The 144179-nt window shown below is 39.3% G+C and overlaps 1 protein-coding gene across 1 annotated transcript; it reads left to right on the forward strand.

Annotated features, from left to right (window-relative positions):
- The first annotated feature begins 34098 nt into the window (after window positions 1-34098).
- AP1S3 (adaptor related protein complex 1 subunit sigma 3) lies at window positions 34099-105139 on the forward strand. The gene is made up of 5 exons (XM_036756701.1): window positions 34099-34246; window positions 88058-88236; window positions 89920-90028; window positions 99395-99532; window positions 104669-105139. Exons 1-5 carry the CDS (start codon window positions 34244-34246, stop codon window positions 104702-104704), a joined length of 465 nt encoding a protein of 154 aa, XP_036612596.1. The 5' UTR covers window positions 34099-34243; the 3' UTR covers window positions 104705-105139.
- The last annotated feature ends 39040 nt before the right edge of the window (window positions 105140-144179 follow it).

The raw sequence follows: 144179 nt of genomic DNA on the forward strand, positions 1-144179 counted from the left end.
ATAGTAGGCACTTAATAAATGTTTATTGACTGACCCTGGGCATGCTACAACCTCTCTGAACCTCAGTCTCTTCCTGTTCTAGAGCTATGGTCCTAGAATGTTAAATGTAATCTTAAATTTTGACAACAGAATTCTTTTCACCAGATATTTTGATGAGTACAGTGAAAGAATTAAGTCAATTTGAAATACCTAGAGTAATTAGATACTTCTAGTTAATCTTAGGGAAAGTAATGCAAAATGTTATGTTTTGTTCAAGGTAATCCAACTCAAAATAGGATCAGAGGAACTAGAAGGGATTGAGAGGTCCAATTTCTTCATTTTAACAGTGAGAAAACCGAGGCCCATAGAGGTTCAGTGACTTGCCCAAGGCCAAACAGATGGTTGAGCAGCAGTGATTCAAACTCAGGTTTGGGGGCACAAAAAGCAAATGAAACTTAGAAAATAGTTTCTCACTACTTACCACATCTGTACCCAGACTCGGTATTTAGGGCTTAATAAACTTGAAAGAGCAGAATAGCTGTTAAAATCTCAAGGGTTTCAGGCCTGGGTATATCAATGGAGAGTGGCTCAGAATCCTAGAACGGAAACCTGAAATTCCCTCCTAGAGTTCTGCAAACTCAGGTTGACCTAAAGTCCTGCTATCTTTCCAGCAGTGACATGCATGCCTGAAAAGCTGGCTGGTTTCTGTAGCCTGTGCTCAGATACCTGTTTTTTTGGGGGGGGCGGGGGGAGGTGGTTAGGGTTCAAAAGAATTAAATTAGGGGCTATCCTCTGAAATTAGTGATGTCTATTGGAAACACCAACAGACTAAGAACTTGGATTCTGGTTTTCTTACTACCCATAGATAGTAACAGCTGACCTTGATACAGCACTTTAAGGTTTACAGCTTTCATACTGTTATATTCAACATACATATTATATGTACATCATATAAATTGTGTCTATATATACATACAATTATACATATGTGTGAGTGCACACATACATACATATAAATAATGCTTTACATATATTGATATTTGATCCTCAACAACCCATTGATGTAGGCATTCTAGCATCATCCCTATTTTACAGATAGAGACTGGGGCTGTGACTTTGCCCGTTGTCACAGAGTTAATAATGATCAAACTATGTCACATCTAACGAAGTACTGCCTTTTCTACCATGCCACATTAGCCATATAACGTCAGACAAGTCAGTTTCTGGGTTTCAGTTTCCCCACTGGCATCTGTGGGAGCAGGTCTAGACTGTATTATATAACCTAGAAGAGCAAAAGTAAAAACCATATGCCTTTCCAGTTCCTGCTTTACCCTTTTTGGCAATACAATTAGAACTTCATAAATTTTTTTTTTCAGGGGGGAAGGCAGGGCAATTGGGGTTAAGTAGCTTGCCCAAGGTCACACAGCTAGTAAGCATGTCAAGTGTCTGACGCTGGATTTGAACTCAGGTCCTCCTGACTTCAGGGCTGGTACTCACTGTGCCACCTAGCTTGCCCCCCCCCCTTTTTTTTAGATTTTGAACTTTATAATTTTCAAAGTTAAATTGAATCCTGTAATAGATGAATTTTTTTTTCTTCTTGGGTTTCTAGTCTTTGACTAGAATTCTGCTGCCAAGTATAATCTAAGGGCAAATCTGTGTATTGGCAGATACTGAAAGAGACAAAGGAAACCGGGGCTTGATTCCTCAGGTATAACCCCCAAAGTCGGCCATGAGTGAGTTGTTTTTCATTCTTTGTTCTTGATCCTTGATTCAGCCTGACACAGTAAAATGGAGTTAATACTTGTACTATTTGTCCCACAGAGATTCAGCCTGGGAGAAGCTAAACCGGTGAGCTCTGTCCTTGGGACCATTTGTCCTGTTCTTATCTTCACCCTGCCCTTTCATTCCCTTCTTGGCCTCTGCCACTTACTGCCCCACTGCCTCTTTGTGCACTCTCCCCTCCTCCCTTCCATTGAAAACTGTAGTCAAATCATCATTGTCATTGTCTCTAGGAAAAGACTGTCCTATTGTTCCACTCACCATCTTTGTGACTTCCTACCTTATAGATCCCTCCCTGCCAGCACTGCTCTATACGCCATGTGTTGTTTAGTGTGATAGTGACAGTGCTACATTGCTTATTTCCATTAGACTGGACCAGTGGTCATATTTTACACAATTATAACTTTGAATAGTGTGAACTTACATGGATCCATTTCACTGGACCTGGCTATAAACACCTTAAGGGGAGGGACTACATGATTGGCTCAGCTCCATGATTGGTCCTACGTCTCTTGTCCTTCACACTCCTCTTCATAATTCTGTGTTGGTAGTATGTTGTAGCCAGTTTATGCCCACCTCCTGTACTTCTCCATTATCTTTTGTGAGTCTTTTAATTTGAATTATGTGAAGATTAGGGTTTTCTGCAGCATCACCTGAAGAATACCCATGTCAAAAGCATAAACTTTTGCTTCCAGGGAAAGCTCGGAGGTCATTATGAGTATTGTGAAATTTCTCAAAGGAATACCAGCCCATCCACTCACTTTCTCTGGCCTAATTCTCACCCCAAGATAGATATACTAAAGAGACAACATTCTTTGTTATACATCCAGGTATCTACCACTTGTCTACAACTAACATCCTTTTAAAAAAGTATCAATAACAGCTACATTTCACAATATAACTCTCTTCTCTCCCCCTTCAAAGGATCCATCGCTTAAGAGTTTTTGATCTTCTTTGTCACCAAAAAACGAATCTAGAGTTTGAGTTTGAGTCTGAGTTTGTTTTCGATGGCCTGTTCATGTTCCCAGCCAACTACCTGACCCTTGAGCTTTTTGTCAGGGTATGACTGCTTGTAGAGTAGAGAGTACTTTGTCCCAAGCTTTAGGGTCCAAATGCTGCTGTTTTCAGAGCTGCTTCTACTCCACCTTCACCACAGGCTCAGTCACAGCAGTGCTCCTCCTCCCCCAAGAACTGCTAACCAGGACCACAATCCAGATCCAAGCAGGGCACAGCAACAGAACCTGCCTCTGTGCCCACAAAGTGCTCCTTGTACTCCTGATCTTCTGCTAGATTCCTCCCACTGTGTGAGCCAGAGACTCGGGAAGCAGCTGATGCAGAGCTCTGGAAGCAGCCTCAGGAGCTTCCTGCTGCTGCCACCACCACTGCCGCACCACCTCCACCACCCCCAGGGATGGGGCAGGACCGCTCTCACCTCGATCCTGCAGTTTCCCACTAACCTGTTCTTTGGCGTTTGTGGGTTGAGAAGTCTGGTAACTCCCACAGCTCAATGATTCATGGCCCTAAGACCTGTTCCGGCTGGCTGACTCCAGGTCTAGTCTGCCCTGGCGCAGCCCATGCTGGGCTGCGCTCTGCTCCCAGCACCATGTGATAGACCCTTCCCAGTGACCATCCAGGCTCTCCTGGGCTGGAGACCTGTTTCCCTCTGGTATTTCATGGGTTCTGCAGCTCTAGAATTTGTTCAGAGCCATTTTTTATAGGTGTTTGGAGGGATTTGGGGGAGAGCTTAAGCAAGTCCCTGCTTGCCAGCTGCCATCTTGGCTCCGCCCTCCCTTAGGATTTTTTTAAAAGGGGAAAACAAGTACGTAAAAATTAAGCAATGCATCAACCAAACAACAATATATTCAGTGTTCCATACCCATAGTTTCTGCCTCTGCTCATTGTGGAAGAAATTTACAAAGTAAAGTAGGGTGGATTCGGAATCAGACTACCCGGACTGTGCCACCTACCAGCTTTGCAACCCTGCTTAACCTCTCTGCCTCCCATTTTCCTTATTTGCAAAATAAGAGCAGGACCAGATGGCCCTTGAGTTCTCATCCAGCTCTAAATCAGTGATGCTATGGTCTCTGTTCTTCATGTTCAAGCTTGGTCATCGTTTCACACCGTTCGGTTTTAATTTGTCTTTGTTTCCATTCACAGGGTTGTAGTCATCGTGTACGTTGTTTTCCTGGTTCTGCGTACTCTCTGTCAGTTCCTGTAAGTTCTCTTCATCACTTGCATCGTTTCTGCCATTTCAGGAACATTCCATTCTCTTTATGTCAATGGCCATCTACTTTGTTTCCCGTTTTTTGCTATTACAAAACGTGCTGCTATATAAATATTTTGGTTTCTATGGGGCCTTACGATAGATATTCCTAATTTGATTTTTCCTGCATGAGTAATTAGACTGAACTCTTCGAAATGAATATGGATCTCATGTAGGAGGCTTTGCAGTGTTGCAGCCCTTGATGCAGTCAGCACGATGTCACATGCAAATAGGGTTGTCTAAAGGACCTCAGCTTCTAAAGAGATCCCACAATTGGACATCCTCCAATCCAATAGCAAGTACCTTTGGCCAACTTTCATCTATTTCCATTTTATGCATCACAGGATATCAGTAATTAAAGGGCCACTGAACAAAGCTCTGTGTTACATCTTTGGATGAATCTTGTATGATTTTAGTATCTGCACAGGGGAACCTTGGAGGAGAGTGACATTTTGTTCTACAGAGTCACAGACTTTAAAAATAATTAAAGCGTAAGTACAGTGGAATCAAATTCTCTGCACTTTTATCAGTTGTGTGATTATATCTTTCGTGAAAGCCTGACTGACCCTTCTTATAGCTATATCAGGGATGCCCTGCATGTATGTTGGATCAATGTCAGGAAATTTTCATAGCGTCTGGAAAGTAGGCATATCATGTCTTCTCATTTTCTTCTAAATTTGATTATTGCTCTAAGTCAGTGTTCTGACTATACCCAGATAGATAACTTGGAAATTACTCTTACAATGGTAGCCAGTTGTTTGTTAAAATTTATAATCAGTCATTTGTGTGTGTGTTTGTGTGATACACATACCATGTCCTCAATTTCTCCTGCCCTCAAATGCAGAGCCCTATCTGTTAGACCAGGCTGGCTTCACATTACTTAGCTTTCCTGTTCTCTAAGGCTGCCAAACTTCTGAGGAAGGAGCCACTATAAGCACTCTACATAATGTTTAGAAGGACTTCTGCTGCCATCTACTTTCCTTTCCCTCAGTGAAGAATGACATCTTCTCACCCCTCATTGTCCTTCCAGAGGCAGCCAGGTGGGATTCAAGATTAGGGCATTGTGTGTGCATATATGTACACATGTAAACACAAAGTGAACACACACATGCATATGTATGTATATTGCACACACAGGTGTATATAGGTGCATGTACATATTTACACACGTGCACATCTCCACACCTATATATAACATATATATACATATATAATGTAGACACTACATACGTGTATATATTTGTTGTTGAGTTGTTTCAGTTCTGTCCAACTCTTTGTGACTTCATTTGGGCTCTTCTAGGCAAAGATACTGGAGTGGTTTGCCATTTCCTTCTCTAGCTCATTTTACAGTTGAGGAAACTGAGGCAAACTGAGCCAAACAAGGTGAAGTGACTTGCCCAGAGTCACACAGCTACTCAGTGTCTGAGGCTGGCTTTGAACTCACGTCTTCCTAATTTCAGGCCTGGCAATCTATCCTCTGTGCCACCTAGCTGCCCATGTGTATATGTACATATACATATATGTACATACCTCTGTGTGTGTGTGTATACACACACAGAGCATTGGACCTAGAATCAGGAAGACTCAAATTCAACACTACCTTGGGCACTTATGATCTCTTTGACCCCAGATAAGTAATTTCAACTGTCTTAGCCTCAGTTCCTTTTTCTGTAACATGGGAATAATAGCAGCACTTACTTCATACGGATGTCAAATGAAAGAATATATATAACGCTCTTTGCAAACCTTAAAGCTGTATATAAAAAGTATAAATAAAGCTATATATAATTGGTATTATGATATTCCTGAAAATAGTCAAATTACCCCAATAGTCTCTCTCTCTCTCTCTCCCCCCCACCTCTTCCCCCCTCTCTCTCCCTCTCTCCCCTGTCTCTGCCTCCCTCTTAACTCCAAATTGCTAAATCTTTACATTTCTCACAGGTACTATTTTTTTAGAGACCAGGAAGTGGACCAAAAGTCTTGTCATCTAAGGACTGGTTTGGCTACGTTTGTGAAGGCCCAGCACCACAGGGTTGGCCACCAAGTGATGGATCTTTTTTTTTCAGTCACAATGCAGCCAGATTGCATTCTGGTTCAGAGAGCTGAGCATCCACCCAGGGGTCCTTGGAGAATAGAAGTAAGTTTATCTTCTGTCCTCTCGATCCTTTACATGTGTTTTCCATGTGCTCACACTATGCAACTTCCAAGTCAGAATCTAAAACACTACATTAAAAAGGAGGTACATTGCACATTAATAACCAAATAAAAGAAATGGTTTCTTCTTCCAAGGAACTTAGATGTTGAGTTTCTTATACCCCTCTAGGCCATATTCTTTCTGATCTAACTGAATCAATTGAAAATTCTCATAAAATATAAACAGCCTGGCTTTGACCATGACTCCTATTGCATCATAGAGTTTCATTTTTTTTTTTCTCATTGCAGTTAAAGGCTTCTCCCAATCTGTCTTTTAGGAAACAAACACAGAAATGTTTCCTTAGTCCTAAGGTCTCAACCATTTTCAAAATGTTGGGCTTAAGATTCCTACAGGCCATCTGGATAGAGATGTTGGTCGGATGGTGGTATAAGACTCAAAGAGATCTGAGAGTCATCTGCATTGAGATGATGGTTAAATCCATGGGAATAGATGAGGTCACTGTGAGAATGTGTAGAAAGAGAAGAGGCCCTCCTTTCCCCTAAGAGTATTGAGAGATATCATTGCTAGAGGAGGAAATGGATGGTGAGCCAGCAAAGGATACCGGGGAGCAATACGGCAGAAAACAGGAAAGGTCTCAGGAGCTATGGGAAGACAGCATATCCATGAGGTCAGTTGGTCTACAGGATCAAAAGCCGCAAAGAAGTTGATGGGGATGAAGACTGAGCAAAGGCATTTAAGAAAATGAAGGCTGGGAAAAAGCATTTAAGAGATTACTAGTAACTGTGGCCAGAGAGGCTTTCCCTCCAGGGTGGGGTGAGGGGCGGAGTAGGATAAGAAGCCAGGGTGGAAGGAATCAAAAACTGAAATGAAACTAGATAGAGGCTGGGGCTGAAGGTCAGACAAGGAAGAACATGAGCATTGCTATGTAGCTGGATGCCCAATGTCGATTAGAGAACATGAATCATAATGGACCTAGGTGGCTAGATTCCATAACTTTGTCCTAGAATATTCATCAGCACATGAGGAATACAGGAGGCAGAAAGTAGAGGTAACAGAGAATTGGGGTTCAGCGAGGTGTGAATGGACATGGGAACAAGAGATTCCAGATTAGAGGATAGTACGTACTTGAGCTGGTCAATCATAGGAACAAAATGGAATAAAAGTGAAGCCAGAACAAGAGTAATGGACTGAGAGAACAGGGCAGGACTGGAGGTCACAGTAAGGATGAAATATGGCTTGAATTGGAGCGAGGCACAGGGAAAGACAGAAGAAAAGGAAGTTCTAATTGGAGAGAGGGACGAAAGAGTTCAAGACCCTGGAGGCAGCACAGTTGGGGGTGATAAGATCTAAGATGTGATTATCTCTGCCACCTTCCAGAAGTAGAAGGGGCTGCCTAGGGGTACTCAAAGTAAAGCTTCCACGTGACTGCCGGGCCATATTGTTGGAGTGCCAAACCTAAGTTTGCCTGAAAGACTGTTCAAGGGAGAATTCACACAGGGCAGGCGCTCACCTAGTGGTCAGAAGAGATGATACAAGGACACTCTCAAGGCCTCTCCAAAGAACTCTGGTATCAATCGTAAGACATGGGAGTCATGGGCGTGAGAAACGTGCTTAGTCTAGAAAGAACAATGCTCACTGTGAAGCCAGGAAAGTTCTCACTTTATGTTAGTCAATTATTTTATATTCCTAGTGAATGGGTACCTCCCGAATAGTCAGACAAATGCAACACTTTTCATGCTGTTCCCAAATCGAATTTACCCCCTTGCTCTCCATTAGCTAGAGGCAACCTCCTGAACTGCCCACTTCATGCCCCGCCTCGAACAGCTTGTGAAGCATGTGTACAAGCTTCTAACCTTTTACCTGATCAGAAGCCTGTTCTGCTAGGTCACAGCTCCGACTAGAACCAGTTACCTCTGACTTACATCCTGTTATCACTTCTGTTATCACCCCTACAAAACTGGGAGGAATTTTAATCCTGTGGAAACAGAATTCCTCCTGTTGTTTACCACATAGGCACAGGATGGTCCATCATGGCAAGGCCACGGCCAAGGAGATGTTATGATCTATGAGCAAAGCGGGATTGTGATACCTCAAAAGAAACATGAGATGCACAAATTTAGACATCTCCCTCCCAAATGGTCATATGGATTAATTGTGCCCAACGTGGGGTAGAGCTTTCCAAGCTCATATTAGCCTGATCAGCCTGTACATCGACCCGGACATAGTGATGGCGTTTTGGTCCTCTTCCAACACAAAGTACAAACATCAACCACTAGATGGAGGATGTTTTAGGAGGCAATTCTTGGTTTGTTGGAGATCAGACTGGATGGCTTTGGGGTGGGGTGGGGTAGATTGGGGTGGGTCTCTTCCAATTTTGTGATGATCTGAAATACTTTGCCAACTGAGTATTTTAACTTAAGGGTGAACATTTTATGAAGCATCAGCAGAGTTTTAACTTTTGTTAACTCCCTGGTTTTTACAGTATTGCTCCTTCTTGTTCTTGACCAAGAATTTGTGCCTAGACAGAGAAATGGCTTTTCTGTATGAAGCTGGAAGCCTTTGAGGCATAGGTTAAATGGTCCAGAGTTTCTTTTCAAATGTAAATAATTTTCATTTGACTCTGTAAGATCTGCCCAGGCTCCTACTTGGACTTTTGTTCCTCCTTCCTGTTTATGTGAAGAAAGGTAATCTTTGGGAGGGCAGAATTTTTAAAAAGAGGTGAAGGGGATGGTTTGGGCTTGGATGACTCTCTGAGGTGCTAGTGGTGAAGGTAAGTGGTAAGTTAGTGAAGGAACCCAGACAGGAGCTAAAATAAAGCATAGTTTGCATTTTTATAAATATTTATTACTTTATTACAGGATATGTATTACTTTAGGACTTTACAAGAGTTCTTGAAACTCTTTCCCTGATATGTTTAATTGTTGCCTGTTTCTCTGTAGTCACCACTTGGAAATACCCTTAGGGAACCTCAAAAAGTTTGCTTGCATGCTTTAGGATTAAGGTAGAAGGGGAGAAGCTGTGAAACGGTATTCACTTCCTGGAGGGGAGGAAACTGGGTGAAATAATGAGTAACAGCTGCTGGAAGAAAATGAGTTGGTAAGCCAATACCTGGCTTCTACACAAAGGAAGAAAGCGTTATCTGACCTGCACAGGGAAGTGTCTCTGATAATTTATCCGCAAGAGGTAGCCCCATATCCCAACAGAACCTTTTAAACTTTGCAAATGCATTTAATTTTAGATATTTCCTAAGAAAAAAGTAAATCTCATATTCTTCCCCTAGCAGGTTTCACTGAAATGTAGTCTTCCAAATGTGCCCTTAAATAACAGAATCTCAGATTTGGAAGGGCTCTCCAAGGACCATCATATCTGAATGAGAATCTCTTCTAAAACATTCCTGCATAGTAGCCATCCAGTCTTTCCAAGAAGGCCTCCAGAGAGAGAGCACCCATTACCCACTGGGGGTAGCCCATTATACTTTGAATAGCTCTAATTTTATACTACCCACAGCCCATAAAGTAACTTTGTGGAACTGGGAAGCATTAACAATTGTGTGTAGGGGGCAATCAGAAAAGGCCTCATGTAGGATTTGGCACTTGATTTGAGCTTTGAAGGGAGCTAGGGATACTTAGAGGGGAAAGTGGGGAAGCCTCGTAAAGGCATAGAGGAAGGAGACAGATTACACATGTAGAAGAGCAAATAGGGAGTTTGGCTATAGTGAAGAGTGAGGGAGGGGAAATTATATGAAATCAGCCTAGAAAGATAGGATGGATTGCAAAGGACTTTTAAATGCCAGAGGAGGTTGTATTCTATCCCAGGGGCAATTGAAGCAATAATTCAGCGTTTTTCCCCATTATAATAGAATGGCAATTACCTGAGACTGCCTGACAGTACTCTTAACTACCAAGGGGACTGACTCAGGAAACATGAACCAGCGTCCAGAAGAAAGTAATGGCTTTAGGCTCATAGAAGTAGAACTGGAAGAGGCTTCAGAGGTCATTCAGGGTAACCCCATTGTACATATAAGAAAATTAAAGTGCGGGGAATCTAAACAACTCTAACAGGGCTCTGTAGGCAGCACGCTGCAGAGGTGTGACCCGAACCAAGGCCATTCTCTTCTCATTTTGCCGTGTGACACAATTGGGTTTAGAGGTTCGTTTTTCTATCTGAACCAGGCCCACAGGATTTAATCATTACCTACACATTTGATAGGCACACTTTTTCAGGGTCCCTTCACCATGGATATGCTTGCCTTTCAAGTTCTGGTCTAGTCTCTGAGGACTGGATCTACCGAGCAAAGTAGGGTTTTATGTATCTTCTGGACATTCATTCTCCTTTCCTTAGGATTCTTTGCAACTAAACCTACCAACATGTAGAATATAGGGAATTCTTTCATAATGGTACCAGGGCCCAGAATGGTAAAAGAAAGTGATTACAACTCTGCAGTTTGCTTAACTGATTGCAGTGAGACCCAAACGTTTTGTTATTTCCTCTGCCTTTGGTCTTCATTCCAGGAAAAAAAAAAAGATTCTGGCCAGAAGTTATTATTCAAAATGAACACAAGAGGGCTACGATACCATATTTTAGTTGACTAAAATACAAAGCATTTGCTCAAAAGCTGTATATATAACATTACTCTAGTCAATTCTGTTGTGAACCTATAGAATCGTATGAAATAGTTACTTGTTGCCTAGAGAAGCCTATAAAGCACGGATGTCAAGGAATTGTGAAGTTAATACTCAGGCCCTAAGTTTGTCTGATATTTTAGGTTTTAATGATCTTAAATAGCACCTATTTGAGTGACTATAACATAACAAAATGGTATCCCATGCAAGAGCTAGGCTTTGAATAAAACTATCCAGTATCTGTCATGGAAATTGGAGCCATGAAGTTCCTGCAGATCAGCAGCTCCAAGATAGGTTACAGCAATTAAAAGAGGATACAAGGAGATGACTGATCTGGAGAATGAAGAACAAGGGTCCTATTATGAATTATTTAGTCATGGAATCTAATGAGATTTTGATGCCATTTGAACAGCTCATTGCAAAGCAGACCCTCTTTCAATAAACTCATGACAACAGGTGTGATGGATGTGACACTTCAGAATGAAGTAAATTGCAGGGATTTTCTTCTTACTTGTACTGCTTATTTATTAGAGGAAGGGAGTAACACCTTCCTCTACCCTGCCTTGCTTTGAATGTGTGACTTTCCAGGTGAATAGATTCAGGTATTTACTTGTTGCCTCTTTGGGAACCATGTGAGTTGAAAGATAACTAGGCTCAAATCAGGCAGTACTCAACTATCAGAGGCAAAGAATTCAGGGCTTTATTCACAGAGCCCTCACACTGGATTTCTGGGTGTCTGTAAAGATTTACTTCCTCTGTCCAACTTAGCCCTGTTTTTGTTCCAGCAGACAGTTGGTCATATTTCTCATAGCATTCACTCAGAGTCAGCTTCATTTCTGGCCTTTTCCCCCAGGATTTTATTATTTTAGTTGCTATCATTGACTTTCTTTTTAAGTAATTTCTTGCAATAGCATCTTTCATTTTAACAGTTACAGTCACACCAAATAACACACAGGCCATGTCTGCAAAGTAAATGCCCTTTCTACACCTATAACTGACCACCTTTCTCTCTGCCAAGGCATGTTTTGCCATTAGTCTTCTGAAGTCACGAGTTGCCACTGCATTGATCAGATTTCTGAAGTCTTTTAATATTGTTTTCCTTTACATTACTGTGGTCGGCATGTAAGCTGTAACCCTAGTTCTCTTTGCTTCACGTTGTATCCATTCATAAGTCTCCCCAAGTGTCTCTGAATTTTTCATATTCAGTATCCTACAGCATAGCAAATATTCCATTATATTCATGTACTACAATTGTTGAACTTCCAAAACGACAGGGATCCAATTTTCTTCCTGTTCTTTGCTACTACAAAAAGTTGTTATAAATTTTTTTTTGTATATATTGCACCTGTCTCACCACTGTTGAACTCTTTGGGGTTTATGCTTTGTATAGATATCTTTGGATAAAAAGGGTATGTACAGATTACTGATTTCTTAAAAAAAAAAATGTAATTCCAAATTGTTTTTCAAAATGGTTGGACCAATTCATAGCTCCACTGGCAATGTATTCATTTACTTGAGGTAGCTGGTGGCACAGTGACTAGAACCCGAGGCCTGCTCCTAAATTCAAATCTGGCCTCAGACACACTTGCTGTGTGACCCAGGGCAAATCACCTAACCTCTGTTTGTCTGAGTTTCCTCAGCTGTAAAATTGGGATAACAGCACCTACCTTGCAGCATTGTGAAAATCAGACTAGGTAACATTTATAAAAGCATTCTACACACTGCCTGGCACATAGTAGGTACCATATGGATGCTTATTTCCCTTCCCATAATCCTTCCACCACCCCCACCATTGAACCCTCCCTTGTAACAAAGAACAACATTTAAGCAAAACCAACTGACATAATGATCGCATCTGATAGAGCATGCCACACATTCCAACTCCATAGTCCTCAACATCTCTGCTGAGAGAAGGGAGGTGTGTTTCATTGTCAGTTGTCTGGGGCCAAAACTGTTTAATACATTTTTTCAACGTTTGATTGCTTTTTAGTGTTGTTTATATTATTATAGTCATTCTGTCTTTTGTTCTCTTGGTTCTGCATTCTTCATTCTGCACCACTTCATGAAACTCTTCTGTTTTTCTAAAGTCCTTATACACATATCCATTGTTTCTTAGAGGGCAGTAATATTCCATTATGTTCATATATCTCAATTTAATCAGCGGCTCCCCAATAAACAAGTACCAATTTTGTTTCCTTTTTTTTTTTTCCCTTTTTGGCAAAGGGAGATTACGATGAGAGGATCTTATAAATATGGGGTATCTTATAAAATGGCACAAAGATTTTTGGGACCCCCCCCCCATTATTTTAAATGTAGGATGTTTCTTTCATTTACCTCCTTAAAGCTCCTTAGATCTCTGGGTCAAAGGGTATGTATAGGTTAGTGACTTCTTCACATTAGCTGCATTTCTGAGACTCATCAGAAATGGAGTTTTGAGTCCTCTATCTCCATTACTCATCTAGTTATTAAGCCAGTAAATTGTCCTCATGGAGCTAAAGTGGACCTCAGACCATCCAAGGCTGAAAGGCTACATAGTGTCTTAATGAAACGAACCCCTTAGAGCTTCTGTGGCACTGACTTTCATTGTCATCAATTTGGAAAAGATGTATAAAACACATAAGAATGCAAAGAATGCAGCAAAGCTTAGGGAGGTAAAGTTTGGAGGAAACACCTGATGGGAAGTATGACTAAGGAGGAGTGAGATGAAGCATACACAAAATAATAGCAGGTGGTTTAGAAAAGTGGATCAAGGGAAAGGTTCCATTGTTCTATAAATCCTTGGTTAACTACGCAATTAGTCAAAATCTTATTAAACTATAAAGAATGGCAGATAATTTCTTTTAAAAATAAGATTAATTGCCAAGAATTCCTACCTAACAACATTCTTTTTCAAATACTACCTCATAATGGAAAATTAAGAGGTACATACATAGATATTTATTAAACCAAAATTTTCTGAGTGTAGAATTCAGAAACGAAGGAAAAATCCATCTCTTTAAAGCAGAGCTGGGAGCTAGGGTACGGAAGAAGATTAACTTGTTGAGCCTAGTGAATGTCAGACTTGATAGCCGGACTGTGAACTAATGGATAATGTGAAGTTAAGGTGGGCAGCTAGGTGGCACAATGGATAGAGTGCTGGACCCAGAGTCAGGAAGACTCATCTTCCTGAGTTCAAATGTGGCCTCAGACATTAGTTATGTGACCCTGGGCAAGTCACTTAGCCCTACTTACCTCAATTCCTCATCTAAAATGAGCTGGAGAAGGAAATAACAAACTATTCCAGTATCTCTGCCAAGAGATCCCCCTGAAAAGGGGTCATGAAGAGTCAGACCTGATGGAAAAATGACCAAACAATTGAATGAAGTTAAAGTACTTTGAGATGATCTAATTACAGGTATCACTCTAGCATCTAGTTTATTATTATTGCTCGGTTTTTATCCCCTAAATATACTTACTTGAGTTTCACAGGAAAGGAGAGTGTGAGTTCACTACTGCTGAATTTAAACTATGCAGCCACAATACAATAGGCTACTGTACCGCCCCATATGGCATACTAACTTGCTTTGTATTTTTTGCCATGCTTTTAATAGGGCATATTTGCACATGATTAGAAAAGGGTGCCCTGGTGTTTAAGAGAAAGCCTTAGCACAGTGCCTGGCACATACTGGGTGCTTAACAATTGGGTGTTTATTGATTAATTGATTTTCTGTGCAGTGATTGTTGCTTAAAACTCACCTTTAGAATTAGTTCCATAAGACTCATTGGTGACACTCATGGCAGGTCTACATAGATACAACTACTTATTTAATTAATTTTCTTCCTTCCCATTCTCCACTCCAACTTTTTTTCTTCAAAATAAATGTTGGCCTTGAGCTAGGCAGGGTAAGCTCAGGAGCAGCATGCAGGAGGTGGATGAAGAACACTTAAATTTTTTTTAAACACTTAAATATTTTGGTGAATTTCTGATCTCGCTGATTTGGGTACTCTCCTCAGTAGTACAGATACTAAGTCATCCATTTCTTCTCATCGTGTGGGACTCTTTGTCTTTACTCTCCCCTCAGCCCTCTATGGGGTGTCCACCCAGTGTGCTGGGTGCCTTTCTCGAGATCTCTTGACATTATGTGAGTACCTATGGAACAGGTGAGCAGTCTGTCTGTAATCTCTTTCTTGCTTATATGACAGGCCCACCTCCTTTTCCTTGTCATCCATCTCTCTGTTAATATCTTTTGTCCTCACAGTTTAATTGTTGGTAATGAATTGCTCACTGTGTGAAACTTCAGTTCCTTTGGGGTGACCCACAATTTTCATTACTTAGAGACTGCAGTATTATGTGATTCAAAGCCCTATAGCACTGGGCTTGAAGAAGAATTTGAAGAATATTTAATTGATTAATCAACCAATCAACAAGCATTGAAAGGATGGGATTTGGTTTCAGGTTGAAACTTTGGGTCACCAAAAGCTCTGTCTAGTTTCCATAACGCAGTCCAGCTTGATTGATTCCTCCTGTTAATTCTGGGACCCATTCATTGTCAATCTGCAGGCTCTAACCACAATATATATACTGGAATATCACAGGGCATTTTCCCCTCCATAGAATCAACTCTTCAGTGCACTCAAGATTTAGTCACTTCCAGAATGGACTGACTCTGAGTACATTGGGTCTGGTCTAGGGGATCCCATTTTTAATTTCATTAGTACCATTTCTACTTCTTCATATAGCACATAAGCAATGTGATGTTAGAGTCCAAATCTGGAAGTTTCCACTTTCACTGACGGAGAACACAATTTATTATAGAAATCTTGACATTTCTTTACATTTTTTATTCTATTATCTTCTTAGTTTCATTTAATTTCTTGGAATCATACATTTAGAGTGGGAAGAGCTGGCCCCTAGAGGTTATGTAGTCCAATCTAATTTTACAGATGAATAAACTGAGACCCAAGAAAGTGGGTTGACATGACCATGATCAAGTGATTTAGTTTATTTGGACAGCACATCAAGCTTGCTGTAGGTTTGTTTTCCTAAACTGCTCGCCATCATTTCATGAGGCAATACTGCTTGAAATCTTCCAGCACCCTCCCTCATGGCTACCATATTTCTATACATGACAAGAACAAATGTTCATGGGTTGAGGTGACTTCTCATTATTGTGATGTCTTTATTTTAGTTGACATCCTTTCTTTCATCTACTTCCTATTTCTTGCCATCAATAACTTGTTTAAGTAGGTCAGATTAGAGCTCTTTTGATTGCATGACGTATCTTCTAATTTGTTTTTTTCTTTTTTGATCTTTGCTCTAATAAGTTCATTGTCTGGTTGTACAGAGGTAGTAGATTTAGAAATGCCTCCCACATCAGTAACCTGTCCTTTCCTTATGTTGTTCATAAATTAGAGTTAACTTCTTTTTTTTTTTTTTGTGATGTGATTCAGGGCTTGTCATCTTTGAAGACTGAGAAAAACTATTCATGAAGTTGAAGTTTCTGTCCAGACTATAAGCCACTGGCCTCTTCTTTTTCTTTATCCAAAGTCATATTTTCCATAAGATCTTTTGCTCTCATACCCATGCATCAAAATCACTGAGTGTCAAAGTATGTGCTTATTTAATTTGGAAGATATCATTGAACCCTTTGTAGAATTTCTCTACCTTCTCATTCTCTGCATGGATGTTAGTATATAGACCCCCATTGTTTTTGGTTTGAATGTTCACTTAGGCCTATCTTTAGTACTGCAAAGGAAGATGACGAAGTACCCTGAGAAATACTTTGTCTTGCCTTCAGACACAGAATGAAACCAATTCCTTTATTTGCCTCTCTAAGGAGAATCTGTGAGCTATCCTTCCACCTAGCTACAATTCCTTATATCTCCTGGTTTCATTTAAAATGAGAACACATATATTGATGTGATTCAATTTGTCCAATACTTTGTGGACTTGGTGGTCACTGAGCAAGGATCTCACATTTAAAGTAATAATAATATTCACTGACATGTGCTTTAAAGTACTTATTTACATATATTATCTCATTTGAGCCTCACAACTACCCGGTGTGGTAGGCAATTTTCTTCTTTTCCGCAGATGAGGACCTTGAGGTTGAGAAGTTAAGTGACTTGGTATGTGTCAGAGCTGAGATGTGAACCCAGGTCTTCCCTTACTCTAAGTCCAGCACTCCATACGCTACTGTTTTAACAGTGGTGGTTACTGTTCATAGATGGTCTAAAAACTTCTTAGTATCCTCTATATCTACTCACTACAGAATCAGAACGCAGCCCTGTGGGACTGAGGACCATTTTCTTTTTTTCTTTAATGCACTGCCAGGATGAAAGAATCCATCACCAAGTGTCCAGCCTCCTGGCAATGACATTCTCCAGACTTTGGAATTAAGAAGACCTGAGTTTGAATCCTGCCTCAGACAGTACAGACTAGCGGTGTAACTCCTGGGTAAGTTTCTTTCCTTCTCTGTTTCCTCATCTGTAAAATGGGGATAATAATACCTACCTCACATTTATCTTTCATGTTTCATGGTAAAGTAGAGATGGCCATGACCTCTCCAAGGCCAGTGGGATGCACTCTCTGTCGGATTCTACCAAAGACTTTTGAGTACAATCCTGGCAAGGTTTGTAAAGTGCTGTCCATGTTATCTCATTGGATCCTGGCAAGATGAAATATTCATTTGGCCACTACTTATAAATGCTCACTTTTAATTCTAGAAATTTTTGCTCTTGATGGCATTTAAGTATCATATTGAGCCAGGCAGGTAGGTGCTTCAGTGGCTAGAGTACAGGGCTCGGAGTCAGGAGGGCCTGAGTTCAGATCTGGTCACTCAACCCTGTTTGCCTCACTTTCCTCATTTGTAAAATGAGCTGGAGGTGGAAATGGCAAAACCACTCTAGTATGTTTGCCAAGAAAACCCCAGATGGGTCCACAAAGAGTTAGACACAACTGAATGACTGAACAGCAACTAAAGTAAAGTATTGTAAAGTACAATGGAAAGAAGCATTGCTTCTGGAGTCAGATCATCTGTGACCCCGCCTTTGATGCTTACTGCCTGTGGGACTTTGGTAGGTCATTTAATCTCTCCAGGTCTCATTTTTGTCATCTATAAAATGAGAGGGCTGCAGTTGCTGGCCACCAAGGTCGAGATTCCTAAGGGTGCATATATCACAGTAAAGACTCAAAACTTCCACAGGACGATAGCACAAAAGCACAACAAAAATTTCAAACCTTACCCAAAGTCTGAAGCTGCTCAGATGCTTTGTTCTGGTTCTTCTGCTTCCTTGGGATGGTTGACTGATATACTCACTTAACACTATGTGGTTCAGGTCTTCCCCTAAGAGATCGACAGCTCCTCAGGAGTCCTTCCTGTTAGCAGTCAGGTCCTCCGCTCATTTCCTTAGCAAGTAACTCTCCTAGGATTTCTATGAGCCTGCTCCAGGGGCTGTTCTAAATCTAACTTGTTTGCTCTTTAGGGGCAGATGCTTGGCTCCCATTCAAGCTCCCGAATCTTTGCTTAAAGGACCTTAAACACACACACACACACTTTGTTAAAGGAAGCAAATTGCCGATGACACTAAATTGGGAAAGAATTTTCAAAGTTTTGTTCTAAGCTGCAAGGTCCCTTCGGGTAAAAAACTATGGAAGTGATATTTATCACAGCCTGGCTCTGTTGGACAAGGTGTATGGAGAATCACAGAAGTTAGCAGAATGGCCAGGGAAAGCAGCTGATACAGGATAACAAGCAGCAGCAGGAAGGGCAGAAGGGGGACTTCTAGAATGCCTGGTTTTTAAGCAATATGAGTTGCTGGAAAAAAAAAAAAGGGCAGTAGTAATCAGACTGGACTGCTGTGCGGCAATTAAAGATGGAGCAATTCCTTATGAGACAGGATGAGACTGATAGGGAAGCCATTCTGGGAGGTGAAGTTAACAGCAATAACAAAACTGCAACAGATCAGAGGATAGTTTGAACATAAACGGGAATATGTGGAGGCATCGTCTGATTTATGGCCAACCTGATGGTGAGCGTACGTCGTCAATAGCACCACCTTCAAATGAAGCTATTTCTTGAGGCTGAGAGGTGTGGTTTCAAGGATCAGACCCCCAGACTGTGGTCATTGACTTGGTCCTGCTTTATTTCTACTTTTAGCTTTCCTGAATATTTTCCTGGCATTTCCTAAGTTGAAAACTAGGGCTCTACCAACAGGAATGCACCATGTTTTTGCTAGTGGAGCAGTCCTCAAAACTACTTACATCCCAAACCAGGCAGAGCTCTTCACTTTTCAAGTATAACCACATTTTCTCATTGTCAACATAATTGCTAGCCTGTGTAGGGTATTGTTTCTTTCTTTCTTTCTTTTTTTGGTGAAATGCAGATAATCATCAGCAGTTTTTGTTGATACTATCCTCTAAAAGATGTTCAGCAAGGGGCCACTCCTGCCAAACTGGCTTTATCTCTAGTTTCTAGTTAACTTATAACCAGACCTTTATTATTGGTAGTTTTTTTGTCTTCTTTTTTTTTTTTGTTTGTTTGAGAGTCATTGACCTGAAAGGCATTTTTCTTTACGTACTTGCTGCAAAATCTTATTTAATGAAGCCAGGAGACCCACCTCTGCCAACCACTGAGACCAGCCTGAAGGTTTCAACAGCCTGCTGGGTTGGTTGTGCACACTCATCTAAAATCATTCCATTTACCACTCTCTCATTTCCTTTCTCAAAGAGTGTGCACTTGAAGTATGGTACAGTAAACTTTTAATACTATTAATTAAGTCATCAATTCAGTCTTTTTTCAGTTGTGTCTGACTCTTTGTGACCCCATTTGGGACACTGAAGTGGTTTGCCATTTCCTTCTCCAGCTCATTTTACAGATGAGGAAACTGAGGCAAACAGAATTAAATGACTTGTCCAGGGTCACACAGCTAGTGAGTGTCTGAGGCTAAATTTGAACTCATGAAGATGAGTCTAATTGATTCCAAGCCCAGTGCTCTATCCACTCTGCCACCTAACTGCCCTAATACTATTAATTAGCTTCCACTATATCAGGATCCTAAGGAGGTCTTGGAATCTCACTGCATCTGAGGCATGGATAAAAGCCTCCTTTTTTTTTCTTTTTAGTGATTTCACCAAAGGGTGCTTAGGTGATTCAGTTTTAGCCACTAACATGACAGTATAGTTGCTATGTCTGTTAGAATTCTTTCCCTCCCTGGTGGAAGAGTCCCTAGACTACTCTGAAGGCTAGGACCACAACCCTGCTCACTTACTGTCCTTGAAATCTCAACAAGGTAAAAATTGGTAATACTTGGAAATATTCTTCAATACTATTCAAGGGCTTTAATTAGAAAGGGAATAATATGCTCATCTAAAGTAATAAGTAGAGAGATGGAGCCAAGATGGTGGAGTAATAGGAAGCCATGTAGCAGAGCTCCCTTTCATAACACTCTTCCAAACAGACCTAGAAAATATGCTAGTCCAAATCTTCTTGATGGAGAAATCCAGAAAAAGTCACAATGAATCCTTTCTCAGGTCCATGTCTGCATAGGGAGACAGAGAGAGAGATCTACTGACATTGGGGGCTGAGTCCAGGCAGGAACAAGCTGGTGTGCAGAGCATTCTAGAACTCAGGAAGAGGCCAAACAATAGGAGATCCCAAGCCTATGTGGTGCATCCCCAGGCCCATGCTGAGGCAATGTGACTTGGACAGATGCCAACAGCTTTGTTGCCCACAGTATCCAGTTCTTGGTCACTAAGTAGGGCAGACTGAGATGGGGACCTGTGCTCAGGGGTGGCATTCTGAAGTAAGGAGGCCCTGAACAGTGTACTGAGGAAGTTCAGAAGCAAGCAGGAGTACTTAGGTGCAGACCCCAGGAGCAGAGCAGGATCTCAGTTCCAGTATATAGCCCAGCCTGAGAAAGAGTAAGTAGGGCAGGAAAACCAGACCCAAGGGGAGCCTGTAGTTCTGTCATGCCGAATCAGCAAAACTTCCTAGCTGCCTGATGGGGTCTGAGTCCAGCAGCATTCTGTTGTTGCCCTGATCAAAGCCCAGGTCAGGAACTTGCAGAACTCAGATAAGGGAGGTTAGCAATCAGACTTTGTTTTGGATCAGACTATTCAGGGGAGCACTAAAACCGTGCAGGTCCCCAGCCTGCCCCTGAGATCCTGGCATAACAATGCTTGCTACTTCGAGTAAGTAGCAACAGGCCCAGCCCAGACCTTTCCACCTGCAGTGTCAAAGAGCTCAGCCGTAACATCAAGTCCAAAATCAGGAATGAGGGTGGAAGAATAAGCAAAAAATCAAGCAAACAAAAATCCATGATAAGGAGCTATTATGATGGAGGAAAGCCAGAAAGACATAAATCCAGAAAAAGAAGATTACTCCAAAACATCTGTAAGCAAAGCCTCAGAGATAAAACACAGATTGGGCACAAACTTAACTAGAATTTCTGGAATAGATGAATTAAGAGTTTAAAAGAGTTAACAATGTTTTTATAAATGAAATTAGAGTGCTTGAGGAAAAAATCTGAAAAAAAATAGAGCTATAGAAGAAAGAATTGGAAAGGGAATTTACAGTTTGGCAGAAGAGCTGTTAGAATGGAGCAAATGGAAACTAATGATGCCTTGAGATGACAAGAAATTAAAGCAAAGTTAAAAGGCTGAAAAAAGAGCAGGAAATCTAAGGTGTCTCATAGCAGAAAACTGATCTGGAAAACAGATCAAGGAGAAAAAAATTAAGACTCATTGGACTTCATAAACACCATGACCAAAAAAAGAAAAAAAAGAGCCTAGACCTTTTATTTCAAGAAATCTTCAAAGAAAACTGCCCAGATCTCTTAGAACTAGAAGAGGACAAAGCAGATATAGAAAGAATTCACTGGTCAACCTCCTGAAAGAAACCTCATAATAAATTCCCCAGAATGTCAATAGTTGAAATCCAGAACTTCCAAGTTAAAGAAAAAAAAAATCCTGCAAATAGCCAGAAAGAATTGAAGTACTAAAAACGTAATACACAGGATCACACCTGATTTAGTAGCTATCATTGTAAAAGATCAGATGACTTGGAATATGATATTCCAGAAGGCAGAGAATATGGGCTTACAGTCAAGAATAATTCACCCAACAAAACTGAGTATAATGCTACAAGGAGAAAAACAGATTTTTAATGAAAGAGGACTTCCAAGTATTTCTGATGAAAAGACCAGAGCAGCAGAGAAACTTTGAAGTTAAGCCAGTTAAGAGAAACATAAAGAGTGCATATCCATCAAGTCAAAACAAGACAAGAAAGGTAGGCTTCAGATGTCACACTTTTAAGGAACAGTGGAGTATGAATTATTTTGTTATCTAATTAGGTGGCAAAACATTGTGTTCATTATGAAATGACACCATATCTTTGCTAAATGAATACAGTATACATAAGCATTACCAGACTAAGCACTCATCACAATATTCTTAGCTCACATGAAAGCAACAGAAAAATTAGAAAATGTAAAACAGTATCTCATCACAGCAGGAATTCTTGACAAAAATAAAAGATGGAAATGAGGCAGCAACCAAAATAAGTCTCTGAGCAGCTCGTTTGTTAGCCAAGCAAAGAAAGCTATTTACTGATGGTGAATTAATTAAATCATGTTTGATTATAGTAACTGAAGAAGTGTGTCAAAGATAACAAACTTGTTTAAGACTATTAGCTTTTAGGCTCAATTAAAATCATATGCTCATGGACTGACAGAATTATTTGGCACTGCCTATTTGCGTGAAAAGATATGTTCAAAAATTAAACATGCAAAATCATATTTTATTATTTATTTTATTATAGTTTTATTATTACAAAATCTAAATTGATTCTGATGACAGGAAACACTAACTTTGAATCCCAATAAAGTGATAAGAATGTTACCCTTGTCCCCCTGAAACAATTCTTTCTTCTCATTAGAAGACCTATGTTACCCAAAATGTATTCTATTATTATCATTGTAGTTTGGATTTCATCAACAAAAAGTTTGGGGGGGAAGTTATCAGTGGCACAAGGCAATCAGGAATAGTCTCAGGCAAAACTGGAAAACAGGGAGTTTCTTCCACCATCCCTTTTGCAACCTGGTACTCCATCATGACTTGGTATTCTCATCTCTCCCCTATTCTCTCAGCCAAGGCCTGCTCCAAGAAAGGGGCAGGATTGATAAGCTAAGCCACACTAGTCTAAGTAACAAATCACTTGCCTATCTTAGATTTTGCTCTTTAATAGAGAATAAAGAGGCTGTGTGTGTGTGGGTGTGTGTGTGTGGGTGTTGAGGCATCAACTTTTTGAGACCCTGCGATCAAAGTAAGGGCAGCCCTGATATTGTCATACCTCCACCCCCATCTACAGTCTATCTTAATTTTTCCTCCTCTATAAAATGACTGCATTGGGGTAGATGATCTCTAAGGTGTCTTGGAGCTCTAGACTGATGATCTTTTTCCTCTCCTCATACTCTGAGGATAAAGCCAAATCCCTGCCTTATTGAGCACAAAGTTATTTTAGCTCTTGCTCCTAATTGCCTTCAGCAATGGCTCTCAAACTTTTGGGTCTCAGGACCTGGTCCATTCTTTTTTTTTTAATTAGATTATTTTTTTTTTGGAGGGGGGAAGGCAGGGCAATTGGGGTTAGGTGACTTGCCCAAGGTCACACAGCTAGTGTGTCAAGTGTCTGAGGCTGGTTTGAACTCAGGTCCTGTTGACTCTAGGGCTGGTGCTCCACTCACTGTGCCACCTAGCTGCCCCTCACCTGGTCTATTCTTCAAAGTATTAAAGACTTTCCCCCTCCAAAGAGTTTTTGTTTAACTGGGTCCTATCAATCAACATTAACCATATTAGAAAATTTAGCACCTTAGTATTACAGAATCCCTGAAAGGGTCTTGGGGACCTCCCAGCGATTCCTGGACCACACTTGGAGAACTACAGGCTTATGGAATGAAAAAGAGACTCCTTCACCCAGAAGTCAAAGTGTTTCATAATACGGCACAACATACTATAATTAAACCAGATGATTGGCCATTGTCTGAACTCACATTACACTTTCCCATCTTCATAACTTTATTCAACCAGTCACCAAAGATTTATTAAAGGCTTTTTTTTGGAAGTAAAAGTTTTCCAAAATACAGAAGTTATGGGTTGGTGGCAGAGTTAGGGGTGGGATGGAGGAAAGAGGCAGTTTATATTGTTCAGTTGTTTCAGTTGTTTGACTCTTCAGGACCCCATTTGGGGTTTTCTTGGCAAAGACACTAGAGTGGTTTGCCACTTCCTTCTCTGGCTCATTTTATAGAGGAGGAACTGAGGACAGCAGGGTTATGTGGTAAGTGTTGGAGGCTGGATTTGAACTCAGGAAGATGAGTCTTCCAGATTCCAAGTCCATTGCTCCATCCACTGCGCCACCTAGCTGCCCTATGCAGTTTGCGTGGTTTGCCAAAATTCACAGAGCCTTTCTGTAGCAAAAGGAATTATAGAAAACTGCTAGAAAGATTACTGACTGATTTTGACATTGACAGGAAGTCAAATATAACTGAGAAGAGAAGGCATCAAGCGATGAAGATTTCAAATCTTTGCAGCTTTCTTTATTGGTCCTTTCCCTAATTTCTGGAAAGTTCTTCCTGGTTCTTTTTCAAGAGAATCACCTTGGATTTCCTTATTGCTTCCATAATTTATTCTTCCCCTTATGGCCCTCATGCCCTTGATCCTACCACCTTACTATGATAGCTCCCTCTCACCTCTGGTGACATTTCTGTAAAGGGGACTAAGGAATGAAACTAGAGCTGGCCAACCAAATATCAGAAAACTTCACTGTGAGCAAAAACTGGAAGTACATGTGGGTGTACTCTCTCCCACAGGCACAGGGAAACAAAATATGGAATTAAGATAAGGGATATATTTGGCTCCAGGGCATCACACAAGGCTTCAGGTTTATGAAAGAAACAATAATAAAGGATTTAGCTTCCAAAGACTGTTTCAGTTCCCAAATCCTACTGAGTTTATTAAAATTTTGATGTAGCTGCTTCAGTTTAGCTAGGCTGTTGGGTCCTTGGAAATTTTTAGAATTTAATCAGGAAATACTTATGAAACCCTATATAGGAAAGGTACAAGATATCTTATGTCTTAGGGTTCTTAAAACTCACAGAAGCTGCAAATATTATTTTTCAGGTTCTGAGCATACGAGCTTTTAGTCTGGGATGGATTGCCTCCACCCACATTTCTAGGCTGAGTACTGGTAAGGACAAGGCTCCTATTAGACAAAAATCATAGAGAAAAATATTTTCTTAGGAGTACTTCCTTTCATATGCCCTTCTCTCTGCTATTTCTTGGGGCTATTCTGTGCCCTTGTAATCTCTCCTCCCCTCCACTCCCTATTTATCTTGTTAGCAAGAGTCTTATAAACTAATTCATGGAAAAGTGAAAATGCATAAGGCTTAATGTATTAGGCATAGGGTTTAGTCTTGTAGAAAGAACCTAGAGAATGACCTCATTTAACCCCTTAATTTTATAGATGGAGAAACTAAGACCCAGAAAAGGTAACTGAGCCCAAAGTCACAAAGGTAGTGAGTAATAAACCCAGGATTTGAACTCAGGTCTTCTGACTCCCGCTTCTCTTCTCTCTCCAACAAGCTGCCAAGGTATAGCTGAATTTTAGTAGAAGAAAAAACTGTTGAAATTTGAGGCACCATTAAACAAATATTGGTAACTGCCTTCTAGAAGCTTACAATCTAGTTGTGGGAGTGGTGAGAGGACAAGACAGGGCAGATATGAAAATGTAAATAATGCATGAGATGTCTTAAGGTAATAAATGATTAAATGCCAAATGAGTATACAATTTTGAAGCTGGAAGGAATATTTTAAACCACCTAATCCTCACTCAGAGGGGTAAAGTATCATGTCCAAACTCACTCGGATAGTTAATGACATCACCGAGACTAAAACCTGTGGCTACCCAGCAGAAAACAAGCCATTTATTAAGAGCTCATCATGTGCCAAACGCTGTGCTAAGCACTGACAGATACCCTGAAGCTGATCCAGATTTCTTACTAGACTGTCTCTAATAGTGTGAGAACTTTAGAAATGTGTACTGTGGGTCATGCATTCTGGTAAGATAATCAGTAACAGGCTGGAAAGAATATGGTGAAAACCCCAATGAACTTGGAGTCAGAAGAACCCGTTTGGGCCCTAGCTCTGCCATCCATTCTTTGTAACCTTGGGCAAGTCACTTGATGTCTTCATAGCTTTTGACTCTGTTTACCCCCTCTTCCTCACAAAATCTCAGAGCTGGACAAGCTATGAAAGGACACCTGGTTCAACTCATATTTGAGTAAGAATCCCTTCTAAGCCCCTCTCTCCTCAATGGGCCATTTACTTTTGCTTAAAGATGATTGGGAAGTTACCATCTTCCAACTCAACACCTTCCAGTTCTGGCCAGCTTTAATTGTTAAACTTATGCATTAACCTTTCTGTACCTGAGTTTTCTCATCTGTAAAACAGAGATAAGAATAGCACCTACTCCCTAAAATTGTCATAAAGATCAAAAGAGGTAACACATGTTATACTACATAAATTTTAAAGGGATCTATAAATATTATTATAATAATTATTATTATTTTATGTCTAATTTTTTGTCACTTCTACTTATGGTTCCATTTTCTAGAAGTGACTAGAACAGTTCAAAATCTATTATATCTGACAATCCTTCAAATACTTAAAGAAAGGAAGTCTTTCTGGTGTCTATGATCCTGGTTAGATTTATTTTTTCCCCAAAAGACTATCTGGCAATGTGGTGGAATAGAAAGAAGGTAGGATCTTTCTTCTGTTGACTCTTTTTGTGACTTCATTTGATCTCATGAGTTTAATGATCACCTCTCTGGAGCTAACTCCCAAAGTGAGCCTCAGTCTCTCTCCTAAATTTGAGTCTCTCATTGCTATGTGATTAGTAGACCGCTCTACCTGGAGTTTGTATGTCCAACTTAACATTCAGCAAATGGAGTACCTTAGCTTTCCCTCTAAATCCATCCCTTATCCAAATCACCTTATTTATTTTTTTAAAATTTTACATTTTTTAAAAATATAAACAGAATTTCTCCCAGTAACCACCTGTGAGAGAGCCAGCCCAGAAAATAAAATTTTTTAAAGAAAAAAAAAAGGAAGAGAAAAAAATCAGCAAAAAAAGACAAGAAAATATTTGTAATGTTCAACACCCATGATCTTCTATTTATGCCAGAGAATATCTTCTCATGTCTCTTCTTTGGGACCTTGCTTATTCTTTGTAATCTTTAATCATTTGCTTTTGACTTTTTTGTGCTTCTTGTTCTTTCTACTTTAGTCATTATATATATATAATATATATATATTGTTTTCTTCGTTACAGCAGATCATGTAGGTCTCTCCATGTTCTCTATATTTATCGCATTTGTTGTTTCTTGCAGCACAGTAATATCTCATTACATTCATGTACCACAATTTGCTTGTCCATCCCCCAGTCAATGGACATCTAATCCCCCCTCAGCCCTGCTCCTATTCTTTATTATTACAAACTATAATATGTAATTATTATAAATATTTATTTATAAGCATAAATAGAGCTTTCTTCTTATCAATGATCCCTTGAGGTATTAGCCTCCTAGTGGAATCTCTGGGTCAAAGGGTGTGGACATTTTAATCACTTTAACAAATTTCCTTACTTCTTTTGAGGACAATGACATCATCCTAGTGAATCTCTTACTGACTCTCCATATGAAATCAGTTGCCAATTACTGGTGATTGTACTTAAACATCTCCCACCTCTTTCCCCTTCTCTCCACTTACAGAACTGCCACCCTGAGTCAGGCCTACCTTTCGTCTGAACTATTATAAGAGTTGCCTAACTGGTTTCCCCATTTCCAGTTTTAACTGGGTATTCAAACTGATTTCCCTGTGGGCAGGGAATGGCTCTCAAACCTAACTATGAATTCTGGGAATCATAATAATGTTGTTTTCTTCTACTGGGAGTCTCTTGCAGAACTGTAGGAACAGACCCAGAGAATACTGACCCAAAGTAAGCTGAGTTTGAGAGTAGATTTTACACTTTCAGAGAGGGTGGTCTGAGAAAGATAAGCCCCTGCAGGCCTTTTCCAGTGCATAGTCAGAGAAAATTCTGGGTATTGTAGGATTGGCTCAAGTGATCCCAGCCCGCACTTATTAAAAAATGTCTGATTTTCACAGCTGGAATAGACTGTTTTGACTATTGTTGCTTCTTAAGATCTGTAAAAAGCCAGTGAAAGTTAAACTTCCCTTTGTTTTTCCCACCTTCAGAGATTTACTTCCAAATTTCTCTATATTTTTAAGTGGTTTCGACTTCCCAACATTTTTCATATAAAACCATGACCTGTCATATATGCTTTGTGATTCGTGTCTAGGTTATGACTTGCACACAGGAGTTAAATGGAAGGAGCTAGGTAGTGACTTGTACACAGTTTTAAATAAGACAGATGTTTGAAAGTCAAGCTAAAATATCTAGGGTTTTAGCTTAGCTTGGGGGCTTTGAATTGTAATTATGAAAGAATTTGATTTTTGCTTCATAACTTTTGATAAATCTCCCCTTAGCAGAATTTAAACTGGATCCAAGTCTTATGTCCATGAGATTGGTAGACAGCATCGTCTGGTAAGAAGGAGGGGTGCTGGAGAGCCATGCTGTCTGTCTTTCTGTATTCTCTCCATGTATGTCTTGTGGAGTGAGGGTGTTGACAGAGGAGTACCTCTTCCCAATAGGAGGGCAGAGGTGTGCTCTGGAGAGAATTCAGTCTATCTACATTCCTAATGTAGGGGGCCAGAAGAGTAAGTGCCTCTTTTTACTTTCTATGCCTCCAAATAGTGCCACCTACTGGTAACAGTCTCTTCCCTTTCTAATCCACCCTCCATATAGCTGCCAAAATAATCTCTCCTCGTTTTGGCCACGTCATTCCCCAAAAGTGTTTTAGTGGCTTCTTACTGTCTCTAGGATAAAGTACAAACTGTTCAGCTTAGTACGTAAGACCCTCTGATGGGGATGGTATCTGAACCCCTAAAAAGGAAAAGTCCTTGAACTTTCCCACAAATTTTGGCATCCAGATCCCTGGTGTTTCTGGCATCCAGCCCATCTCAGTATGATCCTTTTAACTGCCCTTTCATCGGGACCCTCATTGCCGGCACCTGGCCCACTGGCCCACTCTAGGCTACTTGCCACTCCTGAATCCCATCCAGATCTTCCTACAGTCTTTCTGTATAAAATATCAATCTTACTCCCATTAAACTGCTCAGATTCTTAGCATCTGGACCACTTGTATTGGTGTCACAAATACTGCAGACTCACTAGGAATCTCACCCACCCAATCCATGTATTAATAAACTCACTATTTGGACTGAAAGAAGGCTTGAGTGGCTTAATTCTTTCGAGGCAGACCCCCATCCTGTACCCTTGCATTTTGGGGTTCCTAGCACACCTAGACTGTATCACCTCCACAATCTGGCTTCCACCTACCTTTCTTGACTTAGTTCATATGACTTCCCTTCACAATCTCTTCCCAAATCAGCCTTTGTATATTGTTGATGCAAGATATCCCTCATGCCTGAAAAATGTACCTGCTTGAAATCTGCTTCTCAAATTATTTTCTTTCAAAGCTCAGGTGCCACCTTGTCTAGAAAGCTTTTCCAGAGCCTCCCTATTTGTTAGTTCTCACTCTTTCATCCAATTAACTTCCATTTTCAAATTTTTGTTCCTGTCAGGTCTCCACCAAGCCGAAGGCAAGTTCCTTGAGGGCAAATACTGTTTCATGTTAGTCTTTGTAAACTCAGTCCTTTACACATAGTATCTATTTCATACTTGTTGAACTCAACTCGAATACACAAGACTCAGGGTAAGACATGAGAAACAACATGTGATCTCAAGTGCAGAAATACCGAGTCCCAACTCTGTTATCTCCAGAAAAGCCAGTGAAATGAACACTGAATTCTACTGCACAGCACTAGCTAATAGCAACCTTTTGTAACAGACTTTTCCCTGCCTTTGAAACTTTGTGAATTGAGACACAGGACAAGGAAAGAAGAAATCGTATCATTGGCTAGTTTGCCTCTTTATTTAACACACGGCATGGATCAGGAGTTGGAAATAATTTTATTTTCTGCAGGAAATATTATTACATAAACACAGCAACAGTAGTATTACTGTTCGGCACACTACCATATCTGTGTACTAGGGCACGTGGTAAAAATTTTTGCAACCTAGGAAAATATTTTGAACCCAAGAGACTTTTAGGACTTCTTCCTCACACCCTCCCTTACAGTTGTAATGTAACTCATTCCTCGACTCCACTTCTTGAAACCCCTTCTTTCCTTTAAAATTCAACATAAGTTGAGTATCTTCTTCCTAAAGAAACTCTTTCAGGGTCCCCCTAACTTCTACATGGTAAGAGGTTAGTAAATGCTTGATGACTGACTTCCCTCCCTAAATTACATTAAATTCATTTTATGTATGTGTACACACACACACACACACAAACACAAACACACGTTTTATATATACTTGTATACATACATGACTCCACTGTTGGAACCTAAATTCCATGAGGGCATGGACTAGTTCTCTTTTGTATTTGCATCTACAATGCTTAGCAATAGTGCCTGGCCCCATAGTAGGTACTTAATAAATGATAGTGCTAGGTTGACACAAAATTCCAACATAATCCATTGTAAAGTTATGAGAAAACGAGAAACCAAAGAGGTCAGAGGAATTGCAGACTCATTATCTGTGTCCTCCACCAAAGCCCTGCCCTGATACTGCATGGTGGTAGGGAGATAAAAATGCTTGGTTCTCAAGGCTATGTCATTAAAAGATTTCAAGCTTTGGCATGTTCTCTACCAAGCTTTGACCCTGGGCAAGTCACTTAACCCTTTTTGCCTCAGTTTCTTCATTTGTAAAGTGAACTGGAGAAGGAAATGGCAAACCAGTCCAGTATCTTTGCCAAGAAAACTTCAAAGAGGGTCATGAAGAGTCAGAAAACACCTGAACAACTTTAGACTATATGTCTCTTGTCTGAGGTCCTGTCCAAATGCAGAGAAAGAGGTTCAGTATTAAGTCATTCGCAGGGTGATGAAATTTCTCACCACAGCAATTTTTAATGAGACGCTATTAAATTATGGAGTCTAAAGCTGAAGATCTAATGAGTTAATATTTGTAAAATGCTTAGCACATAGGGGATTAATAAATGTTTGTTCCTTTCCCGCCTTCCCTCAAATATTAGGCAGCTGCGATCACTGTTGGTCGAAGGAGAACCTACTCAGATAAAATTGATCCTTAAAGTATTAAAAATGTATTTGGGCTACAATTTCTGACCAGTAGTTGGATTAAATTACATGGAAGTTTACCAACAACAATAACTATTCCTTAATGAATAAAAAATCAGTATTATTGGAGGGAGTGTCCCTTTGAGAAGTCAATTGCCAAAATTGATTATACCTGCATTTTATTGATCCCAGAGGTTCTTAACCTTGGGTCTGTGAACTTTTAAAAACAATAGCCTGAAACTGTATTTCAAAATAATTGGTTTCCTTTGTAATCCTATGCATTTTTTTAAAATAAATTTATTTTTAGTTTTCAACATTCACTTCCCTAAGTTTTAAATTTTCTCTGCCTCCCTCGCCTCCCCCCTCCCCAAGACAGCATGCAATCCAATACAGGCTCTACATATACGTTCTTATTAAACATATTTTCACATTAGTTATCTTGTATAGAATGGGAGGAACCATGAGAAAGAAAAAACAAAACAAAAAAAGAGAGGAAATAGTATGCTTTGATCTACATTCAGAATCCATATTTCTTTCTTGAGTTTGGATGGCATTTTCCCTCATGAGCCTTTTGGACTTGTTTTAGGTCCTTGCATTGCTGAGAAGAGCTAAGTCTATCAAAGTCAGTCATTGAAGAATGTGGCTTAACATTACTGTATACAATATTCTTCTGGTTCTGCTCATTTCACTCAGCATCAGTTCATATAAGTCCTAGGTTTTTCTAAAGTCTGCCTGCTCATCATTTCTTATAGCTCACTAGCATTCCATAACATTCCTATACCACAACTTGTTCAGCCATTCCCTGGTATTCCTACACATTTTATTTTATACATTTGCACCCCAAGGAGTCCACACACAAAAAAAGGTTAGGACGCCCTGAGCTATCAACTTAATGGTTTATCAAAAGGTTTCATTTGGGAATCTTAGCACAATTAATAGATTTTTAAAGTATCTAAGGGAAAAAAGATAAATATGGACACAATGGATCACTTCAGTATTCCTGCCTTAGTTAAGTCTTGGCCATCTTTAAACATACAAATTGAGATTTGTTCATCAATTCATGCAGCCACCACCACAATTTTAGTTTCATTCTCTTTAGCAGCTGTCTCCAAGAGTCGAGGGAGCTCTGTGGCCAAGCGACCAATTAAATGGTGATTTGGAGGCCTGGGATTATCTGTGTTTTTCATGTGAATGTGTGTGTGTGTGTTCTGATTTCTTTTACCTGTCAGAAACACAGACTGACTACATACTTTCCCTATTACTTTCAGGCAGGTGAGAGGACTTCAGAAAAGTCTCAGAAACCACTTTCATGATCTGTTTGTCTTTGTAAGGACCTATGCAAGAATTAACTTGCCATACTTTAACATAGTGCTAGTAATGACACATCTGCATATTTACACAGCACAGTGTTTTTGGAAAGGCCTTTCTGTTCATTACTTTATTAGCTATGAAGAGCCTCATGGCCACGGTGTGGGAGACAGGGCTAGTGTTATTATCCTTATGTAAATCACTTGCCCCAGGTTACACAGTGGAGCTACTGAAAATTCAAGGGAGGAACCTCCGTGGGCCTTAATTTCTTCTTCTGCAAAGTGAGTAGTGAGGCTGGTTGACTACACAGCCCTCCCTCACTTAAATCCAATTCACTTGCATGTCATGGCATCACCTCCCTGATGTCACAGTCCCCTTTGAGAACAAAGGACAAACAACACCACCACCACCACACTGAGACATCCTTCCATTTCACCCAACTTGGGTTTGAAGATGGTCCACACATAGGGAACATTTGCCTGGTGGCCCCTACTCTAAAGTAGCCTTTTTGGGGGTTTTCAAACTCAGGCTGACTTCAAAGTACTAACGGGGGAAAATGAAGGCAGGCGGGGGTGCTCGAGAAAGCCACCACATTGAATCTGGGGCATATTAGCTGACAACCTGTTTTTAAACTGCGCCATGAAGCAAAACGTAAGCGATCATTCAGTGTAATATTCCTGTTGTGAGTACGCTGCAGTGTATTTGTGATGGCTTCATCCAAGGAGCATAACAGAAATCCTGGATGACATCTACTGTACTGCCTGGAGAAGGTGAGCTGGTCATGTGAGAGCTCGGGATACCAGGATGGTGCTACACTGATATCCCTGAAATATTAGAGGACTAGCGGTGTGTGACCTTCCAGAAGTCACTTCTGGTGCACCCCCTAGGCACTCCTCACTCCAGTCAACCTCTCACTCAGTTGCCAAAGTGAATCAATCCCATAAACTGATGGTCTGACCATCCTCCTATTCAGTAAACTCCAGTGGCCCCCTATTTAAATTTAAAATGCTGTTTGGCCTTGGGAGCCCCACATCCGGACTTCTTCCTACCTTCCCAGTCTCATTAAACCTTACTCCGCCTCCCTTCCCCCAACACAATCTTTGATCTAGTCACGCAGACTTATTTGCTTTTCCTAATACACACTTGATCCCATTTCCTATCCTTTTCACTGGATTACACCCCCACCCCACCCCCGCAAGCAATCCCTGCTCATTTCCTCCTCCTGGCTTCCCAGGCCTCCAGGACTGACCTACTACCAGAGTTCTTTTCCAGGCTCCCTTGTCCTTTTGTTTTTCTTTTCGAAACTCTAGCAAGTAGCACGGGGCCTGGCACATAGTAAATACCTGTTGATTGATTCCCAGATCCAGGGGATCCCACTCCGTCCTCCCTGCCTTGGTACCCAGGAGGCCAAAAGGGCTCTCTCTCTATTCCTCCCACCTGTTCGATTTCGCCCCGCTCCTAATCCTGCAGTTCCAAGAGAGCTGGGCGGGCAGGTGCATCCCCGCCTTACCCCATTTGCAGCTTCGGGTAGCCCAGGTACCTGCGCAGGGAGAGCCGGCAGGGGCAGAGGCGTGGAGGTGGAGATGGTAGAGGGGGGAGGAGAAGGAATAAGAGGAGGAGGCGGAGGAAGGGAAGAGGTAGAGCGGGGAGGAGTTTGCTAACTTTCAGTTTAAGGGCATTGTGGGAAACAATTATGGTCTGAGAAGGCTTCACCTGTCACCTCGGCAGCCCGCGGCTTCAGGAGGGGCGGCGGCCGTCGGCGCGTCCCGCTTCTGGCCCTTCCTGTCTGGCAATTCGGCCGGCCGACCCCGGCAGGGAGGTGGGCGGCGGCCTTGGTCCCTGCCAACATGGTAAGTTACCGGGCGGCTCTCCCAGAGGGAAGGGACACAGGCAGTGGAGCGGAGCGCGGCGGTGAAAGGTGCCTCCCTCCCCAGGCACCTGCAGCGCGCAGCCGGGGCAGAGCGAGCGCAGCGCGGGGAGGCGCGCCCAGGCGAGCTCGAGACCCGGGCCCCTACTTCGCGCTCCGCCCGCGCTGGGAAGCATTTGGCGCTCCTGGGGTCCCTGCGGAGGGAGGCAGTCGCGCGAGTGTGCTTCCCCGGGGCCGCCTCCCAGGGACATCAGCCCCAGACGGGAGGTCAGGGGCCGTGGCCTGGGTGCAAAAGTTGTACCTCCAGGAGGGTACTGAAAGTAGTGGGAAGGACCCCAGAGGGTAAAGCAAAGAACACTGGCTCTGCACCCGGTGGGTCTGGGTTCAAATTGTGCTCTGATCCTTACTACTTTTGTTACATTGCACTACTCACCCAACTTCCCTGCACGGTTTTTCTTTACTTGTAAAATGGAAGTTGAACTGCATGGCTTCTGAGATTCCTTCCAGCTCTAGTACCTAGGATCTTACACCTATGGAGAAATGAGTTTGAGTGGGATGGTTTGCGTGGCAACCGACAAACTTTCCCCATCATCGAGTAAGCTTCCTGGAGAGCTGGTGAAGGTAGCGGGCTGAAGGAAGCCCGTTCAATTAAAATAGAAGTTGGGCTGGGGCGAGTAATGCAGGAAGAGGGTATGTAAAGAATGTAAGGGAACGACGGATTCTGCCACAGATAACTTTTGACTCCTGGGAAGAAAGATTATCTGCCCAAAGGAAAGTCACTTTCTGGTGGAAGGCTTCATTATTTCTAGTGTCTCCTCTGTTTTGTGAATTATCCGATACTCGGGGTGGAGTTTGACTTTGCTTTGCCCCTGGGCTTAGGCTATATAAATAATAAAGTAGCTTTTCCCCACCTTGCTTAAATTTCCCTTGGAATGTGAGGTGGGACTTCCCGTCCCTTATCTGTTCCTTGGCTGAATTCAGAGCTCTGCTTTGAATTTTTGAATAACTTAAGGGAATCTTAATGACTTTAGGCTGATTTTAGTTGGTAGAAAAAGGAATCTGCGTCACTGCAGAAGCCTTCTTACTTGATGGAGGTCTGATTAAGGGAGGCTAAAAAGCTACACAGTTGGTGTATTTAAATCGTTGAGCCTGGAGTCAGGAAGACCTGAGTTCAAGTGCGACCTCAGACTCGTACTAGCTCTGTCACTCTGGGCAAGTCACTTAACCTCTCTTTGTCTCAGTCCACTGGAGAAAGAAATGGCAAACCACTCCAGTGTCTTTGCTAAGAAAACCCCATGCCTAATATTGGCATGCTCTGGTCCAAAAAGATTTGGACATGACTGAACAACAAAAACTAGTCCAAAAAAGTCACCCGTTGCCAAAAAGGTCCTTCAGTTCCAGGGAGACTACCTTAGTGGGCTAATGCCTTTTTTTTTTCCCCTGGTATTCTTCTTGCTAGTCTACTCCTGACCAAAAAGTCTCAGTTCCATTCCGTTTCTTTCTTATTTGGAGAATGCCAAAGTTATTTACTGTCACCTGTGTATAGTTTATGTTTCTAAACAAAAGTGTGGTCATTTGACATCATGTTGATCAGCTTTCTAGTGGCACAGATAGCTTGCAAACGTGAGTTATGTGTACCTGGCTTGTATAGATTGGAGCAAATTTGAAGCAAGCTCAGAAATTTCTCTGGTTTTCAATGATAGGCTTTATTTGGAGAGTAACCCTAGTTCTGGGCCTCCCTGCCAAGCACTTCAAGCTTTCCTGTAGATTGGCTTTTGAGGTGAAAGAAACTTTAGGGATCATCTAGGTCCTCATTTTACAAATGGCAAAACTGAAGTTTACTGAGATTTGAGTGACTTGCCCAAGGTCATAAAGGTAATAAGTAGCAGAGCAGAAATTTGCGCTCAAGCCTTCTGACTCCAAATGCAGGACTCTGTTATCTACCACACTTTCTCCTAAAGAACATATAACATTTGGAGGCCGAGGTTTGATGGGTTTGGGCAACAATTTTTTTGTGATTCAAGTGTGCCCGACTCTTTGTGACTCCATTTTGGGTTTTCTTGGCAAAGATGTTGGAGTGGTTTGCCATTTCCTTCTCCAACTCATTTTACAGATGGGGAAACTGAGACAAACAGGCTTAAGTGACTTGCCCAGGGTCACCCAGCTAGTAAGTATCCAAAGGTTAGATTTGAACCCACGATGAGTCTTCCTGACTCCAGGCCTGGCACTCTGCACCACACCTTCAACACTTTTTGGCTGAGTATATTATTCACTAGGTGTACTTTTGAAATGTTTGAGGAAAATTAATTTTTTTAAAAAAAGTCATTGTATAAACACAGGAGAGAAACCAATTGGGAATCCCTTTTAAAGTGAATAGTTAAATCCTTCAGGTTTGGAAATCCAGTTTTCATATTGTATATGATTTATGTAAAGTAAGGTACTTCTGTGCTAAAAAGGAGAGGGAATTGTTTCTTTTAAGGCATTTAAGGTTTGAATCTAATGAAATATAAATCCCCATATTTAAACATGAGTGCCTTTATTTATAAGAATCCATATTAACTTTAAGCAGTGTTCCTGCCCTGCTCTCTGGGTAATTTGTATTTCCCACATTGACAGTAACTCAGTTTTATTCCAAATTTGTTTCTGAGGTAGGAAAATTACTACCTTCCATGAAAATGCTGTTATAGTTGCCAGGAGAAACCATGACTATCAATCTGTTGATATTTTCTCTCTTCAGTTTATTTTCAAAATCTTAACCACAGTGTACATTACCAAAATGTGGAGGAAGGGTTATTTTTACTTTATGAGGGAAAAGTGAGGTTTGATATGTGGAATACTGAGGTAGTGTTCTCTAAATGATTTTTTTCATGTCCAGATAACCTTGAATTATTATGCTGGTTGCCTTTGGGTTTACCTGGAGTGCGTTTAATCATGCTACCTATGTAGGTCTATTTCTCTGAAATTTTCTTTAAAAGTTGTAAGTAAATACTTTCTGACTTTCATTCTTGGAGTCTTGGAAGGTTAGTTCTAACCCTCTGTGGCTTTATCCACAGCCCCAACTTAGAGATCATGGTTTAAATTCAAGGTCAAGGCAGTATTAATCTAGTAGTTCCTTCTTTCTCTGATGTCAGGTAATGGCTATTTGCCAGTAAACTCAATGTGATACTGAATGGGGAGGCAGGGAAGGGAGCTGACCTCTGCTCTTGGTGGTATTCGGCTGACGCATGACAAGAGGGGAAGTCTGGCCTTTGGCGTTCATTTCCCACCGGTCTAAAAACATCAACACAGGAATGATTTGTATACACCCTTCATTTTGATATTCACATCTGATATCATGTTACTATGCTTATTTCCATGTACAGAGCTATGCAATGTTAACAATTTGTATATGGTATCTTAGTAACAGCTGGGAGCATTCCTTAGGGAATTCCTAGGAAATGTTCTAAAAATTGAATATTTGCCCTACTGTATTTATGACATTGATTTTTTTCTGGCCACATAGAATGTTTTATTGAGAAATAAGATGGAAAAAAGTGAACCTAATCACCTCTGCCTTCCTACCAACAAATAAGTAAACAAAATCCTTTGAATATTCCCAAATGACTGTATCTTTTGACATATTTCCAAGCTCCAGTGTTTCAATTTTTGTTTTTTTATGTTCCACTGTTGCAAGAGGTTATCCCCATGGACTCAGTAAACTACCATATAGGTTGCATCTTCCCCTAGGCTGGGGTGTGTCTGTGGGGATCCATTCTTTTTGACATTTTATTTCAGATGTCCTCTAGGGTTGTCTTTATATCATACTTATTCCTGCCCTCCCAACCTTCCATAGTGAGAAAGTAAACCAGTTGAGCAAAACTCATCCAATGTAGAATCATTGTTGAAACAAAGTTTCTACATTGGATGATTTATATATTATATTATTATAATATAACATTACAATATAATTGTTATAATGTGTGTGGATGCCTGTCTATTGTGAAATAAATATGCTGCCCTACTTGTAACCTACCTACTTCTCTACTGTGAGGGAGAAGGTATAATTCTTTCTTCTTTAGGTCTTTGGTTTTTCCATTACTCTGAGTTAATTTCTTTTTGATGATATGTTAATTTCATTGTTGTAGTCAACCTGTATATTGTTCTCTTGGTTCTGCTTACTTAATTGCATTAGTTCATTGGATTTACCCTATATTTGTCTAAATCCCTTTTATTCATCATCCCTTTTATTCATCATCCCTTACCGCAGTAACAACACATTTTAAAAATTTATTTGTTTTTAGTTTTCAACATTCACTTTTGTAAGGTTTTGAGTTCTAAATTCCCCCCCACCCCAATGCCCCCTTCCCAAGACAGCATGCAGTCTGATATAGGCTGTATATATCAGTCATGTACAGTCATCTTAAACCTATTTTCACATTAGTCGTGGTAACAACACATTTTAAAATTACTCTTCAGCACTTACTCAGTCAATGCATACTCACTTTCTTTCCAGTTCTTTGCTATCACAAAGTGTTGCTCTGAATATCTTGGTATAAGGTCTTTTCTGTCTTTGGACTCATTGGGTCAAAAAGTATGGACAGTTTAGTTCCTTTCTTGCAAAATAGAAAATTGAAATTCAGAATGGTTAGATTATTTTACTGCTCCACTTACAATCAGTGAATACGTGTTCTTGTCTTTCCATTGTCTTTCCAGCAATGACTGCTTTCTTCTTTTTTGCTAGGAGTGAGATGAAACTTCAAGGTTGTTTTAATTTACATGTCCTTTGTTTTTGGAACTTGCTTCTCTGGGTCATTTATAGTTTGCTATTCACCTTTTGCAAACTTCATAACTTTTGACCATTTATCTATTGAAGAATGGCACCTAATGTTATATATTTGAATCAATTCCCTATATAGTTTGGATCAGTAGTTCTTAAGGTGTGGTCCTGGGACCCATGAGGCCCTCAAGACCTTTTAAAAGGGTCCACAAAGTCAAAACTATTTTCATAATAAATAAATAATACTAAGATCTTTTGACTATTAAAATACTCTCCCCTTTTCCAATTATTTATCTATGTGGGTAGAGTGCTGGGCCTGGAGTTAGGAAAAAAAAATTTCAGCTTCCTTGTTGCTGCTCAGGCAGGCTATTCTCATGATAAGAATCAAGTGGCAGCACAACTTTTTGGAATATATTAATTTTCATTTGGAGAGGGGGCCTAGCAGAAATGGGATCAGGAAATATGAGCAGAGGTTTTCCTCTGTTAAATACAGTCACAGTCAGTAAAGACTGATTTAGCACCTACTCCACAGTCCTCTTCTTCCCCCTCACATGATCAACCCCCTAGTTCATACTCTTATCACCCCTTGGACTATTCTAGTAAGCTTCTAATTGACATCTTTGCTTTTCTGTCTCTACTTGATCCACACATTTGTTCAAGTAAATTTTCCTTAATAAGAGATCTGTTGGTATCTCTTCCCAACCTAGTAAATGTCAGCGGTTCCCTATTACCTCTAGTGATTATGACTGACAGTATTGTGCTCAGTTTTGGGTGCCACATTTTTAAAAAGGATTTTTTTTCTCCTTAGTAGTATTTTATTTTTTTCTGATTACATGTACCAAGATGGTTTTTGACATTCACTTTTATAAGATTTTGAGTTCCAATTTTTTTCTCCCTCACTCCCCTCCAACTTCCCCAAGATGGCATGCCATCTGGTATAGGCTATACATGTACAGTCATATTAAACATATTTCCTGATAATCATTTAAGATCATCTGAACCCTAGTAAAGGGCCAAAGCCTGAACTAATCAACCAGACATGCTTTTTGAACGAACTAAAAATGCACTTTTCTGTGTCAGCAACTGTGGACCAGATGAAGCTGACCACTAAAGGACAGGATGCCTAGGACCAGTCACTGTCTTGATTAGTGGGACTTTTCCTGTTTTCTTTTCTTATGGATATATGCTATACAGGAGAAAACACTTTGTCAATTGTCTTGTCTTATTGGATTTAAAACTTAGTCAGCTAAGAAACTTCCTTTCTCATGGTATGGTTAAACACATATGGAAGTCATAAATTTGAGTGACAGATATCCTGAGTTGGGATTGTTCTAAAATGTATAAAAGATTTTTCATTCTTTTATCAGGCAGTCAGAATTTATGTTCTGACTCTGTTTATACATGTATCTGCTAGCTTTAAGGGAATAAACAATATGAATTTAGATATCACCTAGCCTGTTTGCCTCTTTTAACCAAACTTCCAGGATGACATTCCACATTAGTCTTACTTGAAAAAAGAATCAGAACAAAAGGGAAAAATCATGAGAAAGGAAAAAAAAAAGGGAGAAAATAGTGTGCTTCCATCTGCATTCAAACTCCATAGTTCTTTCTCTGAATATGGATAGCAAATTCGATTTTGAGTCTAGAAAGGATTTTGATAAGTTAGACAGAATCCAATAGGCAACCAAATTGGTAAAGAGCTTTGTGTTCATGCCATATGAGGACAGTAGAAGCACTGTTATTCTGGAGAAGAGATGAATTAGGAAAGACAGGATAGCCTTATTCTATGATTTGAAGGGCTACCATATGAGAGAAGGGTTAGACCTGGTCTTTTTTGGCCCCAGAGGGTAGCACCAGAAGCAGTAGGTAGAAACTGCAAAGAGGCAATTTTGTTAGGAGAAACTTTCTAATGATTAGAACTCTCTAGGAGTGGAATGAATTGCCTTAAGAGGAAGTGGGTTCCCTCTTATTATAGGTCTTTAAGCAAAAAGGTTCCGTGATCTTGTTGAGGATGTTGTAGGAGGGATTCTTGTTCATTAGGGGTTGGGCAAGATGTCCTCTGAAGTCTCTTCCTTCTTTGAAATCTTGTCATCCAGTGTTACTTTGTCTTCCTGTATTTTTCTTTGAATTCTTCATATTCATGATTTCTTGTAGTACATTTAATATTCTATTTCATTCATATATCACTGTTGATTCAGTGACTCCTGTAAGAAATGGGAGGAGGAGTTTTGTTTCCACAGAACCAAAGGTATGCTTCCCCACCCTCCCCCACCCCAGCTTTAGCAGAGACCAGGCCTCAAGGTCGGTTAGGTGAGAGGTCAGAGGCTTGTACACATGTGCATGCTTTTTGAGAAGGCAGTCTGGGGAATTAGATAGGCCAAACCCACTTGAACCAGTTCTAGCTTATCTAGGGTCTGGTCTTGGTCAAGAATCCAGGCCTACTGATTTGCATCATTTGCATATGTTACAGAGGGAAAGTAGGGGAAGTAAAAGAATATACTTTAATACAAGGAAAATCTAATTAACTTCACTTTTGCTTCTGTACCCTTATTATCCTATTTATATAAACTGTATAACCTAGGAAAACTATGTAAAAAACAAAGATTGTAAACTAACCATGACTCTAGCAGGAGTGGAGGGAATGGTCATCCCTGCTCCTGCAGCTGTATCAGTGTGAGTGTTCCTGCGAGCACTACACCCACTCTCTCGGGGAGCGTAATAAAATGCCTTCCTCTGCCCACTCTGGTCCTGAGTTCTTTGGGTGTGAATGGGCAAATCACATGGATTTTCCTAAGGTCAAGTGAAGGGAAGCAACAGGCAGCGGAAGCTCACCAGGCTTACTCCTGGATCTTGTCTTGGGGTGTCCTGTGATCCCCACTGCGGTGTTAAGAGGGCTACCACTCTGGATTCCCTTGGGGAACCCTGTGGTCTGCACGGCCTTCTTAAGGGGACATCACATGGGACTTCCGGCCCTGTCTTGGGAGCCTTGTGATCTTACTGCTATCCTAAGGGGCCATCACTTGGGTCTTCCTTAGGGTCTGCCCCCTAGGAGGCCCTGTGATCCCCACAGATTAAGGGATGGCTACCACTTGGTCTTCCTCTGGGAGTCCTGTGGTCTGTACAGCCTTCCCTAGGGATTATCACAGGGTTCTTCTTCAGGACTTTGGCCCTGCCTAGGAAGTCCAGTGATCCCCAAAACCACGTTTCTCACAACTCCCTAGTAGTGGACACATGGTTTCTAAGTTATTAAAAAAAGTGCTGTTATGCATATTTTTGTACAATTCCTGCCCCCCCCATCTATAAACTCCTGAGGAGGGGGAGATAAGTCTCACATTGGGGATCACTGGGTTAAAGGGTATGAAGAATGTTGTAAATCTTACTGTGTAATTCTGAATTGCTTATTAAGATGGTTGGACCTTTCACAGCTGACAGCTGTGCTCCACCACCAGTGGATTCCATGCTTGCTTTCCCATAGCCTAGTTCGTAGACTACATAGTTTTTGACTATCTTTATCAGCTTTAAGTATCCATATAGCATGGGCTGGGTGGGCATTTGTATGGTGTAAGGTGATAATCTCAATGTTGTTTTGAGTTATACTTCTCTCTCACTTTTTTTGGTAATTTAATGTAATTTTGAGCATTTTCAGATGGTTTGGTGTATTTCTTTTGAAAACTTCCCACTCATGTCCAGTTGGGTCTTTTGGTTAATCCATTTGACCCATTTTGTTCCATGACTGATGATCCTTATTCCCAATCATTTCACCTTGGGTGGGAAACACCCAGGTCACTGAATAACTTTAAATTATGGGTCTTGAACATAATATATGTACTTAATCAATTTTTGTTGAATTAAAGTGAATTGGAAAAAAAAACAACATTCCCCTCATGCAATATTATTAGCAAAGAAAAGATGTTAAATAGAGTGACTGGGAAGCTAGGTGGATAGAGTGCTAGGCCTGGAGTCAGGAAGACTCCTCTTCCCGAATTCAAATCTGGCCTCTGGATACCTAATAGCTGTGTGACCCTGGCAAGACATTTAAACCCTATTTACCTCAGTTTCCTCATCTGTAAAATGAGCTGGAGAAGAAAATAGCAAACCACTTCAGTATTTTTGCCAAGAAAACCCCAAATGGAGTCATGAAGAGTTGGACACAACTGAACATATACACACACGTAGAATGACATTATATTTGGACCCACAAAGTGGTTGAAGCCTGCTAAGGAATGGAAAAGAGAGAACGTAAAGGAATGATGTGCTTAAAAACACATGAGAGGAGAGGTTACCTCTGATCAGACAAGATCAGACAAGACTGTGGCTTCTTATCCATCTGCTCCATTTGTATGTCTCTGTTCAGCAGCAGTCTCCCCTGCCTACCATATAGAATATAAGCTCCCTGACCAGGGACTCCTCATTTTTGTCTATTTCCCCAGCACCTAACACAGTGTTTGACACAGTATAGAAGCTTATTGAAAGCTTGCTGTTCTCATTCCTCTTCCCTGGGAGAAGCACTTAGGAGGATGGTAATGTCCCTAGGGGGTGGGAGGGTATCTGTGCTCACTTCCCCATTTATAGGCACTAGTCTCCTGACTCCATCCCTGGGGTATCCTTGTTATTAACGGGCTCAGATACTTGCACAGTTCCCTTCTTTACCAGCTCAGCTTCACTACATTCATTGAGCCTTCAGCCAAGTATTCCTGTGTTTTTAGGCATGCTTCGGCATTGTTCACTTGGCGTCTGACCCTACCCAGAATCCTGGGAACAACTCTCAAGGGTTGGCTTCTTAGATGCTGTGGGCACACTAGCTGAGGAAGTTACTGAGCAATCAGTCAAGGAGGAATCCATCAAGGAGCTTTTATTTAGCACTTACTCTATGGGAGACTGTCCTAAATGTGACAAACAATCCATGCCCTCAAGGGGCTTAGATTCTAATGGAGGAGACTGCTTGTGCTCATATGACTAGAGAATATATACAAGGTAATTTTGGGAGGGTTTGCCTTAGGTAGAGATTCTTTAAGTAAGTGATAGTTTGAGCTGAGTCTTGATGGAAAACTGAGATTCCCAGATTTGCCAACTGATTGGATCTGTGGGGCGAGTTCCGGTGAGAAGTTGAGGTTGATGCCACAGTTCCAAATCTGGGTGTCTAGCAGAATATTGATGTTCTTGCAATCAGTAGAGAAGTTTGGAAAAGAGGTGGGAGAGGGTGGTAAGACAATGAATCTTGTTTTGGACATGAGATATCCACTTTGAAATTTCCGGATTTCTAAAAGGCATTTAGTTCTGTTGGAAGAACCAATGAACACAGCAACAGCAAGGAACTCAGACTAACAGTCCCAAAGATATTCTCTTTGCTAGTATCACTGAACTCTCTAGTATGTTCCTGGGATCTTTATGGTATGTTTAATGAAGTCAGCTTGACTTTCTGCTACATGTCACCCTCTTACCTACTGATGTGCTATCCTTTTATTGGCTAGCATTTTCTTCTAGTTAGTATCCTTTCTCCACGATTCAGTGCACCTGTAGCTCTTGCTGGATACTCCCAGACCCTAATCAGAGAAGCCTGAATTCTCTTCTCGGTTGGCTATGTACAGACTGCTCTTTGGGAGCAAAGCTCTGATACCATGTTGTATCAGACTAGAAATTTCCTTTCATTGAGACTTACCTACTTTGAGAGGTAGTGAGTGTGACTCAATGGAGAGAGGGCCAACCTTGGACTCAAGAACTGTATTCAACTTTTGTCTGATAGATACTAGCTGTGAGACCACTAGCAAATCACTTAAACTCTAAGTAACCCCAGATAACAGTTAGATTTCAGTTGATTTGAATTGATGAAGGGCATTCCCATATGAGGAGTTCTACACACAGATAAACCATAGTCTTAGATCTTCCCCTTACTCCAGCCCTCTTAAGATTCTTTGTCTCCTCTAGATGAAGCAATGCATCGATTCATCTCAAGCTTATTCCTCCTATCTTGTTGCTTAATAGACTTGTCAAAGACTCTGACCCTATACTTTAGTTAAGTTAAATCTGTCTCAGTATGACCTAGAAACCTAAGTAGAAACAAGGGTAGCAACTTTCTCCAAAGGAACACACTCTAGTTCTCTAGGAGTGGGATAAGTGCTGGATTTTGGAATTCTTAACTGTTTGACCTTGGGCAAATCATTTAATCTCTTTTTGGTCTCCTTTTCTTTGTCTCCAAAATGGGGGTGGTGGTGGACAAGATGATCTCAAAGCCTCTTCTAATTCTAAATCTATGTTCCTGTGAAATCATCTTGGTTGGTCCTTATCTTCTTTCCTTGAGTGACCAAGGTACGTTAGAAAAGATCAATACTTAAAGAGGAACAACTCCCCGGATGGACAGTTTGTCATAGCCATGAATTAGTTATAGCCCCCCATTTTTCTGTCATTGTTTTTGTTATTTTCTGCTACTAATGTCTGTTATTAAATAAAGGCAGTAGAGAAGAGTGGTTAGAACTCCGGGCTTGGAGTCAGAGGATACAGGAGTTTAAATGCCCGCTCTAACACTATTTGAGAGACCTTGGGCATGTCATCTAACCTCACTGAGCCTCAGTTTACTCAGCCTCAATGGTCCCAACACTTACACTAACTTCCTTATGGGGTTGTTGTGTGGACATTCTCAACAGACTTGTTGTTTTCAGTGTCTGATCCTCCATGACCCTGTGAATCTCTGTCTGTGGGGTTTCCTTGGCAAAGGTACTGGAGTGATTTGCTATTTTCTTCCCCAGAGGCAAGCAAAGGTTAAGTGACTTGCCCAAGATCACACAGCTTAGAGAGTTTCTGAAGCTGGATTTGAACTCACATCTAGCCCAGGAGTCTATTCCCTATGCCACCTAGCTGCCAATTAACAAACTTTACAGTGATCTATAAATTTATTGTATTATAATTATTCACCCTTTTGTGGGGTGATATATGGACCCTTCATTTTTCATCATATCTCTCTACTCCTATTTATTCATTTTGGATAGTCTGGAGTCCTTTTTGAACTTCCCAGCATTTCATAGTATTTGGCTTTACTGTGTTTGCCGTTCCTTTTGTTAGCTTCTACTACACTCATCTCTTCTAGATCTCTTTCACAAAGCTGTTTTCATCCTCCTTGTTTCTTTTTTTTTAAAATTTTTTAAATGTATTTTTTTTGTTTTTTTTTGGGCAGGGCAATTGGGGTTAAGTGATTTGCCCAAGGTCACACAGCTAGTACATGTGTCAAGGGTCTGAGGTCGGATTTGAACTCAGGTTCTTCTGACTCCAGGGCCGGTGCTCTACTCACTGCACCACCTAGCTGCGGTCCTCCTTGTTTCTTATAGTCATCTTTGCATCTGTGGGTGACCTTGCAGACGTCATTTCAGTCCCTCTAGATCTCCTTCAGTCTTCAAAGAGAAAGTTACCTTGGGACGGAGTATTGTGCCCGTGCGGATAATGCCCTTAATCAGTTTTGAGTAGTTTCCCCCAAAGCTTCCTTGTATCTAAAATCTGAGGTGAATGAGAAAGTCATTTTCATCCTCACCATTCTTCTTATTATCTGACTAAATTCTTCTGTCTTTGGATTTTAAAATTTAAAATTGTGGCAAGGAGAATTGTTCCTGAATGACATTCTTAACACCACCGAGAGCCTGTAACTGGCCATCCTTTCACAGTAATCCTGTTCCTGGATGCAGTGCTTTTGGAATGGGGAAGACTCCTCTTCCTGAATTCAAATCCAGCCTCAGGCATTTACTAGCAGTGTGATCCTGGGCAAGTCGCATAACCCTGTTTGCCTCAGTTTCCTCATGTTAAACCTGAAAATTTGGTTGAAGGAAACAACAGAGCTAGGTGATAGAAAAATCCATGTTGTTTATTATTTTCCCTTAAAGCATAGCGGAGCTAGCTTACTTGTAGGTACAAGGAGTCAGAGTATAAACTCTGGCTGCCTGAACAAAGCAATGAGAAAACTTATATACATTATTTTAGCAGAGCTAGCAAGCCTGTATTACCTCATTTTTTTTTCTTTCTTTATTTATTTTTTAAATGCAATTTATTTATTTGACATATATATTACCTCATTTTTATGACCCCCATGTATGTTTAACCATGATACAAGAAGAGGATTTTCCTTAATGGAATAGATTGTAAATACAACAAATTAGATAGTTGACAGAGTGTCAATTGGAATTACTACCCCAGGATCTCTGTGTTTAATTGGCCATTAACATTCCACAACATAGTATATGCCCATAAAATATTAAGATAAGGAAAAGTCACATAATTCAAGATAGTGTCTGGGGTCAAGGTTTTCACCCTTAATGGCCATGGACAGAGCAAGAAATGCTCCATCTGGATTTGTTGATACAAGAGAACAAAGAGACTGTTAGGATCAGGCTTTTCTTCTGGTTAAGTAGTTCAGGCCCTGAGTCTTATTGAAATTACAAAAATTTCATACTAAAATCCTGCTCTGCTTTAAGATTGTGGTGTGGAAGTGAACTTTTAGTATAATGCTATGCTAGTGGAGTTCATTAATCAACAAAAATTGATTTATTTAAAAGTTAGATTTTATTTTTATCTTAGAATTCTCTCCCTATTACCTCCCCTGACTCTGAATTGAGGAAAAAAACAAACCGACTCCAAAAAACCCATTAAAAACATATACAGTCAAGCAAAACATTCCTGCCTTCGCTATGTCCAAAAAAAATATCACAAACTCTAAATGCCTCAGTGCTCTCAGAGGACCTCACCTCTCTGTCTACTGGTGGAGAGCACAACAGAAGTTAAGTGCCTACCCTGTTTTTGCTCTTAAGGAGCTGTGAGAGAAAAACATGCACGTACAGAAATTATATAAAATACATACTAAGTAACTATAAGGTTACTATAAGGAAGTGATGAATTTATAGGACTTAGGAGAAATGATGCTGGAGTGGAGCTTTGATGGAAGCTAGGGATTCCAGGGGCAGCTAGGTGGTGAAGTAGATAATTAGGAAGACTCATCTTCCAAAGTTCAAATCTGGCCTCAGACAGGTCACTCAGCCGAGTGACCCTGGGCAAGTCACTTAATCCTGTTTTCTCATTCATGAAATGAGCCGGAGAAGGAAATGGCAAACTACTCTAGTATCTTTGCCAAGAAACCCCCAAAAAGGGTCACAAAGAGTCAGACATGACGGAAAAAATGACACAGCAACTACAAGGAAGTCTAAGGGGCAGAGTTGAGCAGGGGAGTGCATTCCAGGCATGGAGACTGCCTAGGTAAAGGCAATGTGAAGCCATGGGCATGATGCAGTATTGTGTAAGGGATAACAAGTTGCTGAAAGGGTAGGCCTAGCAGCAAGTATTGGCCATTATGCATCTAAAGCTGAGATTATTTAAATTCTAAGAGACTCATCTCAGGGAGGTGGGCCACTAAGTGGTTATTCTTTTAGTAGTATGACAATTCCAGAAAACTGCTTCCGAAGTGCAGAGGGATGGAAGGCTGAATTGGTGGAGGGTCAGCAGCAACACCCTCCTTCCCTCCCCTCCTCCCAGCTCCCCTCATGGAATCCATGATCTTCGAAAATATTAAAATGAGCATGGAGTGGGCACTTTGAATAGTGAATAGTCTGCCCTCTTCTGGAAATTTACACAATGACTTTTTGATTATTCATTCATTTGTGGATTATCTGCACCATTGCTCTACTCCATCAATGCAAATGCTTGAAAATAAACTCTACCATGACTCTTAATTTATTTCATTTGTCTTAAAGGGCCCTTTTAAAAATTCCTCCCTTTGTTCCCAAAACATGGAATACCCTAAATTTCAAGAAATGTAGAGATTTGGAGTAATAAGATAAGATTACTTTATAATTCCAAGTACCAAAACAATGGATCCTAATGTAGGGAAGGAGTCTTTTAGAGAGATACGGTCAACCCTATTCAGCAATTTGCTGTAGACTGCCCCCGCCCCAAGTTTGTTATCATTGGTCCTTGTGGAGAAATCTCTGTATTTTTTTTGTTTGAAAAGCTTACTATGATTTAAGTGTGTTTTATAAAAGTTAAATGCTTTCAGGGGTTCTTAGCCTCAGGTCTGTGAACTTTTAAAAAATTTTGATTATTGTATTTCAATATAATTGGTTTCCTTTTAATCTGATGTATTCGTGCATTTCAAAACATTATTCTGAGGAGTCCTTAGGCTTCACCAGACTGGAACACTTCAGTGAAACATATTTCTATACCCACCTTTGTGTGTATTCTTCCCTCCCTTTGACCAGATAGAATGAGATGCAAGTGTCATGTCACCCTCTCCCCCTACTCTTTTCTCCTTGTTTGTATAAACATCTACTCACATTTTCAATTATGTGAGATAATTTCCTCCTATCTTCTTTTCCCTTCCCATCTCTCCTTCAGTATATTTTTCTTCCCCTCTCAATTCTTTTTCAAGATCATTAAGATATAACAGAATCAAAACCAGGCCTTCTGGCTAATTAGACTATCACCCATGATGATGATAGGGTTCTGAAGAGACATATGTATTATCTCCCACCAATTAGAATTTAAATACTTTATTTTGTTTGGTCCTTATGTTTCTTTTGACTCCTATGTTTGCACTTCAGAGTTTCTCTCTGTAGTTCTGGCCTTTTCATTGGGAATGCTTGGAAGTCAGATATTTGCAGATGCCCATCTCTCCTCTAGGCTAAACATACCCACTTCGTGTTTTGTTTTTTTTTTTTTGGAGCATTTAACAAAAGAAGAGATTTACTTTGACCTAATACATTAAGGATATATAACAAGGATACAGTGGCACTTAGCTTTTCTGGACATAGTACCCCTTGTCTCCATCTGGAAACAAGACTGGTCAGTAAGTCATCATGATATGGTTACTCACATAGTCTCAGGCACTTGGCCAGATCTGAGAGGCCCAAATTCCAAATGAATGGGACTGTTTATGCCCCTAAGTCTTCACTTCCCACCCCTCTCACCCTTTTTGTGTTCCTCTTCCTCTCTCTTTGCATTCCTTAAATGAACACACCTACTTCCTTTAACTGATCATCTTGTGGCATGATTTCCAGTTCCCTAATCATTTTGGGTACCCTCTTTTTGTATGTGTTCCAGCTGGTTAATGTCCTGACTGATGTAGTTTACAGACCTAGAAACAGCTAGATGGCAAAGTGGATAGAGTGCCAGGGCTGGAGCCAGGAAGACTCATTTTCCTGCATTCAAATCTGGCCTCACACACCTAATAGCTGTGTGACCCTAGGGAAGTCACTTAAACCTGTTTGCCTCAGTTTCTTCATCTGTAAAATGAGCTGGAGAAGGAAATGGCAAACCATTCCAATATCTATGACAAGAAAATGCCAAATGGGGTCAGGAAGAGTCAGATGTGACTGAAAACTTCTAAAGAACAAGCAGGCTTACAAAACTAGAAGAACATAACTACAGATGTCATCTGACCAGTGATGTACCTAATTCTGGACACTCTATTTCTTTGTATTAGTTTTTTCTTTTTGACAGTTTCATGCTAGGCTTCTCATTACATATAGTACACAAAAATTCCCAGGTCTTTTACTATAAAATATTTTCTAATTGTATGTCTTTTGTCCTTGACCCATGAGGTTGTTTTTTTTTTTCTTTGTAAATTCAGGTGTGGGACTTTACACTAATGCCTATCACATTTCGTCTTGTCAGATCTGTTCTAACCATTGTTAAAATATTTCTGGTTGACACTATCATTCTAGAGCCTGATGAACTCTTTTTGCATCCTCATTATGTTCTTTAATGTGTTGTCCATGCCCCCATGATCCTTCATAAATTAGGTCAACATTTTTGGGCCCCTCTGGCTCAGAGTGAATGTCAATGGTGACTGTTTCTCTTTGGAACAGCAACCCTGAGGGTCTTCCCCTCAGGGAAGTTTCAATCAGAAACTGATTTTTTTTCCTTTTTTGTTTTTTATTAAAGGGGCCATCCCTTGACTCATTTCTTAAAGAGGCCTATTCACTGAATGGGCATCACGTCACTCTAAGTGACTGCCTTAGCCTAAAAGGGCCAGGGTCCCCCATTGCATCCTGGGTCATCTTCAGGTATCCTGATGAATATCTGGTCGCTGGATCCAGATGGCTCTGGAGGAGAATGTGAGGCTGGTGACCTTGCACAGCCTCCCTCACTCAAATCAAAGTCAGTTGCAAGTCACGTCATCATTTCCCTGATGCCATGGTCCTCTTTGAAAATGAAGGACAGACATGACCATCTCTGTCTTTTGTCCAAGCCATTGATAGTCATGGTGAAACTCTGCTATAAACCTTTCTTTAGGCTAACATTGATTCATTAAGCATCACTTTTTGGGTCCAGTATATTACATAGTTCCAGACTTACTTTTTATCACCTGGTCTGTGGTCTTGGTTTTATTCTTCTCTACCTCTTTTGGGATTTTACTTCTTTATTTCTTTTATTTTATTTTATTTATTTTATTTCTTTAATATCACCTTTCTTTACATTATCTTTAGTATTTCACTTTCCAGTTACAATTACCTACAAATGTGCTTATGTTTCCATGCCCTTAAGACCCTTAATTTCCCTAGAAACTTGTGAGTTTTCTCTTTTTCCTTCCTTCACTTGGCTGCCAAACTTCCAAAAGAATAGTTTATTTTCTGTGAGGATTAGGGACTGTGTCTCAGGCATCTTTGCATTCCTCACTGTATCTTACACAGAGTGAGAACTCAAAATTTTTCAAATAAATGTGTTTTCCACTTATATAAAATGAAATATGAAGATGGCAAGAAACTGTCCTAAGATTTAAAAAGACCTTACCAGTTGATCATGGAAATTTATGTAGGACAGCAGGTACATGGCCTGAAAGAAATTATCATATAGGGAAGAAGGAGCCTGATAAAAGGCAGGTTTCTTTTAAAGATAAAAAACATAACCTGTGTTATTCTGACTTTGATAACTCTTAAGAGACAAGCAGTGATGGAGAGCTTCCTTCCTGGTTCTTATCATGCTTGTCATGGAATGACCGGCTGGCCAGTGCCTTTGATCTCCATGTTCTGTATCAGATATCCCATTGGCATTGTACATTTAGTAGCACTGCTTGAAAGTGGACAAAAGGTTATGAAAACTCTTAGGGCCAATTATAGGTGAAGGAGGGGCTTCTTCTTTTGATTTTCATTCCCTTGTGCATTTCCTCTAAACCTTCTAAGGTTTAAGGGCATGAAAAGTATCATTCATTTGGAGTTTGGGCCTCTCAGATTTAACAAGTGGCTGAGACTATATGAGTAACGATACCATGATGACTTACTGATCAGCGTTGTTTCCAGATGGAGACAAGAGGGACCTGTTCTAAGCGCCTAGGTGAGCCATTCTGTGGCCATGTAAAAGGCCCTAGATTCTGGTCTAACACATGGGCTGACTCAGTCTTGGTGATTTCATGGTCTTGTACTTGCTTAGGTAGGGTATACGATAAGAGGCTAGCTAAATGAATTTAGTTGTGTTCTATCATATATTAGCCCTGTACACATATGTAGTAGTGCCGATACAATGCATCTCCTATGGAGAGGATTGCTCTCCTTATAATGTGGAAGGCTTCTAACATGGGCATTAGTCTGCCACCTCAAATCAAAGTTATAGTGGAATTCCACTTCTAAATAAGTATCCTAAAAATAAGTAAAACAATTAAAAATGAATATAACTATCGTAGTTCAAGGTATATACTATTTTCATGATTGGCCCTTGTACTGATGCTCTCTCCTACCCTTCTCCTTGATCCACAGCTTGGGTATGCTGGAGGCCAGAAATTTAAGAAAGAATGTTAAAGCATTTAAATGCCTCACTGAGTGCCAAGCATTGTACTAAATGCTGGGGATACAGATAGAAAAGGGGAATAAATAATTTCTGTCCTTAAGGAATTCTCAACTCCAATTAGAAGAGACAGCATATATAGCAAGGTTTAGCTGCCTGCAAGTCCCGAAAGTGCAAGAGAAAGAGAAAAAAGATGAATATTTAGTGTGTGTGTGTTTTTTTCCCCCTTAATTAAAAATATTCCTACCTTGGAGGCATTGATCTAGTAATATGCAAATGTATTTAACTATATTTTATACCCATTTGGATACCTTATGGCATATAATAGCAAGCATTATAATAGCTATCATTTTAATAAGTGCTTTAAGGTTTGCAAATATGACCTCATTTTATACTCATAATGACCCTGGAAGGTAGGTGCTGTTATTATCCCTATTTTACAAATGAGAAAACTGAGGCTGAGGGCAGTTAAGTGACTTACCCAGGGTCTCACAACTAATAGTGTCAATGACTGGATTTGAACTCAGATCTTCCTGATTCCAGGCCCATCTAGCTGCCTCTCATAAATCTAATTTTAATGAAAAAGATCATTGATTAAATGAGGCCTTAGGAATGAAGGTTTATTTTATAACTTCTCATTGAAGCAGGATCTGATGCTGAGATGTGCTTGTCCAGCTCTTCCTGTTGGAAGTATGAACGCTCCCTACCACATATGTTGTCTCCATAGTCATTAGCTCTTAGCGTAGAGCATCCCAAAGCGCACTTGTAAAAGAAACATACTGGATTATCTTGTCGAGGGGAACATTTGTTGAGTACTTCTCCTATGAAGGTAATGGATATAAAAGAAATCAGTGAGATCTTACATAAAGAAAGAGGTTGATCAGGGTTTGATCTCCTAATCACCTTGATGAGAATGGCAGGCTTCTGTTCAGAACTTTAGGAGTCATCTCTGTGTAGACATTGGATGTCCCCACTGAGGCCCTGTTGAAAGGACTAGAGACTTCTCCTGCTGAATCTCAGTCACTTAGGCTGCTCCCCATATTAGTTGGTTTGGAGCCACCCGTTGAGAATTACTAGAGATTGGCTTTCCATAGGGTGAGGGCTTCTAGAAAGATGAATCACTTCCCTTGTACTTTAGTGGGAGGAACCATCCATTTGTACTCACCCACAGAAGTGATCAGACAGACCTGCTCCTATCCTTTTTTTTTTTTTTTTTTTTTTTTTTGCCTTTTCCTTCTTCTGGAAAGATCCTGAGGGTACAGTAATTTCCATCCCTCTTCCCACAGTGCCTCATTGTGTTAGAGGTAGACATGTACCTGCCTGCATGGCCTGAGATGGAATTCCTGCACAATGTACTGCCCCAACTCCAGCTGTCTGGTTAGAAGATGATGGGTTATCCAACCTTTGGGTTCATGGGAAAACAGTCCCTCGTGCAGGGGACAGGTATTAAGCCAATTTGACAGGAATTGAATGAGTGTGAAGGGAAGTCATATGAAATGGCAGTGGGAAAGGTAGATAGGGTCCATGTTTGGTAGGGCTTTTAAAAGCCAAGCTGAGAATTTTGTATTTTGTCCTAGAGTTATTAGAGAACCACTGAAGATTTTGGCATGGAAGAGTGACAGTGTTTAGTATGCTATAGATAGGAAGTGGAGATGCTCTAATCCCATCTCACCCCCATTTTACAGATGAGGAAACAGGCCCAGAGAGGTTAAGCAACTTTCCAAAGTCAGCAAGTGGTAGTGGGTTTTTTTTTTTTAATAGCAATATCTGTTCTATTTGGAGAACAGGTTGGAAAGGGGAGTTACACAAGAAGGAGGGAGAACAGTTAGGGTGCTATTACAGTACTTTAGGTCAGTGGTCTTCAAAGGGAGTCCAGAGCCCTGGGCACCATGATGGTCTCATCTGAGGGCCTTGGCCTGACCTTACTGGATCAGCCAATTGAGGGATGGAAAAAGACATTTTATCTGCAGTGGCCAATTATGGGGCAACGTGGTGTAGTGGATAGAAAGCCCACCTTCAGGACAGGAAGGCCTAGGTTCAAGGTTCAAGATCCATCTCTGACGTGTGTATTGCCTGTGTGACCACGACAACTTTCTTAAGATTATACGTTGTTGAGTACCGCGTTGGTAAAGGGAGTTTCTTCACTGGGAATTTCTTAAGCCGATGAAATCCCAGATATGATCTTCACCCAACCTTTCCATCCCCACCCCCCCAAAAAATTACCGCCAAAATAGCTGTAAAATTCAATTCAATTTAATGAGTACTCACTAAGCTTATGTGCCAGGCACTGAAGTAGGCAGGCAGATGACAGATATGCGGTGTCCTTACCCTGAAGTGGGATATGGGGAGGAGGGATTACATTCTACTTGAGTATTTTAAAATCCCCACCCCTTTCTTTTCATTTATTAGTTGCCCAATGGTTATTTTGAGATACACACACACATATACATGCATATATGTTAAATATGCATGTATATATGTGTGTGTGTGTATATATATGTATTTTCGAAGCCAGTGTTAAAAATGATAAAATCTTAAAATCCTTATTTAGCTAGCTTTGTGTTGACACAAGCAGAAAATAATACATTTAAAAATCTTAGCCAGGCTAGGCTGGAATCTCCTCTTGTATACACATTTTGTAGCCAACATTTAAGGCAGATGTGTCCTGTGAAATCGCATCCTTGCCATGTTCCTTAGTCACATGTTGAAGCAGTAGGAGGAGGGATGGCCAGACAAGGCTGAAGATAGCATCCAGCTTTGAGGGAGCTACCTTTCTCTACCTACCTTCAGGGTGTTTCAATCTCTAAGCTATTTAAAAAAGGCCAGAGAGGAAAATGGGAGCTCTCTGAATTATTGATGTCCTCCTGAGACCTAATCATGTAAGGCAGCCTCAGAGCTAATTTAAAATATATTGCTGCTCTTTATCTTTGAGGGTGGGGTTCTTGACAGAGCCTCTGGAATCCCTAGTTCTGTTCCAGGAAGATTCAGGAAGCATCACCTCCCATGATTCCCCCCTCCCCCCACAATTGTTATCAATTATCCCCTCCGAGAGAAAAATTACTTCAGATTTAATAAATCACACATAATTCTCTGTATAATTTCATTTTCCCTACCTTCCAGTAAGCTGTGATCTTGTCAGCAATGATATACCTGCTGCTGCCATTGTAGAACACACCTTTTCTACCCCTTAGGCGATCTTGTCATTTCTGTGGCTGAAAATTCAGTTAAAAAAGGCATTTATAAACACCTACTATGTTCCAGGTACTGTATTAGCTAGCATAGTAGGTATAGCCCTGGACTCAGAGTTGAGAAGTCCTCAATTTGAATGCTACCTCAGATACTTAGCTGTGTTGAATTTCTTTCAGCCTCGGTTTCTTTATCTAGAAAATTGGGATCATAATTGTGCTACCCCCAATTGCCCCGTCTTCCCCTCTCCCCCACCAAAAATAATTGTGCTACCTCTCAGAGTTATTGTGAGGATCGATGAGGTGATGTATGTAAAACGTTTTGTAAACCTGAAAATACTACATCATTGCTAACTCTTAATGTTTGTAGATTCTAGGACACAGAGGAAAGCCAAAGTCCTTCTCTGCAAGGAGCTTATGATACTGCTGGGGTGTGTGTAGTGGTGAGGAACAATATGTACACAGACAAGTAAATAACAGGATATGAAAAATAAATATAATTTTAAATTAGTTTAAATACAAATATATTTAATATTGCAAAATTATAAAATATATTTGTAGGAATAAATTTAAATAAACAAATAAAAATTTTGACAGAGAGTAATTGGGACACTGTATGATCTGGGCAAGTCTCTTAATCTTGTTTGCCTCAGTTTCCTCATCTGTAAAGTGAGCTAGAGAAGGAAATGGTAAACCACTGCAGTTGTTGTTGTCTGTCTTTCATTCTCAAAGAGGACCATGCCATCAGGAAGGTGATGCCAGGACTTGGCAAGTGAATTGGATTTAAGTGAGGAGGGCTGTGCAAAGTCACCAGCCTCACTTTCTTCTCTGGATCCATCTGGGTCCAGTGGCCAGATGTAGATCAGGACAGCTAGAGAATCTTTGCCAAGAAAACCCCAAACGTGTTCACGAAAAGTCAGACAGGTCTGAAAATGACTGAGCTACAGCAGCATGTTAGGAAAGGCCTCATATAAGAGATGACACTGAAGCTGAGTTTTAAAGGGAGGTAGGAATGCCAAGGAGAAGTGACAGAGTTTGCCAAGCATGGAGGACAGCTCCTGCAAAGGCGGGAAGGAGACTGGAGATGGAAGGGTGTCTATAGTCAGCCTAGAAAGGTAGGCTACTGGCAAGTTGGGAAGGGCTGTAAATGCCAAACAAAAGAGTCATTTTATCCTACAGGCAACGGGGAGCCACTCTAGCTTCTTGGGTCCAGGATCCTTACTCTGAGCTGCTCCTTAGCCTATCAGGTGTGGTAGTTCCCTGTGGAGGATGAATGGGAAAGAGGAGAGGCTAGATGCAGTGCCATTCAAATAGTGCAAGTGGGAGGTCATGAGGGCCTGAAGTAGGGTGGAGAATTCATCACCATGAAGCTCTGCTAAGTGCTTTAGGCTGGTCCTTGATGACACATTCATGCTCCCCGTCCATCACTGGCTGATGCTTGAAATCTTTCCAGCTTGGCAGGATTTGCTACAGCTTTCTTTCTTTCACCTGGGATAGCCTTCTACAACTGAGGATTTCTTAATTTACTCAAAGAGTGTTTTGATGGAAGTATTAAATGAATGCATATGAAAGTGTTAAAAAAAAAGTTTAGTGTTTTGTAAATTGAAAAATCCTCTAACTACCACCATAAACATAAACTTGACCTTTCTGGTCTGGAAAAAAGGCTTAGCTTCTATTTATAATAAGAATTTCATTCAAATAAGGTGTCTAGCTTGAAGAACACTCAGTATTAGTATTAGGTGACTCCTGAGAAGGAATACATCTAATTCTGCCTTTTAGCCATCCTAATTTCCTTTAAGACCCAGAACAAGTGCCTCTTTTTACCTGGGGCTTTTCCTGTTTCCTCTACTAACTAATGCCCCAACCTATGAAGTAAGTTTCTGTTTATTTTTTTACATAGCCTGTACTTACTTATCTCAGAACAGGTTGTATCAACCCAGGAGAGTGTGACCTTTTTGACGGCAGGTACTCTCTTGCTTTTGCATTTGTATCCCCAGTATCTAGCACTCAGCAAGAATGCTTGCTGAGTGATTTATCATTTTTTAAAAAATTTAATTTTGTTACATTTTAAATTCTGTACTGTCTCCTTCCCTCCCCTGCCCCATACTAGGGAAGGCCACCATTTGACACAGATTTATAAATATATGTAAAACCATACTATGCATACTTCTGTTTATCACTGTGACTTATCATTTTTAATCCTTTTATTGAAACCTATCTTACTGTTTGTCCTCTTTCTCAAAGAGGATGTTGATAGTGACATGCAAGTAAATTGGATTTAAGTGAGAGAGGGCTGTGCAAAGTCACCAGCCTCACTCTTTCCTCCTGGAGCCATCTGGGTCCAGTGACCAGATAAAGATCAGGACAACTGGGGATGGCCCAGGATGCTTTGGGGGACCTTGACCTTTTTAAGCTAAAGTCTTCAACAGGATTACCATGGTTAGTGCCTGTGCCCAGTAATAGGCTCATGATATGAATCATTATAGTGGAGGGCAGAGCCCTAAACTCCTTGCAAAGCCTTCCTTTATAGAGGGCTCACAAGCTTCCTGGTAACTCCATTTTCATCACTTTCCACCCTGGTGTAAGCCCCTTGAGGGCAGGGACTGCCTCTTTTTCTTATTTATATCGTCAGCGCTTGGCACAGATAGTAGGCACTTATTAGTGTTTGTTGAATTTAATTTAATGAGACAAAAAGTAGGATACTGAAAACACAAAAGAGGCTGTTTCCAGTAGTACAATGTGTAAAGTCACACATTCCATCTTTACGAATGAATACTAGACTACAAACCTTCGAGAAGTACTTGAAAACTTCACTGGCACCTTCCTTCTGAGATTACTGCTCTTCATATGTCTTGTATGTACATAGTCATAGGCAGCTTGGTGGTGCAGTGGGTAGAGTGCCAGGCTTGTAGTAGGAAGACTCGTCTTCATGAGTTCAAATGTGGCCTCAGATACTTACTAGTTGTGTGACTCTGGACAAGTCGCTTAACCCTGTTCGCCTTACTTTCCTCATCTGTAAAATGAGCTGGAGAAGAAAATGGCAAACCACTCCGGTATCTCTGCCAAGAAAACCCCAAAATGGAGCCATGAAGAGTCAGACATGACTCAAAACGACTGAACAAATGTACATAATTGGTGGCTGTTGTCTCCCTCATTAGAATGTGACCTCTTGAGGTCAGGGAGTATGTTTTTTCCTTTCTTTTTTTTTAATCACCATTGCTTGGCACAATGCCTAAAACATAGCACGTGCTTATTGAAAGGTTTCTTGAGTGACTCACTAGTGGATGGCAAGTGACGGCCACTGTGAAGTTACAACAGTCACGTATACCGTTAGATTCATAAGATTGTGGATGTCGAGGTAAGCAGATCATCCTAGAGCCCATCTAGTCCAATTACTTTATTTTACACAGGAGCAAACTGAGGCCAATAAAAGTTAAATGACTTGCCTAGGGCAACAGAAATAGTGGGATCCCATCAGAAGTGGGATTTGAATGCAGGCCTTCTGAATCTGTAGCCAGTGTTTTTACTAAAATAGGACATTTCATTTTGCCCTTTGAGGTATAAAAATTACTTGTTTTATGTTAGTTGTTTTTACTAAAGTTGCAGGTCTTTATTTCCCATACCTGACCCTATGTTTAAATTTGCCCATAACACTTACTAGTTGCACAATCTTGGGTAGGTCACATACCATCCTTGGGCCTCCATTTCTTCATCTGCTAAATGAGAGGGCTGAAGTAGATGACCTCTGGCGTCCCCTCCAGCTTTAGATCTAAGATCCTGTGTTTCCTAGCTGCAATGACACCATGCTTTAGGGAAGTTAATCCTCTGTTAAAGCCTTACTTAAGGCTAGGAGTCCTGCTTAAGGATGATGTCCTATCATAGTGTGGTGGTGATGCTGGGTTCTCCTGAAGTTTCTCCCATCAAGGCATAAACTTTGGCAGCTCCTACTGGTCTGGGACAGGAATGAGTACCAACCTGTTGACAGGCTTTCTTTTGTTCAAAGACCCATCTAGGTAAATGTGGGAAGGCTGATCAGCAGATTTTCTACCATGAGATAAATTTCTTTGTCCTTGGTGGTCTTACTATGGGATCAAGGGGTTATTATCATAACTTCTCTGTGGTCTCCTAAGGCATAGAAGTTCCCCTACATAAGTGAAATCATGTGTCTTTTGATATATTCAAGGACTCAATAGGATAATAGCTGTAAGGAACTTATTTGAGCCAAACGCTCTCATTTTAGAGTTGAGGAAACTCAAGTCCAGAGAGGTTAGCTAAATGAAAGAAAATGTCTCTGAGTATAGAGGGTAACTTTGTAATTTCTCAAGGTAAATGTGTTTTAAGAATATTGACTCAATAAGGTAATTGTTATTATATTTCAAAATTAAAATATAATAGTGTGGAATAATATAAGAATAAAAAGAAGTTGAATTATTATATATGTGTATATATCTATATATATCTTCACACATCTGTTTCGGAATCTTAGGGCAGGAATATAACTTAGATGTCATCTAATCCTTTCCCTTCACTTAACGTAGCTAGAAAAGTGAGACCCACGGAAGTTCAGACCAATGTGATACAATGAATGGAAAATGTACTAGGTTTCAATCTGGAAGACTGGGGTTTGAATTTCACCTCTGTCACTTTTTCCATGTCTGAGCTTGGATGAGTTACTTTTCTAGGTTTCAACTTTCTTATTTGTTAAACAAGGGGGTTGCAAAACAAGGGACTTCCAAGATCTCTACAACTCCAACATCTTAGGATTCTAAGTGACAAATTCATCCAAGATAATACACATAGTGGCAGCAACAAAGTCTCTTTCACGCACCATCTTCTCGAGAGGTTGTGTGTAAATTTAATCCTTATAAATAGAATGGAAGGGCAGTGTCACACAGTGGATAGAGTGATGGCCTTGGAAGTAGGAAGGCTTACAATTAAGCATTGTCCTTTGCAAATGCTAGTGTGTGTGACCGTGGGAAAGTCACATAACCACTCAGTGCCCTCATGTAATTCTCTAAAACTATAAATTACAAAGGAGTCATTGATCTGCATGGTGGAGGGAGTGTCTAAATTGGAAGTTTTTGACAAGTGCTTGGCATATGGTACGCACTTGATAAATGTTTATTGGTTAAATGAAATCCGATCTGGATCCAAAAAAAATTTGTATTTGAGTGTATTAGGAGAGGCCATTATTTGAAGGAATGCTACAGGGAATTACTTTATAAAGAATTCTAATTTATAGGTTAAAAGTCAATGATGAAGTATTAAATATCGACTATGTAGAAGGTATTCGCTGTATTTTGAATTTTCTTAAATAAAATTTTATATATACGTATTATTTACACATGATTTTTCATAAAAGTAATTCTATGATTTTAGTCTAGAATTCTTGAAAACTTTTTAATTTGGAAAAAAAATGGATGGGATTTCATTTTACTCTTTCTCTGTCTCTGCATGTGATTTTTCATAAAAGTAATTCTGTGATTTTAGTCTAGTTAGAAGAATTCTTGAAAACTATATTTTTAATTTGGAGAAAAAAAGTATGGGATTTCATTTTACTCTTTCTTTGTTTTTGCAGAAAGTTACCTGACTTTTTATATTAACCAGAGTGTGTTCGATTTATTACTACTTATTACACATGCACCTTCCAAAACTGAACTCTTGAGTACCTCGCCCTCCATCGTTTTATCATTTTATCCCTCCAGTGGCAACTTTGTCTCTTTAAAAGTTAAAGTAGAAAGATAAATTTTCAAGAGCAATCATTGATTTGTAATACAATCAGTAAGAAGAAATGGAATGCAAAAAATGTAGAAGGCGGGGCAGGGACCATCAGATAAACAAGTCAGATTTCCCTTAGGTATGCTTTGAGAAGAATGTTGTATGGAGCTTTTGAAAGCATTTCAATTTTAGAAGCTGCTCTGTAAATAGCAATTACATTACCAGTATTACTTAAGATGGTGGTGATGGTGGCGGTGGTGGTTTCCTAATAATGTGCCACCAGGACCTTGATCTTCTGCAGGTTGGAAATGGTTGTCATTAATTCTGTGCATTGAAGTGATTGTCTCCCAACCTTTTGCAACTGTCAGCTTTCAGGTGGGATTTTTTTTTTTTTTGCAGCATGATTAATCGGTCATCAGTCAACAAGTATTTATTAAGCTCTTCTATGCCAGGCATCTCTCTAGGTGGGCATGCAAGTACAGTGGATAAAACAATCTGTACAAGGGTCTTATGTTTTACTTAGCCGAGCAGACAAGTACATACCTAAGCGTAGAGGGCACTCTGGCCTTCGTATCCCAGAGTGAAGCATTCTACATCCCCCCCTTAGGGCTCTAGGTAGATCCTGAGGGTTTAAGGATCTTTTTTCCCCTAATGCTATTGGCTTGGGCCCCAATTGTCATGTGGTTTCCCTGCTGTTAATTTTAAAGAACTAGTGTCTCAGTTCCAATTAACTGATTAATGTCAGTTAGCTTTTGCAGAGGAATATTTACTTTCAAGATATAGCAAGAACAGACACACATACATCCCCCTTCCCCCAGCACTTTGGGGACATACTCTTTTCCTACGCCACCTTGTTTTCCAGGGAGAGAGCACTCAGAATTAGATAATAGCAGTGGTCCCACCAAGCTCATGTCCAGGGCAGCATCACTACTAGTGCCTGTTACAAAATGTTTACCCATTCTCCAAAGTGAATGTGGGAACTGCATCAGCCAACTCAACAAAGATTTATTAAGTACCTGCAATATGAGAAGCATTGTACTAGGCAATGGGGCTTTGGAGATAAAAATGGAATAGTCCCTGCCCACAAGGCGCTTACATTTTCTTGGGTGTAAAAAAATCAAGTATGTCGCAAATTACATAGAAAATTTAGTCTGTAGCCACCTGTCCAAATCACTTACAAGTCACTTTTCCTTCTTTCGCCCCTCCCTTGATGTCCTTGTCCTCAAGGAAGTGATAATCGCCAGTATGATAAGGCGAGAACACAGATAGCTGTAACAAGAAGCACAATATACTAGTAGGAATCAAGGAAATCAGATGGGCATTTGGAGGAAAGAGAATTTTTTTTGAGTCTTAGAAGTTTATGTGATTAGGCATTATGAGAAATCAAACAATGTTTAAATAACACTAGAACATGTTATGAAATAAAATGTAAATGTATTAAAACAACTATTCCCATGTTCTGATATTTTGCTATCTTGGATTATAACTAAAGATTTTGCATTACAAAGGATATGAAGGCATTATGAGTATGTTTCCATGCAGCTACGTTAATTGATCTTCTCTTCATTCAAGCACAGCTCTAACAATAAAGTGCAGGAATACCTGTTGCTTTGAAGTCATTTTAAATCAATTGCTGTTGCCCTCTAAATTGATCCAAAATATCACGTGTTAGCAAAATTAATCTCCTTTTTGTAAATTTACCTATTCTGCTTCACAAACACCTCCCATTCATGACTTTTAGATTTCCTGGATGCTGTTAATGAATGAATTGTTAATTACTAAGCCATAGATTCTGGAAACAACATTTATTAATCCTTATCACAAGGTCATAGACAACAGGGTCAAGAGCTGAAAGGGACCTTGGAGGTCATCTAGACTAATGGTGTCAAACTCATAGAAATGGGGAGGGGGTCACTAAATGAGATATAAGGATCCCTGTGGGCTGCATGTTACTTAGAAAACCACATATTAATATTATCTGTGTTCTATTGTGTTTTTATTTGTTTTGTTAACTATTTCCCAATTGCATTTTAATCTAGTTCCTGCCATGTTTGATCTCTGATCCAGGCCGACAACCTCAATTTAACAGTGAAGAAACAGAAAGGGATTCAAACAAGAGTTTTTTAAATGATCAGACATACTCGTTTAGAGTAATTGGAAGAAAGGCAGAGGGTGGCTCTGAATTGAGACATTCCCACTTTTGAACATGTATAAAGAAATTTAGTTGTTGTTGCAAGTACATTCCAGCAGTACCATCTGCTCTTGAAGTGCTGCCAAAGTGAGGACCTACTTCACTCAGCTGGTAAATCATTTAAAATTGGTTCTATATCAGCAGCACAGTTTCATATATCTTAAAACCTATTATTTGGATAGCTTTCTCCTAGCAATCTTCTTTATGCTCTTGATTTATTCCCATAGCAAACCATTTCTTCAAAGATCGCAAAGTAATTTTCATTGTAGCTCCAAAAGAATTCTGTGCAACTGGGTTCCAAACTAATGAGTTCTTACTGTATTTAAGAAAATACGTTCCTAGATTTAGAGCTGAAAGGAACCCTAGAGGTCACCTAGTCAGACTCTCCCATTTTACAAATGAGGAAATTGAGACCAGCAAAGGTGAGTCACTTATCAAAGGCCACACGGATTTTAAGTAGCACAATAAGGATTTGAATTCAGCTCCCTTAACTCCAAATTCGGCCCCCTCTCTACTCTATAGGATGTAAATAAGAAATAATGTGTGCCTAGTGGCCATAAAAGAGTTAATATATCTTCTAAAGGTTCCTAGTTTTGTTTACGGTAAAGCCAACATTTAGTTCATTATTTCAAGTGTGTGTGTGTGTGTGTGTGTGTGTGTGTGTGTGTAGGTGTATATCCAGAGCTAAAAAGTGGCCATTTGGTACGGTACCTGGCATGTTATGGGAACTTGGCGAATGTCAAACCAGATATATGGGAAAATGTTGTTTCACTATGACTTCCAACAGTAAAAGGAGAATATTTTCTACTCAAATGTAAATTCTAGTTACTTTCCCTTAACTTTAAGAACCTACCTTGACTAGGGACTCATCTACTTTCTTCAAAAATTTTTCTTTTGAGTAAATTTTTATTAATTTTTTCTTCATATCGCCAGTTTTCCCAGGGTTCCTTCCTCTCTTTCCTCCCAGGGAGCCATTTCATATAACAAATATTATTTTTAAAGAAATTAAAAAAAAAAAAACAAAAAAGGAAGAGATGGAAAAAATGAGCAAAACCAATGAACACATTAGAAAAAAAGTCTGGAAATATGTTTTACAGCTGTGGAACTCCCAGCTCTGCAAAGGAATGGAGGTAGAGGTGTCTTATGTCTCTGACACCATACTTACTCTTTCTCATTTTGCAACATTCCCTTTTGATTGTTTTGGGGATATTCTTTTCATTTACATTGTTGTTATCATTGAGTACATGTTTTCTTGTCTTTGCTTTCTTCATCCTGCATTAGACATGTAAATCTTTCCATCACATTTGTATTTCTGATATTTGTGTTCTGTATTCTTCACAAGGGACTCTCAAAAGCCTTCTCTAGCACCACAATTCGAAAGCATCGATTCTGTGGCAGTCAGCTTTTCTCATAGTCCAACTTTGACAGCCATACATTGCTACTGGAAAATCCAGAGCTTTGACTATAGGGACCTTTGTTGTCAAGGTGATGTCTCTGCTTTTTATTATGCTGCCAAGATTTGCCATAGCTTTCCTTCCAAGGAATAAGTGTCTTTCAATTTCATGGCTGCAGTTGCCGCCTGCAGTTATCTTTGAGCCCAAGAGTATAAAATCTGACACTGCCACCAGAAAAAGTGCTGCTATGAATATTTTGGTGTATATGAACACTTACTAGTGACCTCCTTGGGCTATAGGCCTACTAGTGGAATCTCTGGGTCAAAAATCATTTTATTTGCATAAATTCCAAGTTGCTTTCCAAAATGGTTTCATTTAGGAATAATAGGAAAAATGTGTTCCTATCTTTTGAGCTTGCTTATTTCCACCCAAGTTACCCTGCTTTCATTGTGAAAGAATGCCTTTCTATATATTTTTGTCGCCCACCCTGCCTACTTCAGGAACTCGGGACTGGGAGGATTGCTCAGTGTCCAGTCGATACAAATGATATCCCAGTTTAGGTCAAGAGGGCCAGCTTCTTGCAAGGTTCTTTAAGACAGTATAGTCTTAATTCTTTCTTAGTCTTTTTTTTCTCAGAAAAATGTTGAAGTTTCCTTCTTGAGGGTACTTTAAGTTGTAAAAAGGGAAACAGCCAAATTGAACTGGTTATTGTTAGAATCATAGACTCATAATTGAATCTTTGAGGTTATTTCATGTGATCTGGTGGAAAGAGGACTAAGTTTTGAAATAAGGGACCTAGATTCACCTTCATGACATTGAGCGAGTCGCTTATTCTCTCCGGGCCTCAGTTTCCTCATCTGCCAGTAAGGTGGTTCGACAGATGATCTCTAAGATCTTTTTTCAGCTCAAGATTTTGTGATTCTACTTCAACTCCGTACTGCACATAGGTACCTCCTCTACAAAATCCTCAACGTGTGGTCATCTAGCTATTTGAACATGTCCCAGTGACCATCAACTCCATACTCTATGAGGAAACCCTTTCTAGTTTTGGACAGCTTATTAAATTTTTCATATAGGTCCAGATCTCTTCCTGTATTTCTGTACGTTGGTTGTCCTACGACTCTCTGGAGCTGCAGGGAACAAGAGGATGGGTAGAACACGAATCCTGAGGACCCTACCCCTCTATAGCAATCCTCTGGCTCAGAAGAATAGCCAAGGGAAATCCAAAGGAAACAAAGTTATTGCAGAAAGAGGGCCAGACTCCTGTAGGCCAGGGCAGACCATATCTGCCACTCCCCAAGGTGGATCTCTTTGGAAAACCTGGCACCTCCTATTAACAGGTGGCAGAGTTCCCAGGCAGTGTTACTGACTTCAGTCTAGCTATCTTCTTAACTTTTCCAGTTACCACCTAATCTGTAGGCCATCCATTTTCCCCTTTTACCACCCCTTCCTGGCAGACCCTGCACCCTTCTCTCTCTATGTCTAGACCGCCTGCTTCTGGGAGGAGTGTCAGTCTCCCAATTCTTGACCTGTTTTCAGCCCCCTTTGACCTGGATCTCCCAGAATTAATTGCCTACTTAACCTGTCCAAAAGTCTGCCCAGCCCTGGTCTCTTTGTTTACAATCCTTTGGCTCTCCACCCTTGCTACATTTCTGCATGACCATTACCATCACCTGACTGCGAGATTACCCCCACCCCTCAACCTGAACAGGAAAGTCTGAATGCTAGCTGTGGAACCATGGGCAATTTCCTTAACTCCCTAACTCCCTCTGAACTTCTGTTTCCTTGAGGCTGTAATGTGGGTAAGAATACTTGTAGGTTGTAAGTGACTCCATGGGTTTGTTATTAGGGGTTCCAAAGAGATAATATATATAAAACATTTTGCAAACTTTAAAGTGCTATATACTTTTAAGTTGTTAAAATGATTATTTTCCCACTGAACACTGTAGGTTTCACTGTGGAGAGTACAGCAGGGCCTGTCATCAGAACCCTCTCCCCCTTACTTCCTTCCTTTATCTCTGGGGTTTTAATCAGCTGTACTTTATTACAATAATTTGCTTTTTATTTTTTTAGCATGGTGTCTTTCTCTGTTGCCTTATGGAGTCTATACTAAGCAAAAATACGTGTCACTGAAATAGTTGGGCACCTCCGGTTAGGAAAATTCCTGACATTTTAGGCAGAGGTTTGGCTGTCTGTCCTAATTTAAATTTGTTTATCTCTAGCTAATCCTTGGACTCTGGCTGAAACAAAATTTTAGGTTACTGCAAACATTGAGGTGAAGAAATGTGTCTGTTAATGTGTTAATGTGTCTATTAATGAACCTCTAGGAGGAGAGGTTGGTGGAAAAGCAGACCTGTTTTTTGGAATTTCTCTCAGTCTTTGAAGATGTGACTGGTACAACTGGTAGCTTCAGCCTGAAATCTTCTGGTCTAAAACGCCTGAAGGGACTAGTGGGCCTCCTCAGTCTCTCCCTTTTCTGCTTCAGCTTAACAGGATGGACTTGTCCTGTTACGTTTTGCCTCTATGCCGATGATTCTTTCCAGTTCAGTTTTTGAAGTCTTCTCAGTTTCTAGCTTTAACAAGTGGCTCCCTTCTGTTTTCTGACTACCAGATCTTGATAATTCCAAATCTCTGAGGGTTGAGAGAACATTTGAACCACAAATTCCAGAACACCATTTTTCAAGTCCTCATTATAGTATTTATGATGATGTTAATATGAGCCTTCATCTTTAGCGGAGAATGGAATAGGTGTGTGCCCAAAATTTGGATGTAAATTAAAATTTGACTGAAATAGTAAAATGGTATTTGATTGAAATAGTTGACTTTTTTTTGACTATTAATTGTCGAAGCTGATTTCGTTTAGAGCAAGACTGGACAGAGTCTTGGTGTAATCCTGGGACATCCAAGGCAAAGGTAGAAGGAACAGGTCAGGACCCAAAAGGGGGCCTGAGATTTCTCACAAGGACAGGTCAAAGGAGATTCCTACTGTCTTGGTGCCCTCGGAATTTTCAATGGATTTACTAAAGCGGTGCCCCCTCTGGCAGATCTTACAGTACTGGAAAGGTTCTGAATACGAGGCAGTCTGGATGCTGCTGGAGCACCATTTTAGATAAGTTGAAAGATTTCATCACCATATGGCCTCATTTTCATTCACAACAATTCTTGCTAAATTGGTGCTTCTTCACTGTTGCTTATCCTACATGGTGCCCCATCTCTTTTCTCTTTGTCTTGGTATGGGTTGTCCTCATATCTGGAATGCTGGACTTCCTTATCTCCTTCCCTTTGAATCCCTAGTTTCTTTCAAGGCTTGGCTCAACCACCACTTCCTACTTTTTCCAAACTCTTCCTCCACCTTATCCCCCCCAGCTGTTAATACTCTATCTCAAAATTACACTTACATTTGTTTTGTCTATATATGCATATATGTCTATGTTGTGTCCCAGGCCAGAATGTAAGCTTTTTGAGGGCAAGGACTGGCTTAACTTTTGCCTTGTTATATCCAGTGCCTAGCATTATTCCTGATGCATAGTAGTTGCTAATACATGCTTGTTAATTGTTGACTGATGAACTGAAGACTATCTAAAGCATAGGAGAGGCACACAGGCCAGTGAAATGACAGTGCTTGAAAAAATATTTAAATTCATTAAAGAGTTTTCCTTTGAAAGAATCCTTTTGCAAAGTGGAAGGTATCATGAGCTTGCTGAATCTTTCATAGCTTTTACCTCATCTTTTGGTAAATCTGAATTTCCACATACTGTATTTGCTTAAAGTGAAGACTTTCTTAAAGTTAGGTATATTTGGATCAAATAGCTAGACAGTCTTGTCCTCAAGGAACTCACTTTCTACTGAGGGAAGAATGGATAACTATATGTACACTGATGAAGTTGGTGGAAAATACATACAAAAAAAAATTCAAACTCATTTGTCTGGGGGTGGAGATGAGGGAGGGGAAAACTAACACCGGAAGAATGGAAAGGCTCTTGAAAGAGGTGGTACTTGAGTTGATCCTTGAAAAGAGATGAGTTCCAAGATGGAGGAGAAGAGGGAGAGTATTTTGTACATTGGAGGACAGCTTGTGTAAAGGCACAGATGAGGGATGGAATGTAGTGTGCTGGGAATAACAAGTAGACCCATTTGGTTGGAGGGTGGAATGTGTGAATGGGTATAATGAGTAATTAGTCTGGAAAGAGAGGTCATGAAGAGCTTTGAATACCAAACAAGTGAGTTTGCATTTTCATCTAAAGCACTGAGGCTTCTTGTGAAGGGGAGTGGCATGTATAGACCTGTGCCTTAGGAATATCATTTTGGCAGCTGTGAGAAAGACAGATGATGCTGCAGGTTGACGAATGAGAAGGTTGTGGCTGGTCTAGAGCTCATGAAGATACTAATCAGAATGATTGTACAGTGAAAATAAAAGAGAATTTGAGAGATGTGGAAGTAAAATCCTTGCAGAAATTTTAATTGGGATTATGTTCTTTGTAATGGTATTTGAGCAGTGGTGAAACTTTGACTTCATTAACTTTGCGGGTGTGTGTGTGGATTATATAGAGATACATTTATGACACTTAGGTATATCTTGTAATTTCCCTAATGAAATCCTCCTGGAATTCACATTGCTGGTTCACTGTTTAACTTTTATGATTCGTTATGCCATTTGCCAATTTAAAAACATCCCATGTTGGCCTGTCCCCTCTTAAATACAGTCCTAGTTTGTTTTATTGAGCATTCATTATGCTAATTGCCTGTTGCAATGCTGACTGTAGTTAAATAACATGAGACAATCCAAACTACCTGTGGTGGTTGTTTTGCATTTCTTTAACTGAACCGGATAGGGTTGGGACTTGTGTTTGTGTATGTGGGGGGCAGGGTCGGGGACATGCTTTCGAAATAATTTTGCATAAGTACATTTGAATACCAAGCCTACATGATCCATTTTGAAACTTATGTCTTTATTTCTCAACAATTGTTGGCATATGTTTATTAATTACGTAACCTGCTTTGAGGTAGGTAACTTTGCCTTCCAGAAGATAGTCACCACTGTTTAATGATCTGGTTGACAGAGTTTGTGTAGAATTAATTACATTTACCACATTTCTTTAGAGTGTGTATTAGCTGGCCAAATGAGATATTTTGTAGCTAACTCTACTACTGTAGTTGTCATTAGTTTGTCCATTATCTGGGTCCCTTGTTTCTCTCCCTGGTAACCCTTTAGTCATTCTTCCAACTCTTTTAATATTTAATAATTAATGGATAGTTAATCTAGTTATAATAGTTATCTCACAGTATGCATGTATGGAAAGAAATGGGCAGACATTGGTTCGTGGGCCTATTTTGTGGTGCTTTTGGTCTGAGCTGTGCTATGGAGGGAAAAGATGAAGCTACTGGTCAAATGAGAAATTTAAATTATATATAGATTTTAATTGGAGATGCAATCTGGTGTAATGACTAGAGGGCTAGCCTTGGGGTCAGGCTGACTTGGACTGAGATTCCTCCTCTGACACATACTTGATCTGTGATCCCGGATAAGTCTCTAACAGTATAATTTGCAGAGGAGTTGCTATATGCATTGGTAGAGGAGGAATTCTCACAGAGGGAGAGCCTTTTGTAATTTTCAGGCAGCTAAGTGGTACAGTGCCGGATTGAGAGTCAGCATGATCCAAGTTCAAATCCTGCCTCAGATACTTAGTAGGCAAATGATTTATTCTCTGAGCCTCATTTTCCTCATCTGAGCAGTTGAGGTAATAATAGGGTTGTTTTGGGAATCAAATGAGATAACGTTTAGTGCTTTGCAAACCTTAAACCTCTGTTACTACTGATAATAGGAACAATTGTAATAATACTGATAACTAGCATTTTATAAAGTGCTTTAAGTTTTGCACAGAGCTTTACAAATATTATCTCAGCTTATGACAACCTGGGAAGTAGGTTCTCTTTATCCCCGTTTTGCAGATGAGGAAACTTGAGACAGAGATTAAACGATTTGCCCAGAGTCACATAACTAGTAAGTGTCTGAGACTGGATTTGAACTTAGGTCCTTCTGACTCCAAGTTTGGCATTCTGTCCATGATGCTGTCTCACTACATATGTAAATGCTATCTATTATTTAAAATTTTTTAAAAATTGTTCCTATAACCTGTTATCCGTACCCTTACCTTTTTCTCATTACTATGCTAATATCAATTGAGTGGAAATGTTGATGAGATTGAAAAAGCTGCAAATTTCATTAAGGAAGAGCAGTGTTAGGATACTTCAGTTATCCAGTTATTCAGTAATTCATCCAGACAGTGGAGTGGTGGATAAGAGTGTTGGCTTTGACAATCCTGCCTCAGGCATGTACTACCTGTGCTAAGATGTAAGCCAGTTAACCTCCTTAAGCCTCTATTTTCTTATCTTTAAAATGGGACCTACCTCACCTAGTTGTGAGTCAAATGAGATTAATATATGTGAAATATTTTGAAAACCTTAACATAAAAATGTGAGTTTTCATTATTAGAACACTTGCTTTCTAGAATCATCATTCAATGGAAACCAGTCTCTACCAAATGACCTTGTAATTGCCCAATCTGATGGATTTTTCTCAGTCCTGTTTTTTTTTTTTTCACCCTCGTTTGGATTCTGTTGACCACTCTTTCCTCTGGGGCATTATCTCCTCTCTCTGTTTTTCTGACATTACTCTTTTCAGGTTCTCCCATTTGACCACTCCAGTGACTCATCATCCCCATCATGGCCCTTAACTGTGAATGTTGCCCAAGGTTCTGTCCTGTGTTCTTTCTTGACCCCATCATTTCCTATGGGTTTGGCACTATCATCTTTGATGCATATGATTCAGGCTCTCCCTGCCCCCAATCCCTACCTCTCAGCCTCACTCCTGCACAAGGACTTACGTTTTCATTGGCTGTTGCCCTTCTCTGGAATTCTCTTCCTTTTTATTTCCTGGCTTCCTTTAAGTACCAGCTAAACTCTCAACTTCTACAAGAAGTCTTTTCCAATCTTCTTTAATACTGATGTCTTTCTATTATTATCTTCAGTTTATCCCCGTATATATCTCTTTTCTATTTCTCTTGTCTCCTGTGAGATCCTTGAGAGCACAGACTTGTCTTTTTTTGGGGGGGGTGCCATTCTGTGCATTGCTGTTGTGCCACTGTCTGGGCATGTATACTTAGCAAATGCTTGTTGACTTGACTTGTATCATCAGTGGCTTATTTGATATTTAAAACTGGATCTCTCAGAGAAATCTCAAACTCAGCATATACTATCAGAATCAGTTGATGCAGTGGTTACTTTTGCTGAACTTTTTATTATCTTTCGTATTTGGTATTAGGTGAGATGGCTTGCTTCAGGGCAGAGGAGGGAGGAATGATGTTTTTGGAAGTGAGATGATATAAAAACAGAAGATAGCAATTATAATTTTTAATTAACTAGATGTGATTAGTAAGCATCTCAGAAAAAAAAATCCTTCTTTCTCCAAAACCATAGTGTATCTGTATCTTCACTACTGTCAACAGAGAAGCTTGCATTACCTCTAGGAAGACAGTGAATCAGGTAAAGGTTGAGAGGATAGTCATTGAAATGATCTAAGACTGGAGAGATTGCCATTTAAAGATGGACTAAAAAGACAGGGGTGCCTCAATCTCTTTTCCCCTAAACCTTCCCTTCTTCCACCTTCCCTTTTATTTTTGAGGGCAACACCATCTTTCTAGTCCCCCAGGCTCAACCTAGGATTCATCCTGGATTCCTCACTATCTCTCACCACCCTTCCCTGACACCCACCACCACCACCCATATCCAAGCTCTTGCCATGACCTGCCGATTTCATTACATCTCTCAAAGGCTGACTCTTCCTCAGCACTCCTCCCACTTAGCTGTAGGTGCCTACCTCAAGTCTCTCTCCACTCCAGTCCATCCCCCATTTAGCACTCCTCCAGTCACATCACCCCCACTACTCAATAAACTGCGATAGCTTCCTATTGCCTCCGGGAGTAAATAAAAAGTTGCTCTATGTGACATTCAAAGTCCTTTATAAACTAGCCCCCTCCTACCTTTCCAGTCTTCTTACACCATCTTCCCTGACATGTTCTCTTTGTTCCAGTGACACTGGCTTCCAGGCTGTTCCAGGAACAAGGCATTCCATCTTCCCACTCCAGGAATTCTCTCTGGCTGTAGCCCATGTCTGGAATGCACTCCCTCCTCCTCTCTGACTGCTGACCTCCCTGACTTCCTTTAAGACCCAACTAAAATTTCACCTTCTACAGGAAGACTTTCCTAACTTAATTCTGGTGCCTTACCTCTGTTAACTATTTTCTACTTATTCTATGTCTAGGATTTGTTTGCATATTTCTTCTCCCATTAGATTATAAGCTCCTTGAGGGCAGGGACTGTCTTTTGCCTCTTTTTACATCCCTAGCTCTTAGCACAGTGCCCGGCACACAGTAGTAGGAGCTTAATAATTATTTATTGATTGATGATTGAAATCCGGAACAACTATGAAGTCTATGGATAGGGGGAACACAGGTATTTGGGAAATTTCCAAATCCTACTGTTAGTAGTATGCCTTGAGATATAAGAGATAAAATTAGGACAGAAAGCAGAAAAAGAAATCTAACAGGTAATTAAGCTAATTTCCTATAACAGATGGTATAGGTTTAAAACAAGTGTATTTTCTGAAGCTGTAGATGAACATCTTCTCTTTTTAGGTCCTTCCTCAAGGCACACAAATGACCTTAAACTCTTAGGATTAAAGGTTTTGGCAGGTCCTGCTTAGCTTAGAAGGATTCAGTTATAGGCCCAGCAATGGACTGTATCTCTGATAATCATTTTGATAACCAACCAGCAATGCCTGGCAGTTCGTCTACCAGAATGTTGGCCACCAAATGATGGCATAAAGTTTTTTGATGAGAGATACTCAGAACAAAAGCACAACATGACCCCACCCCCCAGTCCTTTGTTGCCCCTTCCTGCTCTTACTGTCTGAGAGACAAACCTAAGTTTTTGAAGGTGACATTTGAGAAGACAGCAAAACCTTCCCATAATGCAGACTCCTGGACTGGGTGTACCATGGTGATTCTTTTGATGGTATGGAAAATCTTGGTATTGATTGTACTGAGATGCCAGTAGTTTAAGGAGCTGTGTGTGACCATTTAATTTTAAGAAAAAAAAGATAAATGAACTCATTTCATTTATAGTAAGTGTCCTTTGTTTTGCAGAATCACCCAATCATAGTTTTTGAATTGGAAGGGAATTCAGTCATCAGTCTATCCAATTTCTACTTTAAAGGATCCCCCACTATGACACACTGGATAAGTGACTGTCCAGGGTGGGCTTAGCTCAGTCTATTACACTTGAGAGGTAGGTTTTTTTTTTTTCTGACATCTAGTAAATTTTTGCTTCTTTGTAATTTCTACCCATTGTTCCTGGCCACAACTTCTAATGGAAATATCACAATTGGTTTATAATCGGAGGTGATGGATAGTGCCACAAGAAGCCTGAGTTCGGTGAGCAATGGAAATCAGTGAGGCAAAATTAGCACTGCCTCTGAATATGTTAAATGAGAGAAACTTATTTTGTGTCTACCTTGTGGACCACTGCTTATTCATTTAAGGCATCTTGAGAGTTTTGTTTTATTTTGTGTTTTTGGCTTGGGTTTCATTGGGAGATGTCCAGTGTAGAAACCTGCCACCAACGCAAATCTGTAACTTATTAGAGACTTGTCTGAGGACATTTAGAAATTCAAAGATTTGCCCAAGATCACACAGCTGGTATATTTAAGAGGTGGCAGGTTTTGAATTTGGGTTATCTATTCCCTGATTGCCATGCTAACCTTTCTACCTCAACAATTCCCACTGCTTCATTACAGGGGAAGGGGGGTATACTGTCACTTTAGGATTGCTAAATATCCCTGGTGCTCATAGGAATCCCCAAAGACGCGTCAGGGACTTTGCTAGACCCTTCCTACTCCACTTTCAGGTCTAAGATCTCCAAATCCCTGTAGATCTCTGGGTATACCATACTCTAGGTCAGGGCTGTCCAACGTTAGGTTTTTATTGAAACAATAACACAATTGAAACAATAGACAATATATTTAGATTTGCCATTTTAGTGAGAGCTCTGCAGTAGCTCGGCTTCATTTACTAAAGCATTTATGTAAATTTCTAGGCTTGTAGGCAGGCGCACTGCAGGCTGCATGTTGGACAGCCCTGCTCTAGGTTATTAGTATACCATGGCCATACTTCTATGGTAGCTTCAGGGGGCTGTCCGCAACACTAGTACTCAGATAGAGGCCAACATGTAGCTTTCAGAGGTAATTTGTGATTCTTTACGATCTCCCATTTCTTTAGTAGACCCTTCTATTATATTATATTGTAGGGAAAAGGGTGCTCAGGTGTTTTTCTTGGTTAATGGTAATGGTCAATGGGTTCCTAGAGCCCTACGCTGTCGAGTACCAGGGTTCTTCCATTTTTAGGCCTGTTAGGAAAGTTAAAATGTTTTAGATTCTAATGCATCCTGCCTCTGCCTGGAAACTCTCCTAGAATGGACTTTGGTTATACTTGATGGTGGAGGGAGGAACATAGAGGGTGGGGATGTCAAATACATTGATAGAGTCTCATATTTTCACCTTGATTTTTACTGTTCAATGAGTTACTTAAATGGAAAGAGCACTGGGCTTAAGTCACAAGTTCTTGGCTCTGGTCCTAGCCCAAGCATTTGTTATCTGTGCAACCTTGGACAAGTTATTCCGTCTCTCTCAGCCTCGGTTTCCTAACCTTTAAAATTAAGATGGAGCGGCTGTGTGACATTGGGAATGGAGGCTTGTTGTTGAGTCATTTTTCAGTCCTGTCCAACTCTTGCTGACCCCATTTGGGGTTTTCTTGGCAAAGATACTGGAGTGGATGCCATTTCCTTCTCCAGCTCATTTGACAAATGAAGAAGCTGAGGTAAACAGGGTTAAGTGACTTGGCCAGGGTTACACAGCTAGTAAGTGTCTGAGGCTGTATTTGATTGCTCAGTCACTCAGTCAATAAACATTAAGTGCTTACTGGACACTAGGTGGCGCCAGGTCTGGATTTAGGAAGACTCATCTTCCTGAGTTCAAATGTGGCCTTTGACACTTACTAGTTGTGCAACCTTGGGCAAGTCACTTCCCCTCATTTGCCCCAGTTTCCTCATCTGTAGAATAAGCTGGAGAAGGAAATGGCAAACCACTCCAGTATTTCTGCCAAGAAAACCCCAAATGGGGTCATGGAGAGTTGGACACGACTGAAACAACTGAACACATACATACACATAGAATGACATTACATTTGGACCCTCAGAGTGGTTGAAATCTGCTAAGGGATGGAAAAGGGAGGATGTAAAGAATTGACATGCCTAAAGACACCTTAAGAGGAGAAAACAACAGGTGCCTACTATGTGCCAGGCACTGTGCTGCTAAGTGCTGGGGATTCACAAAAAGGCAAAAGACAGTCCCTGCTCTGTAGGAACTCACAATCTAAAGGAGGAGAAAACGAGCAAAGAAATATGTACAAATAGGGAAAAAAATTCAAGAGAGAAGGTACAAGGATTAAGAGGGGTAGAAGATGGGATTTTAGCTAGAACTTGAAGGAAGCCAGGAGGTAGAAATGAGGAGGGAGAGTATATTCCAGGCATGGGGGACAATCAGAGAAAGTGAGGGAGGAAGGGAAGAAGAATGAGAGGAAGGAAGAGAGAGAGAGAAGGAAGAGAAGAGAGGAGGGAGAGAGAGAATGAATGAGAATGTCCCTTAAGGAGCATACATTTTAATGAAGGAGAAAATTATAAATAACTGGGGGAAATGTAGTTTATACAGATGGAGTTTCTGACATTGATGAAATCACTTTGTTGTTTGAGGAGCCCTGAATGACTTGGTCTGCCTATTTCACAGGCTTGTTGTAAGGATCAGGGTAGGGACCTTGATTCAAAAGGGCCATTAGAGGTTGTCTAGACCAACCCCGTCATTTTGAAAGATGAGAAAAACTGAGTCCCAAGGAGGTTAGATAATTTGCCCAAAGTCAAACAATTTGCAAATGAGACGGTGGACAAGAAAATATTTTAAAAACATTAAATGTAGCATAAATATAAGGAGGCATTTCCAGTTAAATTGATAGCTTTATTTTGGTTCTAACCCAGCTAATGCTGATTGTTTTGTGATTCAAAACCCTCACCTGTGACCTACTCCAATCCTGTTCTGGACTGAGGCCTGAGCCACCTAAGACAAAACTTCTTCCTGATACCAATTACTCTCCAAGAGATTAAACATTAACACTAAATACAGTATTACTGTTGTGATCTCTGAATACCTGTTATTATTTTCCCTTTACTTACACTGACTAACCTGGGTTTTTTTCCTGGCTCAGTGGTTACTGTCTTGTGAGTGAATCACCCGTGTTCCAGTTAATTAAACAGAACTCTTGAATGACAGCCAAGATTCTTATCATATTTAAAAATTCTAAACCCATAGCTGCCAAAAAAAAAAGGGAAAAAAAGTGTGTATGGGGGGGATGGGCAAGGTAGAGTCTTTTGTATCAGCATCTGTTTATCCACTTAGCCAATGTTAAGTTACTGAGTACCTATTGTGTGGGGGACCTATACTAAATGTGAATAACATCTTTTTCTTCTCATGGGAGCCAGTCAGTCAATACAAGCACTTAATAAATGCATGCTATGCGCTATGTCCCGGGCCTGAAATCAGGAAAACTCATCTTCCTGAGTTCAAATCTAGCCTCAGACACCTACTAGATGTGTTACCCTGGGCAAGTCACTTAACTCTGTTTGCCTCAGTTTGCACATCTGTAAAATGAGCTGGAGAAGGAAAAGGCAAAGAGTTTTTGCAGAGAAAACCCCAAATGGGCTCACAAAGAGCCAGACACAACTGAACCACAACAGCTGTGCCTAAAGGCTGGGAATGTGACAAATTAGGGCCAAAGTTTCCTCCTGAGTAAATTAAGGTGGTGGAGCTAGATGATCTCTATAGTCCTGACTATACAGCAGGATAGTTCTTAAGGTTTTTTTTTTTTAATTTCTTAGACCTCCTTGAAAGTCTGGTGAAGGCTTCTCAGAATAATATTTCTTGCCTACATTCACAAATGAAGGAAACGCTAAGTTTCAGTTATCGGTTAGTGAAAAGAAAGATGTAGTTCCCCCATATTCAAGTTCATGGACTCCCTGAAATCTGAGAAGGTATCCCAGTTAAAGCAAACAAAAAAGACAGGAAAGCAAGTGGCAAGTCACTGCAAAGGAAACCAAAAAAGCTGACAGATAGATGAGAACAAGTACCCTGGCTCCTAGGAGCCATCGCATTCATGCTACCATGACAAAGATATAAAATAAATTTGTTGTTGTTTCATGGTTTTTCAGTTGTGTCAGACTCTTTGTGACCCCATTTGGGGTTTTCTTGGCAAAGATAATGGAGTGGCTTACCATTTTCTTCTCCAGCTCATTTGACAGATGAGGAAACTGAGGCAAACACCATTAAGTGACTTGTCTAGGGTCACACAGCTAGTAATTGTCTGAGGCTGATTTCAACTCCAGGCCTAGGTGCTTTATTCACTATATGCCACCTAGCTGCTCCTATTAAAAAAAAAGAAAAAGCACACTTCAAATAAAGGAAAAATATCTTTAAATTGTCAGTTTCTGTTCAGACTAATTCACATTATCTTGATAAAAGATAGATCATTTGTTCTAAATAAATTGTATATATAGAATGTCTAATTTAAAGATTTGACAAAGTACTTAACTAATAACCTGAATTCATGTGCTTTAAGGAATATATGATATATATGTGTGTGTGTGTGTGTACATACATACATATATATACATATATACATACATACATACATACTGGGAGAGTACATTTACTAGAAAATTCTGTTGTTATTACTATTGGATAGCCTAGCATCCTGCCTGAAAGAAATGGATTGGTAGTTGAGGTCTGGGAGATGGGACTATAGAAACAGCCCCTTGTTTCCACATTCACATCCCGCCACAAACACACTTTAAAAAGTTGAAAGATGAGGCTTTTATTCTGATGTCAAAAATATCTCACTTTTTGTGGCCAAGTCTAAGGTTGTGCTTCAGGACTCAGCCAGTTATACTAAATATAGTGTTAATTGGACCAGAACCTAGGATAACAATTCATAAAGGAATTTTGAATGGATAACCTTCCACCCCCTCAATAATGGGAATAGTCTCACCTTGTATTGGCCGATCAGGACAAAGGTCTTACTTTGAACCTTGCTAAATGGTGCCTCCTGTTCATGTCATCTCCATTCATCATCTTATAAATCAAAAGAACCAGGGAGGTAATGGTATACTCCCAAGTTGGGAATTTTTACAAAGGAAAGGTTAATTTCCAGCAAACAGCACTTACCTCTAGTATGATAGGGAGCAGAGCAAATGACCTAATGCCCTCTTTGTTAAAGGCTTAAATTCATGCAGTGGAAAGATTTTTTCATAGAAAACATATACCTCTGATATTTAAATTAGAAGTAAGTCATAAAATGGGATTGTTTACAGAAATTCATTTTATAGTCATTGTTAAAGGATGCCATCTATTGCCAGCCATTAGTATCAGACACTTCATGGTCCCATTTGGGGTTTTCTTGGCAGAGATACAGGAATGGTTTGCCATTTCCTTCTCCAGCTCATTTTACAGTTGAGGAAACTAAGGCAAACAGGGTGAAGTGACTTGCCCAGGGTCACATAGCTAGTAAGTGTCTGAGGCTGGATTGGAACTCAGGCCCTGGCACTTTATCCACTGTACCACCTAGCTACCTGTTTTCACCTATATGCCTTTGCTGAAAGTGCTCACTCCTCATAGTATACCCTCTCCCTTTTTTCCTTTTGCCTCTTTTAACCCCTCCTATTCTTTAAGGCATAGCTTTACTTCCATCTTTAAAAACCAAGAGAGATGGTAGCTTCTCTGCTAGAGAGTTGTATAATGTTGGAAAAGTCACTTAATCTTGTGCCTTGTTCTTTATCTCTGTAAAGAAGCCATGGGGCTGAAGGAGCCCTGGGTTCTAGGAGTCTGTGATTCCTCCATGAATCCTTTCCTGACCACTCTAGCATAAATCCCTCTACTCTTTGAACTTAAAGCATGTAAGCCCTTAAAAGTACAATCCACTTGGCACTTAATAATATGCTATTGTGTCATCTCACATTTTTGGCTTGTCTGATTCTTTAACATTTTTCTGTTTGTCTATTTTCATCAACTTCACTGTAGATTCTTGAGTCCAGGTTGTGTTCTCTTGTCCCCTGCTGCATCTAGCTTCTAGAAAACATGTATACACACGTACATATCATTATGTATTTCAATGAATGGTTGATTAATCATGTGCTGAGGAAGATTGTTGTCCATCGAAGCTGGCAGTATGGCTGCTGATGTCTTTTAAAGAGTGTATACAACATGACATGATTGGAGGCAGGGAAATATCAATAGATTCCTTATCCTCACTCCCATTCGTGAAGGTCATTTTTGGGTCCAGTCTTCTGTAGGTGAGGTCACTGTGGTCCAGTGTCAAAATCAGTTAAATTCAGTAAGTTGTGGAATTGCTGTTCAACTTTCTGCATTCTGGAGGTTAGCTCGGTTTCTATTTTAACATCTTGGGGTCCAGATTGAAATTGATTTAGCCTGTGGCTTTCCTGAAAGTTCGTTTCTGTCAGTGGTGGCCATAGAGTTGATAGTCTAGAAAAACACTTAATCCTGAGGGCCACAGAATAATATTGATTGTGGGCTACTATTGTGCAACCAGGATTAGGGTCTAATTTGGTCCAGGAGCTAATGGAGACACTCGAAGCCAAAACAATTGTAATCTACTATCCTTGAGGGTACTTAAGATGGCAGATCATCTACGTTTCACTTGTGTTTTTTTCAAGTTGCTGGTAATAGGAATCATTTCCTCTAGAGGTGTTTTGGTTCAGTCATACACCTAAATGAATTTGTGCAGAACTAGACTGACTTAAGGAGTATTTTGTCCAATTACTATACTAGATATTCACTAGCCATGATGTAACCCCATAAGGATATGTATTGCCTCTCATGAGGGGATTTCACGAAATTTATTTTCTGAATAATTTCTGCACATTAAAAGGAATTTATTTTTATCATTAGTGCAAATTTAACCTCATTTTAAAGGGCTAAGTCAACTATAACTTTAAAATAAACTTGTGAATTCTAGGGAAAAAACCCTAATATTTGATTTCTTCAGTAGAGACCTCCAGACTGTGACTTCATAACTTTTTGTGCTTACTCCATTAATGTAGATCAAAAACACCTTTCTGTCAGTGTTTTAATAAATGGTCTTCTGAGTTGCTTTGGCCAAAAAGAATAAATTATCACTGAAAGTTTGAGTTACCCACAGATTTGGAAACAAAGTCAATACCTGTCAATTACAGGAAAGCCTAAATGAATCTTGGTAGCTGAATGTAATGGAACATTACTGTGCCATAATAATTGACAAGTTATTCTAAGCAGCATGGAAAAACTTAGACTGATAGAGAGAAAAGGAAGTAAGCTGTACCAGAAAAACAATATTCTTAATGTATACTTTATTTGTAATAGTGCAGTTCCTGGTATATAGTAGGCCCTATATAAATGTTTATTCCTTCCCTACCTTCCACTAAATGGAAAGGCCCCCTAAAGAGGAAGTTAGTTCTGTGTAATTGCCAGGCTTGGTCCTAGAGAAGAGTTGAATTCTGTTTCCTTTATTGCAGAGGTATAGGGGACTAGAGGTTGTTTCTTTTAATATCATTTGAGGTTCAAGATTCTGAAGTGCAGGACTAGGGAACAGGGCACCACAAGATAGAACAAAGTAAAGCAAGCCAGCTTCATTGAACAGGAAATACTCCCAACAAGTAAATGTAATCAGGGAGGGTGACAACAGGTCAGGTCAATTGGAAGATCATTGGAGGAGATGCAGTAAAGAGAGTGAATTTTTAGTAGGGTTCTTCTCTGTGTCAAGCACAACCAGGTATGGGGGGTTAAGGGTGACAAATGGAGCAGGAAGCCTGGACCTGATGTATTCAAAGCCTGACCCCCTAGTTTGGAAGCCCTGGCCAAGGCTATCCAAAGATTGAATGGATATCAAAGCAAAGGTTTGATAAAAATGACTTTTGAGAGATTTATGTTCCCAGAACGGGTTGAACAAGTTGGCCCCTGAGATCTTTTGATTCATTGATTCTTAGTGGAGGCTGATATTTTGATTGTTCTGGAAATTAATTTTATTCAAATACATCAACTTGAGCAATAAAAGAGAACATTTGGACTTTGAAGATATATATAAGAAGAATAAATATCCTATTTTTTTTCATTCTGTGTTTATTCAAGATTTCTCTTCCCAAGTTGTGAAGCAGTCCAGCCATTCTGGAGAACAATGTGAAAATAGGCCCGAAGGGCTACAAAATTGTTCATACTCTTTGACCCAACAATACCGCTAATAGATTTGTATCCCAAAGAGATCAAAGAAAAGGGAAAAGGACTTATTTATACAAAAATACTTATAGCGGCTCTTTTTGTGGAGGCAAAGAATTGGAAACTGAGAGGACACCCATCGATTGGGGAATGGCTGAACAAGTTGTGATGGAATACTGTTGTGCTATATTAGCATAATGGTTTCAGAAAAACCTGGGGAGACTTATTTGAACTGATTCACAGTGAAGTGAGTAGAACAAGGAGAATACGGTACACAGCAACAGCAACGTTGGAAGGTTGATCAGGTGTGAAAGGCTTAGCCACTCTCAAGATGTTGATCCAAGGCCATTCCAAAGTACACATTATGAAAGATGCTATCGCTATCCATTTTGAGAGAGAACTGATCATCTCTGAGTGCAGATTGAAGCATACTTTTTAAACTTTTTTTTTTCTTTGTTTTGGTGTGTTTTCTATTGCAACATAACTAATATGGAAATACGTTTTGCATGACTTCATGTATAATTGACATTGCTTGCCTTCTCAAGGGCTGAAGTGGGGGATGAGGTGAGAGACGGAGAGAATTTGGAACTCAAAAATTTTTTTAAATGAAGTCAAATTCAGGCAGTTTTCAGAGGAAGAAATTAAAGAAATCTATAGGCATATGAAAAAATGCTCTAAATCACTATTTATTAGAGAAATGCAAATCAAAACAATTCTTAGGTACCACATATCTCCTGTCAGATTGGCTAACATGACAAAACAGGAAAATGATAAATGCTGGAGAAGATGTGGGAAAAATGGAACATTGTTATATTGTTGCTGGAGTTGTGAACTGATTCAGCCATTCTGGAGAGCTATTTGGAACTATGCCCAAAGGGCTCTAAAAGTGTGCATACCCTTTGACCCAGGAATACCACTTCTAGGGCTATATCCCAAGTAGAAAATGGATCCGAATGTACAAAAATATTTATGGCAGCTCTTTTTGTGGTGGCAAAGAATTAGAAATCAAGGGGATGCCCATCAATTGGGGAATGGCTAAACAAATTGTGGTGTATGAATGTAATGGAATATTATTGTGCAATAAGAAATGAGGAACAGATGGACTTCATTATAACCTTGAAAGACTTAATGAACTGAAGCTGAGTAAGGGGAACAGAACCAGGAGATCATTATACATGATTATAGACACATGGTACATGTAAGGACTAATTTTGATACACTTGACTTCTCTCATCAATACAAGGTTCAAAGACAACTCCAAAAGACTCATGATGGAAAAAGCTATGCACATCCAGAGAAAGAATTACAGAGTCTGAATGCAGATCGAGGCAGACTATTTGCTATCTTTTTTTTTTTTTTTTGGTTTCATTTCTCCTTTCTCATGATTCATTCCATTGGTTATAATTCTTCTTTACAACTGGATTATTATGTAAATAAGTTCAGTGTGAAGGTATATGTAGAACCTACATTGGATTACATGCTGTCTTGGGGGGGGGAGGAAGAGGAGAGAGGGAGAGAAAATCTGGAACCCAAAAACTTGTGGAACTGAATGTTGTAAACTAAAAATAAAAAAAGAAATCTTAAAAATTAATGTTAAATTTTTTTGCATCTAATTGAGAACTATTTAATAAAGTAAATTAAAAACATATTTAAAAAAAGATTTCTCTTCCCAGATGATCAGAGTGGAATGTGAGTCTGTATATGAAGTTTCATAGTATTCCCTGACAGAAATGATAAATATGGAGGTCCCTTAATGTTTTCAGATCACTAGGGTCCATTTTACAAATGATCTTTCATTTGAGTAAGTAGTGTTCTGATTGTCTGAAGAATCAACAGATTTTTGTTATTTCTTCCTTCTGGACCAGCCTGCTTATGCAGAATTCCATTTTGTAGCAATGTAAACTGTAATATAAATAGCAAGCAAATTTCAATGTGGAACATATCTTTACTTTTTCTTCCCCTTGTGATTTACAGCTTGTATGTATGTGGCTGTGATTTTTAATCATTCTTTCTTTTTGAATGCATTTTGGTTGGGATAAACATTTCTATTAGTGTGCCCTGCTATGTGTAAGAATTAGTTAAAAATGGTTTGCTTCTTGTTACACAGTATAAAAAAAGCACCAAAGATTTGCAGAGGGTCCAGAGAAGAGCCACCATGAGGTGAGGTTGCAAGAACTGGTATTATTTCATCTGGAAGAGAAAATTGAGGGCAGACTTTTGAGCAAAGGACTCTAGAGTACCTAGTCCAACCTCCTCATTTTACAAATATGGCACCTGGAGCCTAGAGGTGAAATGATTTGTCCAAAACCAAGCAAGTATTTGATAGAAAAGCTGGACAATAATTTTATTTCAACTTGTCTCTTGGGCAATACTATCTTTATTTCTAGTTGTTTACAAAATGCCAACTTTGTCCTCTACGCTCTTTTTAGAGCTAGAGTTCTTTGTAACATGGGTTTTGTGAACTTTAAAAAGAAATAGTTGGGTTTCAATATTTCAATATGATTGGTTTTCTTTGTAATCCTATTTTATGTATTTTAAAACTTTATTCTAAGAAGGGGTCCCATTGGTTCTACATTTTCAATATCTTGCCATTTCCAGACATTTCTGCCAGAGTTTAAACAAGCCAGTGTCATGGTAGAAATGGTAGAATGATAATACCTTTTCCCAATTATATCTGACTCAGAGCTTCCCTAAAGTTTTGTTTTTTTCTGATAATAAGCCTTTTCATTTTACAGGTGATGACAGCAAAATATTTTTGAGGAAATTAAAATTCAGTTAAAAAAAAACAATAAAAATACAAGTGAAACCCAAGAATTTGTTGCCAGAATTTAATCTTGTTATGGATAAATTCTGTGTGATTTCTTCGAGCATATGATCATGTGGGAAAAAGCCTTTGTAGTCATTTCCCTTAAACTTATGAACCCCTTTTAAATCCTTAGATGAACAATATACACATTTTTATTGACTTTACTAACTTGAAAGAAGGCTACACCCCTAGGAACATAGCTGGCAGGATCCCAAAGGTCATTAAGTCCAATTCTCTCGTTTTATAGGTGAAGAAATTAGTATCTGAGGCAGGATTTGAATCTGTGTTGGAGTTCAGTGCTCTATACATTATTCCATATTGATGGGGCGGGGGGAGGTAGTGTACAATAAAAATGATTACATTTTGGTTGTTCAGTCATTTCAGTCATGTCTGACTCTGTGACAAGGATACTGGAGTGGTTTGCCATTGCCTTCTCCAGCTCATTTTACAGATTAGGAAAGTGAGGCAGATAGGGTTGAGTGACTTGCCCAGGATCACACAGTTAGTTAGTGAGGTCATATCTGAACTCAGGTCTTCTTGACCCCAGGCCTGGCATTCTATTCACTTCCCTACATAGCTGCTCTAAATAATTCCATAAAATTGTGATATTAAAATTCATGTAACTCTTTGCTTTCTTCTGCATTTTCCCATCACATTCCATCTAAGAGATCTGTAATACAAACAGCACTTAGATCAGTAAGGCAAATATGTTTTATGAAGTAAGAAACATTTCAAGAACTTTAGTTTGGGTTGAAAACTCTCTTAAAGCAGGGATTACTATTTAAATTTCTTCTGGGCCTGGTGGACTTTGCTAACTCTCCCAACATATTTATAAGCCTCTCTCTGAAGGTTTCATAAGAGTAACTGAAAAAATATGAATGGAGTCTAACTCATTTTATTCCTAAAAGACTTTTTCGTTGAGTTCTTTTGAGTTCCCACTCCATGTGGTTAGGGCCAATAAGAATGACTTTGGTTTTAGGCAAAATGATAACAATGCAATAAATTCTGGTTTCAAATATAACCTTTAGTCTAGGGGGGGAACATAGGTAGGATAGTGGAAAGAATTCTTGATGAAGAATTAATGGACCTCGATTCAAATCCCAGCTTTCCCATTTGGTACCAATGTGCATATCCCTTAACTTCCTTACATCTTATTTTTTATATCTGTAAAATGAAGTGGTTGGACCAGATGCCTTCTAAGGTCCCTTCCATCTCCATGATCCTGTAGTAATATTGATTGAGCTAACTTTAATCTCAAAAATAACCGATCACTTTTGAAAGTCACATGGATATGCAGGCAAGAATTCCCAAACCAATCACACTTTTAAATTCTAAAGTGAGAGTTCTTAATTGGGGTCCATGGTTACATATCGCAGGTAGTCTGTGGACTTGGATTTGTGGATGATTCATTTTAGTTGTGTCTGATTTTTTTGTGACCCCATTTGGGATTTTCTTGACAAAGATATTTGAATGGTTTGCCATTTCCTTCTCCAACTCATTTTACAGATGAGGAAACTGAGACAAACAGGATGAAGTGACTTGCCCAGGGTCACACAAACCCAAAGATGGGTTTTCTTGACTCCAGGCTTGGCATTCCATCCACTGAGCCACCTAACTGCCCTGTGAACTTGGATAGAAAAAAAAAATTACATCTTCATTTTCACTAACTGAAATTTAGAATTTCTTTCGATTATGAATGTAGGTAATAAATATTATTCTAAGAAGGCTTCTTTACCAGATTGCCAAAGAGATCACAACACAAAAAGGGATACAAACCCATTTTCAAAAGCAGGTCTATATAAGCTTTTAAAAATCCCTCAGGAAAAGGGAGAAGAAAAGAACCCATAAAAAATTCTGTATTTTTCAAATAAATCACCATATTTTAGAGCTTACTTGAAATTTTTTTATTTTCTATTATTTTCCATTTCTACTTCTATTATTTTAAAATTACTTTTAAGAGAAACAAGTCAGAATATGATAATATGATAACTGGCCTTGATGCTTACAACTCAAAGAATAGGATTTTACCTTCAACTTCAAACGTGGGGCTTTTTACTCCTCTGTTCTCTTTATGTTTGATTTCTTCTGTCCTTTTTTGTTCTCTTTTCTGTACATCTCTCTTCTCATCCTACCTTCTTATCCCTCTCAAAATATGAAACTGAAGCATAGTTTTTGTTTTACTTACTGAATTGTATTTTATATTTTTAATTTAAAAAAATGAGTTGAACATTTTGTATTTCCTCTTGAAAACATACCAAAAGGGAAGTGCTTATTATTTGTATGCTTTCTTAATTAACTTGTTTCCACCTCAGTAGACTCTCAGCAGGAAACAAACAAACAAACACTGGCTGCTCCTGCCATGGATAAATACCTTGGGATTTTTTTTCTTGGTATATAAAGTTATGCGTTTTTGAAGTGAGATACTATGTTGAATTGACAGATCAGATTATACACATGCTAGCAAATATCTTTTTTTCTTAGTCTTTTGATTACTGGAAGCATTTCAATGGAAATTCTACTTTCTATAGATTGACTGCTGTTGAGATTTTGGTATTACTCCTGTGTTTTATTTTTTCTAGATCCATTTCGTATTGCTGTTCAGTCGACAAGGGAAATTAAGGCTGCAGAAATGGTATACCACACTCCCTGATAAAGAGAGAAAAAAGATCACTCGAGAAATCGTACAGATGATTCTATCTCGTAGTCAAAGGACAAGCAGTTTTGTTGACTGGAAGGATCTAAAACTTGTTTATAAAAGGTGTGAGTAACTTAATGGGAACTTTTCAGTTTTGGTCATGATTTTAAAGATTTGTTCTAAGCTTGAAAATTACTCAGTTTACCAAACTAGTCTTACTTTTAGTCCCAGGCACTGTAAAACAGGAGTCAAATAGTCAAACCACAAATAGAGTTATAGAATTTAGAGTTAGAAGGCATGCTAAAGATAATTTAGTTTGTTCCCCCTTCTTACAGGTGAAGAAAATGAGGATTATGGAAGTTAACCTGCTCCCCATAACACAGCTAGGCAGTGGTGGAGCGAGCTAAGATTAAAACTTCCACCTCCAATCTCTCAATTTGCTACTGTTTCCTTTATACTAATATAGACCGTTCTTCTACCATAAGAAGGAATGATGTTCCAGTTGCTTTCAAATAACCTTGAAAAAATCTAAAATGGAGGGTTTAGGATGTCTGAGATGGTTGGGGGGAGATAGAGTGGGTGATAAGAGTTAAACTCGGCAGCAGAACAAATATTTAACGATTTAGATATCAAGCTGAAAGAACTGGGCCTGAAAGAATTACAAAATCTCAGAGAGGAGTAAAGGAATTTAGAGGCTGTGTGGTCTAGCCAACACCTGAACAAAAATTGCCATTAGAACGTACTCAACAAGGACCATCTAGCCTTTGCTGGATAATCTTATTATCTGCCAAGGTGGTCCATTCCACTTTGGGGAAAACTTATTGTTGGGAAGACTTCTCTTACGTTGAATCAAAACATGCCCCTCTGCAACTTTTTGCCCATTTTTCAAAACACTGTCAAGCAGAATTTGACTTTTCACTCTTCCATAGCTGTCCATCGGTTCTGCAAACTCATTCTTAGGGGAAGGAAAAAAAAGAATAAACGAGATTTCCTTTTCTGCTTTTCTACCAAGTAGCATAGTACCTAACTATGGTTTCCAAAGAGGATTAATAAGCCACTCCCATTAGCTCTAATTCATTCTTCCATTCTGTGAGCCAAGCCAGTAGAACAATCTTAGAATATTGGTGCTAGGTGGGACCTTAAAGCTTTTCTAAGTTGGACTGCTTTATTTTTACAGATGAGACACAAGGGGCTTGGAAAGGTTAAGCTCAGGTTATATATTGCAAGAACCACATAATGTTCAGCAGTTTTATTGCAAAATAAACTCAAGTGTATTGTAGACTTAAGTTCCTAGAGCAGAAAAGTATGCCCAAAGGAATGTTTTCCAGTGGAAATTTTCTCCATCTTGCTAGCCTCCCTGAAACTTTGGGTTCGTTCCTCATGAGTACAGTTGTGTAAAATAGAAACACACTCATTTGTTACCAGTGGAAATAGTGCTCAGTCTGAAGGATAATATTTCAACACCATCATAGAATGTTAGAGACCATCTAATACAACCCTCTTATTTTAGAGATGAGGAAGGGAGGCCAAGAGGTGTCAAGGGATTTGCCCAGGGTCACAGAACTACCGAGTGGTCCAGCTAGAATTTGACTTCAAGTATTATATCTACTATGACACCTAACTACACGATTCAGATTCTGCTGTATCTGGATAATGAAAGGACAGTTGGCAAATAAACAGTTCTTTGATTACGAGGGAACGTTTCCTTGGAAAGGAGTATGAGCTTCCACATTTTGTTGGGAAGAAATATCTCCAAGTTGTTCAATATTCCAATGAATTCTAATTTCTTTTCTCTCTCTATTCTAGATATGCTAGCTTATATTTTTGTTGTGCGGTAGAAAATCAGGACAATGAACTGTTGACGCTAGAGATTGTACATCGTTATGTGGAATTACTAGACAAGTATTTTGGAAATGTAAGTTTTACTTTGGTGTATGCATGAAAATTAGCAGAATCTTTCAAGCAAAATTTACTTCTCCCTTCTATTTCTATCATTATTTCCTCATCGTTTAGTCTATATGTGAAAATGTCAGGTAAGTCCAGGGGTCATGCATTCTAGCTTATGTTTAAGCCCATACCTTGAGGCTTCACTGCCCTCATGATAACCTCATGCACGAGTTGTTGTTCAATCCTGTTTGACTCTTTGTGACCCCACTTGGGGTTTTCTTGGTAATGATACTAGAGTGGTTTGCCATTTCCTCCTACAGCTCATTTTACAGATGAGGAAACTGAGGCAAACAGGGTTAAGTGACTTGCCCAGAGTCACACAGCTAGTAAATGTCAGAGGTCAGATTTGAACTGGGGAAGATAGGTCTTCCTGACTCCAGGCCGGGTGCTCTGCACTATGCTGCCACCTAACTGCCCCTGCACAAGTAGTATAAGTATTTTGGAACTTAATACTTCCCCCCTAAATCCATTCCTCTTCTTAACTTCCCTATTGCTATCAAGAGCTCTACCAATCTCCCAGTTACGCCTGTTTACAACCTCAGTGTTTTTCTTAACCCCTCCTTCTCACTACAAATACCCAATCAGTTGCCATCATCATAACAATAATGGCATTTATATAACACTTAACTATGTGCCAGGTACTGTACTAAGCACTTTACAATTATTATCTCATTTGCTCCTTAAAACAATCCTGGAAAGTAGATGCTGTCATTATTTGATTGACAGGTTTCAGGTTAGTGGTGGAAAGTAGTCATAGAATCTCTGTATATGTTTGCCAAGAGAAAATGCTATACAAATAAAGATTATCTACTTAATGTCAACCACAAAGCAAGACCATATGTTTATTACTAGAAATACTTGAAAGGAAAACATCATTATTTATTTTTTCCTGTTTCTGAGCCTTCTATTTCAAGCTGCTGTTTTCTGTGCCTGTCACATAGTAGGAGCTTAATAAATGTTTATAGACTTAACTACTGCTGTGGTTAGTGATAGAATAAGATCACCTCCTATAGACCCAAATTTTCTCACACTTTTGTAACTCGTGGACTATGCATTATCTCATACTTCATGTCTGAACTTCATAATACCAAAAAAAACCCTCAAAAATAATGCTGTATGAAGAAAGACTAGCTCTAAAGTATTATAGCTTATTCAGGGTCATAGATTATGCAAAATTATTTCCCCATCTGATATGTGGTAAACTTGATATTACTTCCTTACTCCTCTTCTTTCGTGACTTTTGGAAGGTTGGGGAGTAAGTAGGACAACTTCCATGTATGTAATTTCATTGATTGGCCCTTGTAGCTCTAGTTAAAAGGGGAGGGAAAGCTTATAGTGTAACATAATTAGGTTCTGTCTTCCCTTGGAAATAAAGGATTTCATATCCATTAAACACATCCCTCCCTTCTCCCATTCCCTTTTTGCTCACAGACTTGGGCTTTCTCTCATTTTCCCCAAATGTCACTAAAACAGTAGTTTCAGATGTCCTGCCTTTGTTGTCTGTCTTCATAACACTGATATAGTACCACAGTGTAAACCACTGACTGACAAATGAAGAGGTCATAAGATTCCACTGTGCTTACTCTTTGTTGAGTCTAAATAATAGTAGCTCACATTTATATAATTCTTGACAGGCATTATTTCATTTGATCCTCAAAACAGCTCTGTGAACTCATTAATGTGGGATGTGGGTCCTCCTTCCAGTGGTGTGGAGAGCAACCCATCTATACATTCTCATCCTGTAGCATGCTTCTTAGTGTTCTCCCATATATCCTCCATGGGAGGGTCATCCAGGGTGTTAAGAGTAGTTCTCTATCTTTCTTTACACTGGTGGCTACCAATAGTCTTTTCATCATTTATCACTCTTGCAGTATGACCATCCCATCTCCTTTTCCAGTCATACATCTCTTATATGATATCCTGTATGCATGTTCTCCCTGTAGTTCTTTTTGGGTAATATATTGCAGGTTCTTTATGTCCACCATGCACTTCTCCATTGGCTTGTCCATTGACTTGCAAAAGACTTGAATCATCACTGAATAAATATTGATGTTGAAAAGATGGGCCTTGTTTTCAAGAGAAAGTTGGTTGGGATCATTAAAAGCTCTGTGTAGTTTCCTTCCTTTTCCCTCCTATTCAATACTAGCCCCACTTTATTCTATATCTTCTCTGTCCAAGGTGTAGACCAAAATAGACTGAGACTAATAATAGACTAAGTCGGTAGGCTGTCCATAACAACCTTATTTCATAGTCTGAACAATAGACACTTTTCTTCCTTTTGTTTTTTTTTCCATTGTGAGTAGGCCAGTTTTTGTGTGTGTGTGAGCATAGATCTCATTCAGGGGGCCCTGCAATATTCTGGACCTTGATGCCCCATGTTGTCTCAAAATAGAAGACCCCTTCACTTGAGGCTCAGGCTGGACTTTTCCTAGCTGTGACAAACACCTTTGTAAATATCCCTTTCCCCATTTTATGCCTTGCTTGATGTTTCTAACCATAGGGTAATTGAATAGTTATATCAGTTAACTTTTTTTTCAAAAAAAAATCTTACAGATTTTGACATGCATAACTCTTCTTAATAAAGTCCATCATTGTTTGGTTGTTTCAGTTGTGTCCAACTCTCTGTGACCCCATTTGGAGTTTTCTTGGCAAAGATCCTGGAGTGATTTGCCTTTTCCAGGTCATTTTCCAGATGAGGAAACTGATGCCAACAGAGTTAGGTGACTTGTTCAGGGTCACACAGCTAATAAGTGTCGGAAGCCAGACACTAAATGAAGTACTTTTGAAAAAAAAAATACGAATTTAATTGGGAATCCTCTTACGAATCAAAATATTTACTTTAAAATTCTTTCCCCCCTCTTCCCACCTGAAAGTCTTACTTATTTTTGCAATTAAAATACTGATGCATTTGCATCATTTTAATTTTTTTACATTGAGTCTAATTAAAATGTGCTTAAGCAAAAATTTCCAAAAAAGTGCAATTGTTGGTCAGGGAATTGAGAATTAGAAATGGAGCCTCTAGGACAGGGTGTATTAATGTGAAATTCATGAACTTATTTTTAAAATTATTTTGATATAATTTAATGTATTTAATATAATTGGTGTCCTTTGTAATCCTGTGTATCTTGCATTTGAATGAACCTCATGTACTCAGAAACATTCTGAGAAAGAATACATAGACTTTATGAGACTGACCCAAAAGGATTCCTAACACAAAAATAGTTAAGAACAACCCCCACTCTAGAATTTGAAATATGACTCTCCAGACATTTTGCCTTAGCTTTCCCAACAAGGAAAATATCTATTAGTTTCTGTACTTAGGGAGGTTAATTTTATGCCTTTCCTCTTTCCTACTCCTCAAATACCAACATTTTGATTTTTTCTCTGACCTATAGACATTTTAAATATAGATTTAGCAGTGTTATTTTAGGACCATACTGTTTAAAACTTTTCCTGGTCCCACTCCCAGCTATTCTTTTCATCCCCATCTTTTGGTCAACTCTTCATTTATTGGCACATTTGTCAGACACTTATTAATAGCTTGCTTTATGTATACTACTGCTAGATAGTAGGTGAAATAACAAAGTTTGGCTAAGACAAACTGCACACCCTAGAGGCTTTATTTATAATTCTCAGCACTTTCCTTACAAAAGAACTGCAAATATTTCAGAAAAGTTTACTTGATTATAACTGGACTCAGTCCCTACCCTTGTGGAGCTTATAGTCTAGTGGGAGGGTAAAGTTTTCAGAAAAGATTCATTTCCTACCTACTGTACTGCTTGTCATCATCATTCCTCCTCCAAGATAAGCTTATTACCAGGAACTGAAACTGCTTCAGCTTTGGTACTCATATTCCTCTGTATCCTCACTTGCCTCTTTCCCTTTCATTAGGGGCTGGAGGCAGGGCAAAAACAAAGCAACTCCTCCCAAAGCCTCCTTTTAAAGAAGCTTCAGAAGCTCAGCCAGCTCTTCCTTTCCCTCCATCTGCACTGATTGGTTTTTGTTTCTCAGTCACCTTGCCCCATCATAGGGTATTCTCTTACAGTGTTCCATCCACCCCACCTTTCAATTTCCTTTTGTATATTATCTTTCCCCCATTAGATTGCATGTTCCACGAAAACAGAGGCTGTCTTTCGTTTTCTTATTTATAGTATAGTTACTGGCACATGGTAGGCACCTAATAAATATTTATTGTAACTGATGGTAACTCAGCTCATCCTCTCTTTCTCCCTCTTCTTCTCCTTCTCCTCTCCAAAGGAAGGTAAATTTTGATGGCCAAAAGCTACCCACTTAACTTGGGGTTTGCTGGCTAGATTCCTTCCTGCCTTCCTGCCCTCCACCCTCTCTTCCTTCCACAATAGGTCTGTCCCTACCCACGCTCCACTTAATGACTGTATTTTGGGCCCTCCAGGCTTAGAGTGAGTGTCATTGGTAACTGTTTCTCTTTGGAACTGCAACCCTGAGGGTCTTCCCCTCCTAGCTTGATTTTTTTTTTCTTTTTTTTTTTCCTAATTAAAGGGGCCATCCCTTGACTCATTTCTTAAAGAGGCCTATTCACTGAATTCACCTCACTCTAAGTGAGTACATGAAAAAGCCCTAGACTAAAAGGGCCCATTGCATCCTGGGTCATCCCTAATCATCCTAATGAATATCTGGTCACTGGATCCAGATGGCCCTGGAGGAGAAAGTGAGGCTGGTGACCTTGCACAGCCCTCTCTCGCTCAAATCAAAATCAACTTCAAGTCAGTCATCATTTCCCTGATGTCTTGATCCTCTTTGAAAACAAAGGACAAGCACAACAGTCTGTAACTGATAACTAATAATATGAAATGAGATATTCATTAGATAGGTGAAAAATGCAGTCTAGGCTTACCATAGCATAGAATACTGGAAAACTGGAGAAAGTTAAAAAGTTGTCATCTGTCCTCTACTTTTTTTTATCACATTACTTTGTCCCAAATTGACCTAGCTGTGCTAAATGTGAACTAGAATTGACTTTTGGTCTCTTCTTATCTGGAAAAATTTGAGTCAGAGGCCTCAAGACAATATGCTGGTTCTCAAGAGAACCTGACTCACTCTTTTTTACCAGTAATGAATGTGAAAGCGCTAGAAGGGTCAGAGAAGAGTGAACTCCTCTCTTGCTTTAATCTTCTACTTTATCTTGGAAGAATTTTAGCACTTTTTTTTCTTTTCTCTTTTTCTTTGTTTTGCTGAATGAGAATTTGGTGTGATAACAGTATATTGGTGATTAAAGCCTGATCTAAAACTGCTTGGTTCGATGGCTTATGACCCTCAGATGTTCATTAATATTGTTGATGATAAGTAAAGGCTTCCGGCATTTCTCAACATTCTCTGTGTCAGGAAAAATAAATTTCTTTTTGTAGCCTTTTTCTTTGAAAGTTTCCTTTGAAACATTTCCTCCTTCCTCCCAAGGAAGAACTTTGCAGAAGCTTTTCAGACTTTAAAAAGCCTCAGATATCTATTAATAAGATTAAATTCTTTTGAATTAATAAGAGGTAAAAAATCAGCACCTTTCTCTGGCTGGGGGGGAAAATCTTTGCTCCTTATGTAAATTCTCTCTCCTTTATAGAATATTAAAATTCTGAGCAATCCTATAAACATTCAATTATTCTATCTTTTACTAAGTGGTGAGGAAGTAAATTCTAGCTTCCTTTGGTAAAGGTTAAAATAAAGTGCCCCAAAGTCATGAAGAAAGTGGAGATCAGAACAGGGAAGAAGGCTAGATACTGAGTTTGAGCACCTGAGTTTCAATCTCACTTGTCCCACTTAGTACCTATATGCCAAGTCTTCTTGATCAACCTGGACCTCAGTTTCCTTGCTTGTAAAATTTAAGGGATTGGATCAGATGGTCTATGATGTTCCCTTTGGTTCTACTTCTCTGATCCTATGTGTTCCAATGAGACTGGGGTTTTAGTATATGCTTCTAGATACATCTAAGGTCTTTGATTTATGCATACAAGAATTAAAAAAATATTTTGGGGATTTACCTTCTAGGTACGATTCTCTCACATCACTGTTGTATTCAACTGCCACAGTGTTGGTTCTATACATCGAACTTTTACTAATATATATATATGTGTGTGTGTGTACACACACACACACTCTATTTGATGAAAGGGACCCTAGAACACATTTCGTCTTACTCTGCCTGCCATTTTATTTATATCCTATATATTATATAGGTATACGCACACATACATACACACACACACACACTCATTCATTTATTTGTTCATTTATTTATCCATTCATTCATTCAATCATTCATTTATTTATATCCTATATTCCAGATGGGCAGGTAGGTGGCATGGCAGATAGAGCCCTGGGCCAGGAGTGAGGAAGATGAGTCTTCCTGAGTTCAAATCTGGCATCAGACACTTATTAGCTGTGTGGCCAAGACAAGTTGCTTCACCCTGTTTGCCTCAGTTTCCTCATCGGTAAAATGAGCTGGAGAAGGAAATGTCAAACCACTCCAATATCTTTGCCAAGAAAATCCCTAATGCGGTCATGAAGAGTCAGACACAACTGAAATGGTTGAACAGCAACATGTTTGGGATGTCTTGAGTTCAGAGAAAGGGTTTGAGTTTTTATTTGTTTTTGGTTTAAGTACAGTCCTGTGATGATGCAGCCAAGTAACTATTATGCAATTTATAGTCTCAAGACTTGCCTGGGGCATTGAGAAATTGAGTGACTGCCTGGGGATCCCATAGTCAGTATGAATCAGCAGTTACACATACCAAGATGAATAGGAAATGGTCCCTACCAGGAGAGGTTTATATCCTGTGTTGGTCCTGCTTGGCTTATCTTAGCTACCTATGTTACCCTCTGTGTGCACTGACATCTGATAGCTCTACATTTCTTACTTCTATCTGACTCTTCATCCTGGAGTCTGGTTAGAGACCCCAGCCCTGCCACTGTCTACCATCCTGCTGGGTCAGAGTACTACACAGCAGGAGTCACAAAGCAAAAGGAAGGTACCCCATAGGAGTTGAAAGAGCTGGATTTGGATTCAGAGGACCTAGCTTCCACGCTCGAGCCTATTGTTTACCACTGTGGGATCTTAGGCAAACCACTTCTCTCTGGGCTCTAATTTCCTCATCTATAAGATGTGGGACTAGATGACCTTTTAAAATCCCTCCCTCAGGTCTAAATTTAGAATCCTGATTGATGATTCATCGGGCAGATGATAATGAAATAAGGAGCCTTAGAATTAAGGTATTGCAGCCCCACTTAATCTTGTGGGTTCAAAGCAGTGATTCTATTTAAAAAGCACTTGGTAAATGGAAAAATGCTATGGAAATATGAGGTATCATTAAAATAGTAATTCTCAGTGATAAGCAGGTGGCCTTGCTCCTGCTCTTTGTCTTTTGTTCTTGAAGAGGACTATGACATCAGGGAGGTGATGGCTTGACATACAAGTGATTGGATTTAAGTGAGGGAAGGCTTTGTAAAGTCACCAGCCTCGGTTTCTCCTGAGCTATCTGGGACCAGATATAAATCGGGAGAACTGGAGATGGCCCAGGATACAGTAGGAGACTTTGGCCTTTTCAAGCTAAGGTCTTTAACAGGTCTCTGTTTAATCTATATAACATCCACTCAGTGATTAAAGCTTAATAAGAAATGAAGCAATGAATGGCCACTTTAAGAAAGAAAAAAAATAGGTCCTGGAGGGAACATCCTCAGGGTTTTTGGCCAGAACAGAATTGCTATTTACATTCATTCTGAGCCCTTGGGGCCCAAACAATGACCAAGTGGGGCCTGGCCTGTGACCTGTTGGCCATTCTTTGAGGTGGCCTAGTAGATAGAGGGCCAGCCTTGGAAATGAGGCACACCTGAGTCTAAAATTCCTACCTCTCACACATGCTAGCTGTGTGACCATGGGCAAGTGACTTAGTCTGTCATTGCCCAAAGCAAATCAGTTGCTAATCTGTATCAAGGGAAAGGATTTTCCATACCAGGATTCCCTAGGCTGATGAAAAACAGGTCTAGAAAAAAAGGCGAGAGAGAGAGAAGGAAAGGACAACAACCCCAAAACAACACTGAAAATAAATTTCCAGTAGTCAAATAATGGGTCTCCTTATATGCCTTTTGAGCCTCTGTCAACTTGTTTCATTATATTTATGGAACATACTTTACTCTATTGTTGTCGGGATCATGGGTGGGAAGAATATTTTAAATATTTGTGGGCCGGCAGAGAGTCCCTGCACATTACACAAGCCTCCTCCTGTCAGCGAAGAATAAAGAGGCAGTAATGCCAGCAACCAAGTTTTGCTGAAATGGCTGTTTGTTGTCGTGGCCTTCTGTTTATTTTTTTAGATGCTCTTTGATTCAATTGAATCTGTCAATGAAAAACAATTTCCTCTTGGAGCCTTTAAGTTTATAGACTCAAATCTTTAAAATATTGAGCCATTTGCTGAAATGTCTGTATCTAGAATGCAACTTAATATGCTTTAGGAACCAGGAAACCATTTTTCCTGGGAGCCATTTATTCACTGTTACTGTGTAGATTTTGTTTTGCTTATGCGGGCTTCGCTGCCTGATGCCTGTGAAAATTTTATGTCTGATAGAATTTTAAATGAGAAGAATTGATGTTATAGGAAATGGCCCTGCCTGCTACTGCTGTACCTTAGCAAGGAATCAGCCTTTCCAAATGCATCCAAGTTTGCTTCAGCCCATTAGAGAACATAAGAAAAGATTAATAATATGGCAACGCCCTACTTCTGAGAGAAAGCCATGAATCTTTTTATTTACCTGTTTGACCTTGGGCAAATCACAGAACCTTCCCCCTCGGTCTCCTTATCTGTTGAATGTGGACTGGATGGCCTTCGGGGTCCCTTCTGGCTCTAAATCTGTAATCTGGAGGCAGGACAGCAGAAAATATCAATCTAAGAAATAAGTCGAGACAAGTTGATTCCCAGAGGAGAAATGAAAATTTTTTGATCAAATAAGTTCTCTAAATGTATTGGAAATGGCTTCAGTGGCAGTTTGTACCATGTCAGGAGGATGTCTGAGATGACAAAGCCTTCAGATCTTTCCCTAACCTGTTTAATTCTGTGATTTCCTAAGGGAATGGAAAGGAATAGCATAACCTGTAAATGGTCAGCTGCTGTAGAATTTTTTTTTTTTGGTCATCCATCCAAGGCCTGAATGAAGCCCTGCATTTGTCTGTTCTTGGAATGCTGTATTATTTTGTAACCTTAGTCTGCCACAAGGGTGCATCCATTGAATAGGTTTGGTGTTTGGACGGATGCTGGCCTGTGAATGTTGATAATGCTGCTGCAGGCTTGTCTTATGTTTGTTTTCATCCCACTAGGTCTGTGAGCTGGATATTATATTTAATTTTGAAAAGGCCTATTTTATCCTTGATGAGTTTATAATTGGTGGAGAAATCCAGGAAACCTCAAAGAGAACGGCTGTCAAGGCTATAGAAGACTCTGATATGTTACAGGAGGTATGTAAGGGCATAGAAACATGAGGTTTCCTCATGTTGAGGAGGGGTGGGGACAAGAGAAAAGAAGCTTAATTATCTCAGGGCCTGTTGTTTAAAGATAGGTTTTTGTTTGTGAATAAGGAGACCCTGTAAACCAGAGAAAAATGCTGTCAAAGGTAGCAATTCTTTGGTGCTATTTTTAATAAAACCTATTTTTACAGCTTGAAAAATTAATCTTGGAAAAATGTCTTCTACCCTGGAGAAGGAGTGTCATTGTAAATCACTATGCCGTTTGTCAGAGATATTAGGGTGTTATTATTAAAGGTGGAGTTTATCATTTTAATTAAAAATTTTCAGCACCTCCCGGAGAGAGCCTATATGATTGTTCCTATTTTCACAAATAAATTGGGAGCAGAGTGACTTAAATACCAAGGTATAAATAAACAGGGATCCACAATTCCCAAGCTTCAATTTCTATTCCTAACACTGACTCCATCCATGATGGTTCAGATGGAATATAGTGAAACTGATTTCAGAAGCATGATGGGAAATATTCAAGTTCCTGACATTTCACAATATCAAGGCAAAAGTGGCCTGAAGGTGATGCCATCTTTTGTGATTTCAAGTACCTTCCCAGATATGTCAATGCCAGGCCATTATTTCAACTTCCTCTCTACCACAAATTTGGGCTCCTTGAACTACCCTGGGCGGCTAAAGTAGGCCTTAATTGTCTTTAATTATACCCAGATCCAGGCCCCAGAGCACTTCAGGCTATTTCTATTCTGTATGCTTTGCCTTCCCCACTTTCCACCTTCCCTTTATTGTTGTCTTCCTCCCATTAGAATGAAAGCTTCTCATGGGCAGGGGACGTCTTGCTTTCCCATATTTATTTGTATCTTCATGCTTAGTTACATAGTATGTGCTTAATAAATTTGCTTCCTTCCTTCCCTCCCTTGCTTTCTTCCTTCCTGCCTTCTCATTTTTCTTTCTTATTTCTCTCTTCTTCATCTATCTGTCATCTTCTATCTTTCTCCTTAAGGGGTAGGAAGGAACTGTTGAAGTTTTGAATTCATATTCTCAGAGCCCAGTATAGTGACTAGTACAAGGTGGGTTCTTAATAAATTGATCTGGAAGCAGGAGGCCAACTTAGTTAATGGTCCCTTGAGACCTGTGAAGAAGGAGCCAATATTAGGCAAGGTCTTTCTAGGAAACAAATTTTATTAATTGCTGAGCTAATGATCAGTGATTCCTGCCTCTTTGGTCTATCTGTACTAGGGTGAGTAGAGGCTGAGAAGGTAACTGAGTTTTAAGTGCCCTAGGGCAGTAGAAAGTACACCTGACCTAGGTTCAGACAGCCTGGGTTTGAGTCCTAGCTCTTCCATTAACTAATTCTGTGACCTTGGATTTCCTTTTACTTGTTATCCCCATCAGTAAAGTGGTAGTAGTAATACCTGTATTACTTACTGGATTGTTGTGAGGATCAGATGAGATAATAAATATAGATAAAATGGTTTGAAAACTGTAAAGTGACTGTTGTATAAATAACATGCTGCTGTTTTTTTTCCTACAAATGGTTTTTAAGAACCTTAGCAAATGGTTTGAAACTCATGTCTACTCTGTATTTATGCATGTGCCATAGGAAAATAATTTTAAAAGGTGTTTCATGAACCAGTGATTTGGAAATCCAGTGAACATAGCCTTCCTTGAAACATGATGCTCTTGGGGTCCATTCTGTAGTATTTTTTAAAGGTGAGAGGAGCTCATTGAGGTGAATTGAGCTTTGGATGAGATTGGGCCAGTTTTTTTTCCTCAGTTGTGCCCTGTAGGAGACAGTGACCTTGTAGGATATTTGATAGTTCCATTTCCAGTTGAAGTTAAAGATAAGTTATTTTAAGAGGTTACTTTCAAAGTTTTGTACTTAGGTTCCTAATCAAAGTCGTATATCTAGCAAGCGTTCGTAAGAGCCAGTAGCAGTTAGCTGGCCTTTTCTCTTTTTCCCTTTTCCTGTCCTTACTGTGAAGGTTGGAAGAAAGAGGCAGGGAATTCATGCATTGACAGAAAAGAAATGACTTTCCTCTAAAGCAGTGGACTCATGGAAAATGCCCAGAAATCACTGAGTTGGGCTTGCTGGAAGAATTATGAGGAGGATGGCATTGGATTTTTGGTAAATGGTGGCAGTGAAGGGAGCCATATCTGCAAAGCTAAGTAATGTGCTGAGACATGTTGGGCAATGGTAGCTCTATAGTGGCTAGAAACTGGAATAAAGGCCAATTAACAATGAACTGGCCTTCAGACCCACCCTGGCAGTTCACTAGGCTGCTGAGACTTGAATTATTTGTTTCTTGTCCTTTGGCAAGACTGTGACCTGAACCCACTGGCTCATTTGTGAGTCTACTATCCGTAACTATCCCCTTTCCTATTTCTTATGGATTTTGTAATAAAGTTGCTCTAAATGGAAATGTTTTGGTAAATTTGGTGGTTTCAGGACATGAGTCAAACTCAGTTGTTAGAGGTGACTTCTGGGTGGGGCCAAACATGAATTGTAGAGGGCAATGTTCATTAAGAAGCCTTTTAAGATTGAACTTCAGTCAGTGGGTCAGTTCCTTTTTTCCCAATGATTTATGTTATGAGTTACATATAATAGACTCGAGCTTCAAAATTAATGGGTATGAAGGAACTCATGTAAGGGTAAGAGAGGCTTTTGAGCTGCTCCCCCCCAAAAGGGCCCCAAAAGAACAGTCAGTGGTGACAGAATCAGTGTAGTGTAACATAAGTAGCATTGGCTATGGAATTGGAGGACTTGGGTTAATCACATAAATTTGGCCAAGTCACTACTTCCCTGACCTCCAGCCATTCAGAGTACTATTTCCCTCATGTATAAAATGGGGGTAATGATTCTTCTGCTTCTTATCCCCTGCTCTTGTTCTGAGGATCAAATGAGAGAATGGATATAAACTATAAAGTACTATTTACCTCCAAAGATCCATGGTTTCATCTTTGTTAGTAACCTTTTCACTGAAAAAGAATAGAATTCCTCTTTGCCTTAGGAAATAAATAGTTTCGTGGATTTCTGTGGTGTCCCCTCCCCCCTCCCCCCTCGTCAATTAATGATGAACCAACTGGCGATGAGCCCCTTTTCACCCTTACTGCCTTACCCCCAAGAGAATACTGTCACTTGAAATGTGATGTCCTTGAAGTCTTTTGAGCTGTCAGAGCTAGACATCACTGGCATATAACCTCTGAGATTCCAGGGACAGTTTCATTCCTTCATAAGGCCTTTACTGAACTAGTGACATTTGGGAAAGTTCCCCATCTTAGACTTTTCAAAGGCAAAAATTACTTGTTTGCTCAGACAAAGACATTTCCCCCTGAATGATTCTGTCATCTTTTTATAAATATTTGGAAAGATCATTGAAGAACCACAGGCTGCTTGAACATACCACTTATTCTGTTGACAGGTAATTGTAGAGCTTAACCCTGAGGAAGCAGAGTTAACATCAGAGAATATTTTTGTCACTTTTTTACCATTGTCTCCTAACCCCAGTCACACCCTACATCCCTCACTGATTCAACCTGTGGACCAAGATGTTAGTCAAAATATGAAATGTTATTACAAAAGTTAAACCTTATGAAGAGTTTGAAGAAAAACTTGGCCCAGAGTCCATTTTAACAGAACTCTAACCTCATGAAAATAGGAGTAATATTGATGAAGATCAATAGTCTCTAGGCTTTGGACTAAGCTCTCCCTCAAAACTGTAGCATAAATTCTTAAAATAGATTTTCCACACCCGTTGAGCAAGCTTTGAAAATGAGATGGAAGTGTGGATACAGACCAACAAGGAACTGTTGGTGATACAGAAACCACAGATGCCTTTTGAGGGGTACTGATAAATCACCATACTCTGATTGTAGCGACAAAGATGAAGCCAATTTTTTGAGGGTGAAAAAATTCTCTGGGAAGAAGGCTTCTTCAGCCTTTGATTGACTCCTTGGTTTTGCAGCTAAGGAAGCTGTGGTCCAAGAGGTCTGGAAGCTGTACATGCTTTATTCCAACTCCATAAAAAAAAATAGAAGCAAATGAACAAAACAGAAACAAAAACCCAACAACTTGAATATGGCTCCAGGAACTTTTTCAAGGATTCAGGTTCCAGGAATGTTGGTTGCTGGGGTCAGTATCCATTCAAGACTTACGTCCCATGCCATCCACATTTTCATCTGCATCTATAGTCACAAATTCAACATATCACAAGCCTTGTTTGTTCGGAAGGTGACTTTAAAATAATTTAAGTACATGTAGTACCTGCCATTTAAAGAAAGCAAAGAAGTATATAGGACTTTTTGGAAAGGTTGGCGTGGTGGTGGGGAATGGAGGGAGCCGAAAGTTTTGCTATTTTTAAAGAGCCCGCAGCTATCCTCCATTACTTATTCCTGGAGGTGTTGGAATAGCTGAGGTTTTAGTATCTCAAAGTCCCTTGTTTATGTCAGACTGTTGCCATAATGCAGTGCTGTTGACTGAATGCAGTTTATAGCAAAGTCTACTCCCTCCTCTGATCTTTCTCTGAGTCACCTCCTTGGCTCTCTGTACTGTTATTGCTGTTACGTACATTCAGAGATCTGAATGATGAGAGGAAAAGTCAAGGTGTAGTATCTTGAATGGTAGCAAGAATGCCATTTTCATTAGAAACTTGGACCAGATGGCCTATTATATATAGGCGATGACAGTTATATGAATACCTTTGTGGCCCTCCTATCCAATATGCCTGGATGGGTTCCTCAAGATCACCTTAGTGTAGATGATGGCAACAACGTTACTACCAAAATTGGTGTTGTAGCTGGCGCATTGTCCTTTGTTTGTTGACTGTGTTCAGAATGCATTGTCTGGGAACATTATACAGCTACTGGTTTAACTATTTCACCTCACATATACATCCTTCAACATGTATGAAGATATGTGTGTGTGTGTGTGTGTGTATACACACATATAGTATATATGAGAATAACTTAAATTCACTAACTTGGCATCTCTATTTGAATAGAATGTGTTATTTGTTTTAAAATAGAAAGTTACCTTTTAGAATGTTCATTTTTCATAGTGCAAATTAAACTGAAAGTTGTGATTTTTTGGAGTAATTTTATTGATTTCATTTTCTCTTTCAGACAATGGAAGAATACATGAGCAAGCCTGCATTTTAACTGAAAAATCTACTTGACAACCCAATGATGCTGCATGTCAAAACTTCAGCTGGATGGGGTTCTTTTCTGATGTGCCAGAGCCTTATGCCAAAAATAACTTAAATGGATTGTGTGTGAAACTTCTTGGATACTTTGGGATACTGTGTTCAACTAGCAAGATTTAAAACTGTAGCATATTTGTAACAGGTGCATATGTATATTATTCTCTGTGCGTGGATTCTCTTGACTGGAACTTAAAATAACCATCATTCAATAGATTGCACATTTTGTTTATACAATAATTTTACCAGCAAAGTAATAATTTTAAAATATTTTTTGAGAAACAATCTATGCTATATTTTTGCTAGTATTCTCAAAGTACAAGTTGGTAACTATTTTGTAAAAGTTTTTATGAATGTACTACCTATCTTGGACTAAAATAATACTTTTGTCTAACTACATAGTTCTTTTTTTTATTACAATTTCATGTATGTCAAAGTAATATAAAAGGTCAGTTATTAGAGAACTGTAGGCATATTATTTATATATATATATATATATATATATATATGTGTGTGTGTGTGTGTGTGTGTGTGTGTGTGTGTGTGTGGGTGTATACATATACATGTATCCCCCATATATATATAAAAATATATATGTATGTATATATGTATATACACACACACACACACACACATATATACATATATATACATATATATACATATATATGCATAAGGCTTCAACAAATCTTGAGCCCCTCATAGCAGGCTTAACTGTCTTATCTTGAATTTCTTGTTCAGGCTTGACTTTGAGGAAATAACAGCATTGACAAAAACACAACTACCTATCATTTAAAACAAAAATGAAATCTTCAGGAGCAGCTGTCTAGGATGAAATTGTTCCAATAAAATTTTGACAGTCAGAATTATAAAATACATGAAGCATCCCAATTTGTATATAACTCTTTTTTTTTTTTTACAACTGAAATGATTTGAGTGACAGTGTCTATGACTTCCTTTGAGAGATGTGATAAAATGATTGAGTTGGCTTCCCTAATGCACGCAGTATAATACCTTGGGATTCCAGTCAATTCTTGCTGTTGACTGTGGACTCAACACTTCTCTCTTTGGATGCACAGAGAATTCATGTCCATCGAAATGAGACATCTTTATACTCAAGGGTATGAAAGCCTCCAGTTAGTAAATATTTTGTAAATTTCAGTCATCATTTTCTAACATCTTAGGATTTTTCTGCATTTTAGTTTGCACCAAGTGTTTTCCTTAATACCTGGACAGTGTTAGTCTGGAGGTCTAAGTTCACTCATATTGCAGTGATTAGAGGGACAATCGTGGTCAGTTTTCCTGGGAGATGAATCTGCCTACTATGTGGGTGTCTTTAGGAAATTTTTGGATGGGATGACTTCTAAAGGAATTTATTAACACTAAAAAGTACTTTTCGACTGTCTTAGTAGACATGTGCACACATTTATTACACAAATTCCTGGTTGATAAGACAAATACATAGTAGGTAAGGCGAATTAATACATTTCAAGTCCCACCGCCCCCATTGACGCCATTTATAAACATTATACACAGCATCAGAAATTCTTGCTGATTTTCATGTTTCCTTGAGTAATCACTTACTCTCAATCAACATATCAAGCTGAGATTTTGCTTGATCTGTTTTTCATCACGTGGTGTACTTGGAGCATTCACAGTCCAGTTTCATAGTTAAAAATCATCATCCAGGACTTCATTACCTAAAGAAAATAAAGATGAAATTTTGCAAGGTTGGTCTCACTGTAAATCCTTTATCAAACTCCATCACAGCTTTCCAGATTCCTTAGTAGTATTACTCGATATTGCCTTTTCTCCCTTAAAGTTACTTACTGAGTCTCATTGGTATTTGGGGAGGATGTATTAGGTGTATAAAAGTGTAGTAGGATCCCCTTATGTCAAGATCAGCAGTAGTCAAGGGTGTGTTCTCAACACAACTGAAAGTCAACTGAAACAGTATTGGAAAAATCACTGCAGCATTAGTTGTGGAAGCTTATCAGCAACTGGAGAAATTAGAGTGCTTCACAGAGAAGGAAAACCTTGAGCTTAATGAACAACAAATGTTAAATTTCTTTTAAATGCAAAGAAAGATGAAAAAACAACAATTTCTGCCTCATAATACAAAAGGTTGTTTTAGGTCACTATAAAACGAAGTGTTTAAAACAAGAACTGAGAGTGCAACAATATTCTGCAGTTGCCAGACCAAAGCTGGTCTACTGAGTTTGATTCTATGAATGGTATTTAAGAGGCACATTGACAAACCAGAACAGGCTCAAAGAAGATGACCACAATTGGGAAGAGTTGGGAGTGATGTCATATAAGGAAAGATTGAAGGAATTTGGAATGTTTAGTCTGGATAGAGAAGACTTCAGGGGAATGAGATAGCAGTCTTCAAATATTTAAAGGATTGTCAAATGGAAGAGAAATGAGATTCACTTAATCTCTCAGCTAACATAATCTTTTGACCAGCTGTGGGCCTCCTTTTTGCCAGTCTGTTTCTGTTATGCAATGACTGTAGAAATATAAGATGACTCCACTCTAGTAAGGAGAATGGAAAGATGTCTTTTGCCTCTTTTTCTTTGTTGTTCTGGTCAGCGTAGACAAAAGCACTTCCGTCTTACGAATGATTCTGTTCAGTCACCACAAAAGTACCTTTTTTATTGTTAATCACCATATCTCCTCTTGGACCTTGTATGACACAAATATGACCGCAGTATTTCTGTTATAATAGCAGAAGATTTCCCTTGTTCTACCTCCCTTTCCCAGCAAAAACTGACTCGTAAAAATGAACTAAAGGTATTCTTACTTGTGCTCTGCATAAATTACGTGCATGCTAAATGATTATCAATTTCTGTTGTATTTATCCCAGCTAAGTCTACATGAAGGTAGTTCAGACAAGTAATTTTTTTTTTAGCAACACTGATTTCTTTTGCAATTACCATGGAAAGAGTGGTATAGAAGTTCCAGAATCAGAGGACCTGGGTTCAGATTCCTCTGACACTACCTTTGTCCTTCCCACATGCGTGAATTTTTTCTGTCTTCATCTTTGCCTCCTGGCTTCCACCTTCTGCATAATGTCTTCACCTCTTTTTAAAAAAATTTTTATTGGTATTTTTGTTTTTTACATCATCTTCACCATTATCTTTCCTCTTCTCTTCCCAAAGAGATATAACAAGTAGTATTTTTTTAGAGAGGGAAAAAAATCAGCACAACTAACTCATCAATACATTGAAAGAGTCTGAAAACATGTGCAATATGTAACATCAGTGGACCTGTCACCTCCATGAAAGGGTGGATTGGGATATGTGTTCATCATTCTTCATTAGAGTCATGTCTGATCAATAATTTTGTTATGTTTCCTTTTAATTTTTTTGGGTGGGTGGTTCTTTACATTTACATTGTAATTATTGTGTATATTCTTTTCTTGGTTCTGCTTATTTCACTCTGCATCAGTTTACATAGATCTTTTCATACTTACCTGTATTTATCACATATATCATTTCTTATGGCACATTCATGTACCACAATTTATTTTTCCCTAATTGATGGGGATCTACCTTGCTATTACAAAAAGTTTTGAGATTATTTACGTAAATGGGAGCTTTCCTCTTGTTGGTGACTTTCTTGGGGTATCACCATAGTAACAGTCCCTGTTTCAAAGGATATTGACTTTTTAGTCAATTTATTTGCATAATTCCAAATTGCTTTCCAAAATGGTTGTAATATTTCACAGCTCCACCAATAATATTAGTGTTTATCATTCCATAACTCCTCCAACACTATTTTAATTTTTGTTATCTTTTATCAATTCACAGATGAGGTGACACCTCAGAGTTGTTTTAATTTGCATTTCTCTTATTAGTGATTTAGAGCAGTGGTGTCAAATAGAAACAGGGACCACTATTCTATATAAGGATTCCTGCAGGCTGCACATTTACTTAGAAAAACACATGTTAACATTATCTATCTTCTATTGCACTTTTATTTATTTTTCTAAACATCTCCCAATGACATTTTAATCTGGTTTAGGCTGCTCTGCCGGGCAGTATATTTGACACCACTGATTTAAAACATTCTTGCATGTGACTCTTTTCAGAACTGTTCATATACTTTGACCACTTACCTACTGGGGATGGACCTCATCTCTCTTAATGCTAGTGCCTTCCCTCTAATTTTTATCACCAATCGATCCTTTATATATCATTTGTATCTAGTTGTTTGCATGTTGTCTCCCATATTAGACTGTGAAGTCTTTGGGAGTAGGGACTATTTTCTTCCTTCCTTCCTTCCTTCCTTCCTTCCTTCCTTCCTTCCTTCCTTCCTTCCTTCCTTCCTTCCTTCCTTCCTTCCTTCCTTCCTTCCTTCCCTCTTTCCTTCCTTCCTCCCTCCCTCCCTCCCTTTCTCCTTCCCTTAAGGACTTTGCTCACCTGTTAAATGAGTATGTTGGAATATAACTAGTTTCTGACATCTCTTGGCTCTAGATCTCTGGTCCTATATTGATAGTTAAGAAACTTGAATGGTTTACTCTGGTGACCTGATTCTGGGCATTCTTAGTATTTGGTACCAACTTTCCTTTCAGTGTACCCAATTAGCTTGAGCATTACATGACTTGAGAGTGAGAGTTTGGATAAGATTCCTCCCCACAGAATATTTAACTCAGTGGAAATTTATACATAGATATATGTACATATACACATATATTTTTTTCATTCTTAAGTAATGTGGGTATATTTGATGAACTATATTGAGTGATCTGGTACAATTTTTTTCCTGTGTGTCATTTTAGTCATGTCTGACTCTGACACAATTTGGGGTTTTCCTGGCAAAGACACTGGAGTGGTTTGCCATTTCCTCCTCCAGCTCATTTTACAGATAAGGAAACTGAGGCCAACAGGATCAAGTGACTTGCCTAGGGTCACGCAATTAGTAAGTTTCTGGAGCCAAATTTGAACTCAGGAAGGTGAGTTTTCCTGATTCCAAGCCCAGTGTTCCATGCACTGCGCCACCTAGCTGCCCTGTGGTACATGTTCCACTCATGTTCTTTAGCATCAGGATCAATACTACACCACCAAAAATAGTGACTAGTCAGTGATTTTATGTGAATAATTTACATGTGCTTTGTACAACATGGTGAATATTGTGATGACTACCATCTTAAATCAGAACATTATTTGCTCTTAAAAGGGACGCTTTGGGGACAGGTAACATGTTGATGGCTTATGGCTTCAAGTTCCTAGGCATTTTCTTTGCTGGCCAATTCTTCTACATGCAGTTAGACACAGGCCAATCTGATGTTTTGCCACCACCACTATATATATTTCAATCATTACCCTGGAATATAATTTTTCTTAATGCTTTTATGTAGGATGAGAAATTTTTGATTTAGGAAAAAAATGAAGTGGTAGCCTTGGTCTTTAGCCTCTGTCCAGAGCAGGAGGCAAATACAAAGCCCCTACAACATAAGGCCATATCTCGAGAGCTACAAGTGACTTTAAAAACCCCTTTATTCCAACCCTCTTCACATATAAGGAAAATGATGCACCTAGAACTTAAGTGACCTGCCCAGAATCACATAGGTAGTAAGCAGGAGAGTGAGCCCATATTATCTTGTTCAGTTTAAGTTTAGTTATTTTTAAAAAGTCTGAATGGAAACACTCACATGAGTAGTTCCATACATAATCGGTCAATAAGCATTGGGTGCCCAGTCTATGCCAGGCCCTGTATTAGGCACTCTGGATACAAATCCAAAGAATGAAATGCCTTACTCACAAGGGGCTTAAATTCTAACGGGAGAAGGGAATGACTAGACAAGGACATATATAAGTATGTACAGAATAAATTAAGAAAGAATAGATGTTGGTAAATACAAATTTCTTAAATACTTATTAGTATTAGTAAATATAATTTTAAAAAATATTATTTGACATTTTTTCCCAATTAACGTAAAAATAATTTTAATGTTCTTTTTTTCTTTCAAAGTTTGAGTTTCAAATTCCCTTCCCACATTGAGAAAGCAAGTGATTTGACATAGGTTATACATGTTTAGTTATGCAAAACACATTTCCATGTAAGTTACACAGGCAGAAAAAAAAGCTCCCAAGAAAAATAAGGTAAAGAAAAAGGATCTTTGATTTGCATTCAGGCTCTACCAGTTCTTTCTCTGGAAATGGACAACACCTTTGATCACAAGTCCTTCAGAATTGTCTTGGATCATTATATTGCCAAGAACAGCTAAGTTATCCATAATAGATCATCACACAATATTACTGTGTACAATACTCTTCTGGTTCTGCTCATTTCACTTTGCATCATTTAATGTAAGTCTTTCCATGTTTTTCTGAGAGCATCCTGCTCATTATTATAGCACAATAGTATTCCATCACAATCATATACAGCAACTTGTTCAGCCATTCCCCCATTGATTGACAACCCCTCAATTTCTAATTCTTTGCCACCCCTAAAAGAGCTCCTACAAGTATGTTTGAACACATAGGTCCTTTTCCTTTTTGTTTTTTATCTCTTTGAGATACAGACCTAGTAGTGGTATTCTTGATCAAAGGGTTTTATAGCCCTTTGGGCATAGTTCCAAATTGCTGTCCAGAATGGTTGCATCAGTATACAACTTCACCAATAGAGCATTAGGGTTTTAATTTTCCCACATGCCTGCCGACATTTGTCATTTTCCTTTTCTATCATATTTTAGCCAATCTAGCAGGTATGAGGTAGTAGCTCAAAGTTGTTTTAATTTGCATTTCTCTCATCAATGGTGATTCAGAGCATTTTTTATATGACCATAGATAGCTTTGATTACTTTGTCCAAAAACTGCCTGTTCATATCCTTTGACCATTTATCAGTTGAGGCATAGCTTTCATTTCTATAAATTTGATTCAGTTTTCTATATGTTTGAGAAATGAAGTCTTTATCAGTGAAACTCACTGTAAATTTTTTTTTTCACAATAATGATTACCAACTATGTATTTCCCTCCATCATCTTTTCTCCCTGTTTATCCTTACTCTCTCCTTTTATTCTGTCCATTCTCAAAAATGTTTTACGTTGGACTTTTACCTCCCCCAAACTGCCTTCCCTTCTATCGACTCCCTTTCTCCCTTCTCTTATGCCCTTCCCTTCCTCCTTCTCTGTATGGTAAGATTTTTATACCCAATTGAGTGTGTATATTATGCCCTCTTTGAGCCAATTCTGATGAGAGTAAGGTTCAGTGCTCCTCTCCCCTCTTCCACCATTTCCCCCTCCACTGGAAAATCTCTTTCTTTATGTCAGATAATTATCCCAGTCTACTTCTCTCTTTTCTTTTCTCTCAGTGCATTCTTCTTTCTCACCCCTTAATTTTCTTTTTTTTTAGATAATCATGCCATCACATTCAACCTACGCCTGATTTCTATGTATACTCCTAATTGCCCTAATAATGAGAAAGGGGTTTTTTTTTGCTATTTTTGGCAGGGCAATTGGGGTTAAGTGACTTGCCCAAGGTCACACAGCTAGTACATGTGTCAAGTGTCTGAGGCCGGATTTGAACTCAGGTCCTCCTGACTCCAGGGCCAGTGCTCTACTCACTGCACCACCTAGCTGCCCCATGAGAAAGTTTTTAAGAGTTGTAATTTTTTTCCCATATAGGAATGAATATAAACAGTTTAACCTTATCGAGTCGCTTATGATTTTCTTTCCTATTTACCTTTTTATTTTTCTTTTACATCTTGTATTTGAAAGTCAAATTTTATATTCAGCTTTGTTCTTTTCATCTATTTCACTGAATGTCGATTTTTCCCTCTGAAGGATTATGCTCAGTTTTGCTGACTAGGTGATTCTTGGTTGTAATCCTAGTTTTTTTTTTTTGTCCTCTGGAATATCAAGCCCTCTGATTCTTTAATGCAGAAGCTGCTAAATCTTGTGTTATCCTGATTGTGGCTCCATAGTATTTGAATTATTTCTTCTTGGCTGTTTGCAGCATTTTCTCCTTGATCACAGAGGTCTGGAATTTAGCTATAACATTCTTGGGAGTTTTCATTTTGGGATATCTTTTGGGAGGTGATCAGTGGATTCTTTCAATTTCTATTTTATCCTATGGATCTAGAATATCAGGGCAGCTTTCCTTGATAATTTCTTGAAAGATAATGTCTAGGCTCTTTATTTGATCATGACTTTCAGGTAGTCCAGTAATTCTTAAATTATCTCTCCAGGATTTATTTTCTAGGTCAGTTGTTTTTCTAATGAGCTATTTCACATTTTCTTCTATTCATTCTTTTGATTGTTTTTTGATGTCTCACAAATTCATCAGCTTCTACTTGCCCAATTCTGACTTTTAAGAAATTATTTTCTTCAGTGAGCTTTTGTACCTCATTTTCCATTTGGCCAATTCTGCCTTTCAGGGCATTCTTCTCTTCATTGAATTTTTGTGTTTCTTTTACCATTTGGCCTATTCTGTTTTTTAAGGTATTATTTTCTTCAGTATTTTTTTTTGTCCCTCCTTTACCAAGCTGTTGATTCTTTTTTCATGATTTTCTTGCATCACTCTCATTTCTTTTCTCAATTTTTCCTCTACCTCCCTTGATTTTTAAAATTCTTTTTGAGCTCTTCCATGGCTGTTTCTTGGAGTCTTTGGGTACAGAAATTTTGACTTTGTTGTGTTCTGAGTGTGTGTTTTGATCTTCTTTGTCACTATAGTAACTTTCTTTGGCCAAAATTTTTTTTCTGTTTGCTCATTTTCCAGCCCATTTCTTGACTTTTAACTCTGTGCTAAACCGGGGCTCTACTTCCCAAATGGAGGGGGCATTATCCCAAGCTCCGGGTTTTTTGTGCAGCTGTTTTCAGAGGTAATTCTTGGGACCTGTAAGTTTTTGGCTTTCCCAAGGTGGTATGATCTAGAGAAAGGTGCATTTACTTCTCTCCTGTACTTTACATTGGTTTGTGAGTGACCACAAGCACTTTTTAAAATACTGGAACTGTGACCAGGGTCCCAACTCCCATGTATCCAAAAGCTCTACTATGCTAGTGCTCTTCCTTGCACTGGGACTAACACCCAGAGCTATGACCCAGATTTAAGTACAGGCAGTGCAACAGAGTCATGCTACTGTTGCCAGCAAAGAAAATCCTGTAGGTCTTCTGACCCCCTTACCATCTGTGGGCTGAGAGGTCTGGAATCCACTACAGCTGCCACTGATTCAGTCACTCCTTGCGGCCTGCTGCTGGATTTCTGGGGCCCAGTTTGTGCTGGGGAGGCATTCACTGGACTGTGCCCCTCCCTCGCCCTGGTGCAACAGACCTTTCCTGCTGACCTCCTAAGTTGTCTTGGGCTGGAAAATTGTCTCATTCTGTCTTTTTGTGGGTTCTGCCACTCTAGAATTTGTTTAGCGTCATCATTTTAAAGTATTTGGAGGAGTTTGGGAGAGAGCTCAGGTGAGTCCCTGCCTTTACTCTGCCATCTTGGTTCCTCCTGAGTAGTAAATAAATATAGAGTGGGATGACACTAGTAGCCAGGGGAGTCAAGATAGGCTTCATGTAGAATGTGACACTTGAGCATGCTCTTGAAGAAAGATAGGTATTCTGATGAGGTGGATGTCAGAAGGGAATGCATTCCAGGTGCAAAGGATGGTCAGTTTGAAGGCACAGAGATAGGAGATGGATTGTCCTGTGTGAGGAACAGGAAAAAGTTTGGCTGTGTTACAAAGCGTGGGAGGGGAATTATGTATGTCCAGTGAAGCCAGACCAGTTGCAGCAAGATTGTAACAGAAGAGTTTTAATAAACTGGAGTTTATTGAGTTAGGGAGTGACATAGTCAGTTTTGTGCTTGTGAAGTAAGAATAGAAAAAAAGGATTATACCAGAATCTGTGGTTCTCTTGTTATGTGGTATTTGCTTTTCCTTTTAGGTATATAATACATCCAACATACATCTTTCAGTGCTATCCTGCTGGTCTCTGTTTCTTTCTGACTTTCTGGTCTCTTGTGCATTTAAAAATGTTCCAACGATCCTCTTTTCTTCCTTTTCCTTTTTAACTAGTAATCCTATTATAAGTCCCTTCTATTTTCCACCTCTCTTATTCCAATAATAATAGAAAAAAGAAAACCCTTGTGGCGCAAATATGTAGTCAAGCAAAATAAATTCACACATTGATGGTGTTAAAAAAACATTCTGCACCTCAAATATATCACTTCTCTGTCAGGAGATGGCTAGCATGCTTTGTGCTTTAGAATCATGATTGGTCATTCTCTTAATCTAAGTTCTTAAGTCTTTCAAAGTTGTTTTTATTTACAATGTTGTTATTATATAAAACATTCTCCTGGTTCTGCTCACTTTGCTCTGCATTGCATCATGCAGTCTCAGATTTCTCTCAGATCATTCCTTTCATTATTTTTTATGATACAATAGCATTTTATTAGATTAATATATCAAAATTTGTTCAGCCATTTCCCAATTGATAGGTGCCCCCTTAATTTCTAATTTTTTAATTTTAATTTTTTTGGAGGGGGGAAGGCAGGGCAATTGGGGTCAAATGACTTGCCCAAGGTCACACAGCTAGTAAGTATGTCAAGTGTCTAAGGAGGGATTTGAACTCAGGTGCTCCTGACTCCAGAGCTGGTGCTCTACTCACTGTGCCACCTAGCTGCCTCTTTTTATTTTTTTTATATACAGGCATTTCCCTTCTTTCTTTGATCTTTTTGGTGTATAGACTTTGTGGAGATATTGCTGGACCAAAGGGTATCCACATTTTAGTGACTTTTGGGGTACAGTTCCAAATTGCAAAACCCAGATTCTCATTCATCCCATGATCTGTGTTACCACTAGATTGTGGTACTTCAGCTGTGACTATTGTCCAACACAGCACCTTCAATAAATCTGAAGAGATGCTTGTTTTAGTGGTGATGATCACAGGAACAAAATTCAAATTGAGCCTCTCTATGTAGGATTCAGAGTAATTTTAGTCCTCACATCAGGCCAGTAGTACTTTTGACACAAGTCATGGAATCATAAACTCTCAGAGTTGGAAGGTGTATCAGACATGACCTATGGTGCAATCCATAGGTTTGCACTATAAATATCCATAAATAAAAATAAAAAATCCATAAATAATCCTTCCTATTACTGCCCCATATAAATGGCCATCCAACCTTTTCTTAAAGGCCTCCAGTGACAGGGCACTAATGACCTTCCAAAGAAGCCATTTTTAATTTTGGACATCTCAAAATCTTTGGAATTTATTATATTGAATTAATCTGCCTCTTTGCTAACTCATTGGTCCTAGTTCTTTTCTCTGGTCAAGCATAATAAGCCTAGATAAAATAAAGAACTTTAACATTTGAAACCAATGATAAAATCTCCCTTCCCTTCTGGCAAATCTTATTTTTTTCCCAGGCTAAGTGTTCCTACTTCCTTTAATTGTCCCTATATGACATAGTTTTTTGAGTTCCCTCAGCATCTTCATCACCTTCTTTTCGAGGCACGACAGTTTGTCAATGCCTGACTTTAAACCCAATACTATATCTACTGAGCATTCTAGCTGCCTCATCAGGGCATTCAAGTCAACAAGCATTCATTAAGTGCCTATTATGTGCTCTCAGATGCTGCACCAAACTGGTAACACTCATACAAGCAGAAAAAAGTCCCCACTTTCAAGGAGGATGCATTCTAATGGGAGGCAAAAAGCATGAAAAAGGAAGCTGAAAAGTGTAGGGTAGATACTAAGCATTTCTACTTTCTGTTATTCTGAATTTGACAAGCACCAAAAACACTTCTGTACAAAGAACAGAAACAGAGAATTATATATTGAAACTGTGAATCTATGTTATATTCAAAAGGCTTTCTTCTTCAAAGTAGTCACCTTGGGAAACTTGAAGCTTATTCTCATGATGCTGCCATTGCTTAAAACATAGCACAGCCTTCTCTTTTGGAATTGCCCTCAGAGACTATGACATTTTCTTTTGATCATTCTGATTGATAGCAAATCTTGGTCCTTTGTGCATGAGTTTGATTTTTATAAATAGCCCCAAATCACTTGGAATGTATTGGTACTTTTGATTTTAAAACAGTGTGATTGTATTGTGGCTTTGTATGTCTCAGAAATGTCTCTGATAGCAGTTTTGTAGAGAAGAGTGTGAGAAAGTGTTTGGGGCTAACTACTTAGAAAAGCTTGCCACACATAAATCCAAGCCTAAATATAAAAAGATCTTAATGGGGGAAAAACAATAAAATTTCAATTGTCTGTTTTAAAGGGAGAGATGGATTGAGTTCCCTTTTGTTTACATCCTAAATTTAGAAAACGCAAGCCAAAACGAACATTTCCAAGCATAGTCACTGATTTCCCTGAGGAATCGTAGAATGGTAGAACCCTTGGTGACCATTTAATTCCATCTCTTCTTGTTTCAGAAGAGGAAAATGAGGCTCATGGAGGCAAAGTTACTTGTCCAAGGTGACATACCAAGTTACTGGCTAGAGTTCAGTTCTTCTGACTCCCAGCCTGGAACTCATCTCATTATATATGTTATCATGGGTGCTTGTGTGAATGAAACTGAACTGATGAAGTCATAGTCAGATGCTTTTCTCTGGCATAAATACCTGACAGTAAGAAAATAATTAGATGAGGAGGGTGGTAAGTGGGTAGATGACAAATGGGTGAAGGAGGTTTGCCAAACAAACAGCTGGAGAGAAGTATGGATTCTTTACTCATCATGTCTTTGCAAAATAGGCTCCTATGTAGGCGGAATGTTCAGAGCCTGGCAAAGAGAATGCTACAGACTCAGGTATGTAGGAGTGGGCAGGAAGAAGGAAGGTAAGAAACGGAGCGCTAGATTTGGAGTCCTGATTGCTGATCTAACTTAATGCCAGTATGATATCAAGAGTAGGTTTGAATGAATTAAGGGGACTACAGGCCTGGCTGGGCAACCCAGGGGGAGATGGGTAGATAAGAAGGACTAAATTTTTTCACTGAGCTATTGAGTGTCCTGTATCAAATTTCACTATGAATTTGTGTTTTTGATTGATAGTCAGGGAACATCACAGTTTCCAAAGAATTGAATACTAGTATCACCCCTGAGGGCAATGGAAAGGTGCATTATGGGTATGAGTAGGCTGCAACACAACAAATAAGCAAGCTATAAAGGACTGGAGTGAAGGCTATCATCAAAGAAATGTATGATTGAGAAAAAAAAAAGCCAGGTTGGATACATAGAATAAGGGAAGGATAAGCAATGGACAGGCAGTGTGCATCACTGATTTTCTCTCTATATTAGGAGAAAACAAGAAAGGCTAGCAGTGTGCAAGGTGGACCCTTGTAGTGAATATCTGTGAGGATCATAGACCTACAGCTGGAAGGAATTTCTGGGGCCAACTAATCCAAAGCCTTCATTTTATAAATGAGTAAACTGAGGCTTAGGGAAGTTAAGTGACTTGCCTAAGGTCGTACAGACAGTAAGTTATCAAAGGCAGGATTTGGACTCACGTCCTCTGACTCCAGAATCAGTGGTTCTTCCATTGTGCCACCTATTGACAAGGGTCACCCGAGATGAGCAGGCAGGTCTTGGTGGGTTGCAACTTGCATGACTCAAAAAGCCATTCACAGCAATGAAATTAAAGATCTATTCAAATTTTGAATACTTGAGAAATCTAGCTCAACACTTTCTTAGAATAATATTCTGCTGGAACTAAAGGGGAACTGAATCAGGTTCAACACAATTCACCTGCTTTGTGCAAAGTACTGCTCATCCCCTTATTTTACAGGAAGCAGAGACATGGAGAGTAATAACCCAGGCCATGAAGCATATTGGTGACAAAGTCAGTGTTAGCTTCCTGACTTTCAGACTAGTGCCAAATCTTCTATACCTTGGGAAAACTAGCCTTTACTGTTGAACAAAGATAGCCCTCAGCAGCAGGGGGAAGTAAATGGAGTTTATTTTTGGTCCTAAGTCAGCTCACCTCTTCGAGAATCTTCCTATTCCTTTTTTGGACTTCCTCTATCTTCCTTTTGGGTTCATTAGGCCTGCCTTCCTCCATGTTCCTGACTTTTTCCACCTGCCTGCTCCTGATCAAAACTTACCTTGTCCTGGGTCCCATTTATAGTTAATTTTCTAATGTGGTAATGGATGTTATTGTGGTAATGGGATAATACATAATGAATGCTGAACATTTAACATGACTTTCTGGAGGCAGTGCCTTATCTCAATCAGGAGTGAATCCAGTAATGGGAATTTCAGACATGTTGGTGGATCAACAGGGGAGATATTTGGGGGGGTCATTCAAATCATACCACCCTAAACCATTGGCTGTCTTACTTAGCTATAAGTCCGGCTGTAGGAGAGAGCTCTGAGGAGCATCTGTGGTTGATGCCAACCATGATTACAATGATACTATTTGGAATTTATTTGGAATTTTAGAGTTACACACTATACACACTACTTCATTTGTTCCATACAACAATCCTGTAAGGATAGGTAGTACAAGTATCATTATACGAATAATACCCAAAGAAAGACACAACACTTCTTTTTAAATTCTAGGAACTATGGTCATCTGGCAAAGGTTGTCCTTGTGATCAGTGTCACTTCGGTCCAAGGTTACTGCTGGGCTTTTGTCTTTGAGCCTGATGTTTCAGTGACACATTTGGACAGGGAGTCATGCCTTCATTTCCTGTGCCCAACTATCCCTTGTAGGGACTCTCTCCCTAGATAAGTGGTACATAGATCATTCTTGTTATAGAGTGGGAAGAGCACTTTAAAGTCAGAAGTCTTGGGGCTGAGTTGTGCTTTTTAGCTGTGTGAACTGGGACAAATCACTCTTCTGGGCCTTTGTTTCCTCCTCTGTAAAATGGGTATAATAATATGGCAAACTCCTAAGAGGCAAAGACTTGTTTAAAATCTTTGTATCTATGCTACCTAGCACCTTCACTGCAGGTTATAATTACTTAATAAATGTTTGTTGAATTCAAGATGAAGTGTGGAAAATGATCAGCAAAACCTAGTCTAGAAGTGGGGAAAGGTCCTCAAGTGCAACTGAATGGCTTCTGCCAAGGGCCACACTCGAGGACCTAGAAGGCCACGTGTGGCTTTGAGGCCACAGGTTCTCCACCCCTGTCTTGACTAATTCCAAAAGAAAGCCATGGCATATACTGTTGTATGGTAACTCGTTTTCTTCTTGCTTGCCAGGAGCTTCCAACATTCTTAATTGGCTTCTTGTTTTCCAGTTGCTGGCTTCCAAACTTGTTCTGTAGGTCATTCGGCATTTTGGCTGACCTACCTGTCAGAACTCAGCTCTGTTTTCATTGACTCCTGTCTGTTTTCCTTGGTTCTGGTGTCTGGCCCTCTCCCTCCCCCACTGGACTCCCTGGTTACCGACAGAGCGCTCACACTGACCTTGCTGGCTGGTCACAGCAGCTGGTAACAGTTAATCCTTCCCTTCCTCTGTGTGGCAGAGGGAATTGACAGCTTGACTAGATGGAAACATCCGATCTGGCCCCATCCTAAAATAATTCTAAATTTGAAGCTTCAGGCAAGACACTAGTTCACTTAAATAAAGCAGATACTTGCTTATTTATCTGATGTATTTTTTCAATACAACTTGGCTGTCCAGTCAGATAACAGGACAGGATGGAAGGGGGAATTTCCACAAATAGCCTTCCCCTTGGTGAACAGAGTCTCTGACCACCATTCTAAAGGAAGAAATAAACGAATCACTGGAGAGAAAAGAAAAAGAGAAAGTGGTTTAGTTAATTCACTACTTTTATTTGTGAAAGGTATATTTTAGGAAAGAAGGGAAATCTAGTTTCAGGAAGCCAAACTGTCTTTCCCAGAAAATGGTTGAAACTGTCCTATGGGAGTGACTTCCACAAGTAAATGAAGTGTGATTGATGTGTAGATTGTAAGTGAAAGCCCCTCACAGAACAGAGGATTGCATATTGGATGCCATCTTGCACCATTTTTTTTGTATTTTTAATAAGGACTTGAAGACTCTCATCTGAATTCAATGTACATAGCTACTGGCCTTGTTCTGGATCTGGGGCAGGGGTTCTTTAACCCGGGATCCACAGATCTCTTAGGAGTCTGTGGATAGATTTCAGGTGGATTGTGAATTTAATGGGAAAAACTACATTGTTAATTTCACTGACCTCTAGCTGAAAATTAATATTTCTTACAATTAATGAATTTTTTCAAAAAAGACATGATTCTGAAAAGGGATCCAAGGGCTTCGGTAGATTGCCAAGGGGACTATGACACAAAAAGGGTTAAGAGTCTTTGACCAAGGGTTTGCCTCCTGTTGTATATCAAGTTTTCATTTCAGTCAATCCCTATTGTGCTGGCTTCTCTGATCCGGCTTTATCTGGCTGAACCAGGAACAAGAAACATTTTATTCAAGATTTTCTTGTTTCAGATAAAATACTTCACCTGTGACGTTGTATGCCTCCAGCAAATTCAAAGCAAGATTGTTTTTCAATCTTTTTAAAATGGGAAATGGTGCCTCATTAGGAGTCGGGGAGGAAAATATCCTGTACGACCCACAGGGCGGTAATTAAATCTACTAACAATGTGGTAGAGCTGTTGCTAGATCTGAGTTAGGCTTGTCCATTTTCAAAAAAAGGATCAATCCTCTATAGTGTTAAAAAGGGAGTTTTTTTTTCCTCTGAGAAAGTCTCTAAAAGTCTTGTAGACCTGACTTGCTAATCGCATAGTGAATGATTCAGGCTAAGAGACTGTTTTCTCTCTTTGGGAATGCTAGAGATTTTTTTGGGGGGGGGGAGAGGGGGGAATTGGAGTGGGGAAAGAGGTCAGTATATCAGGTAAATTTGAAACCCTGATCCTCAACAATCACACTGGCTTTAGGGGATCCATTGGGAAGCAGGATGGATCAGTAGTCATACAATGAAATGGGACTTTGATTTGGAAAGACACTGACTGTACTTCTGGCTTGGTATGTCAGACCAGTTACATTTTTTCACCTTGAGTTTTTCAACCAATAAAAAGAGTTTGATAGTGATGCAGCAGGTTGTAGAAGAGAAAAAATGATGGAAAGTTGAATACACAGGATCATAAAGCTCTTTGCAGATATGGATCAATAACCTAGGAAGCCTATTTCTTAAATTAAATGTTTTACTAAAAACTTAACATTGAACATAAACTTAACCAACTAAACATTTTCAGTAGCTATTAACATAGAAGTTAATTTAACTAGCACACAATATCATAAAATTTTTCAGTTCCTCTCTCTAGTCTCCATCAGGATTCGTGGTCTATCCATTTATTCTTATTCACTTTTCCTCTTATATGGCTCTAGTTGGTGCATACTCGGCACTTCTCCCACCTGCCCCTCTTTTCATTGTTTCAGAAAGGTCTTTCTAGCTTTTGTTCTATCGTTAGGGCTCAGCATAGTGCCAGGCACCTAGCAAATGCCTAAGATGTGCTAGTTTCTGGTGATGACAATACTTGTCAAGCTTCATGGCAGAATAGTTTTTCTATTATGTTAATATGTAATTCATTTAGCTGTTCCAATATTGTTGGATTTTTAGGTTGCTTCCATGTATGTGTGTGTATACACACATGTATTTGTATGTAACACATACGTAAATATGTATGTGGTCAGACTAGACAATTATCCCACCCCACGTAAAGTGCTATAATACCTAAAGATGCTACAATGCCTAATATGAGAACCAATCTTAATTGTTTACTTGATGTGAACAAAGCTTAGATACCTCCACTGAATCGATTGATCAGTCTGTCACATATCATAGGGTAAGTGCAAAAAGTCCTTGACCAATTTAGAAGTCTTTGAAAGTCATTGAATGAATTGGAGTAATGTTGCACAAGAAGTGTGTTAACCTGGTTTGAGGAAACTTGGTGCTGGCTTTTTTGAATGGAGAGATTCAAACAAATGGTGAGCCAGGAGAGAGAAGGTCTAGTTAAGCCCCTGAAAAGGAGCTACTTGGGGTTGGGGTTGGGGATAAGTCTCCACCTCATTCTCTTCTCCCTACCCCATTGGTCAGAGAAGGACCTTGTGACCTTCAGAGGACAGAAAAATTTGGACTTTTTCATTGGCATCTTAACATTCCCGAGGACACAAAGGCTGATGGTATTTTCTCTACTGAGCTGCAACCAGGAAAGGCGGTCAGTCTCTACAAGGAGCCCAGTAGAAAAGCTACATAATACCTAAGATGGACATTTTGAAGACCCCAGCAAATACTCTCATTTTGCAGACAAGGAAACTGAGGTTATGTGACCTACTAAAGGCCACACAGGTAGTAAGTGACAGAGGTGAGTTTCAAACTCCAGGTTACATACAATGTTCTTTTCATTACATCATGCATAGGTGGGTGTTGAGTAAACTGAAGACCAAGTGTTGTAGTTGGCAGACATTGTGGTTTGTGTGGACATTTCCAGAATGGCCAATCCAGCAGATATGTATCCTGATCTCATAGCTGAGCTAAGGCTCCTGGGGCGGCCTTAAGACTGTGGCTTCAGCTTAATATGGTGATAGAGGACCCTATCTAGTTCAGCACTAATCTTTGTGGGTTAGACCTTCAAGTCAGTGAATCAATTAGAAGACTAACTTATTGTTCTTTGGAAATATTCCTGGGGGGTCTAAGTAGATATAATTATTAAACAGTCATAATTGGTTTGTTCCTGGGGCCATCCTACAGAGGTATATACGAAATAAATTGGTTGGTTGGTTGTTGTTCTTCATTCTCGAAGAGGACCAAAATGACATCACTATGCTAGAGTCAAGTTTCAATGTGTCTGACTGTGACTGATCAGACCAACATGAGCTTGGGATGCCCTGCCACAAGCTGGGCACAAATAGTCCACATGAACATTTGGGGTGGAATCTCTAAATTTTCGCATCCTGCATTTCCTTTCAGCTGTTTCAATTCTGGTTTGCTCGTAGAGCACAGCACCTTCTCTGGGCATGCCATGCTGAGCGGTCCTGTGCTAGTGTCTCCTGTGTCACACAATCAATTCCAAAGTTCTTAAGAGAGACCTTAAGAGTGTTCTTGTATCACTTCTTCTGACCACCATGTGAGTGCTTGCACTGTGTGAGTTCTTCATAACATAGTCTTTTTGGCAAGCATATGTTTTGCATTCGAACAATGTGGCCAGCCCATTGTAGTTGCGCTCTCTGAAGCAGAGTTTGAACGCTTGGCAGTTTAGTTGAGTAAGGACCTCAGTGTCTGGTACCCTATCCTGCCAGGTGATCTTTGGAATCTTCCTAAGACGTTTCGAAAGGAAGCAATCCAGTTTCCTGGCATGCCACTGGTATAGAATAAATACATAGGTCACTATAGGCATACTAGAAAATGTGTTCCTTTTCATGTGTATTTGATATCTTCCTGCCAATATCTCTTATAAATGTTCTTGGAATAATTTGACTTAGCAGGCTTATTGCAAGCTCTCCACAGGTTTGTTTTCCCCTCAAATGTTTTTCAGTGTTGTGTGAGGTGATATTCTTTCAATCATTGATCCTTCTTTCCTTTATGCTTTGAAAACAGCTTCCATATTTCTGTTTGGCAAACATAAAATTTTTGCTGACTGAAGTAGTTAACTTTTTCACCTGACTCATTATGAAGGCTATTTCCAATCCACTAAATTAGTCTAGAGAGGATACAAATAGAAAAATTAATGGACTTTATTATTAAAAAAAGTGTTGATAGACTTTCAATAACTATTAACCCACATGGTGGATTTTCAATTTCTGGAAAAATCTTACAAGAATAATATACATAAATATCGATGAAAACACTGTAAGGGGAAAGGGAGGTTTTTGCAGTGATATTTTATAGTAGACCAGATCTTTGTAGATACACAATTAACTGAAAAATATGAAAGATACAAAATCCCATTGTGATTTCACTCCATAAAGCCTTACTCCAACGCTTTATCCTGGTGAGGTCAGAAGTATGATTTGAAGAGGCTGAGAAATGAATGGATGGTGAGGAAGTGGACACAATGAGAGCAGACAAATATTTCTAGAAGCTTGGCCACGAAAACGAAGAGAGATAGAGCACAATGACGCGAGCATGGCATGGTCAAGTAAAGATTCATATTAAGGATGGGAGAGATCCAGCAATGTTTGCAGGCAGTAAGGGAGCAGGTAGTAGAAAGGGACTGAAGTGGCATGAAAGGAAATGAATGATTGCTGGGGAAAGCTCTTAGCAGAAGAGAGAGGGGATGGAAACAAGGGTGCAAGTAGGGAGTTTAGTTTTGACAAGGAGAAGGACTACCTCTTCCTCAAAGACTTGAACAAAAGAGAGAATGGGTTAATGTAAGTCAAGACTGTGAAGGCAGGAAAAAAGGTCAGAGCAGCAATGAAAGACTTGAAATATGGGGTTGTTGTGTTGTGTTTGTCCTTCGTTTTCGAAGGGGACCATGATATTGGAATGATGACAGGACTTGCAGTTAACTTGGATTTGAGTGAGGGAGAGCTGTGCAAGGTCACCAGCCTCACTTTCTCCTCCAGAGCCATCTGGGTCCAGTGGTTTGATATTCATCAGGATGACTGAAGACGATCCAGGATGCAACGGAGACCCTGGTCCTTTTAGGCTCAGGTGTTTTCATGTACTCACTTAGAGTGAGGTAACGCCCATTCAGGGAATGGGCCTCTTTAAGAAATGAGTCAAGGGATGGCCCCTTTAATCCCCCTGCAAAAATGAACCTGGGAGGGCAAGACTTTCAGGGTTGCTGGCTAAAAGAGAAACAGTTACTATTTATTATTTACATTCACTCTGTGCTAGGAGGAGAAGGACCTATCGTCCAATCTACGAGCTCCAGAGTGAATTGGGTTTAAGGCTAGTTCTTTGAGAAAGAAATCTAGGCAGTAAACCCCAAGTTAATGAGGCAGCTTTTAGCTAACAAAACCTATCTTCTTTTGGGATCACTAGAGATCACAGTGAGAAGGAAACACAGGTTTAAAAGGAATGAGGCAGACTATGGAAAGATAGGATTGGAAAGAGGAATATCACAATTACAGACCTTGGAAGAGGCTCTGTTAAGAGTGATCTAAAGGATGATCATCCCTGTGGGGTAGAGAGGAGTGAAGATATACGTTATGTCAGTTAAGATTGATGCTGTTCAAGGGGTCATCAGCATGCATATTGGAGACCTCCAGTTTGAGGACAGGAATAGAGGTAGAGGGGAAGACTGTGAGTTAGGAAAGAGAATGAAGGGAAACTGACCTGGAGGCTGGTGCATTTTGGTAACACAGATCTGGATGTGGACGTTTGGTAGAAGTACTATCTATTAGGGTTTCTGTCACATAGGCTGGACTAGCTTTTCCTAAGACCCTCTACTATGCAGGTTACGTTTATTTTTCCTTAAAAGGTATTGAAATCATTCTTGACGCTTAATCGGTCCAGAGGACTAAGGCTTGAATCATTGATGTAGTTTCCTGGTGGCCTAAATACATGAGACTCCTTATTCAGGTTGTACACAGGCTTCTGACCATTGTGGCAGCATTGTTAACTTGAAGGCAGGGAAACTATGACCATCTAAATCAATGTCGTGTCACTGCTGAATAGCCTTTCCATGCCGTTGTCAAATAAACTTCCTTTTGTTAACTCTTAGGTGAGTGTGTCATTTCATGGGATCATAGATCTAGAGTTGAATGGGACCTCAGAGACCCCCTATTTTTATAATTAAGAAAACTCAGTTAGTGACTTGTTTGAGGTCACACAGGCAGTAAGCATCAGTAGGAGCATGTAAACTCAGTTTCTTTGATTTCAGAGCCACTATATCCTCAGATCAGCCCAAGTCAGGTGTAGCTTATAAAAGAGATGCTATAGACAGAAGGAGAGAATTTTGAAGGAGGAGAGGGTGTAGAGTGATGCTGCCAGATGGTCTGGAGGTGGTTGTGGACAGCTCCTCCTTGCTTGGTATATTGAGGGGCATAAGGAGAGAAGATGGCCAGGTTTGCAACGTTTTCTGGAGAATGTTGGGCCAAAGGTAGGACAAAAAGGAGTTTCTTAACAATATGTATCAGGAGTCCTATAGGACACAATGGAATAGGGAGTAGGGTAGAGGAAGTCATGGACTTTGGAAGGGTAGGGTTGAGAGGATGTGGGAAGAGATAGCAGAAAGATTTTTGCCTGAGCATATAGGCACTCTGAATCAGGCTTCATGCTGGTATAAAATAAATTCTTTCTTTGAAGAGGGTCAGAAGGTACTGGAAATATTGAGCAGGAAACAATACCACAAAATATGAAATTGACTCTAAGAGCAGACAGGAAATGACTGTTTACAGATAGCAGTAATTTCAGGATCAGCTGCTTTGAGTGCAGACAGATCATCAGTTGGTTAGTAAAGGTAAAAAAATCAATGCTGAATTAGGGAGAGAAAAGGATAATGAGAAGAAAACACTCTGTAATTACAGTTCCAACCCAACTTATTTAAACAGGCTTTTGCTTCTGAAAAGTGAGAAATGGATACAACTAAAGGCTCTGCATAATCAAGAGTCCATTTGTATAGTATAGATAGTAAGTGCCATGGGAGAAATAGATATAAAGTGGAGTATTTAAAGGAAGCCACAATAGACGAGTCTTGAGGTGGGTCAGTCAGTCAGCAAGCATGTATGAAGTTTACTATGTGCCAGGCTGTATGCTAAGGACTGGAGATACAATATGAGATAATTGGTTCCTGCCTTCAAGGAGCTCACATTCTAAAGTGGGGGAACAGCATGTAAATAACTAGGTACAGATAAGGTATATACAGGGAAAATGGAAGGTAGTCCCAGAGGGAAGTCACTAGGGAAGAGCTGGGAAAGGGTGCCTACAGAAGGTGGGATTTCAACTGAGCCAGGGGGTGGGGAAGAGGAGGGAGTGTATGGAAAGTATGCCGATGTAAGAGCACAAAGAGGCTAGATGGGGTATTGTATGTGAGGAATGGTAAGAAGACCAGGGGGACTGTGTCATAAAGTGAAAGAGGGGAGTAAAGTGTAAGAAAACTGGGCAGGTAAGAGGAACCAGTTTGTAGAGAGCCGTGTATGCAAAAATTATTCAATTCAATTCAAATCAGAGATATATTGATATAATCATATGATTATGTCAATAGATCTTCCTACCATCTAAGCTGTTGGCCTGTGTACCTGCAATACCACAACTTCCTGTCCAAATTTTGTATTATAAGATTACAGAATCACAGAGTTTGAGAGTTGGAATATTCCTTAGCAGCAATCTAGTTGAACCTATTACACAAATGGACTTTCCACTCTAACATATCCAACAAGTCCTTCAGCTTTTGTTGGCTCAAAGGAAATCATATATATATTAAATGCTTTGAAAACATTTCAGCACTATATAAATGCTTATAATTGTTATTGTCATTGTGGTTATTATTCTTTAAGAAGGGGAACACAGCGCTTCCTGAGGAAACTCATTTCAAGAATGGACAAGTATGTAGAGCTGAAAGGGACCTAGGTTCATCTTTCCAATCCCTTCATTTCATAGAAGAGGAAGGTGAGATCCAGAGAAGTTTTTTAGTGATTTGCCAAGGGTGACATAGAGAGTAACGTCAGAATTGAAATTCAAACTCGGTCCTTTGACTTCAAATCCAGCACTCTCTGCTACACCTGCCTCTGGTTGTTATTATTATTATTGAAGGATCCTTGACTCCTATATAGATTACCTGAATGTCTCACCTTCTGCCTGCCTTTTTGCTATTTCTGACTCTTGGAACTGCCTGTCTTATAATCTTGCCTGCATTGCTGGCTTCTAGCATCCACCCTCTGATTTACGTTCTGCCGATGCCCATAGTCACCATATGACATCAACTCTGGGTTCAACAAATCTAACTCATCAAACATTTATTAAGGGACCATTATGGAATGCAAAGACAGTCTCTATTATCAATCAACCAAACAAACAAGATTTAGTAAGTACCTACTATATGCCTGGCACTGTGTTAGATGCTGGGGATACCAATGAATACAAGTGAAATAATTTCTATCTGTGAAAAGCTTATATTCTAATGTGTGGCCCAATAAGGACACATGTAATCTATCTATTTATCTATACACACATATTTATATATATACATGTATATTTATCTATCCATCCATCTACCTATAGAGAGATCAAAGTGATACCTTATGTGTAGGAAAGTCCACCTGCCTTTCTTGGATGTGGTAACCATTAATAATTTTTTTTGGAGTGGGGAAGGCAGAGCAATTGGGGTTAAATGACTTGCCCAAGGTCACACAGATAGCTAGTGTGTCAAGTGTCTGAGGCCGGATTTGAACTCATTAATAATTTCTTAAAACTAGGTAGGTAATCCAAAATAATAAATCAAGCCTTAATTGTGGCTTTCTGAGGTGTAAATGTTCACACTGAAAATTTAATAATTGACTATTGCAGGTAGAACTGACTCTAGCACATCCCCTGTTCTAGAGGCAGTAGGAAGCCACTGGAGTTTATTGAGTAGGGAAGTGGCTTCTCACCCAATTAGCTTCTAATCTTGATGATCTTACCTTCTTTCTGTTGGCCTCCTTTCTTATTAGAGTATCTTATTTCCTTCCGCCTTAAATACTTAAGTTAGCATGTTTAATTGTCTCATTTTGTCCATGATATTTACTTTGAACCCTGACACCATGATACATTTACTGTGGATGCTTGGGAATAGTTGGCAATAGTTATGAATATCAACAGGTTGATGAATGACTTGGTTGTTCTAAGGATAGACCTATATGATGAAAGAGAATCTTTTCAGACTAGTCCTTAAGTCCCAAAACTAATTCCACTATTCATCAGTTAGTGATACTAAAAGAAAACCCTATTTGAAAAAAGTAAATGATAAACTTTGGGTTCCTTCTTCTTTATGCCACTTTCCCGTACCTGTTGACCTCAAAGGTCCTTTCTAACTCTAAGATTCTAGGATTTTGTAATTAGTAGTTTTGGGGCTATTGTAAATCCAAAGTAAGGTAGATATAAATGGCAGCTAAGACATGAAAATGATTAAAGTGGGAACTAGGCCTGTGTCTGAAATTAGTACTAGCAAAAAGCCCAACTAGAATGGAATAGCTTTGGTGATGATTATTCTTAAGAATGATACTTTGGGCAGGGGAAGACAAGAGTGCTGAAATTAATTGGAGGGATGACCAGAAGACATAAATCATCACGAACTCTAGACAAAGTCTAAGTGGACAATCATAGAAGCCCAACAGAGAAATCAGCATAACAACACAAAAAAGGAAATCTATATTGGATTTCGTCAAGTCCATTCATCACAGCTACACTAAATGTACTATCCAGATGAAGAAACAAGTTGTTGGGAGACCTGGGGTCTAGTCTTGCCTCTGCTATTAAGCTAGGCATTTTCTAAAAATCTTTTTTGTGTTTTGGACTACTTTGGCAATTTGGTGAAGTGTATGGGTCCCTTCTTAAAATAATGCTTTTAAATGCAGAAGATAAAATACATGGGATTACAAAGGAAATAAATTATATTGAAATACAATTATTAAAATATTTATATATAAAAAAACCCTAAAGTGCACTTGGCATTGATAAGGCCATAGGCATAAATTCTCTGCTCTGTTTTCTCTTCTGTAAAATGTAGGTTTGGGCTAGATGACTTTCCAGGTCATTTCCAGCTCTCTATTCTACTTGAGTTGGAAATTTAGGAGGTGCCATTGTGGTTTTAGTACTATTCCAAATGGTTTACGTTCTGATTCTGGTTGTGTGGTTCAGTCCTTGACTTATGTCCAAATCTTCATGACTCCTTGGTCCATATCACCCCAATGCTGTCCATGGGATTTTCTTGGCAAAGATACTAGATGGTTTTCCATTTCCTTTTCCAATAGATTAAGGCAAACAGAAGTTAAGTGACTTGCCCACAGCTAGCAAGTGTCTGAAGCTGTATTTTAATTCAGGTCTTCCTTGCCCAGGCCCAGTGCTCTATCCACTGAGCCACCTAGCTGCAGCTTCCCAAGCTTGATGAAAAAGTTCCTTTTTTTTTTTTTTTTGGAGGGGTGAAGGCAGGGCAATTGGAGTTAAGTGACTTGCCCAAGGTCGCACAGCTAGTAAGTGTGTCAAGCGTCTAAGGCTGGATTTAAACTCAGGTCCTCCTGATTCCGGGGCCGGTGTCTGCTCACTGCGCTACCTAGCTGCCCTGATGAAAATGTTCCAAAAGACTATTCAGGTATCTTTGCTCAACCTGTGCGAGATCAATCCTCTAAATATGTAACCTTGAGCTTTTTCACTTGTGAAATGAAGGCACTGAATGAGATGATCTCTAATGTTCCCTCTAGCTTTGATAGTTTCTGGGTCTATTGAATTAAGAATTTTTCTATATTAGAAAAACCTTTCCTTTTTTTTTTTGCAGGGGGGGGGGAGGGGGAAGGGAGTGAGATAATCAGGGTTAAGTGACTTGCCCAGGGTCACACAGCTAGTAAATGTCAAGTGTCTGAGGCTGGATTTGAACTCTAAGGCTGATACTCTATTCACTGCGCCACCTAGCTACCTGCTCAAAACCTTTCCTTTTAACAAAGATTTCTTGAATAGTGAAAATTTGTAGGTTTATATATTATTACTAGCTCTCATATATATATACATATATATGTATAGTTAGTAAATTTTCTACAATAGTGATATCATAGTTCATAAATTGTTCTTCTGTATTCACTCTGCATAAGTTCATACGAATCTTCCCAGGTTTCCCTGAAAATGTCTCCTTATTTCTTATACCACAACAGTAATACATTACATTCATATATCATAATTTGTCCTATCATTCTCCAATTGATGAGTACCTCTTCAATTTCCAATTCTTTGCTGCCACAAAACAAGCTGCTATAAATATTTTTGTACATATATGACTTTTTCATTTTTCTTTAATCTCTTTGGAATATAAGCCTCCTAGTGGTGCACAATTTAGTAACTTTGGGACATTATTCCAAAATGCTTTGCAGAATGATTCGACCAGTTCACACCTAGAACTGCGCATCAATGTGCCCCTCCGCCATTTTGTCATTTTCTTTTTTTTTAATAGCTTTGCCAATCTGATGTGTGTGAGGTGGAAACTTCAGAGTTGCTTTAATTCACACTTCTCTAGTCATTAGTGATTTAGAGCATTTAAAAAATATATGCCTGTAGATAGCTTGCATTTCTTTTCTTGAGAATTGTCTATTCATGTACTTAGACCATTTGTCAGTTGGAGAATAGCTCTTATAAATTTGAACAAGTTCTTTATATGTCTTATAAATGACTTTTATCAGAGAAATTAAACTGCAAAGATTTCAAGTTAACTGTTTCACTTCAAATCTTAGCTGTTTTATTGTGCAAAACCTTTTAATTTTTTGTAATCCAAATTATCCATTTTATCTTCTGTGATCCTTCTATATCCTAAAAGGCATATGAACTGTTGATCATGAACTCTTCTTCAACCATAGATTTGAAAAATAATTCCTTTTCTGTTCTGCTAATTTATTTATGATGTGACCTTTTATATCAAGGTCGCATACCCATTTAGAGTTTATTTTGGTATAAGGTGTGAGAGCTTGGTTTAAACCTAATTTTTGCCATAATGCTATCCAGTTTTCCCAAGAGTTTTTATAAAATAGTGAGCACTTAGCCCATTAGGAGGAGTCAGTTTATTGTATACCAGACTACTAGGTTAATGTTTGCTTGTGTATGTTATATACCTAATCTGTTCTACTAATTGAGCCTCCCTCCCCTCCTTTTTTTTAGCTAGTACTAAATTCTTTTGAGAATTGTTTCTTTGTAGTATAGTTTTGAGATCTGTTACTGCTAGGCCTCCTTCTTTCCCAAGTTTTTTAATATTATTTCCCCTGATAGTCTTGACCTTTTGTGCCTCCGGATCAATTTTATTATTTCTTCTAGTTCTATAAAGTAATCTTTTGGCAGTTTGATTGTATGGAATTGAGTAAGTACATTAATTTAAGCAGTGTTGTCATTTTTATTAAGCTGGTTCAGCCTACCCGTGCTCATAACTGATTCCTCCTTGAATCAACCCTTCTTTTTATTCCCCATTTTCCTTCTTCCTGTTCCCTCCTGTATATTTTTGAGTTGACTGTACTTCTAAATCAAATTCTTTGGGTATTTGTGTTTGTGTATTCTGATTAACTGAGATAATTTCCTCCATCTTTCCTCTCTTTTAGTGCAGGGGTGGGGAACCTGAGGCAACATGTGGCCCTCTAGGTCCTCAAGTGTGGCCCTTTGACTGAATCCAAATATCACAGAACAAATCCCCTTAATAAAAGGATTTGTTCTGTAAAACTTGGACTCAGCCAAAAGACCGCACCCAAGGAGCTAGAAGGTCACATGTGGCCTTGAAGCTGTAGGTTCCCTACCCCTAGTGTATACTCCCCTGCCCCCCTCACCTTTTCTTTCTTCTTCCAACATCATCAAAATATAATGAAGCCTCTCTTTGGCCCTCTGACTCATTTGACTCCTTTCATGACCCCTGGGTCATGCATTAGTGTTCTGAAATGACCCCTGTATCATTTTCCCTTCTCCCATCCATTAGAATGTAAACACTATATCTGTATAGAGTTCATCCTGATTATCTTTTAATGTTTCTCTTGACTCTTATACTTGCATTTCAAAGTTCCTATTCAGCTCCTGTCTTTTCATCAGGAATACTTGAAAGATATTTCATCGAAGGTTCATTTTTGGTTGGGGCCCATATCATTTGCCTTTTGGAATATTGCATCCTATGCTTTTCATTTCTGTAGGGTAGTAATTGCTAAATCTTGTATGATCCTGATTGTGTTTCTTCTGTTTTTGAATTCTTTCATGCTGTTTGTAATATTTTTTCTTTGATCTGCAAGCTCTGGATTTTAGCAGTGACATTCCTAGGAATTTTTATTTTGGAGTTTCTTCCAGTAGGTAACTGGTGGATTCTTTCTATTTCCCCATTGCTCTCTTATTATAACATTTCTGGGCATTTTTTCTTTCAAGTTTCCTTGAAATATCATATCCAGGCTTCCTTCCTTCCTTTCTTTCTTCCTTTCTTTCTTTCCTTCTTTCTTCCTTTCTTCCTTTCTTTCTTTCCTTCTTCCTTCCTTCCTTCCTTCCTTCCTTCCTTCCTTTCTTTCTTTCTTTCTTTCTTTCTTTCTTTCTTTCTTTCTTTCTTTCTTTCTTCCTTCCTTCCTTCCTGTCTTCCTTCCTTCCTTCTTTCTTTCTGTCTGCCTTTATTTCTTTCTTTCTGTCTGCCTTTCTTTCTTTCTTTCTTTCTTTCTTTCTGTCTGCATTTCTTTCTTTCTTTCTGTCTTTCTGTCTGTCTTCCTTCTTTCCTTCCTTCCTTCCTTCCTTCCTTCCTTCCTTCTTTCTTTCTTTCTTTCTTTCTTTCTTTCTTTCTTTCTTTCTTTCTTTCTTTCTTTCTTTCTTTCTTTCTTTCTTCCTTTCTTCCTTTCTTCCTTTCTTCCTTTCCTCCTCTCCCTGGGGTCCAATGGCTCCCTATGGCAAGCAGGACCAAAAAGAAAATTCTCTGTTTGGCTTTTAAAGCCCTTCATATCCAGACTCCTTCCTACCAATTCAGTCTTCTTGCATTTTAATCTACTCCCCATCCTCTGTGACCCGATGATACTGGCCTCCTTGCTGTTACACACATGTGGCAATTCATCTTCCAGGCCTGGGCATTTTTACTGGCTGTTCCCCATTCTTGGAATTCTCTCCCTCCTCCTCTCCACCTCTTGGCTTCCTTGGATTCCTTCAGGTCTTATGCAAAGTATCACTTTCTACAAAAAGCTTTTCCCACTCCTTTTTAATATTAGTGCCTTCCCTCTGAGCTTATATCCAATTTACCTTGCACATATCTCATTTATTCATAGTGACTTGAATATTGCCTCTTCTATTAGACTGTAATGGAAGAATAGGGAAGTCCCCTTGAGAGTGGGGACTGCTTTTTGTATCCTCAGTCCTTAGCACAGTGCCTGGCACATGTTAGGTGCTTAATAAATGCTTAACTAACACTCCCTTATAGCTACCAAATTGATATTCCTAAAGCCTAGGTGTTACCATGTTACTCAAGATTGAATTGAATAGGATTGAATGTAAACTCCTGTTTAACATTTAAAGCCCTTCCCAGCCTATTTCAGCCTCCCTTCCAATCTTATGACTCTCTCCCATTCACTGTTTGATACAGCCATGCTGGTTTATTTATTGTCATGCATAACACTCCATCTCATGTGTCTTTGCCTTTCATTGACTGTCTTTCTTGCACTTTTTTGTCACCTCTACCCCTCAGAGTTCCTACCTTCCTTCAAAGCTAGAATGGAACTTATTCACCATTCAGTCTCATTTTATAGAATTTATCATTTAGTCTACCTCTCATTTTAAAAATGAGGAAACTGAAGCTCAGAGAGATGAAATAATTTGACTAAGGCCAAACAATAAGTGGTAGAGTCAGGATTTGAACCCAGGCTTTTGGGACTCTAAAACTCATGCTTTTTCCACTTCATTATCCTGCTGGACACCAACACTAGCTCTAGGTTCACTAACATTTTCTGGCAGAATGTGAGACTATCTTTCAGGGCAGAAAGAGAGACTCTTGTTCCTGATTTGCTAGTTCATCTGCCAGCAAAATGTTAGTTTTTTCAGTGAAAATTTCTTTGTTTGAGACTCATGTCAAGGAGGTAGAAGCAGCTATGACCCAAGTGGGGCCCAGGAGGGTCCTGCGTTATATGGCATGAAGGCCATTTTCCATTCTCTTCCTCCTTCTCTGAGGGGAGCTGAGGCTTTGACGTCAGCTGCTGATGAGTCACTGCTCCTCATAGGGCCACTAACATGGATTGCTGGCTGGAGCTGTAGCAGCTGTTGTTAGTCATTCATTAAAAAAAAAAAGAAGGGAGTTAAAAAAGCTCCAGGGAGATGCTTGAGTGAATAAGTAATTACCTTTCTATTTCCATGATGGAGAACTCCATTGCCTTGTGAAAAAAGTAATCTCCTTCAGTATTGGGAGACTTCCAGAGGGCTCGAAAATACTGCAGGTCTATGATTCTTTGTGTGTGGTTACAGCACTCTCGTATTTGTCTCTATGGCTGACTGTGTATAGCTTTGGGCATGTTGGTCAGTGCCAATGAAGTATACTTGTTGATTGGCCAAAGTCTCATAAAGAGATTGTATAATCTCACTGGGTTCACCTATTGTGAGCTCTATTTTGGCTGTTCGAAGAGCAAATGCAGAAAGCTGTTTTAGTGTTGGTTGTTGGGCCCATATGGACTTCATTGAGAGGAGACCTGGGAGGCAGGAAGTGCTCTAGGTTTTGCCCATGAAGCTCTGGGTGATCTTGGACAAATCACTTGACTTCTTTTTGACCCTGCTAAGAGAAGGATGAAAATGCACCTTTATCAACCAGGAATTTGAGAAGACAGTCAGGTGTAATGGAGACAGACTCATTCCAGTCCTGGGATCTGCAACTTCACAGTGAGGATAGAGAGGATGTAGTTTTTTCCTGGCACCTCTGCGTAAGACACAGGGAAACTGATGCATCCAAGCAAGAGACAATAAGATTTCCCAAGCAGTCAGTGATGGAACCCAGAAATCACTATTTTTCAGTTTTCCAGCAAGTATGAGAATGGACTGAGAGCAAATTCATTACTCTGTCTAGGGACTCTATTTGGGAAATGAATCAATCAATCACTCAATTAAATAACAAGCATTTATTTAGCATATACTCTGTGTCAGACACTGTACTAAGCTTTGGGGATACAAAATAAAGGAGTATGGATATTGCTTTTGAGAAAGAGAATAAGTGAAAGTAGGCTTTAATGAAAAGACTTGGCAGAGAGTCAGGAGACCTGGGTTCTAGTCTAGGTTCTGCCATGAACTCAATGTGAGACTGTGGTCCTCATTTGTAAAATGAGAAGTTTGGATTAAATAATCTCTAAAATCCCATTTAGCTTAAAAAATATGATTCTAATTAAGAACATACATAATGTCACTAGTGCTAGGTAGGGCATATGTTCACTTTGGAGTTTAGTGTTAATCCTTTCAGGTTACTAAAGTAAACTGGAGGTGATAATTTATTGAAAGTACATTGTTATTTGAATTGAAATGACAATGGGATTTCACTTCATGCCTAGCAAATTGGAAAAGATGGCAAAAGATGGAAATAGTCAATGTTAGAAGGGCAGCAGAAGGACAAGCCCACTAGCACGCTGTTAGTGGAACTATGAGTTAGTACAACGATTCTTGAGAACAATTTGGAATTATAATTATCTCTTCCACATTGTGGGGCATTGAGGGCACTGGGCCACTGCGATCTGGAAAATCCGTGTAAAATTTTTTGGCCCTCCCTTTGTCCCGGAGATGAAATCTGAATTCTTTTCTTTTTCTTTTATGGGTGTTTACAATACCATATTGTAAAATTTGTGTTAAGTATTTGGTCATAGACTCTGCATTGTCTGTTGGCCTTCATATGCCATCTGTACCTTCTGCAAAACTCTCCCAAAATTCCTATTTAATTTCTTATGTCAACCCTTGATATATCAAAACCATGGTGGGGAAAGTCGTGATGTAGAAGGGATAGCTGTATTCTAAGAAAGTGATTAAGATATCCATGCCCCAAATGTCCATGTCCTTTGACCCCTGTATTTCATTCTAGGAGCATTCCCCCAAGGAAGTCAAAAATAGAAAGAAAATCCCATAAACAGTAAAACATTGATAAGAATACTTTTTGTACAAGCAAAGACTTGCAAACAAAGTAGATGCCCATCCACTGGAGAGAGGCTCAACAAATTGCATCATGTAAACATAATAGAATATTAGTGCAATGTAAAAAATGATGAATCTGAAGAGCTCAAAGAAGCATGGGAAGACACATGAACCAGGAAAACAGCATACATAATGACCCTAGCAGCACAAGTGAAAAGTACAAAAACCTGATATTGTATGCTGAATAATAATAATCACCAAGCTCAGCTTTGGAGAAGAGATGAGAAAATCCTTTCCTTCTTTGCAGAGGTTGGAGACTATGGATGTGGAATATTACCTATATTTTCAAGCCTCATTGATGATTTTTTCGCCAAACTGTCTTTTTCCCTCTCTTTTGAATATTCTTTGTTACAAGGGATGGCTCATTGCATAGGGGAAGGCTATATTTGAAAATAAAGGTGATGTAAGAGCAAAAGGTATCAATCATTTTTTTGTTTGTTTAAAAAAGTACCCTGGGGACTTCTAGGGGCAGAGCCAAGATGGCAGAGTAGAGAAGGTGCTTCACTTAGCCCTCTTAATGTTCCCCCTCCAAATAACTTTAAAATAATACCTCAAATTGAATTATGGAATGAGAGAGCCAACAGAAGGTCAGAGTGAGACACTCTTCTAGCCCAAGACAACTTAGAAGTTTGTAATGAGAGATCTGTGATATGGGGATGAAACTGGCTCTGAGCCCATGTGGATGAAACACCACTGGTGGGACTAGGTGGTGGCAACAGAAACAGCAGCAGCTTTGGGAGCTCCCAAGCCAAAGATGGTAAAGGGACACAGCTGCTGGTCAAGACCCCTTTGCTAGCATTGGATACAGGACCAAATGGTGTTTGGCAACTCCATTGCCTATACCCATTTCTAGGTCAAAGATCAAGGACAAGGAGGAGCACTTTCAGTCAAAAGGGAGTGGGAGCCCTAAGTGGGAGTACTAAGGGGTCAGGCACCATGAGTAGCAGTACTGATTGCAATCCTAAAGGTTCAAGAGCCCTTCCTGGGTAAGGACCAGAGTGCAGACCGGGAGAGCAGTGTAGATCACACTACCTTAAAAGCACTGAAAACTTCCAAATCTCCAGAACTAGCTCCGAAAACAGCAGTACAAAAAAGTCTGAAGCTTGAGGCAGTACCCCTCTACCCCTCATGTAGAGAACAGAGCTCAACATTAATATGAAGTTCCAAATCAAGAAAAAAAGGTTGAAAAATGAGCAAACAGCAAAAAAGAACCTTACCATAAATAGTTACTATCATGACAGGAAGATCAAGACACAAACTCAGAGTAAGACAATGAAATCAAAACAACTACAAGAAAAGCCTTAAAGAAAAATGTCCTCAATTGACAAATTGTTAAAGGATATGAACAAGTAGTTTGCAGATGAAGAAATCAAAGCTATCTATGAAGTACTAAATCAGTTTTGGTTAGAGAAATGCAAATTAAAACAACTCTGAGGTTTCCAAAAAATGGAAAACAACTCCAGTAGCTTTGCCAAGAAAACCCCAAAAGGGGTCATGAAGAGTCAGACACAACTGAAAAATGACTATACAACAATAACAACAATCTAGTGTTTGATAAACCCAAAGATCTAAACTTCAATTCACCATTTGTCAAAAATTGCTGGGGAAACTGGAAAGCAGTTTGGCAGAAATTAGGCATATATCAACCAACACCTCACATTGTATACCAACATAAGGTTATTGATTTAGACATAAAGGGTGACACTGTAAGTAAATTAAGGGAACGTGGAAAAATTTAGCTGCCAGGTCTATGGATAAATGAAGAATTTATGACCAAACAACATAATAGAGAGGATTACAGGAAGTAAGATAGATAATTTTGATTGCATGAAATTAAAAAGCTTTTACAAAAACAAAACTAGTACAGCCAAAATTAGTAGGAAGAAAGGAAACTGGGGAAAATTTTTTATAGCAAATTTCTCTGATACAGGAATAGTTTCTCAAGTATATAGGGAATGGAGCCAAATTTATAAAAACAATAGCGATCTCCCTGTTGATAAATGGTCAAAGGATATGAACAGGCAGTTTTTAGAAGAAGAAATCAAAGCTATCAATCACATGAAAAAATGCTCTAAATCACTACTGATTAGAGAAATGCAAATTAAAACAACTCTGAGATACTACCTCACATCTATTAGATTAGCTAAAATGACTAAACAAAAGACAAATGCTGGAGGGGATATGGAAAAGTTGGGACACTAATTCATTGTTGGTGGAATTGTGAACTAATCCAACCATTCTGGAGAACAATTTGCAATTATGCCCAAGCAGCTATAAAATTATGTATACCCTGTAACCCAGAATACTGCTACAAGGTTTGTATCCCAAAGAAAAGGGAAAAAGACCTATTTGTCCAAAAATATTTATAGTAGCTCTTTCTGTGGTAGCAAAGAATTGGAAGTTGAGGGGATGCCCATCAATTGGGGACAGCTAGATTGCTCAGTGTATAGAGCACTGGTTCTGGAGTCAGGAAGTTCAAATCCCGAAAAAACCTGAGTTCTCAGACACTGGCTATGTGACCCTGGGCAAGTCGCTTAACCTCTGTTTCCCTTAATCCACTGGAGAAGGAAATGGCAACCCCTCCCCCCACCAGTATCTTTGCCAAGAAAATATGGTCAATGGGGTCATGAAGAGTCAGACATAACCGAATGACTGAACAGCAACAACCGTCAACTGGGGAGTGGCTAAACAAATTTTAATATATGATTGTGCTGGAACACTATTGCGCTATAAGAAATGATGAGGGAAGTGGTTTGGCTTTGGAAAAACCTGGGAAGATTTATATGAACTCAAGCAAAGTGAAGTGAAAAAACAACAACCAGGAGAACATTGTACATAGTAACAGCAATATTGTAAGGACGATCAACAATGATCCAAGACAATTCTAAAGGACCTATGATGAAAGATGCTGTCTGCTTCCAGACAGAGAACTGATGAACTCTGAATTCAGTCAACTCTACTTTTTAAAAAATTTCCTTATTTTTATTGTTTTATTTTATTTGTATTTTCTTTTACAACATGGCTAATATGGAAATATGCTTTTCATGACTTCACATGTATGGTAAATATCAAATTGTTTGCCTTCTCAAAGAGGGGGGAAGAGTGGGATGGAGGGAAGAGTTTGGAACTCAAAATTTTAAAAAATAGTGTTAAAATTTTTTTTACATGTAATTGGGAAATATTTAACAAAATAAATTTAAAAATAATGTAAAAAATATAAAATACTTTGGTGACTCACACTGAGTTTAAAGTGAACAAGAACATTAGAATGTAAGATCTAGAAGAGATTTTAGGCTAATCCCTTCTTTGTAAAGATGAAGAAATTTTGATCCTGGGGAAATACAGTAATTTGACCAAGGCCATATACCTGGTGGGCATTCAACTTGCAGGTAAACAGACTAGATTTCATTTACCTTTCTTACCAGTAAGATGAACCCCATGGTCTGAAAAGACAATTGACCTTTCTTCGGTTGGAGCAAGTGAAGGGATGAATCAAAAAACAGATTTAGTCTTCTTTGGAAAGAGATTCCTTATGTTTTCTACTGAAGCAGGTCACAAATCTCAGAGCCAGTAAAGGACGTGCCTCTGAAGCTCAGTGAAGAGTAGTTACGTGAGGGTAATAATGGAAGCTTGACTCATAGTTATTTTTTTATGAAAACCTCAGCATTGGATTATAGAATCATAGCTCTGGAATGGGAAGGGACTCCAGAGGCCAACTAATTCATCCTTTCCCCGCCCCCCCCTCACCCCCCACCGCTATGCTATAGGTGAAGAAAATGAGACCTAGACAGGTTCTGACTTTCCCAAGGTCACAAAAGTATTAATCATCAGAGATGGTATTTGGATCTAAGTCCTCTGGCTCCAAAGCCAGTGCTCTTTCTGTCGTACCATGTATATAGGCCCATTTAAAATTGTGACCTTGGGCATGTCCCTTATCTTCTCTAAACTGAGTTTCATTATTTGTAAAATGGAGATGTTGGACTTTAAAGTTCCTTCCAGATCTGACATTCTCTTTTCTAATGTTTCTTCCTGTGCCAATAGTCTTTTAAGGTACCTTTCAGATCTCACATTTTATAATTATGTAATTAGCATTATCGATATCAATTAGTAAGCATTTATTAAACACTTAGTATGTGTCAGCCATTGTGAAAAGTGCTGGGGACACAATGCAAGCCCCAAATAGCAATTGCCCTCAAGGCACTTACATTTTAATGGTGGGGGCGGGGACACAACATATATGCTAATTGGCACATACAAGATAAATGTAGACTAGATAGAAAATAGTCTTAGAGGGGAAGTCACTAGAAAGTGGGAATGGGAAGACTAGGATAGACCTTATGTAGGAGGTGGCATTTTAGCTGAATCTTAAAGGAAGCTAGGAATTCTCTAAGGTGAAGGTTTACATTACAGGTGTGGGACATTGCTAGTGAAAAGGCTCAGAGATGAGAGACCAGAATTATGCATAGGGAGCAGAATGTAAACCAGACTCAAATGTAGAATTTGTGGAGGGGACTAAATGCAATTGTATTATATTTTAAAGTATTTCAGCAGAATGAAGTTTAGACTGTTACTTGTGACTCAGTAACTATAGGATCAAAAGTCCAGTATATTAGATTTTAATTTTAAAAAGTATCTAGAGTTAAATTCAGTTGGGAAGGAAGTATAGGTGGTTGGGATGGCAACCATAGGAATGTAACTCCAAATAAAACTGACTTAAAGACTGGAAAAAAAAAGAAGAAAAAAAAAGAAAAAGGAAGTACAGACAGATAAGAACCTCTAAGGAAGGTACGGAGGGTGGGGGGAGAGGAGGAAATAGGATTCTTTCTGACATTCGTGATCTCATATACTGTTGAGACTAGTCAAGAAATAAAATTCTTAAATAGCTTTGCTTGTCCCTTTTGAAAAGGAACAGACGCAATTTCATTTCCAGAAACCTCAACAAAATCATGCCCACTCATTATGCCTCATCCAGGAAAACCATATTTGATTTTCTTCTAAATCTGAAATGGCAGAGATGAGAATTTCCATTTCCCTTCACCTACTGACACTATCAAACTGACACATGAGGCGATATCAGTCTGATTAGTATTATTCGCTGACAGTGTGTCTGGCACCATGAAAGCCATAGAAGGTCAAGGTAAAAGAAACATTGAATATCATTATTTGGTAATGAAATCCATTTGGCACTTTTTATGACATCTCAATTTTATTAAATTATTAATAAAATAATAATAGCTTTCATTTATCATGAACAAACCAAATGACATTATTGGGCTGGCAAGATGTTACATTTTATTATTCATACAAATGATTTCCCCTTGGATTCATGAAGAAAGTAAGTCGGTTGTAGTGCAATATGTATAATAGCTAAAAGGATACTGACTTTAATACTTGGGCAAATCCATGATGGGATGTTCCTTTCATAAACACAGATTGCATCCTCATTCAGTGTGATTCTTGTCTGTGTCCTATAATTCTCCGTAAGTGTTCCATCAAAGGCTCCATAGTGGATAGAGGGCCAGACTTGGAGTCAGGAGGACCTGAATTGGAATCCTGCCTCCGACACTATGTGACTTTGAGCAAATCACTTAGTGTGTCTCAGTCTCAGTTTTCTCATCTGCAGATAGGGATAATAATAGCAAGTACCTCACAAGGTTGTTATAAAGATAAAAGCACATGATTTATGTATGTAAAGAATTTTGCAAACGTTATAGTGTTATACAGGGTATCCCAAAAGCCTTAGTGCAGTGTTAAGCTATTAAAGAATCTATAACATGTACAAAAATTGGTACATACAAGATGAATATAGAATATATGGGAAATAGCCTTAGGAGGGAAATCAAAAGAATCTTTAATAGCTTAAAATTGTACTAAGGTTTTGAGGACACTCAGTAGAAAGGCTAGTTGTCATTATTATTATTTTAATGTCACATCATTTGTGTCTCATTTCTCAATGGCTAGACCTTCTTTTTTCAGTTATTCATATCCTTGGTGCTTTCTTTTTCTATCGCTTCTGCTGTAGAGGAAAAAAAACCATAGTTTTCTCTGGGTTATTTAACCACAAATCCAGTGTTTATTTTCTGAGTTTCCTAAAAACTTCTATCAGTAGAAGTAATGTTGAGAAAGACAAGAGAGGCCACAGTCTTTGAGAACACAAAGGCAGGAGGAAGGGCATCTTTTGAAGAAAAAGATGGCTGCTTGCCAATGTTGGTGTTATGGACTGATTACTAGAGAATTGGGTTTTTTTTAAAAAATTGTGACTGGTCCTGCTTAACTGGTAATCATATTTAAGATCAAGTCCTCTGCCAAGTATTAAATTCATTTTTAGTTTAAAAAATGAATATTTTGAGCTGGAATGTGAGTTTTTCTGCAGTCTTTCCATTACATTCCATAAACATCAAGTAACTACCAAATATTAGGCAGAGAGGCAGTGAACAGAAAAAAAATAAAGAGTGAAAAGTGAATAGAAAGCTAGCTTTGCAATAAGGAAGACCTGAGTTCAAATATCATTTCTAACACCTACTGGTTATGTGGCCCTTGACAAGTGATTTAACTTCTCTGTACTGAAGGCAACTCTCTCAGCTTATAAATTGCAGAGAAAGTGCTGATATGCACTGGCAGAAGAAATTTCCCCATTAGGAGTTTCTGTACTAGTGAAATCACAAGTCTTGTGGAAGAAAATAAAAGAAAAAACCCAATACAACAAAATTAGGTACAAAGCTCTGGTTATATAAAGAAAAATGAAACAGAACTTGCCCAAAGGGAACTTAAATATTGGGGGAGGAA

Source organism: Trichosurus vulpecula, chromosome 4 (assembly GCF_011100635.1).
Source record: "Trichosurus vulpecula isolate mTriVul1 chromosome 4, mTriVul1.pri, whole genome shotgun sequence".
NCBI classification, from domain to species: domain Eukaryota; kingdom Metazoa; phylum Chordata; class Mammalia; order Diprotodontia; family Phalangeridae; genus Trichosurus; species Trichosurus vulpecula.

What these genes read in the sequence shown, in the direction of transcription:
- AP1S3 (XM_036756701.1), top strand. An exon ending in CTAAAACTTGTTTATAAAAG is followed by an intron (nt 88,237 to 89,919) that starts GTGTGAGTAACT and finishes TCTCTATTCTAG; the next exon opens with ATATGCTAGCTTATATTTTT. An exon ending in TAGACAAGTATTTTGGAAAT is followed by an intron (nt 90,029 to 99,394) that starts GTAAGTTTTACT and finishes TCATCCCACTAG; the next exon opens with GTCTGTGAGCTGGATATTAT.